This window comes from Bos grunniens, chromosome 3, assembly GCF_055505025.1.
Source record: "Bos grunniens cultivar Pamir isolate PY7600 chromosome 3, Bosgru_T2T1.0, whole genome shotgun sequence".
In the NCBI taxonomy this organism is placed as follows: Eukaryota; Metazoa; Chordata; class Mammalia; order Artiodactyla; family Bovidae; genus Bos; species Bos grunniens.
Window position 1 is genome coordinate 119,777,060 of NC_141167.1, and position 144,179 is coordinate 119,921,238.

The 144,179-nt window shown below is 38.5% G+C and overlaps 1 pseudogene; it reads left to right on the top strand.

The window, feature by feature from the left end:
• Positions 1–18,376: 18,376 nt before the first annotated feature.
• LOC147377093 (flavin-containing monooxygenase 5-like) lies at positions 18,377–86,962 on the top strand (annotated as a pseudogene).
• Positions 86,963–144,179: the final 57,217 nt, after the last annotated feature.

The window sequence follows — 144,179 nt, forward strand, 5'->3', positions numbered from 1 at the left end:
ATGGGACTGCGAGAGCCTTAAAACCTCAAAACTATACCTTTTTATACAATAGTACAGGTTATATCCAATCTTGTGTGCACCTCCCATACATGTTTATTGTAGGTAACTTCGATATAGATCTTTCTGCTAAGATTGTTAACTGTACAGCATGTGCCTTGTATACGTGTTTAAACCATACTATTTCATATCATTATGTCAACATTGCAATAGTCAAGCAAAGATCTGATTTGTGGCTTCCTGTTAACCTAACAAAACCATGGACCAACTCTGTATTTCTCTCAGTTTTGCTCAAATATGGCTTAAGGAGGTCAAAGCACATAATAGGATGGATTATTGCTGGCATTCTTAGTCTAATATCTATTGTTACAGTAGGAACCCTATCTGGTATAGCACTACACAATTCTATACAGATGTCTCTACTCAAGACTCCATGCCTCCTATGACGGAGTCCAACTAGCAGCTGCTGTGCTTAAACTAAAAACAAAAGGAGGATATGTTGGGAGGTGCAGTGCAAAATAGCCTTAAAGGAGAAGGTCCTTGGGGAAATGGCAAAGGGCCAGAAGTGCCCAGGCATTGTGTACTCATAGCTGAAAAACATTTCCTGCCTTTGGCTATGCTCGGCGCCAAAATTTAGCAATTAAACATTAAAGACATTGCTTGAGAAAATGGGTCATAGATAAACACATGGGTCATTAAGAATGCGCTGTTCCTTGAAATATCTTTTACTGATTATATCTTAGCCTTGTATGTGTTCTGCTGGCCGTATGCTCTAAGCTCTTTGTTCCTCACTCCTATAAAAAGGCTTGACTACAGAAATAAAGTTGTCAGTCCTTGCAGAGACTGTCCAAACGTTGTCCTTTCAGGTTCACCGTTTCCAAGTCCCGGGAAGAAAATTCCCACACCTTTGTTGTGCAGAAGCTTTTAATTTTAATTAGTCCCATTTGTTTATTTTTGCTTTTATTTCCAATGTTTTGAGATGTGGGTCATAGAGGATCCTGCTGTGATTTTTGTCAGAGAGTGTTTTGCCTATGTTCTCCTCTAGGAGTTTTATAATTTCTGGTTGTACATTTAAATGTTTAATTCATTTTGAGTTTATTTTTGTGTATGGTGTTAGAAAGTGTTTTAGTTTCATTATTTTACAAGTGGTTGACCAGTTTTCCCAGCACTACTTGTTAAAGAGATTGTCTTTTCTCCATTGTGTATTCTTGCCTCCTTTGTCAAAGATAAGGTGTCCACAGGTGCATGGATTTATCTCTGGGATTTCTATTTTGTTCCATTGATCTATATTTCTGTCTTTGTGCCAGTACCATACTGTCTTGATGACTGTGGCTTTGTAGTAGAGCCTGAAGTCAGGCAGGTTGATTCCTCCAGTTGCACTCTGCTTTCTCAAGATTGCTTTGGCTATTCAAGGCTTTTTGTATTTCCATAGAAATTGTGAAATTATTTGTTCTAGCTCTGTGAAAAATACCACTGGTAGTTTGATAGGGATTGCATTGAATCTATAGATTGCTTTGGGTAGTATACTCATTTTCACTATATTGATTCTTCCAATCCATGAACACGGTATATTTCTCCATCTATTAGTGTCCTCTTTGATTTCTTTCACCAGTGTTTTATAATTTTCTATATATAGGTCTTTTGTTGCTTTAGGTAGATATATTCCCAAGTATTTTATTCTTTTCATTGCAATGGTGAATGGAATTGTTTCCTTAATTTCTCTTTCTATTTTCTCATTATTAGTGTATAGGAATGCAAGGGATTTCTGTGTGTTGATTTTATATCCTGCAACTTTACTATATTCATTGATTAGCTCTGGTAATTTTCTGGTGGATTCTTTAGGGTTCTCTGTGTAGAAGATCATGTCATCCGCAAACAGTGAGAGTTTTACTTCTTTTTTTCCAATCTGGATTCCTTTTATTTCTTTTTCTGCTCTGATTGCTGTGGCCAAAACTTCCAAAACTATGTTGAATAGAAGTGGTGAAAGTGGGCACCCTTGTCTTGTTCCTGACTTTTGGGCAAATGCTTTCAATTTTTCACCATTGAGGATAATGTTTGCTCTGGGTTTGTCATATATAGTTTTTATTATGTTGAGGTATGTTCCTTCTATGCCTGCTTTCTGGAGAGTTTTTATCATACATGGATATTGAATTTTTTCAAAGGCTTTCTCTGCATCTATTGAGATAATCATATGGCTTTTATTTTTCAATTTGTTAATGAGAGAGTCAGTTCCTAGGCAGGTTGATAAGGAGTCTAGGGGTCCCCAAGGAGAGAGGGGTCTGGAATTCTCAAGGAGGAAGAAAGGACAAACTTTTTTCTTTCTCCATATTCCTTAGGATTATATAACAATAATGTATCCTGCCTAAGGACAGTCTTTGGATTCAACCTTCTGTTATCTTAAAATGTAAATTATGGGAGTAGACCTGGTCTTTACAAGGATGTATCTTGCCTGAGGACAGTGTTATCTTAAAATGTAAATTATGGGAGTAGGTCTGATGAGGTCTTTACAACCTCCAGACATTCTTTGGATTATATAACCTCATTGTTAACACTAGCAAGGGGGTACTCTTTCTGCCCCCTTCTGATGCCTATGTCAGAAGCTTTCTCTATCTCCTTTATACTTTAATAAAACTTTATTACACAAAAGCTCTGAGTGATCAAGCCTTGTCTCTGGCCCTGGATTGAATTCTTCTCCTCCGGCGGCCAAGAATCCCGGTGTATTTGCATGATTCAACAACTACCTTTCATTAATGTGGTGTATTACAGTGATTGATTTGTGGATATTGAAAAATCCTTGCATCCCTGGATAAAGCCCACTTGGTCATGGTGTATGACCTTTTTAATGTGTTGTTGGATTCTGTTTGCTAGAATTTTGTTAAGGATTTTTGCATCTATGTTCATCAGTGATATTGGCCTGTAGTTTTCCTTTTTTGTGGCATCTTTGTCCAGTTTTTGTATTAGGGTGATGGTGGCCTCATAGAATGAGTTTGGAAGTTTACCTTCCTCTGCAATTTTCTGGAAGAGTTTGAGTGGGATAGGTGTTAGCTCTTCTCTAAGTTTTTGGCGGAATTCAGCTGTGAAGCCATCTGGACCTGGGCTTTTGTTTGCTGGAAGATTTCTGATTACAGTTTCAATTTCTGTGCTTGTGATGGGTCTGTTAATATTTCCTATTCCTTCCTGGTTCAGTTTTAGAAAATTGTACTTTTCTAAGAATTTGTCCATTTCTTCCACGGTGTCCATTTTATTGGCATATAATTGTTGATAGTAATGTCTTACGATCCTTTGTATTTCTGTGTTGTCTGTTTTGATCTCTCCATTTTCATCTCTAATTTTATTGATTTGATTTTTCTCCCTTTGTTTCTTTATAAGTCTGCCTAATGGTTTGTCAAATTTATTTATCCTCTCAAAGAACCAGCTTTTGGCTTTGTTGATTTTTACTATGGTCTCCTTTGTTTCTTTTGCATTTATTTCTGCCCTAATTTTAAGATTACATTCCTTCTACGAACCCTGGGGTTCTTCATTTCTTCCTTTTCTAGTTGCTTTAGGTGTAGAGTTAGGTTATTTATTTGACTTTTTTCTTGTTTCTTGAGGTATGCCTGTATTGCTATGAACCTTCCCCTTAGCACTGCTTTTACAGTGTCCCACAGTTTTTGGGTTGTTGTGTTTTCATTTTCATTCATTTCTATGCATATTTTGATTTCTTTTTTGATTTCTTCTGTGATTTGTTGGTTATTCAGCAGCGTGTTGTCAGCCTCCCTATATTGGAATTTTCAATATTTTCTCTCCTGTAATTGAGATCTAATCTTACTGCATTGTGGTCAGAAAAGATGCTTGGAATGATTTTAATTTTTTTGAATTTATCAAGGCTAGATTTATGGCCCAGAATGTGATCTATCCTGGAAAAGGTTCCATGTGCGCTTGAGAAAAAGGTGAAATTCATTGTTTTGGGGTGACATATCATATAGATATCAATTAGGTGTAACTGGTCTATTGTATCTTAAATGATAGTTTGTGTTTCCTTGTTAATTTTCTGTTTAGCTGATCTATCCATAGGTGTGAGTGGGGTATTAAAGTCTCCCACTATTACTGTGTTATTGTTAATTTCCCCTTTCATACTTGTTAGCATTTGTCTTACATATTGTGGTGTTCCTATGTTGGGTGTGTATATATATATAATTGTTATATCTTCTTCTTGGATTGATCCTTTGATCATTATGTAGTGTCCTTCTTTGTCTCTTTTCACAGCCTTTGTTTTAAAGTCTATTTAATCTGATATGAGTATTGCTACTCCTGCTTTATTTTGACCTCTATTTGCGTGGAATATCTTTTTCCAGCCCTTCACTTTCAGTCTGTATGTGTCCCCTGTTTTGAGATGGGTCTCTTCTAGACAACATATATAGGGGTCTTGATTTTGTATCCATTCAGCCAGTCTTTGTCTTTTGGTTGGGGCATTCAACCCATTTGCACTTAAGGTAATTATTGATAAGTATGATCCCCTTGCCATTTACTTTATTGTTTTGGGGTCGAGTTTACACATCCTTTTTGTGTTTCCTGTCTAAAGAATATCCTTCTGCATTTGTTGGAGAGCTGGTTTGGTGGTGCTGAATTCTCTCAGCTTTTGCTTGTCTGTGAAGCTTTTGATTTCTCCTTCATATTTGAATGAGATCCTTGCTGGGTACAGTAATCTGAGCTGCAGGTTATTTTCTTTCATCACTTTAAATATGTCCTACCATTCCCTCCTGGCCTGAAGAGTTTCTATTGAAAGATCAGCTGTTATACTTATGAGAATCCCCTTGTGTGATATTTGCTATTTTTCCCTTGTTGCTTTTAATATTTGTTCTTTGTGTTTTATCTTTGTTAATTTGACTAATATGTGTCTTGGGGTGTTTCACCTTGGGTTTATCCTTTTGGGGACTCTCTGGGTTTCTTGGACTTGGGTGGTTATTTCCTTCCCCATTTCAGGGAAGTTTTCAACTATTATCTCCTCAAGTATTTTCTCATGGTCTTTCTTTTTGTCTTCTTCTGGGACTCCTATGATTTGAATGTTGGAGCATTTAACATTTTCCCAGAGGTCTTTGAGATTGTCCTCATTTTCTCTTAATTCGTTTTTATTTTTTCCTCTCTGATTCATTTATTTCTACAATTCTATCTTCTACTTCACTAATCCTATCTTCTGCCTCCATTATTCCACTATTTGTTCCCTCCAGAGTGTTTTTTTAATCTCATTTATTGCATTATTCATTATATATTGACTCTTTTATTTCTCTAGGTCCTTGTTAAACCTTACTTCCAACTTCTCAGTCCTTGTCTCCAGGCTGTTTATCTGTGATTCCATTTTGATTTCAAGATTTTGGATCATTTTCACTATCATTATTTGGAATTCTTTATCAGGTAGATCCCCTATCTTTTCCTCTTTTGTTTGGTTTGCTGGGCATTTATCCTGTTCCTTTACCTGCTGAGTATTCTTTTGTCTCTTCATCTTGTTTATATTGTTGTGTTTGGGGTGGCCTTTCTGTATTCTTGCAGTTTGTGGAGTTCTCTTTATTGTGGAGTTTCCTCTCGGTGGGTGGGGTTGGACGGGTGGCTTGTCAAGGTTTCCTGATTAGGGAAGCTTGTGTCGGTGTTCTGGTGGGTGGAGCTGGATTTCTTCTCTCTGGAGTGCAATGAAGTGTCCAGTAATGAGATGTCAATGGGTTTGGAGTGACTTTGGGGAACCTGTATATTGAAGCTCAGGGCTGGGTTTCTGTGTTGCTGGAGCATTTGCATGGTATGTCTTGCTCTGGAACTTGCTGGGCCTTGGGTGGTGCTTGGTTTCAGTGTAGGTATGGAGGCATTTGATGAGCTCCTGCTGATTAATGTTCCCTGGAATCAGGAGTTCTCTGGTGTTCTCAGGATTTGGACTTAAGCCTCCTGCTTCTGGTTTTCAGTCTTATTTTTACAGTAGCCTCATGACTTATCCATCTATACAGCACCATTGATAAAACATCTAGGTTAAAGATGAAAAGTTTCTCCACAGTGAGGGACACCCAGAGAGGTTCACAGAGTTACATGGAGAATAGAAGAGGGAGGAGGGAGTTACAGGTGACCCAAATGAGGTGCTGCTGCTACTGCTAAGTCACTTCAGTCATGTCCGACTCTGTGTAACCCCATAGACAGCAGCCCACCAGGCTCCCCATCCCTGGGATTCTCCAGGCAAGAACACTGGAGTGGGTTGCCATTTCCTTCTCCAATACATGAAAGTGAAAAGTGAAAGTGAAGTCGCTCAGTCGTTTCCAACTCTTAGCAACCCCATGAACTGCGGCCTACCAGGCTCCTCCGCCCATGGGATTTTCCAGGTAAAAGTACTGGAGTGGGTTGCCATTTTCTTCTCCCAAATGAGATGATGTGGAATCAAAAGAGGAGAGAGCAAACTAGCCAGTAATCACTTCTTTATGTGCACTCCACAGTCTGGACCGCTCAGAGATGTTCGTGGAGTTATATAGAGAAGAGAAGAAGGAGGAAGGAGACAGAGGTGGCCAGGAGGATAAAGGGGGGAATCAAAAGGAGAGAAACAGATCCAGCCAGTAATCAGTTCCCTAAGTGTTCTCCACCGTCTGGAACACACAAAGAGATTCACAGAGTTGGGTAGAGAAGAGAAGGGGGAGGGAGGAGATAAAGGCGACCTGGTGGAGAAAAAGGAGAGTCCAAAGGGATAGAGAGTAGTCAAGCCAGTAATCTTGCTCCCAAGTAAAAATGGATACTGAAGATTGGGTTCTTAAAGGTTTTTAAGAACAAAATTGATAACAAATACCAAAAAGCACAGATTAAAAATCTAGAGTAGAGGTTGGATTTTCAAAAATAGAATATTAAAGAAAAGAAAAAAAAGTCACAAAAATTATAAAATATATATATATGAATTTTTTTAAAAAAATAGCGTCTCTCTCTCTCTCTCTCTCTCTTTTTTTTTTTTTTTTTTTTTGCAAAGTAATAGTAGGTTATAAAAATGAAAACTAAAGGAGTAACAGAGGACTTAAATTTTTTTAAATAAAAAAAATAAATAATGATAGTAAAAATAGTAAAAATATATCTAGAACTTTCTCTGGTGTTGTTGTGGGCAGTGTGGGGTCAGTTCATTTTCACATAGTTCCTTGGTCCGGCTTGTATTTCTCAAGATCTATAGGCCCCTTCCTATGTAGTCGTTACTAACTACAGGGTTTTAATCTATTGCACCTGTCACTCCCAAGGTGGTTCCCTCTGTTTTAGCTTCTTCTGTTTGGTGGTCTCTTCAGTGTCTAATGTCCACCCTGACACAAGGGGGTAGTGGTGGACACGTTTTTAGGCTCACTTGTTCAGTCTCGCTGTGGGGAAGGAGGGACGCTGCAAACAAATAACACTGGCGTGTGCTCGCAGTGTCTCAGCCACATTGGGCCTGCCTCCACTCATGGCGCGTGTGCCCTCCCTGCCCACACTGCTCAGGATCTAGGTTGCTCTGCCAGGAACCGTCCGAGGCTGGCCCTGGGCTGCACGCACCTCCCAGGTCTAAGCTGCTCAGGTTCAGGCACTTGGGTAGCCCTCAGTGGTGCAGACAAGGTTGGGCCTGCGTTTTGTGCCCTTCCCAGGTCCAAGCAGCTCAGGTGATCAGGAGTTTGGCGAGTGTGGTCACTGCGACTTATCGCCTCCCCTGTCCCTGCTGCTCAGTTTTCTGGGGGTACAACCGGCGCACCTTCTCAGGCGGATGTTGACCATACAGAATCTCAAGAAGTCTTAGTTAACAAAGAAGCCTGCTTGCAGTTTGGTAGATAATGCCTCTCTGGGGCCACGATTGCCCCTTTCCGGCTCTGGCTGCCTGTCACTGGAGGAGGATGGTCTGCAGCCAGCTGGCTCTGTTCAGTCTTTTGTTCTGTGAGCCAGCCTGACAGTGTCTTAGGTTAGGGCTTTTTCCGTGGTAGCTATCCCACAGTCTGGTTTGCTAGCCCAAGTTAGTTCCCTCAGATTGCCCTTGGGGCATTCAGGGCCAGTCCTTACTCTAAGCAATACAGCCCGCACCTCCCTGCCCAGCCCCCGCTTGCTAATGGCGTGTGCAGGCTTCTGCACTGCTTCTCTGCTTGGGGGAGTTACCGTTGGGCACATAATCTGTGGGTTTTCATTATTTATTTATTTTTCCTCCCAATTATGTTGCCCTCCATGGTTCCAAGGCTTGCACAGACTCGGCAATGAGAGTGTTTCCTGGTGTTTGGAAACCTCTCTTTTTAAGACTCTCTTCCAAGGACAGAGCTCCATCCCTATCTCTTTTGTCTCTCTTTTTGTTTTTTATATTTTTTCCTACCTCCTTTAGAAGACAATGGGATGCTTTTCTGGGTGCCTGATGTCCTCTGCCAGCATTCAGAACTTGTTTTGTGGAATTTACTCAGTGTTTAAATGTTCTTTTGATGAATTTGTGGCGGAGAAGTTGGTCTCCCCATCCTATCCCTCTGCCATCTTAGGACTGCCTTCTGGATGTTGGCAATTTGATCTCTGGTTCCTCTGCCTTTTCTAAAACCAGCTTGAACATCTGGAAGTTCATGGTTCACATATTGCTGAAGCCTGGCTTGGAGAATTTTGAGCATTACTTTACTAGTGTGTGAGATGAGTGCAACTGTGCAGTAGTTTGAGCATTCTTTGGCATTGCCTTTCTTTGGGATTGGAATGAAAACTGATCTTTTCCAGTCCTATGGCCACTGCTGAGTTTTCCAAATTTGCTGACATATTGAGTGCAGCACTTTAACAGCATCATCTTTCAGGATTTGAAAGAGCTCAGCTGGAATTCCATCACCTCCACTAGCTTTATTTGTAGTGATAGTTTCGAAGGCCCACTTGACTTCACATTCCAGGATGTCTGGCTCTAGGTCAGTGATCACACCATCATGATTATCTTGGACATGAAGATCTTTTTTGTACAATTCTTCTGTGTATTCTTGCCACCTCTTATTAATATCTTCTGCTTCTGTTAGGTCCATAACATTTCTGTCCTTTATCAAGCCCATTTTTGCATGAAATGTTCTCTTGGTATCTCTAATTTTCCTGAAGAGATCTCTAGTCTTTCCCATTCTGTTGTTTTCCTCTATCTCTTTGCATTGATTGCTGAGGAAATCTTTCTTATCTCCTTGCTATTCTTTGGAACTCTGCATTCAGATGCTTATATCTTTCCTTTTCTCCTTTGCTTTTCGCTTCTCTTCTTTTCACAGCTATTTGAAAGGCCTTCCCAGACAGCCAGTTTGCTTTTTTGCATTTCTTTTCCATGGGGATGGTCTTGATCCCTGTCTCCTGTACAATGTCATGAACCTCCATCCATAGTTCATCAGGCACTCTATCTATCAGATCTAGTCCCTTAAATCTATTTCACACTTCCACTGTATAATCATAGGGGATTTGATTTAGGTCATACAAAGTCAAACAATACCAGGAGCCAACTGTGGCTCAGATCATGAACTCCTTATTGCCAAATTCAGACTTAAATTGAAGAAAGTAGGGAAAACCACTAGACCATTCAGGTATGACCTAAATCAAATCCCTAACGATTATACAGTGGAAGGGAGAAATAGATTTAAGGGACTAGATCTGATAAAGTGCTTGATGAACTATGGAAAGAGATTTGTGACATTGTACAGGAGAGAGGGAGGAAGAACATCTGCAATAAAAAGAAATGCAAAAAAAAGGGGGGGGGGAATGGCTGTCTGAAGAGGCCTTACAAATAGATAAGAAAAGAAGAGAAGTGAAAAGGAAAGAAGAAAAGGAAAGATATATCCACCTGACTGCAGGGTTCCAAAGAACAGCAAGGAGAGATAACAAAGTCTTCTCAGTCATCAGTTCAAAGAAATAGAGGAAAGCAACAGAATGAAGAAGACTAGAGATCTCTTCAAAAAAATTAGAGATACCAAGGGAATGTTTTGTGCAAAGATGGGCTTGATAAAGGACAGAAATGGTATGGGCCTGACAGAAGCAGAAGAGATTAAGAAGAGGTGGCAAGAATACACAGAAGAACTGTTCAAAAAAGATCTTCACGAGGTAGATAACCATGATTGTGTGATCACTCACCTAGAGCCAGTCATCCTGGAATGCAAAGTCAAGTGGGCCTTAGAAAGCATCACTACAAACAAAGCTAGTGGAGGTGATGGAATTCCAGTTGAGCTGTTTCAAATCCTGAAAGATGATGCTGTGAAAGTGCTGCACTCAATATGCCAGCAAATTTGGAAAACTCATCAGTGGCCACAGGACTGGAAAAGGTCAGTTTTCATTCCAGTCTCAAAGAAAAGCAATGCCAAAGAATGCTCAAACTACCACACAATTGCACTCGTCTCACACGCTAGTAAAGTAATGCTCAAAATTCTCCAAGCCAGGCTTCAGCAATATGTGAACCATGAACTTCCAGATGTTCAAGCTGGTTTTAGAAAAGGCAGAGGAACCAGAGATCAAATTGCCAACATCCACTGGATCATGGAAAAAGCAAGACAGTTCCAGAAAAACATCTATTTCTGCTTTATTGACTATATGCCAAAGCCTTTGATTGTGTGGATCACAATAAACTGGAAAATCTGAAAGAGATGGAAGTACCAGACCACCTGACCTGCCTCTTGAGAAATCTGTATGCAAGCCAGGAAGCAACAGTTAGAACTGGACATGGAACAACAGACTGGTTCCAAATAGGAAAAGGAGTATGTCAAGGCTGTATATTGTCACCCTGCTTATTTAACTTATATGCAGAGTACATCAAATGAAGTACCAGGCTGGAAGAATCACAAGCTGGAATCAAGATTGCCGGGAGAAATATCAATAACCTCAGATATACAGATGATATCACCGTTATGGCAGAAAGTAAATAACGAAAGAGCCTCTTGATGAAAGTGAAAGAGGAGAGTGAAATAATTGGCTTAAAGCTCAACATTCAGGAAACAAAGATCATGGCATCCAGTCCATTACTTCATGGCAAATAGATGGAGAAACAGTGGAAACAGTGGCTGACTTTATTTTGGGGTCTTCAACATCACTGAAGATGGTGACTGCAGCCATGAAATTAAAAGACGCTTACTCCTTGGAAGGAAAGTTATGACCAACCTAGATAGTATATTAAAAAGCAGAGACATTGCCAACAAAGGTCCGTCTAGTCAAGGCTATGGTTTTTCCAGTAGTCATGCATGGGCTGAGAGTTGTACTATAAAGAAAGCTGAGCGCTGAAGAATTGATGCTTTTGAACTGTGGTGTTGGAGAAGACTCTTGAGAGTCCCTTGGGCTGCAAGGAGACCCAACCAGTCCATCCTAAAGCACATCAGTTCTGAGTGTTCCTTGGAAAGTTGATGTTGAAGCTGAAACTCCAGTACTTTGGCCACCTGATGCAAAGAACTGACTCATTTGTGAAGACCTGATGCTAGGTAGATTGAAGGCAGGAGGAGAAGGGGACAACAGAGGATGAGATGGCTGAATGGCATCACCAACTCTATGAACATGATTTTGAGTAAGCCCTGGGAATTGATGATGGACAGGGAGGCCTGGCGTGCTGCAGTCCATGGGGTCACAAGGAGTCGGACACGATTGAGTGACTGAACTGAACTGGACTGAGGGCATGGTAATTACTTTGGGTTGTACTTTTAGTGAAATAACAACACATTGGGGAATAATTTTACAGTTTTTTACTATTTAAATAAACATTTTTATTAAATACAGAGCAAGAAAATCAACAGTGTTTACTATAAATGGTTTGGTATAAATGTTCTTTAACAATGTTGTTCAGTCACTCAGTTGTGTTGAACTCTTTGCGACACAGTGGAATGCTGCACGCCAGGCTTCCTGGTGCTTCACAGTTTCCCAGCATTTGATCAAACTCATATCCATTGAGTCATGATAGCATCCAAGCATCTCATCCTCTGCTGTTCCCTTCTCCTCCTGTCTTCCATCTTTCCCAGAATCACAGTATTTTCCAATGAGTCCACTCTTCACATCAGGTGGCCAAAGTATTGGAACTTCAGCTCCTTTATTAGTCCTTCCAATGAATATTTAGGATTGACTGGTTTGATCTCTTTGCTGTCCAAGTGATTCTCAAGAGTCTTCTCCAGCACCACAGTTTGAAGGCATCAATACTTGGGTGTTCAGCCTTCTTTATGATACAACTGTCACATCTGCACATAACTATTGGGGAAAAAAAAAAAAAAACATAGCTTTGACTATGCAGATCTTTGTTGGCAAAGAGACGCCTCTGCTTTTTTTGTGCTGTCTAGGTTTATCATAGATTTTATTCCAAGGAGCAAGAAACCTTTAATTTCATGGCTGCAGTCACTGTCCATAGTGATTTTGGAGCCCAAGAAAATAAAGTATGTCACTGTTTCCATTTTTTTCCCCATCTATTTGCCATGAGGTGATGAGACCAGATGCCATAATCTTAGTTTTTTGAAGGTTGAGTTTTAAGCCCACTTTTTCACTCTCCTCTTTCACCTTTGTCAAGAAGCTGTTTAGTTCCTCTTTGCTTTCTTCCATTAGGGTGGTGTCATCTGCATATCTGTTATTGATATTTCTCCTAGCAATCTTGATTCCATCTTGTGCTTTATCCTGCCGAGCATTTCGCATGAAGTACTCTGCAAATAAGCAAGGTGACAATATACAGCATATCCGGTTTTAACAGTTGCTTCTTGACCTGCATACAGATTTCTCAGGAGGCAAGTAAGGGGGTCTGGTATTTCGATCTCGTTAAGAATTTTCCACAGTTTGTTTTGATCCACATATACAAAGGCATTAGCATAATCAATGAAGCAGAAGTATATGTCTTTCTGGAATCCCCTTGCTTTTCCTATGATCCAATGGATGTTGGCAATTTGATCTCTTGTTCCTATACCTTTTCTAAATCCAGCTTGTACACCTGGAAGTTCTCGGTTCATGCACTGCTGAAGCCTAGCTTGAAGGATTTTGAGAATTACCTTGGTGGTGGTGGTGGTTTAGTCACTAAGTTGTGTCTGACTCTTGTGACACCATGGACTGTAGCCTGCCAGGCTCCTCCATCCATGCAATTCTCCAGGCAAGAATACTTGAGTGAGTTTCCATTTCCTTTTCCGGGGGATCTTCCACAACAAGAATACTTAAGTGAGTTTCCATTTCCTTCTCCAGGGGATCTTCCCGGTCTCCTGCATTAAAGGCAGATTCTTTACCAGCTGAGCCAAGAGGGAAGCCCAAGAATTACCTTGCTGCTAAGTCACTTCAGTCGTGTCCGACTCTGTGCGACCCCAAAGACGGCAGCCCACCAGGCTCTGCCGTCCCTTGGATTCTCCAGGCAAGAACACTGGAGTGGGTTGCCATTTCCTTCTCCAATGCATGAAAGTGAAAAGTGAAAGTGAAGTCGCTCAGTCGCATCCGACTCGTAGCGACCCCATGGACTGCAGTCTACCAGGCTCCTCCATCCATGGGATTTTCTAGGCAAGAGTACTGGAATGGCTCGCCAGTGCCTTCTCCGAGAATTACCTTGCTAGCATGTTAAATGAGTGCAGTTTTACAGTAATTTAAATATTCTTTGGCATTGCCCTTCTTCAGGATTGGAATGAAAACTGACCTTTTCCAGTTTTGTGGCCACTGCTTTTTCCAAATTTGCTGACATATTGAGTACACACTTTAACAACATCATCTTTTAGAATCTGAAATAGCTCAGCTGGAATTCCATCACCTCCATTAGCTTTGTTTGTAGAAATCCTCCACTGTCGTGGCATGGATTTAGCTGCTAGAACTTCTACCTCCAGGTTTGGTTTCTTGACCCAAGGTTGGCCAATGTGAGTGACAGTGATTGGTTCAGAGTTAACATGTGACCAAGTGCTGGGCCAATGAAGAGCTGTGTGTGTGTGTGCGTGTGTGTGTGTGCACACCCACGGATGTGTGTGTTAGTCACTCAGTCATGTCCAACTCTTTGTGACCCCATGGACTACAGCCTGCCAGGCTCCTCTGTCCATGCAATTCTCTAGGCAAGAATACTTGAGTGGGTTGCTATTTCCTCTTCCAAATGAAGAGGCATACTTAGGATATTTGTAGAAACAGGGAGTGTCATAAAAAAAAAAAGTAATGCTTCTTTGTTTTTAATTTAAATATATTTATTTTAATTAGAGGCTAATTACTTTACAATATTATATTGGTTTTACCATACATCAACATGAATCCACCACGGGTGTACACGTGTTCCCAATCCTGAACCCCCCACCCACCTCCCTCCCCATACCATCCCTCTGGGTCATCCCAGTGCACCAGCCCCAAGCTTCCTATATCCTGCATCGAACCTGGACTGGTGATTCATTTCTTATATGATATTATACATGTTTCAATGCCATTCTCCCAAATCATCCCCCCTCCCTCTCCCACAGAGTCCAAAAGACTGTTCTATACATCTGTGTCTCTTTTGCTGTCTTGCATACACCAATACAGGATACTAACGCATATATATGGAATTTAGAAAGATGGTAACGATAACCCTGTATGTAGTAATGCTTCTTAAGGCCCACTTGTCTTCACACTACAGAATGTCTGGTTCTAGGTGAGTGATTACACCATCATGGTTATCTGGATCATTAAGACTCAGTTCCTCCATATATCCCTGCCATCTCTTAATATCCTCTATTTCTGTTAGGTCCATACCATTTCTGCCTTTATTGTGCCCATCTTTGCATGAAATGTTTCCTTGGTACCTGTAGTTTTCTTTAACATAGGGGAAAGACTAACTCAATTTAAATTAGCTAATTTTAAATATATATGTTTTTTATTGGAATATAATTACTTTACAATATTATTTTAGTTTCTGTTATATAACAAATTGAAGCAGCTATATGTATACATATATCTCCTCCCTCTTGAGTTTCCCTACCACATGCCCCTCCCACCCATCTAGGTCATCAGATAACACTGAGCTGAGATTTTGGGTTTAATTATGTCTCATTTATTTATTTTTGGTTTTATTTCCATTATTCTAGGAGTTTATAGAAAACAATGTTTCTGTAATTTATGACATAGAGTGTTTTGTCTATGTTTACCTCTAGGATTTTCATAGTATCTAATGTCATATTTAGGTTTTCAATCCACTTTGAGCTTATTTTTGTGTATAGTATTAAAAATGATCAAATTTCACTTGTTTTTCAGGCAGCTATCAAGTTTTCCCAGCACCATTTGTTGAAGAGACTCTCTTTCTGCCATTGTGTAGTCATATCCACTTTGTCCCTTTGCTGGATCCCCAGCTTGGGAAATCTGTTGTGGGCCCTAGAACTTTTGCAACAGTGCAAGAACTTCTTTAGTATAATTGTTCTCCAGTTTGTGGGTCACCTGCTCAGTGGCTCTATGGTGGGCCTAATGGAGACCTCCTACAAAAGGACTGATGTCACACACATTATTTTGCTGACAAAGGTCTGCATAGTCAAAGCTGTGGTTTTTCCAGTAATCATATATGGATGTGAGAGTTGGACTATAAAGAAAGCTGAGCACCCACTAATTGATGCTTTCAAACTGTGGTCCTGGAGAAGACTCTTGAGAGTCCCTTGGACTGCAAGAAGATCAAACCAGTCAATCTTAAATAAGGTCAACCCTAAATATTCATTGGAAGAACTGATGCTGAAGCTGAAGCTCCAATATTTTGGCCCCCTAATGCGAAGAACTGACTCACTGGAGAAGACTCTGATGCTGGGAAAGATTGAAGGCAGGAGGAGAAGGGGACAACAGAGAGTGAGATGGCTGGATGGCAACACCAACTCAATAGACATGAGTTTGAGCAAGCTCTGGGAGATGGTGAAAGACAGGGAAGCCTGGCATGCATCAGTCCATGGGGTTGCAAAGACTCGGACATGACTGACCAACTGAACTGAACTTTGTCATGAATTAATTAACTATAGGTGTGTGGATTTATTTCTGGGCTTCCTATCCTGTTCCACTGACCTATGTTTCTATTTTTGTGCCCACATAATACTGTTTTGATGACTATAGCTTTGAGGTATAGTCTGAAGTCAGGGAGCCTGATTCCTTCAGCTCTATGTTTTTTCTCAAGATTACTTTGGCTATTTTGGGTCTTTTGTGTCTCCACACAAATTTTAAAACGTTTTGGTCTGGTCTGTGAAAAATGACATTGGTAATTTAATAGGTATTGCATTGAATCTGTCGATTGCCTTTGGTAGTATAGTTATTTTCACAATATTGATTTTTGTAATCCATAACATGGTATATCTTCTTATATATTTGCACCTTCTTCAGTTTCTTTCATCACTGAGTACTCTTTCATCATGTACTCAGAGTACAAGTCTTTTGTCTCCTTAGGTAGGTTTATTCCTAGATATTTTACTCTTTTTTATGCAATGGTAAAAGGGATTGTTTCTTGAATTTCTCTTTATGATCTTTAGTTCAGTGTTAGTGTTCAGTAATGGAAAAGATTTCTGTGTATTTATTTTGTAGCCTGAAAATTTACCAAATTTATAGATAAGCTTTGGTAGTTTTCCGGTAGCATCTTTAGGATTTTTTTCTATGTATAGTATCATGTCACTGACAAAGCAAGTTTTACTTCTTTTCCAGTTTGAATACCTTTTTTCCTTCACTGATTGCCATAGCCAGAACTTCCACAAGTATGTCGAAGAGAAGTGGCAAAAGTGGACATTCTTGTCTTGTTCCTGATTTTAGAGGAAATATTTTCAGCTTTTCACCATTGAGCATGTTAGCTATAGGCTTGTTATATATAGCCTTAATTATGTTGATCTATGTTTCCTCCATTCCCACTTCCTGGAGAGTTTTTTTTTTCATACATAGGTGATGAATTTTGTCAAAAAAATTTTCTGCATCTATTAAGAATATCATATGGTTTTATTCTCAATTTGTTGATGTGGTGTATCACACTGATTGATTTGTATATGTCAAAAAACTTTTTTTTATCCCTAGGATAAATCCCACTTGATCATGGTGCATGATCCTTTCAATGTATTATTGGATTGGCATTGCAAGTATTTTGTTAAGAATTTTGCTCCTATGTTTATCAGTGATATTGATCTATAATTTTCTTTAAGTTTTTACAAGGTTGTGAAGTGATGTACATGGTACAATGTTTGTAAATATAATGATATAGCCAAAAATTTAATCCTTGGTAATCCACAGAAAGGACATACTCTGAAACATAAATATTTATGCAGTAAATTCTTCCATACTCCATTAGAGTAAAAAAATGTATTAATTTGCATATGGAATACGATATTAACTATGTACATGTTTCTAGTCTTTAATCTTTGTCAGTTTGATTACTATGTGCTTCAGCATGTTCCTACTTGGGTTTATCCTTACTGGTACCTTCTGTGCTTGCTGGACTTGATTTTTTCCTTTCTTGTGTTATGAAACTTTCAGTTATTATCTCTTCGAATATTTTCTTCAGTCCTTTCTCTCTTCTCTTTCTGGCACCCCTGTAATGCAAATGTTGGTGTGTTTAATATCCAAGATGTTTCATATGCTGTCTTTGTTTCTTCATATATTTACATATATACATGTAAATTAGTTTATTGGCTGCATTGAGTCTTAGTTGCAACATGGTGGACTCTTCATTGCCACCCATGGCATCTCTCTAGTTGTGGCACATAGGCCTAGAGTATGCAGGCTCTCTAGTTGTTGTTCACAGGCTTAGTTGCCCTTTAGCATGTAGAATCTTCGTTTCAAAATCAGGGAATCCCTGCCCCCTGCTTTGGGAGAGGCATTCTTTACCACTGGGCCACCAGAGAAGTCCGTCTTCATTTGTTTTCATTCTTTTTTATTTAGTCTATTCTGCAGTAGTGATTTCCACCATTCTGTCTTCCAGGTCACTTATCTGTTCTTCTGCCTCAGTTATTCTGCTATTGATTCTAGTGCATTTTTCATTTCTATTATTGTGTTGTTCATCTGTTCATTCTTTAGTTCTTCTAGGTCTTCATTAAACATTTTTTTCATCTTCTCAAACTTTGTCTTGATTGTTTTTCTAAGATTGTGAATCATCTTCACTCTCATTATTCTGAATTCTTGTTTAGGGACGTTGCCTATCTACACTCCATTTAGCTGTTTTTCTGGGGTCTTGTTACTTCATCTGGGACGTAATTCTCTGCATTTTCATTTTGTCTAACTTTTTTTTCTGGAGGCTGCAGGGTTGTAATTCTTGCTTCTGCTCTCTGCCCTTTTGTGGATGAAGCTATCTATGAGACTTGTGGAAGTTTCTTGATGAGAGAGACTGATGATGGGTAAAGTGGATCTTGCTCTGGTAGGCAGAGCCTGTCCAATAAAATTTTAATACACTTGTTTACTGATATGTGGGGGCTGTGTTCCCTCCCTGTTTATTTTTTGGCTTGAGGTGACCCATCACTGGAGCCTACAAACTGTTTGATGGGGCTATTAGGGCTCACACCAATGAGTACCTCCCAGAATGGCTGCTTCTAGTGCCCTTGTCTCTGTAGTGAGCCACAGTTACCCTCCACCACTGCAGGAGACACTCCAACATCAGCAGGTAGGTTTGGTTCAGTCTCCTGTGGGGTCAATGTTCCTTTTCCATGGGTCTTGTTGCACACAAGATTTTGTTTGTGCTTTCCAAGCAAGGAGTCTCTGTTTCCCCTAGTCCTATGGAGTCCTATAATCAAATTCCATTTGCCTTTAAAGTCAGATTTTCTGGGAATTTGTATTCCTGTTACAGGACTGCCAGGATGGGAAGCCTAATGTGAGGCTCAGAACCTGCAAAACAATGGGAGTACTTCTGTGGTAAAATTGTTCTGCATTTTGTGGGTCAGCCATCTGGCAGTTATGGGATTTGACTTTATCATAATTGCACCTCTTCTACCATCTCATTGCAGCTTCTCCTTTCTCTTTGGATGTGCAGTATCTTTTTTGGTGAGTTTCAGTGTCTTCCTGTCAATGGTTGATCAACAGTTGTGAATTCAGTGTTCTTGCAAGAAGAGGTGAGCACATGCTCTTCTATTCCACCATCCTGAAACTAATTTTTAAAAGTATTTTCTTGATTGGGATATGCACATCACTATTTATAAAATAGATAGCTAATAAGATATACTGTATAGCAAAGGGAACTCTATTGAACTCAGAAATGACTTATAGGAGAAAAAAATCTAAAGAGAGTAATATATGTATAATTGATTCACTTTGCTGTACATCAGAAACTAATACAACAGTATAAATCAACTATATGCCAATAAAAATAGTATTTTACTCCCTTCCATAAAGACTTACATTCATTTTCCTGGATTAATTTTTATTCTTCAGATTTCTGAGCCACCAAGCTACTTTCAGTGATGATATACCCAGCCACATGATTTCTAGAAGAGTTCTCATGAAACCAAATGTTAGAAAGTTCACAGAGACATTGGCCAACTTTGAGGATGGTACAGGAGAGGAGATTAATATTTTTACCTTGCTACAGCATACACTTATTCTTTCCACTTTTTGGAAAATAATTCAACAGTTCTGGACAACCAGCACTCAGTGTTTAAATTTGTCTTCTCTCCTCAGCTAGAGAAACCAACACCAGCTTTCACTGACATCCTCTGGCCATTGGGAGCCACTATTCCCACATCAGAATTCCAGAGCCAATGGGCTGTATGTGTATTCAAGGGTATGTCTTGACCTTTTGCATATTTAGAAAAGAAAGGCATTCAAGTAACATTCTAAGGCATGCCATTCTGAGGCATGACAGGTGTCTTCTGCTGCAAAACATATTGTTAAACTACAGAATGTAAAATTCTGCCACTTAGGATTTTTTTACTTCATTGTTTGATAGCTATTCAATTTTTAGGACTGCTGTATGAAAATGAAGAAAAAAAATCCACTACCCTAAGATATCATCAACTGACAACTTGTTGACAAATAATTCTTTAGAGTACATAAGAAGATACATAGTATGGGAAATGAGGGCAGTAAAAATAAGATCTCGACCTTCTACTGGAAAATACACCTGGAAAATAACCATTATCCTAATTCTCAATCTGACTAGGATCTTTCTGAAATGAGTCTAAGTTTAAGGGAGCATTGTTTGCCTGTCTTTCAAGTTCAAAATATTAAAAGGACAAACAGATCCATAGAATTATGAACTGTGAATTATGAAAATTATGGCATAGTCATAGAGTAATTGGAATATGACCACAGCACAATTAAAAGAGCAATAGCTTTGAATCCAATGAATTTGGGGTTAAAACCAGTTTTCTCACATGATGACTGCATGATTGTCAAATATTACATGACCACAATTCCTTCACTTATAAAAATGGTGATACTTGCATATACTTTGCAGAGTGGTAAGAATTAACAATTAAATATATGAATTTTGTGGGCATTTAAAAAATTGAATGCATGAAAATTAGCCATTGTTGTAATTCTTTGTTATTATTCTTTATTATATCATTAATTCTAAAACTGAGACTAGAGGAAGACAGATTCAAACTTACCTTAATGAAATTATGTCAATCACATTGTAATAATTCTACTCCTTTAAAAATTTCCCATATGTTCCTGGAACACTCTGTTTCTCAAAATGTAGGATGTCATTCATCAAAGAAGTAAAGAATTATGGGAAAGTGTTTTCCAAGAGTTAAGATGGAAAATAAGAAGAACTCTCTATCCAATAAAAACAATCAGGAGACATTTAGTCACAACTAGTAGCTATAATATGTACTAGAAAACTAATGATAACATAAATGAATAACTGTAACTCACTATTAAGGGAGAGCCAAAGTGAATACTCTGGTAATGGGACTACACACACACAACTTGTGTCTTGTCATTGGATGCAACTCCCTTTAGTCCATCCTTCTTTGAAGACTCTGAGGTCTGCTAGTCAAGATGTGAGCTCATTAAAGACATATTTTTGCATCTGTAAGGCATGTACACCTGATGAAACAGTGAACGGAGGGCATTCCAGAGCAACTCCTGAATCCATCTCCCCCACTCCTATACTATCTCACTCACAATGTTCTCTAACAGAGGGACTCTCATATTACACATTCTTCCTGAAACCACATCTTTTCAATAAGAAAACCATGTTCACGTTTGAAATTTCTTCCCTAGGATTGAACAAATTATCTTCAGTGAGTGGCAAGATGGCTGACATAAGAAAAAAGAGGGAAAAAATTGAAAACGGGTAAGAAACTTGCTTCTTGATAAAATTCAATTGAAAATGTTTACATGAAGCTGTATGTCTTTCAAGTATTCTTTATATTTTTCTCATGACAGAATCTGAGTCTATTTTCCTAGATAAGATTTAAAATTATCAACTTTTTAATGTCCTCTTAACCAAGCATAAATATCATTATGGGATATTTAAGGAATGGAATATAATAAAGAATGGTCCAACTTTTTTAGGAATCTTGTTTAAAATTTATGGAACACTAAATATAGCATACAGTTATAAATTTACGTCATACCATAGCCTTAGAGGGGTTTCCCTCATGGCTTAGCTGGTAAAGAATCTGCGTGCAATGCAGGAGATCCGGATTTGATTCCTGAGTCAAGAAGATCCCCTGGAGAAGGGAATGGCAATCCACTCCAGTATTTTTGCCTGGAGAATTCCATGGACAGAGGAGCCTGGTGGATTACAGACCATGGGGTCACAAGGAGTCCGACATGACTAACACTTTCACTTTCACGGCCTTAGTGATGTAAAGCATTTGAAAATGTATGATTCTTTTAATGTGTTGAAAGATAAAAACAATGTGCAAAATGAGATAGAAAATCATTACAGACTCAAATTAAATTCTAATGTGAAGTCAGAAGTTTGTGGGTTGCACCAAATCTTCTTAATGGAAGACTATTCTCAACCATTAAGGTTGGGGATATACTCTATTTCTATTCAGCAAATATCTATTGAGAATCTACAATGTGAAAGTCATGGCATACGATCTAGGAGTAGAAGTCTTTACCTAAGAACAAGCAGTTATCCAGTAAATTGGTTTAAGAAAATGGACCAAGAATTGCATTTCAGCTGTATTTAAAATCAAATTAATGTCACATATAGCTAAATAACTGGCCTGTACAATTCATATATCATATTCCTCACCACCAATTTACCAAAATGAGACTATAACCTAATTGAGAACTAAATTCAATACCCAAGCACAGAATTGAGGAAAAGAATGCATTACTAAGACAAAAACTTTTCTGAAACCCACCCATTACTATCTGAGAGACTTGGAAGGATTTGATGGGGAAAAACACACTACATGATATTTTGTTAGAACCACTGAGACTATGGTCAATGAAAGCAAGAAAACTCATTTATCTCTCACTTTTTGGAGAAATCATTAACCAATGTTCACAGGAAGTTGTGCTTGATGAGATGGAGGTTCTGATTTTTTTTCCCCTTTCTGGTTTCAGATTTCTGAACAATTCCCATAATACACTCATAATGTAGTATGTGGATTTCATGGATCAAATTACCTCTGAAATAGGTGTGAAACCCAACTTGTTCTCACTTTTTCCATGGTATCCAAAGCTGGCTCTGGAAGTTTTCCTTGGGTCATGCATGCCTTACCAATACTTCCTACAAGGGCCAGGGAAGTGGGCTGGGGCCAGAGGAGACATCCTGACTCAGAGAGAACAGATTAAGCCCCTGAGGACTTGCATGCTTACCTGTGACAAGGCTCCATACTCTGTGTTATTATGGCTTAAAGTATCTGTGTAATCCTTCTTCTCTTTGTTCTCACTTTAGTCATTATTAAAGGATAATCCATCATTACTGTATTAACTAAATTACAGGCTCACTGTGACACACACTAATTGAGACCCTGGGCAAGTACAAGTGTTTAACCCTTAATTCAGACTAGACCACTGCCGTTAATTGTCTAATAATTCCAAAATTACTTGTACATGAGTATTATGGGAAAATTGGATATTTCAAAAGTCCAAAGAGCCAGAGTAACAAGTTGATTGAAATTCAACCTCAAAATTGAAGATTTTAAATGAAATGGTGTATATTAAAGCTTGCTCTGGAAAAGTATATTGAATTTCTATAATATGAGAAATGTTCTAAGTTACCAAGTTCTCCTAGCCTCCTTTTACATGATTGGCAAATTCTTTGTTTTGTATGTAAAACACAGGCTAAGAAAAAGTATCTCTTCAATGTTTAAAAAAGTTAACAATGAACAAATATCTTGTCACTAAGGTCTCATTCTATAGAGTCAAAGTAACAGGTTATTTCAGGGATTATTGAGGGTATTTTCAGGATATCAAGTGTTCCAAGGAGAGAAAAAGAGGGACTAATAGAAGTCAGGAAATATGCCTAGTTTTGTCTTCTACTCATACTATCAAAAATCTATGAATAGGAATTCACTGGTTTTCTAGTGGTTAGGATTTCTCGCTTCCAATGGTCAGGGAAATAAGATCTGCATGGCCAAAAAAAGAAGAAAAATACATGAACAAATTCTCTTGTAAACATACAAACTTCTGGGGAAAAAAAAACACTGAGGAAAATACAAAGGAGAAATAGAGAAATGCAAATATTTACATTTAAACAGCCTTTTACATTTAATCAGAGAGATGAAATATTTTAATGTCTGGATCAATAACTCATCACAGGCTATGTCTGAGCTGAGTCTTGATATTCTGTAAAGCAGATTTTCCCCTTAGCTTTACTGAGCTGTGGTTGAAAAATAAAGAACTGTAAATATAAAGTGTACAATGTGATATTTTAATATATACACACATAGTGAAATGATTACCACAATCAAGCTAAGTAATATACTAATTACCTTATAGTCACCTTTGTGTGTGTGTGTGTGTGTGTGTGTATGGTGAGAACACATAAAATATCACATTTAGGCAAATATCAAGTATACAATATTATATTATTAACTATAGACACCGTACTGTACATTAGGTATCCAGAACTTATTCATCTTATAACTGAATGTCTCTTCCCTTTGCCCATGATCTCCCCAGACCCTGTTTTCCCACCAGACCCTGTTTCTAAGAGTCAAACTTTGCGAAATTTCACATATAGGTAAAACCACGCAGTATTTGCCTTTCCACATTGGGCTTACTTCACTTAGCATAAGGTGCTCCAGTTTCATCTATTATACTGAAAAGGCAGGAAATCCTTCACTTTAAAGACTGAATAAAACTCCATTATGTATATCTATCACATTTTCTTTTTCTCTTTATCCTCTGATGGACACTTATATTGCTTCCATATCTTGAGATTAACACTGCTTTGAATTTGGGACTGCAAATATCTCCTGCTATCATTTCCTTTGAATATATACCCACAAGAGGGATTGCTATACTATACCATAGTTCAAATTTTAATTTATTTTGAGAAACCAACATTCTATTTCCCTAAGTGGCTGTTGTGTTCAGTTGCTCAATCATGTCCAACTTTTTGTGACCCCATGGACTGCAGCATGCCAGGTTTCCCTGTCCTTCACCATCTCCCGAACTTTGCTCAAACTCATGTCCATTGAGTTGGTGATGCCATCCAGCCATCTCATCCTCTGTCATCCCCTTCTCTTCCTGCCTTCAATCTTTCCCAGCATCAGGGTCTTTTTCAGTGAGTCAGCTCTTTGCATCAGGTGGCCAAAGTATTGCAGCTTCAGCTTCAACATCAATCCTTCCAATGAATATTCAGGGCTAATTTCTCTTACGATTGACTGGCTTGATCTCCTTGCAATCCAAGCTACTCTCAAGAGTCTTCTACAGCACCGCAGTTCGAAACTATCAATTGTTGGGCACTCAGCTTTCTTGGGAAGATCTCCTGGAGAAGGAAATGGCAACCCACTCCAGTATTCTTGCCTGGAAAATACCATGGACGGAGGAGCCTGGTAGGCTACAGTCTGTGGGGTCGCAAAGATTCGGATACGACTGAGCAACTTCACTTCCAGCTTTCTTTACGGTCCAATTATCATATCTGTACATGACTCCTGGAAAAATCATAGTTTTGACTATATGGACCTTTGCCAGCAAAGTAATGTCTCTGGTTTTTAATATGCTATCTAGGTTTGTCATAGCTTTTCTTCCAAGGAGAAAGCATCTTTTAATTTCATGGCTGCAGTCAACATCTGTAGTGATTTTAGAGTCCAAGAAAATAAAGTCTCTCACTGTTTCCATTGTTTCCCCATCTATTTGCCATGAAGTGATGGGACCAGATACCATAATCTTAGTTTTTTGAATGTTGGGTTTTAAGCCACTTGTTCACTCTCCTCTCTCACTTTCACCAAGAGGCTTTTTATGTCCTCTTTACTTTCTGCCATATGAGTGCTGTCATTTGCATATCTGAAGTTATTGATATTTCTTCTGGCTATCTTGATTCCAGCTTGTGCTTCATCCAGCTGGTGTTTCACATGATGTACCCTGCATATAATTTAAATAAACAGAGTGACAATATATAGCCTTAATGTACTCCTTTCTGAATTTGTTCCATGTCAGTTGTTCCATGTCCAGTTCTAACTGTTGCTTCTTGACCTGCATACAGGTTTCTCAGGAGGCAGATAAGGCAGTCTGGTGCTCCCATTATTTTAAGAATTTTCCACAGTTCGTTGTGATCCATACAGTCAAATACTTTAGTGTAGTCAATGAAGCAGAAGTAGATTTTTTCTGGAATTCTCTCACTTTTTCTATGATCCAATGGATGTTGGCAATTTCCCTCAACAGTGTACAAGGACTCCATTTTTTCTCCATATCTTCACTAATACCTATCTTTTGACTTGTTTATAATTGGCATCTTAACATGTGTGAAGTGATACCTCATTTTATGCTTGCTTTCTCTAGTGTTTAGTGTTGTTGAGCATCTCTTCATGCACCTGTTGGGCATTTATGAATTCTTTGGGAAAATTTCTAATCAAGCCCTTTGCCCATTTTTAAATAAGTTTTTTCTGTTAAGCTGTGTGATTTCCAGATATATTTTGGACATTAATCACTAAGTGAAAATTTGGTTTGCAAATATTTTCTCACATTCAATTAAGTTGTCTCAATTTTGTTGATTGTGCCATTTTCTGCATATAAAAATTTTAGTTTTATATAGTGCTACCTTTTACTTTCGCTTTTACTGCCTGTGTTTTTTGTGTCATATGCAAAACATAATTGCCAATACTGATGTCAAGGAACTTATTCCCTATGTTTTCCTCTACGACTTTAATGGTTTCAGATCTCACATTTCAGTCTTAAACACACTTGAGTTGATTTTTGCATGTGACATAGGACTACAGTACACTTTCAGCCTTTTGCATGGGCTTATCCAGTTTTCCCAGTACCATTTACTGAAAAGATTATCCTTTCCCCATTGTGTATTCTTGGTCTTTCTGTCAAAAGGATTATTTGACTATATATACTTGAGGTTATTTCTGTACTATATCTTCCAGTTGGTATGTGTGTAAGTTTTTATACTGTACCATACTATTTCCATTATGAGAGTTTTATAATATATTTTTACATCAGGGAGTATGATGTCTCCTGTTTTGTTCTTCTAACTTGAGATTGCTTTAGCTTCTTTGTGGTTCCATACAAATTTCAGGGTGGTATTTCCATTTCTCTAAAAAATGCCATTGGAATTTTTATAAATATTGCATTGAATTTGTAGATTGTTTTAGGTATCATGATTTTGATATTTAGTCCAAGTCATGAACATAGGATATCTTTCTATTTATGTGTGTCTTCTTCAATTTCTGCCCTCAAAGGTTATTGGGTTTTAGTGTACAGATCTTTCATTTCCATGGCTAACTTTATTCCTCAGTTTTATTCTTGTTGATGCTATTGTAAATTAGATTTTTTTCTTAATTTCTTTTCAGATAGTTTGTTGTTAGTGTACAGAAATGAAACCGATTTTGTTGATTTTTTAAATGTATTTTTAATTGGAGAATGATTGCTCAATAATGTTGTGTTAGTTTCTGCTGTATAGTGTGTGTGTGTGTGTGTGTGTGTGTGTGTGTGTGTGTTAGTCACTCGGTCATGTCCAATCTCTGTGACCCAATGGGCTGTAGCCCACCAGGCTCCTTGTCCAAGGGATTCTCCAGGCAAGAATACTGCGGTGGTTTGCAATTTCCCTCTCTAGCTGTGCATTCAGTTCAGTTCAGTTCAGTCACTCAGTCGTGTCCGACTCTTTGCAACCCCATGAATCGCAGCACGCCAGGCCTCCCCTTCCATCACCAACTCCCGGAGTTCACTCAGACTCACGTCCATCGAGTCAGTGATGCCATCCAGCCATCTCATCCTCTGTCGTCCCCTTCTCCTCCTGCCCCCAATCCCTCCCAGCATCAGAGTCTTTCCCAATGAGTTAACTCTTCGCAAGAGGTGGCCAAAGTACTGGAGTTTCAGCTTTAGCATCATTCCTTCCAAAGAAATCCCAGGGGTGATCTCCTTCAGAATGGACTGGTTGGATCTCCTTGCAGTCCAAGGGACTCTCAAGAGTCTTCTCCAACACCACAGTTCAAAAGCATCAATTCTTCGGTGCTCAGCCTTCTTCACAGTCCAACTCTCACATCCATACATGACCACTGGAAAAACCATAGCCTTGACTAGACGGACCTTTGTTGGCAAAGGAATGTCTCTGCTTTTCAATATGCTATCTAGGTTGGTCATAACTTTTCTTCCAAGGAGTAAGCGTCTTTTAATTTCATGGCTGTAATCACCATCTGCAGTGATTTTGGAGTGCCCAAAAATAAAGACTGACACTGTTTCCACTGTTTCCCCATCTATTTCCCATGAAGTGATGGGACCAGATGCCATGATCTTCATTTTCTGAATGTTGAGTTTTAAGCCAACTTTTTCACTTTCCTCTTTCACCTTCATCAAGAGGCTTTTTAGTTCCTCTTCTCTTTCTGCCATAAGGGTGGTGTCATCTGCATATCTGAGGTTATTGATATTTCTCCCAGCAATCTTGATTCCAGCTTGTGCTTCTTCCAGCCCAGCATTTCTCATGATGTACTCTGCATATAAGTTAAATAAGCAGGGTGACAATATACAGCCTTGACGTACTCCTTTTCCTATTTGGAACCAGTCTGTTGTTCCATGTCCAGTTCTAACAGTTGCTTCCTGACCTGCATATAGGTTTCTCATGAATCAAATATAAGTATACATACACTCTCTCTTGCGCCTCTCTCCCACCCTGCCATCCCACCTCTCTAGGACATCACAGAGCACTGAGGTGAACTTCCTGTGCTATACAGGAAGTGCTATCTATTTACATGTGTTAGTATATATATGTGTGTGTGTGTGTGTGTGTGTGTGAATACTGCTCTCAATTCATCCCACTCTCTCCTTCCCCTGCTATGTCCACAAGTTCATTCTCTATGTCTAGTGTCTATCCCTGCCCTGGAAATAGGTTCATCAGTACCATTTCTCTAAATTCCACATATGTGTGTGTGTGTGTGTGTGTGTGTTCATATACGATATTTTTCTCTTTCTGACTTACTTCACTCTGTATGACAGCCTCGAGGTTCATCCACCTCACTACAACTGACTCAGTTTTGTTCCTTTTTATGGCTGAGTAATACCACAACTCCTGAATAGTACCACAACTTCTTAATCTGTTCATTTATTGATAAACATCTAGGTTGTTTCCATTCCTTGGCTATTGTAAATAATGCTGTAATGAACATCGAGGTACATGTGTCTGAATTATGGTTTTCTCAGGATGTATACCCTGTAGTGGGGTTGGTGTGTCATATGTTAGGTTTACTCTTAGCTTTAAAACAAACCTCCATGCTGTTCTCCATAGTGACTGTATCAATTTACATTTCCACCAAAAGTGCAAAAGGATTCCCTTTTCTCCATATTCTCTGCAGCATCTATTGTTTATAGATTTTTCAATGATGGCCATTCTGACCAGTGTGAGGTGATACCTCAATTCAGTTTTGGTATGCATTTCTTTTTAAATGAACAATATTGAACATGTGCTTGTTGGCCATCTGTATGTCTTCTTTGAAGAAGTGTCTGTTTAGGTATTCTGCCCATTTTTTGAGTGGGTTGTCTTACTGATGTAGAGCTGCATGACTGCTTGTATATTTTGGATAGTAATCCTTTGCAGTTGTTTTGTTTTCAATTATTTTCTTCCATTCTAAGAGGTGTCTTTTCATTTTGCTTATAGTTTACTATGAAAAAGCTTTTAAGTTTAATTAGGTTCCATTTTTTAAATTTTTGTTTTTATTTTCATTACTGTATGAGGTGAGTCAAAGAGGTTCGCTCTAATTTATGTCAAAGAGTTTTCTGCCTGTGCTTTTCTTTAAGCATTTTATAGTTTCCGGCCTTACATTTAGATCTTTAATCCATTTTGAGTTTATTTTTGTGTATAGTATTAGGAAGTGTTCTAATTTAATTTTTGGCATGAAGCTGTCTAGTTTTTGTGTGTTGATTTTGAATCTACAACTTTACCAAATTCATTTATTAGCTCTAAGAGTTTCTGGTGGAGTCTTTAGTTTTCTATATATAAGAGTGGACTTCCCTGGTAAAAGAATCCAACTGCCAATGCAGGAGATGCAGGTCTGATTCCTGGGTCAGGAAGACCCCTGGAGAAGGAAATGGCAACCCACTCTGGTATTCTTGTCTGGGAAATCCCATGGACAGAGGAGCCTGGCATCCATGGGATCACACAGAGTCAGAAACAATTTAGTGGCTAAACAACAACAATACTTTAGGTAGAGGTTTATTTAATTTCCCAAATCACAATTCTTCATTTAGAATCAATAAAGGTTAAATAATAGTCTTTCTTTCTTTCTAAAGCCATTTTTCAACCTCTAGCTTCCTTTTTTTTCAGAAAAAGATTTAGCAAACCCAGCAACACAAGACATTAGTTACCATGTTTGACAATGCAGAGATGACTTTTGTTTAAACATATGAAGAATTATAGAAACTTTGTAAAGCATGCATTTATAACATACACAAGAAATTTAACAACTTTATTAAACCAAAATGTTTTGGTATTCCTATCTCTTCAAGAATTTTCTAGTTTGTTGTGATACACACAGCCAACGGCTTTAGTGTAGTCAATGAAGCAGAAATAGATGTTTTTTTCTGGAATTTGCTTGCTTCTCTATGATCCAACGATTATTGCCATCTTTGATTCCTCTGCCTTTTCTAAACCTAGCTTGTCACATCTGGAAGTTCTAAGTTCACATACTGCTGAAGCCTAGCTTGAAGGATTTTTAGCTTAACCTTACTAGCATGGAAAATGAGCACAATTGTATAGTAGTTTGTACATTCTTTGGCACTACACTTCTTTGGAATTGGAATGCATTAAACATTGCAAGTAAACTTATCAGTTTATTTAAAATTTACACTTTTAAATGACTTTTTTTCTTTTCTCCTTTTCTTCCCCTTGACTTTTAGTTTTTTTTTGTTGTTGTTGTTTTTAATTTTAATTGGAGGTCAACTACTTTACAATATTGCATTGGCTTTGCCATACATCAACATGAATCCGCCACAGGTATACATGTGTTCCCCATTCTGAACCCCTCTCCCTCCTCCCTCCCCCTTACCATCCCTTTGGGTCGTCTCAGTGCACCAGCCCCAAGCATCCAGTATCATGCATCAAACCTGGACTGGTGATTCATTTCATATATGGCTTTTACTTATTAACCCAAGCCTGATATCCCAAGTAATATGAGTTATGTTTGTGTGTCAAGGACATAGTAGAGTTAACTTCAAGTTTTCTCCTAAACATATTTTTGGTCTCTCCAGCTCAAAATTTTGGGGGGGAAAGTATTTTATTAAGGAAACTTTCACTGCATGTGCCAAAAGAACCAGTTTTAGAATTTCAAAAAGTTTCATCTTAAACAATTTTTTCTAGAGTCTTAAAAATGCTGTTGCTGTGAATTGGTTAATTTTTATTTCTCCTTAGTTGTAATGTCATAACAAATGTTTTCTTAATGAATAGAACCTGAATTTCACAATTTACAAAATGCAACAAGAATATCAATCACACAGATGGAATACACATTCACACACTGAAACACAAATCTGTCCCAAATCCTTTGAGAGGATGACAGATGCAGAGTCCCCAAAAAAACATTTCTCCCACACATTCATCAATGATAAACACATGGCAGAATCAATTAGCAAAATGCCCAAGAGACACTCAGTGCTCACAAATGACCCTCTAGGGTAGACAGAGATAAGACCTAATTGGTAAATAGCCAAATACCAATCATTGCCTACAAAATGATCCTTAGCATCAGCCACATGTTCCTTCCAGTTGGCAAAATACCCAAATAATACGTAGTGCTCAAAAGGGACATTTGCTTGAGTGCCCACTGGTGGATTTACTCAGTCCTGGGACTCACCAGCTGATACAGGTGTACATTTCCATTCCACCAAGGAAAAACATAGGTTAGCAGCCAGTGCCAAGTAGGGGAGAAACAGGGCTAATCCTAGAGACAAGAGGCTTTGGCAGGTTGCCACTTAAAGGCCAATAAAGAGGCCAGGTTGGAGAAAAAGAAAGTTTGTTTTATTTTGGATATCAGCAACTGTGGATGGGGAAGGCAGGTTTCCATCCAAACACCAACTCCCCCACCCCCACTGATAATTAGTGGGCAAGAGCTTTCATAAATGGATGGAGGGGCTATATGCAGAAACAGTGCAGTCAGCTCTAACAGTCATTTTGAAATAGGTCATCAGTGGTCTAATCAGTTTCATCTTGATTGTTTGAAGTACAGTTAACCTTCAGTCCCAAGGGGTAGTTTGTTCCCATTTCCTTGAGGCAACTTATGTCAAGGCTACAATCTGGTCATCATGTAGTAAACTTCTTCCACCTTCCTCCACTTTGTAGGGGCTTCAGTATTTATAAGACAGCTCATGGGATACGTCTCATGATATTATCTAAAGTCCTTGAGAAGGGACTATAGGTTCTCGACTGTACTTAATGACCAAACTATTATTATGTGGTTTTCTTTGACTGTTCCTTTGCTTCTGCATTTTCTCATTTCTCTGATTAAACATTTGTTGGCTGAAATTTATTCACCAAGGCTAACTGGGGAAATGGGGTGGGGTGAGGGGACCATAAAATTCTATTCTGCTTCAGTGTTTCTCAGAAAAATCTGATCCTGTCAAGATTCTGTAAGTTCAATAGCTTGTAGGTGATACCACCAAGTGGAATCTGTTTTAAGTCCAAGGCACTGTAATCTGAGACTTGATTTCTGTCTTATTTTGATCCTCTTGTGATCCAATATTTCTTCTTCTCCACCTAGTGTTAAGCTCCTGACCTCTCATCTTTATTCCATTTTTAAATTTTATTTAATTATTTATATTAATTATTTAATATATTTATTGGCTGCATTGAGTCTGTAACCTGGTAACTTCCTTCTGATTTCTTAATGGGCTTTCTGCTTCAATTTTCTGTTCCCCACAGACTGTATCTGACTTGATTAAACACAGTTATTCAACATACACACACACACAACTTTTTCTGTAAACAAATATCTTTCAAGGACAAAACACTGAGCCTTGTACAAAATGGGAAGAAACAAAGATACTTTGCGTTGATTTTAAAATAAAATATCTGATTCTATTCCATAAAATATGTTGTTTTTATATAAGTGGCTTAGTGTTTGTCGCTCAGTCATGTCCAATTCTTTGTGACTTCATAAATTGTAGCCCGCCAGGTTACTCTATTCATGGGATTCTCCAAACAAGAGTTTGAACTTGTTTGAACAAACAAATAGAATGGTTTGCCATTCCCTCCTCTGGGAAATCTTCCCCATCCAGGGATAGAACCTGGGTCTTCTGCATTGCAGACAGATTCTTTACCATATGAGCCAGCAGAGAAACCCTTTCTTATATTATGTAAACTCTATTCAGGGCTTTCCAGGTGGCTCAGAGGGTAAGGAATCTAAGGAGATGCAGGCAGACTATTCAAGTTATAAAATTGTTTTATATGATTCCGAAAAATTTTTCCTCTTCATATTACCATCACCTTAAAATATTTAATTAATATAATAATCTGGCACCTCTGTAAATTTGGGCATTGCATATTATATTCAAGTAAATAATCAGAGGGAAAGTTAGCAGGGAGAAAAATTGTCTAGGTGTCACTGAAGAGACTTTCACATGACATTACAGGTGACCATGGTACAGGCATTCAAATAATGCATTATTCAATCTACAGAGGTCCTTTTAAAAGGATAAATGAAACATGACTGAATTAAATATACTGGATCTTGAGGATATTATATTAAGTGAAATAAGTCACAGAAAGAAAAGTAAATACTGTGTGATCTGTTATATGTGGAATCTTTTTTTTTTTTTATTTAAGCATACAGAGAACAAGTTGGTGGTGGCTAGAGGCAGAGGGTAGGAGGTGAGTGAAATGAATGAAGAGGATGAAAAGATAAAAACTTCCAGTTATAAAATAAAGTCCTGTGGATGTAGTGTACAGCATGGTGACTATGGTTAATAATACTGTGTTGTATATTTGAAAGTTAAAAGAGTAGATCTTAAAAGTCTTTATCTTAAGAAAAAAATTTATAATTATATGTGGTAATAGATGTTAACTACACTTGCTGTGGTGATAATTTTGCAATATATACAAATATTGAAACTTTATGTTTTACACCTGAAGCTAATATGTCATGTGTCAATTATAATTCATTTTTAAAAGAGTTAAACCTAAAAAGAAATCTGAAGCTACAATTACTAGTTTTTTCCAAGGACTATGCTAGTGAAAGATTGTTTTAGTGGGTAGACCCACTTTAAAAAGTACATTTTTTCATTGACATGATAAATTGTATTTATTTATACTTCTTAATGAAGAAATAAAAATTTAAAGAAAGATTGCTGAACTCAGAAATTCTGATAAAGTCTAATTTTATGAGTATTTCTTCCACAATGCAAATTCTGCAAACATTGGGATTTTTATCTTCTGTTTTATTTTCTTTCTTGCTTTGAATTCTTCATTTGTTTTTGTGTCTTTGTTGGTACCTAGCAGATTTCCATACATAGAGGGAACTCCATAAGTTGTGAATGAAGGGGTTACAGAAATAATGAGAGAGAGATACTCTGAGGAGAAGACAAAACTGAGTGGAGTGAACCTTTCCAGCTTCAACTTAGCCCTGGATTGGATACAGATGACAGTGGCAATGTCATCTTCACCTGTTTCCATCTTTACAAATAAGATCAGTGCATGCGTGCTAAATTGCTTCAGTCATGTCTGACTGTAGCCTGCCAGTCTCCTCTGTTCAAGGGATTCTCTAGGCTAAAATACTGGAGAATGGATCGGATACTGGAGTGGATTGCCTCGCCCTCCTCCAGGGATCTTCCCTACCAAAGGATCAAACCCACATTTCTTGTGTCTCCTGCATTGGCAGGTGGGGTCTTTACCACTAGCACCACCTGGGAAGCCCAATGAGATCAGAATGACTCTTAAAGAATTGTCTCAAACAAACTGTACATATAATTAAAAAGCAAATGGTGAGAATGAGATGGTAAGATGATGGGTGGACGTGGCAGTTGGCACTCAGGAGCTGAGGTAGACAAGGTGCCCATTGGGCCCTTAAGCAGCCAGGGAACTTGGGGAATCCCCCTGCTGAAGTCTCTAAGGGCAGTCCACTGCCGGAGGCAGGTCATGGGGGGCTGACCGCTACTCTGTTCTTGGAAGGAGTAGCTGCTTCATTTATAGAACACAACAGCTTTGAAGAGTGAAGCAGGAAGTGAGCCATTTCTGAGCTACAAAAACTAGTTTCTAAACAGAGATCAAACCTGAGCCTTTGGAGTGGGAGCACTGACTCCAAGACCATAGACTACCACAAAACTAACCCATGGGAGTATCAAATAGTGAGAACTCCCACAAAAGAAACCACTTGAATACTGGTTGGCATCACCCAACCAGTAGTATCACCCTGTGCAGGATGCCTCATCCAAACAAGAAACAAAACAAAAATAAAAACCTAATCATCAACACACAGGATTACCACTTCACACAGCCTTGCCCATCAGAGGAAAAACAAACAAACAAACAGAAAAACTCAGCATAAATCTCACCTTATACAAAGCTTAAACAATCCACTGCACCAACCTTAGGGAGGTAGAAACCAAAAGGAAGAAAAAATTCAACCTTGAAGCCTGGGAAAGAAAGAAAGAAAGTGAAGTTACTCAGTCGTGTCCAACTCTTTGCGACCCCATGGACTGTAGCCTATCAGGCTTTTCTGTCCATGGGATTTTCAAAGCAAGAATATTGGAGTGGGATGCCATTTCCTTCTCCAGGAGATCTTCCCGACACAGGGATTGTACCTGGGTCTCCCGCATTGTAGGCACATGCTTTACGGTCTGAGCCAGGGAAGTCTGAAGGCTGGGAAAAGGAGACCTCAACCAAAATAAGTTTAAAAAAATAATAATGATGAAAAGGCAGAGAAATACTACACAAATGAAGGAACAAACTAGAAACACAGAAGTTCAAATAAATGAAGAGGAAATAGGCAAACTACCTGAAAAAGAATTCAGAATAGTGATAGTAAATGTGATTTTAAAAAAAAAAAAAACTTGAAAACAGAACGGAGAAAATGCAAGAATAAATTAACAAAGACCTAGAAAAATTAAAGAATAAACATACAGAGACAAACAACACAATTACCGAAATTAAAAATACTCTAGAAGGAACCAATAGCAGAATATCTGAAGCAGAAGAACGAATTGGTGAGCTGGAAGATAAAATGGTGGAAATACCTTCTGAAGAGCAGAATAAAGTAAAAAGAATGAAAAGAACTGAGGACAGTCTCAGAGACCTCTGGGACAATATTAAATGCACCAACATTTGAATAATAGGGGCCCAGAAGAAGAGAAAAAAAACTAATACAATTATATAAACTTTAAAAATAAAATAAAATTAAAAAAAAAAAAAAAGAAAGGGTATGAGAAAATTTTTGAAGAGATTATAGTTGAAATTTTCCCCAACACGGAAAAGGAAAAAGTCAATCAAGTCCAGGAGGCACAAAGAGTCCCATACAGGATAAAACCAAGAAGAAACATGCCAAGACACATACTAATCAAACTAACAAAGATTAAACACAAAGAAAGAATATTAAAAGCAGCAAGGGAAAGACAACAAGTAACATACAAAGGAAATCCTGTATGTTTAACAGCTGATATTTCAGCAGAAACTCTGCAGGTCAGAAGAATGGCAGGATATATTTAAAGTACTAAAAGAGGAAAATCTACAACCAAGATTACTGTACCTGGCAGAGATCTCATTAAAAATTGATGGAGAAATAAAAAGTTTTTCAGACAAGCAAAAGTTAAGAGAATTCAGTATCAAAACCAGCTTTATAACAAATATTAAAGGGACTTATATAGTCAAGAAATACAAGAGAAGAAAAATATCTAAAAATTCAACCCCAAACAATTAAGAAAATGGCAATAGGAACCTATATATCAATAATTACTTTAAATGTAAATGGATTAAACGCTCCAACCAAAAGATGCAGACTGGTTGAATGGATAAAAAAATAAGACCATTACATATGTTGTCTACAAGAAACCCCCTTCAGACCTAAAGACACATATAGACTGAAATTGAGAGGATGGAAAAATATATTCCATGCAAATGGGAAAAAAAGAAAGCTGGAGTAGCAATCCACATATCAAACAAAATAGACCTTAACATAAAGAAGATTACAGGAGATAAGGAAGGACACTATGTAATAATCAAGGGATCAATCCAAAAGGAAGACATAACAATTGTAAATATCTATGCACCCAACATAAGAGCACCTCAATACATAAGACAAACACTGACAGACATAAAAGGAGAAATTGACAGTAATGCAATAATAGTAGGAGACTTTAACACCCCACTCACACCAATGGACAGATTATCAAAACAGAAAATTAATAAGGAAATACAAGTCTTAAATGATGCATTAGATGATATGGATCTCCTTGATAGCTTCAGGACATCCTATCCAAATGCAGAAGAATACACTTTCTTCTCAAGTGGACATGGAACATTCTCCAGGATAGACCACATCTTGGATCACAAGTCAAATCTCAGTAAATTTAAGAAAATTTAAATAGCATCATGCATCTTTTCTGACAACAACACTATGAGACTAGATATCAATCACAAGAAAAAAACTGCAAAAAAACACAAGCACATGGAAATTAAACAATATGTTTCTAAATAACCAACACATTACTGAAGAAATCAAAAGGGAAATCAAAAAATTCCTAGAAACAAATGACAATGAAAACACTACAAATCAAAACCTATGGGATTCAGTGAAAGCATTTCTGAGAGAGAAGTTTATAGCAAAACAATTCTATCTTAAGAAACAAGAAAACCATTGAATAAACAACCTAACTTTACACCTAAAACAACTGAAAAAAGAACCCCCCCAAAAAAAAATAGCAGAAGGAAAGAAATCATAAAGATCCGAGCAGAAATAAATGAAAAAGTAATGAAAGAAACAATAGTGAAGATTAATAAAACTAAAAGCTGGTTCTTTGAGACGATAAACAAAATCGGCAAACCTTTATCCAGACTCATCAAGAAAAAAGAGACAAGAATCAAATCAACAATATTAGAAATGAAAAAAGAGAGGTTACAACAGACAAGGCAGAAATACAAAGGATTATAAGAGACTATTATGATCAACTATATGGCAACAAAACAGATAACCTGGAAGAAATGGGCAGAGTCTTAGAAACGTTCAATCTTCCAAGACTGAACTAGGAAGAAATAGAAATTATGAACAACCCAATTACAGATAATGAAATTGAAGCTGTGATCAAAAATCTCCCAAAAAACAAAAGCACAAGACCAGATGGCTTCACAGGAGAATTCTATCAAACATTTAGAGAAGAGCTAATGACTATCCTTCTAAAATTCTTTCCAAAAATTGCAGAGGAAGGAGCACTTCCAAACTCATTCTACAAGGCCACCATCACCCTGATACCAAAACCAGACAAAGACAACCCCAAAAAAGAAAACTGTAAATCAATATCACTGATGAACATAAATGCAAAAATCCTCAACAAAATTTTAGCAAACAGAATTTAACAACACATTAAGCTCATTCACTATGATCAAGTTGGGTTTATTCCAGGGATGCAAGGATTATTCAATATATGCAAATCAACCAATGTGATACACCATATTAACAAATTGAAAGATAAAAACCATTTGATAATCTCAGATGCAGAAAAAGCCTTTGACAAAATTCAGCACCCACTTATGATTAAAACTCTTCAAAAAATGGGCATAGAAGGAGCCTACCTCAACTTAGTAAAAGCCATGTATGATAAACCTACAGCAAACATTATTCTCAATGGTGAAAAAACTAAAAGCATTGCCCCTAAGATCGGGAACAAGACAAGGGTGTTCATTTTCACCACTATTGTTCAACATAGTTTTGGAAGCTCGAGCTACAACGAGAGAAGAAAAAGAAAGAAAATGAATCCAGATTGGAAAAGAAGTAACTCTCACTGTTTGCAGATGAGATGATACTTTATGTAGAAAACCTGAGAAATGCTATCAGAAAATTAGCAGAGCTAATCAGTGAATTTAGCAAAGTCGCAGGATGCAAAATCAATACACAGCAATCACTTGCATTTCTATATACTAACAATGAAAAATCAGAAAGAGAAATTAAGGAATCAATCCCATGCACCATTGCAACAAAAAGAATTAGATATCTAGGAATAAACTTACTTAAGGAGACAAAATAACTGTACCCAGAAAATTATAAGACACTGATGAAATAAATCAAAGATGACATAAACAGATGGAGAGATATCCCATGTTTCTGGGTAAGAAGAATCAATATTGTGAAAATGACTATACTATGAAATGAAATCTACAGACTCAATATGATCCCTATCAAATTACCAATGGCATTCTTCACAGAACTAGAACAAAAAAGTTCTCAATTCATATGGAAACACAAACACTCAGAATAGCCAAAGCAGCCTTGAGAAAGAAGAATGGAGCTGGAGGAATCAATCTTCCTGTCTTCAGATTATACTACAAAGCTACAGTCATCAAGACAGTATGGTACTGGCACAAAAACAGAAATATAGACCAATGGAACAGATAGAAAGCCCAGAAATAAGCCCATGCACCTATGGGTACCTTATTTTTGACAAAGGAGGCAAGAATATACAATGGGACAAAGATAGCCTCTTCAATAAATGATGCTAGGACAATTACATGTAAAAGAATGAAATTAGAACACTTCCTAACACCATACACAAAGATAAACTCAAAATGGATTAAAGACCTAAATGTAAGATCAGAAGCTATAAAACTCCTAGAGGAAAACAAAGGCAGAACACTCAATGACATAAATCAAAGTGAGATCCTCTACAACCCACCTCCTAGAGTAATGGAAATAAAAACAAAAGTAAACATGTGGGACCTGATTAAACTTAAAAGCTTTTGCACAGCAAAGGAAACTATAAGCATGGTGAAATGGAAACACTTGGAATGGGAGAAAATAATAGCAAATGAAACAACAAACAAAGATTAATTTCCAAAATATACAGGCAGCTTATACAACTCAAAACCAGAAAAACAAACAACCCAACCAAAAAATGGGAAAAACACCTAAACAGACATTTCTCCAAAGAAGACATACATACATACATACATACAGATGGTTAACAAACACATGAAAATATGCTCAACATCACTCATTATTAGAGAAATGTGAATCAAAACTACAAGGAACTGCCGGGAGCCGGCATATTGCATATTGAGTGCATATTGCATATTGCATATTGAGTGCAGCACTTTCCACAGCATCATCTTTCAGGATCTGGAATAGCTCAACTGGAATTCTATCACTGCTGGGAGCCAGTGAGGAACTCCGCCCATGACAAAGGTCATGAGGAAGGAGGCTCGGCATACGCAAAGGCGGGATCGAGCCTCAGGAGTCCCCCATCTACCCCCAAAACCAGAGTCTGCCTACTTTCTGCTTGTGCTTTCACCTACACCTCTGACTTTACGGGGGGCTGTCCCCCACTACCTCTCTCTGAAAAAAGAGTTAGCTTACAGTTCCAGTTAATAATTCCTGGGTGTGACAGTGTTTAACCTACAAACTCCTTTGGAAATCCTCTAGCCTGCCTGAATAGGTTTTTCCAGCCACATGTGATTGTTCAGAGCCTCCCAACTGTGAGAGGCAGGAGATGTTCTAAACTGTCTAAACACAGATTCTTTTGAGTAGTTAAAAGATTGATTAGAAATTGTATTGGTGAAGGGTTTTTCACTTGTTGGGCCATTGTTTGCTGCTAAGTTTCCATATCCCTTACCTGCTGTGTCCCTGGCAGTGTATTGATTAATATAATTGGTGTAAGTAGTAGCTTTAATGTTTGTAACCTGGGACCCTTGAGTTAATTCTTTTTCTTGTTATAGCCCACCACACCTTTGCTCTGTAGGAATGCAACTTTATCTAATGCTTTTGGAGGGTGGCTCCTGACCAATCACCTTTAGAGAAAAATAAGTTTTCTGAAGAAAAGGTCTTAAAATGTTAACAGGCCTCCGGGTCAGAAGATGATGCAAATCACCTAAGCTTTTGCATATGATAAGTTTGCAGGAAGAAAGCCTGGCTTGCTGCCTGACTCTACCCCTTCCCCCATTATCCTCTATGCATAACTTAAGGTATAAAAACTACTTTGGAAAGTAAAGTGCGGGCCTTGTTCACCGAAACTTGGTCTCACCATGTCGTTCTTTCTCTTACCTTCTGGCTGAATTATTCAGCCTCTTTTCTCCACTGAATTTCCTCACTGAGCTATCCTCATTCTATTACTCTTTATATCCTTAATTAACATTTAATTAAGCAGTTGTTTCCTGATCTTTGCCTACGCTGTCTCTCCTTCGAATACCCTGAATCAGCCGGGGCTGGTCCCCGGCAAGGAACTATCACCTCAAACTGGTCAGAATGGCCATCATCAAAAAGTCTACAAACAATAAATGTTGGAAGAGGGTGTGGAGAAAAGAGAACGCTCTTGCACTGTTGGTGGGCATGTAAATTGATACAGCCACTATGGAAGACAGTATGGAGATTTCTTAAAAACCTAGGAATAAAACCACCATATGACCCAGCAGTCCCACTCCTAGGCATATACCCTGAGAAAACCAAAATTGAAAAAGACACATGTATCCCATTGTTCTTTGCAGCACTATTTACAATAGCTAGAACATGGAAACAACTTAGATGTCCATTGACAGAGGAATGGATAAAGAAGTTGTAGTACATATACACAATGCAATATTACTCAGCCATAAAAAGAAACATATTTGAGTCCATTCTAGTGAGGTGGATGAACCTAGAGCCTATTATACAGAGTGAAGTAAGTCAGAAAGAGAAAGATAAATATCATGTTCTAATGCATATATATGGAATCTAGAAAAATGATACTGAAGAATTTATTTATAGGGCAGCAATGGAGAAACAGACATAGACAATAGACTTATGGACATGGGGAGAGGAGAGGGGAGGGTGAGATGTATGGAAAGAGCAACATGGAAACTTACATTACCATATGTAAAACAGATAGTCAATGGGAATTTGCTGTATGGCTCAGGAAACTCAAACAGGGCTCTGTGTCAACTTAGACGGGTGGGATGGGGAGGGAAATGGGAAGGAGGTTCAAAAGAGAGGGGATATATGTACACCTTGACTCATTGGAAAAGACTCTGATGCTGGGAGGGATTGGGGGCAGGAGGAGAAGGGGACGACAGAGGATGAGATGGCTGGATGGCATCACTGACTCGATGGACGTGAGTCTCAGTGAACTCCGGGAGTTGGTGATGGACAGGGAGGCCTGGCGTGCTGCGATTCATGGGGTCGCAAAGAGTCGGACACGACTGAGCGACCGATCTGATCCGATGGCTGATTCATGTTGAGGTTTGACAGAAAATGACAAAATTCTGTAAAGCAATTATCATTCAGTTAAAAAATAAATAAAATGTTTTAAAAATTGTGAGATTCAGAAGAATAGCTAGCTGTTAGATGAGCTACTATTATTGATACAATGCTACAACAGGACATTGTTAAAAAAAAAATTACTTATTTCCATTTAATATGTTGGAAAACTACTGATCTGTACCCAGGGTTCAGCTTAGAAGATTATATACATTATCTGCAAAGGAGTCTCCTCAATCATCTTTACAATTGAGTTTCTGTTTCTGGAAGTGTTCCAAGGTTTACAACATTTTATCTGGATTTCTTCTTTTTCTTTCCCAGTAACACAGAGGACACATAAGTCCTATAGTTAGGAATTTTGTTTTCTATCAAGTGTCTTAAAACAGAAAATACTTAAAGTATATGATTGGTCCTATATTTACAAAAGAAATTTGGAAGAAAAATGATAATAAATTACTAAAGTTAGGGAAACAAATTGAAGAAGAAAGTACTGCTGCTGCTGCTGCCAAGTCGCTTCAGTCGTGTCCGACTCTGTGCGACCCCATGGACTGCAGCCTACCAGGCTTCTCTGTCCATGGGATTCTCCAGGCAAGAACACTGGAGTGGGTTGCCATTTCCTTCTCCAGAACAAAGCACACCTATCCCCTATTCTACCAGGTGTATTCTCCGTCCTCTCTACCTTTTCTTTTTCCATAGAACTTACCATCTTCCAACATGCTCTATAATTTACTTATTTATTATGTTGATTGATTTTTTACAGTTTCCCCTTGCCAGAATGTAAGTTCCATAAGGGCTGGCACCTCATTTTCTTCAGTGATACATTCTAGGCAACTAGAACATGTCTGCCACTTACTCATGAGACCACTTTTGAGTAATAATCCTGCAATGAATGTTTTAAAATTTTATATCAAGATATTTACTTTATATATCATATGAGTTTTACAATATTTATATAACCCAAGAGTTGTCAAACATTTTTTTTCCAAAGACCAGATAATAAATATTTTAGGCATTGTAGATCATTTGGTCTCTGTTGCAACTAATCAGCTCTGCTGCTATACTGCAAAACCAGGCATAGATAATATTTAAAATAATAATAATGAGGATGGTTGAGTTTCAATAGAACTTTATCCATAGATATTGAAACTTGAATCTCATATAATTTTCACATCTCAAGAAGTATTCTTTTTGCCAACTATTTAAGATGTAGAGACTATTCTTGTGGGCTAGATTTAGTCTAAGGGTCATAGTTTAACAATTTCTGTTATGAATCACATTTCACAAATCAATCATATTGTAAATGAAAAAGGAGAGTCACTGATGGATTTTAGGAGAAATCTATTTAAGGTAGGGGATTCTGACATATGGTACTTGAGTGCCTTTCTGCACTGACCAAACAAAAGAAGTTGACAAATCTGACAGTATCATGATCATGTTTTACTTCTAATAGGACAAATTAAAAGCTCATACTTGGACTAGGAGACATGTCAACTCAGACTTTATTGTTAACTGATTAGTATTACATCAACAATATTAATATTATCTCAATCAAGGTTTCTTGGCAATAATCTCTTTTTCTTAAATCATGAGTTCACACAGTGGTCATATGTTCAGGCTTGATTGAGAGAGGTCTACATATGTCATAGGTTGTAATTATTAGTAGCAACCTATGTAGCTTTTAGGTGACCCAGGTTTGGTGATAAATTATTTGCTGCTGTTCAGTCACTAGGTCATATTCAAATCCCTGTGACCGCATGGACTGCAGCATGCCAGGTTTCTCTGTCCATCACTATTTCCTGCAGTTTCTTCAAACTTATGTCCATTGAGTTGGTGATACCATCCAACAATCTCATTCTTTGTCACTCTCTTCTCCATTTACCTTCACTCTTTCCCAGCATCAGGGTCTTTTCCAGTGAGTCAGCTCCTTGCATCAGGTGGCCAAAGGATTGGAACTTCAGCATCAGACCTTCCAACGAATGTTCAAGATTGATTTCTTTTAGGATTGACTGGTTTGATCTCCTTGCTGTCCAATGGACTCTCAGGAGTTTTCTCCAGTGCCACATTTTGAAAGCATCAATTCTTTAGTGCTCAGCCTTCTTTATGGTACAACTCGCATACATACACGACTTCTGGAGAAACCATAGCTTTGACTATATGGATCTTGGTTGACAAAGTGATGTACCTGTTTAGGTTTGTCATAGTTTTTTCTCCAAGTACCAAGAGTCTTAATTTTGTGACTGCAGTCACCACCCACAGTGATTTTGGAGCCCAAGAAAATAAAATCTTTCACTGTTTCCACTTTTTCCCCATGTCTTTGCCATGAAATGATGGGACCAGATGCCATGAACTTAGTTTTTTAAATGTTGAGGTTTAAGCCTGCTTTTTTCTCTCCCCTTTTACCCTCATCAAGCTGCTCTTTAGTTCTTCTTTGCTTTCTGCCACTAGAGTGGTATCATCTGCATATCGGAGGTGGTTGATATTTCTCCCAGCAGTCTTGATTCCAACTTGGGATTCATCTAGCCTGACATTTCACATGATGTACTCTGTATATAAGTTAAATAAGCAGGGTGATAATATACAGCCTTGACATATTCCTTTCCCAATTTTGAACCTGTCATCATCCCATGTCTGGTTCTAACTGTTGATTCTTGACATGCAAACAGGTTTCTCAGGAGACAGGTAAGGTGGTCTGGTATTCCCATCTCTTTATTTTCCACAGTTTGTTATGATTCACACAGTCAAATGCTTTAGCATAGTCAATGAAGTATAAGTAGATGTTTTTCTGAAATTACTTTGCTTTCTCCAAGATCCAACAAATGTTGGCAATTTGAACTTTGGTTCCTCTATCTCTTCAAAATCCAGCTTGTGCATCTGGAAGTTCTCAATTCATGTACTATTGAAGCCTAGCTTGGAGGATGTCGAGCATTACCTTGCTAGCATGTGAAATGAGGGCCATTATGTGATAGTTTGAATATTCTTTGAGATTGAAATGAAACTGACTTTTCCAGTCCTGTGGACACTGCTGATTTTTCCATATTGAATGCAGCACTTTAGCAGCAGCATCTTTCAGGATTTGAAATAGATCAGCTGGAATTCCATCACCTCCACTAGTTTTGTTCATTGTAATGCTTTTTTAAGGCTAATTTGATGGCACACTCCAGGATGTTCAGCTCTAGGTAAGTGACCACACCATGATGGTCATCTGGGTTATAGACATTTATTATAAAGTTCTTCTGTTATTCTTACCACCTCTTCTTAATCTCTTCTGCTTATGATAGGTCCTTGCCATTTCTGTCCTTTGTTGTACCCATCTTTCCATGAAATGTTCCCTTGGTATCTCCAATTTTTTCGAAGTGATCTCTAGTCTTTCCCATTCTATTGGTTTCCTCTATTTCTTTGCATTGTTCACTTAAGAAGGCTTTCGTATCTCTCCTTACCGTTCTCTGGAACTCTGCATTCAAATGGGTATATCTTTCCCTTTCTCCTTTGCCTTTCTCTTCTCTTCTTTTCTCAGCTATTTATAAGGGCTCTTCAGACAATCATTTGGCCTTCTTCCATGTCTTTTTCTCTGGTATAGTTTTGATCACTGCCTTCTGTACAATATTACAATCTCCATCCATAGTTCCTCAGGTACTCTGTTTACCAGATCTAATCCCTTGAATCTATTCATCACCTCCAGTATACAATCATAAGGGATTTGATTTAGGTCGTATCTGAATGGCCTAGTGGTTTTCCCTATTTTCTCAAACTTAAGCCTGAATTTTGCAATAAAGAGCTCATTATCTGAGCTACTGTCAGCTCTAAGTCTTGTTTTACTGACTGTATAAATCTTCTCCATGTTGATGTATGGCAAAACCAATACAATTTTGTAAAGTAATTAGCCTCTAATTAAAATAAATAAATTTTTAAAAAATTTTCTCCATATTTGACTGAAAAAAATATAATCAATCTGATTTTGATATTGACCATCTGGTGATATACATGTCCATCTCTTGTGTTGTTGGAAGAGTGTGTTTGGTATGATCAGAGTGCTGTCTCAGCAAAACTCTATTAGCCTTTGCTTTGCTTCATTTTGTACTCCAAGGCAAAACTTGCCTACTATACTGGGTATCTCCTGAATTCTTAGTTTCACATTCCAATCCCCTCTGATGGAATATCTTTTTTTGGTGTTAGTTCTAGAAAGTCTTATAGGTCTTCATAGAACTATTCAACATCAGCTTCCTCAGCATTAGTGGTTGGGATATAGACTTGGATTACTGCGATGTTGAATGGTTTGCCTTGAAAACAGACTGAGATCATTTTGTTGTTTTTGAGATTGTACCCAAGTACTGCATTTCAGGGTGGGGGTGGCTCAAGAGGGCGGGGATATATGTCTTTTGTTGACTAAGAGGTTTACTCGATTTCTTCTAAAGGATTCTTGCCAACAGTAGTAGATATATATATAATGGTCATCTGAAGTAAATTCGCCCATTCCTTTTCATTTTACTCCACTGATTCCTAAAATGTTGATATTCATTTTTTCCATCTCCTGCATGACCACGTCCATATTACCTTGATTCATGGACATAACATTCCAGGTTCCACAACTGAGCATCATTTCCACTTTGTCCCAGGCTTTTCTTTCTTTCTTTTCTTTTCTTTCTTTTTTTTTTTTTTTTGCAAATAATGAGTTCAGCTTTATTTTCTTGCAGTGTTTCAGTGTAAATTAGATATGATGGTAAATCTTTTTAAAATTAATTAGTTTATTTTAATTGGAGGATAATTATTTTATAATCTGTGATGGTTTTTGCCATACATCAACATGTTCCAGCCTTTTCCTTCTTTCTGGAGCTATTTCTCTGCTCTTCCCCAGGAGCATATTGGACACCTACAGACCTGAGGGGTTTATCTTCTGGTGTCATATCTTTTTGTCTTTTCCTACTGATCATGTAGTTCTTGAGGCAAGAATAGCAAAATTTTTTACCATTACCTTTTCCATAAATTACTTGGTCATTCTGTATTAATAACACATTTTATTGTTTACTCTTTTGCCATTTTTAATTGGAATATAATTGCTTTACAATCTTCTTTTAGTTTCTGCTGTACAACATTGTGAATCAGCCATATATATACATATATCTACTCCCTCTTAAGCCTCCCTCCTATTCCCCCCATTCCACCCTACCACAGAGCAAAGAGCTGAGTTCCCTGTGCTATACAGCAGCTTCCTGCTAGCTATTTTACACATTGTAGTGTATATATGTCAAGGCTACTCTCTCAATTTTCCCCTCTCTCCTTCCCCCACTATGTCCACACATCCATTCTCTACATCTGTGTCTCTATTCCTGCCCTACAAATAGGTTCATCAGTAGCATTTTTTTCTAGATTCTTAATGTATGCATTTTAATATTCATTAGAAGGACTGATGCTGAAGTTTCAATATTTTGACCACCTGATGGGAAGAGCCGACTCATTAGAAGAGATCCCAATGCTGGGAAAGATTGAAGGCAGAAGAAGGGGATGGCAGAGGATGAAATGGTTGGATGGCATCACTAGCTCAATGGACGTGAGTTTGAGCAAGCTCTGGGAAATGGTGAAGGACGGGGAAATCTAGAATGCTGCAGTCCATGGGGTTGCAAAGAGTCAGACATGACTGAGAGACTAAACAGCAACAATATATGCATTAATATACGAAGTTTATTTCTTTCTTTCTGACTTACTTCACTTTGTATGACAGGTTCTAGGTTCAACCACATCATCTCCATGCCCTGGCTATTGCAAATAGTGCTACAATGAAATTGAAGTACATGTGTCTTTATGAGCTATGATTCCCTCAGTATATATGCCCCCGTAGCGGGGTTGCTGGATCATATGCAAATTCTACATTTAGTTTTTTAAGAAACCTCCATACTGTTCTCCATAATGACTGCACCAATCTACATTTCCACTGTCAGTGTAAGAGGGTTCCCTTTTCTCCACACCATCTCCAGCATTTATTGTTTGTAGATGTTTTGATAATGGTCATTCTGGCCAGTATGAAATGATACCTCATTGTAGCTTTGATTTGCATTGCTCTAATAATTAGTGATGCTGAGCATCTTTTCATGTGCCTCTTGGCCATCTGTATGTCTTATTTGGAGAGATGCCTATTTAGGTCTTCTGCCCATTTTTTAGTGGTATTGTTTGCTTTGTTTATATTGAGCTCCATGAGCTATTTGTACATTTTGGAGATTAATCCTTTGTTTCTTGCTTCATTTACAAATATTTTCTCCCCTTCTGAATGTTGTCTTTTCATCTTGTTAATGGTTTCCTTTGCTGTGCAAAAGCTTTTAACTTTCATTAGATCCCAATTGTTGATTTTTGTTTTTATTTTCATTATTTTAGGATGTGAACTAAAAAGGATCGTGCTGTGATTTATGTCAAAGAGTGTTTTTTATGTGCTTTTCTCTAAGAGTTTTATAATGGCTGGTCTTATATCTAGGTGTTTAATACATTTTGAGTTTACTTTTGTTACAGTGTTAAGTACTGTTCTAATTTTGTTCTTTTACATGTAACTGTCCAGATTTTCCAGCACCACTTACTAGAGAGGCTGTCTCTAGTAGGCTGTCACCATTGCCTACTTTGTCATAAAGTAACCATAGGGGAATGGGTTTATATTTGGACTTTCTATCCTGTACCTTTGGTCTATATTTTTTTTTGTGCCAGAAGCATACTGTTTTGAATACTGTATCTTTGTAGTATACTTTGAAGTCAGGGAGCCTGATTCCTCCTGCTCCACTTTTCTTTCTCAAGATTGCCTTGGCTATTCAGGATCCTTTTGTGTTTCCATAGAAATGTAATTCCTATCAAATTCCAATGGCATTCTTCACAGAATTAGAAAAAAAGCTTTACAATTTGTGTGGCAATAATATTTTGTAAGCCATATATTCTCTTGTGGAGGTTAGTTTGGTCCCAATGGAATGATGTAATCTACAAATTAACATAGCTCATGCAAACTGCCACAGGTCACAAGACACTGATTACAAAAGGCCAAATGTGAGAACAATTACCAGCTCCTCTGCACCCATCAGGGTCACGATAGATGGTACGTACTCCACCTTTTGACAAAATTGTATGTCAGTATCAACACATGTGTTAAATACAGTAAAGATTGATGTAGTTGCTACAGTTAGAAAAAAAATACAGTAAATTCTAATACTTTATTCTTACTCACTAGTGGCTGGTTGGTTGCACTCACTGACCTATCTTGGAAGGTCATTAAACCTACATATGATTTGCTGACTGAGCATATGTAAAACAACATTCTACACAAAGCTAGAGACAATTCTCCATTTTGAACTACCCTAATTACTTAAACTACCTTCATGAATAACAGCCTTGTGGAAAAAGGGCTTGTGTAAACCAATGAAGCTATGAACCATACCATACAGGGCCATCCAAGACAAGATAGATGGGTCAAAGTGAAGACTTCTGACAAAATGTGGTCCACTGGAGGAGGGAATGGCCAATCACTCCAGTATTCTTGAACCCATGGACAATGTCAAAAGGCAAAAAGATATGACGCTGGAAGATGAGCATCTCATGTTGGAAGGTGTCCATTATGATACTGGGGAAGAGTGGAGGGCAATTACTAATAGCTAGAGAAATAATGAAGTGGCTGGATCAAAGTGGAAATGATGCTTAGCTGTAGATGTATCCAGCGGTAAAATAATGTCCAATGCTAATGAGAGGGTCGGAGAAGGCAATGGCAACCCACTCCAGCATTCTTGCCTGGAAAATCCCATGGATGGAGGAGCCTGGTAGGCTGCAGTCCATGGGGTCGCAAAGAGTCAGACACGACTGAGAGACTTCACTTTCACTTTTCACTTTCATGCATTGGAGAAGGAAATGGAAACCCACTCCATCATTCTTTCCTGGAGAATCCCAAGGATGGAGGAGCCTGGTAGGCTGCCGTCTATGGGGTCTCACAGAGTCGGACACGACTGAAGTGACTTAACAGCAGCAGAAACAATGAGAGGGTAACAGGCAGAAAGGCCAGGGGTCTCCAAATGGAGGAAATAAACTGCAAGTGTCAGACATTTTTATCTCTCTCTTAAGCGGCAGGAGGAAACAAACTAGTGAGATATATATATCCCCCTTCTCTATACAAATTTAAAAAGAAGTGATGTCGCTCAGTCATGTCCGACTCTCTGTGACCCCATGGACTATAGTCCACCAGGCTCCTCCATCTATGGAATTTTCCAGGCAAGAGTACTGGAGTGGGTTGCCATTTCCTTCTCCAGAGGATCTTCCCCACCCAGGGATCGAACCCAGGTCTCCCACATTGCAAACAGATGCTTTTAACATCTGAGCCATGAGGGAAGCTCCTAATTTAAAAAGGGGTTTCTCTTAAAATACTGTGTTGCCATAATGATACCTGGTTCCACCTGAAGTTAACTATTCTCAAACCTTGAGTTAACCAATGCATTCTTCTTATGGAAATGTTTGCTTTAAGCTATGTTAATGTACTATGCATTTACCCCAGACTCTGTCTTCAAGTCGATTCCACCTAAGGCTCAGAGCCGACTTGACAAACCATTATGTTATACTCAGACATTGCTCACCTAATCTATGTAAACGAAACTATTTGTACCGCAATCTGCCCTTCTACAAGATTCAAGTCAATCATTTTATTGCCCAGGATGACTTGTCTGGTGCCAAAATTATCCCAAAATACGTCTTATGGATCAGAGGCCTGATGCCATTTTCTGAGTCTTAAGACATTTCTGTCATTAACAGAAGAGGAGAAGGGGACGACAGAGGATGAGATGGCTGGATGGCATCACTGACCGAATTGACGTGAGTCTGAGTGAACTCTGGGAGTTGGTGATGGACAGGGAGGCCTGGCGTGCTGCGATTCATGGGATCGCAAAGAGTTGGACAGGACTGAGCGACTGATCTGATCTGATCTGAGTGACTATATAACATCCAGATAAAAACTAGCAGGGGAGTACCGTTTCTGCTCCCTTCTGATGTCTATGTCAGAAGCTTTCTCTATCTCCTTTATACTTTAATAAAACTTTATTACACAAAAGCTCTGAGTGATCAAACCTAGTCTCTGGCCCTGGATTGAATTTTTCTCCTCCGGAGGCCAACAATCCTGGAATCTTTTTGTGGTTCAGCAATAACCTTTCACTGTAAAAGAACTATATAGCAAAAAAACCCCTGGAACATTAGGTTCTTGAATCAAGGAAAATTGGACATGGTCAAGCAGGAGATGGCAAGAGTAAACATCAACACCTTAGGAATCAGTGAACTAAAATGGTTGGAAATGGGAGAATTTTATTCATTTGCCCATTAAATCTATTACTGTGGGCAAGTATTACTTCGAAGAAATGGAGTCACTCTCACAGTTAATAAAAAGAGTCTGAAATGCAATGACTTGGGTGCAATCTCAAAAACAACAGAATAATTTCAATTTGTTTCCAAGGCAAATCATTCAACTTCAGAGTAATCCAACTCTATGCCCAAATCACTGATGATGAAGAAACTGAAGTTGAATGGTTCTAAGAAGAACTACAATACCTTCTAGAACTAACACCAAAAAAGATGTCATTTTTATCATAGGGGACTGGAATGCAAAAGTAGGAAATCAAGAGATACCAAGAATACAGGCAAGTTTGGCCTTGGAGTACAAAATGAAGCAGGTCAAAGTCTAACAGTGCTTTGTCAAGAGAACACACTGGCCATTGCAAAGACCCTTTTCCAACAACTGAAGAGACAACTCTGCTCTTGGACATCACCAGATGGTGAATATTAAAATCACATTGATTATGTTTTTTGCAGTTGAAGATGTTGAAGCAATATGGAGTCAGCAAAAAGAAGACCTAGAGCTGACTGTGACTCAGATCATGAACTCCATATTACAAAATTCAGACTTAGATTGAAGAAAGTAAGGAAAACCACTATATCATTCAGGTATGACCTAAATCAAATCCAATATGATTATGCAATGGAGGTGACAAATAGCTTCAAGGGACTAGATCTGGTACACAGAGTGCCTGAAGGACTATGGGCAGAATTTCATAATATTGTGCAGGAGGTGGTAACCAAACCATCCCAAAGAAAAAGAAATTCAAGAAGGCAAAGTGGCTGTGTGAGTAAGCTTTACAAATAGCTGAGAAAAGGGTAAAAGTGAAAGGCAAGGGAGAAAGGGAAAGACATACCCAACTGAATGCAGAGTACCAGAGAATAGAAGGGAGAGATAAGACAGCCTTTTTAAATGAACAATGCAAGGAGGTAGAGGAAAAAACAATAGAATGGCAAAGACTAGAGATCTCTTTAAAAAAAAACAAAACCTGGAGATACCAAGGGAATGTTTCCTACAAAGTTGTGCACAATAAAGGACAGAGATGATTAAGAACTTAGCAAAAGCAGAAGAGATTAAGAAAAGGTGGCAAGAATACATATAAGAACTATGAAAGAGATCTTAAGGGTGTTATTTGGAAGGAATGATGATAAAGCTGAAACTCCAGTATTTTGGCCACCTCATGTGAAGAGTAGACTCATTGGAAAAGACTCTGATGCTGGAAAGTATTGGGGGCAGGAGGAGAAGAGGACGACAGAGAATGAGATGACTGGATGGCATCACTGACTCGATGAATGTGAGTTTGAGTGAACTCCAGGAGTTGGTGATGGACAGGGAGGCCTGGCATGCTGCGATTCATGGGGTTGCAAGGAGTCGGACATGACTGAGTGACTGGACTGAACTGAACTGAATGATTCAGATAACCATGAAAAAATGTGGTCACTCACCTATAGCTGGACACCTGGCAAATGATGTCAAGCAGGCCTTCAGAATTATTACTACAAACAAAGCAAGTGGGGGTGATGGAATTCCAGCTGAGCTATTTCAAATCCTAAAAGATGCTGCTCCTAAAATCCTGCAGCCAATATGCCAGCAAATTTGGAAAACTCAACAATGGCCACAGGACTAGAAAATGTCAATTTTCATTCCAATCCCAAAGAATGTTCAAACTACCATACAATTGTGTTCCTTTCACATGCTAGCATGATAATGCTCAAAATCCTTTTAGCTAGGCTCAGAAGTACATGAACTAAGAACTTCTAGATGCACAAGCTGGGTTTAAAAGAGGCAGAGGAATCAGAGATCAAATTGCCAACATTCGTTGAAGCACGGAGAACGTAGGAGTTTCAGAGAAGTGTCTAATTCTGCTTCATTGACTATACTAAAGCCTTTGACTGTATGGATCACAACAAACTGTGGAAAATTCTTCAAGAGATGGGAATACCAGGCCACCTTACTTTCCTCCTGAGAAACCTGTATGCAAGTCGAGATGCAACAGTTAATACCAGAAATGGGATAATGGACTAGTTCAAAATTGGGAAAGGAGTATGACAAGGCTGTATATTGTCACCCTGCTTATTTAAGTTATATGCAGAGTATATCATGCAAAATGCTGGGCTGGATAAATCACACACTGGAATCAAGATTGCCAGGAGAAACATCAACAATTTGATATGCAGATGACACCACTCTAATGGCAGAAAATGAAGAGGAATTAAGACCCTCTTGATGAGGTTGAAAGAGGAGAGTAGAAAAGCTGGCTTAAAACTCAACTTTCAAAAAACTTAGACCATGGCATCTGGTCCCATCACTTCAACGAAAATAGGGGAAAAGTGGAAGTAGAGATAGACTTTATTTTCCTGGGCTCCAAAATTATTGCAGACAGTAACTACAGTCATGAAACTAAAAGACACTTGCTCCTTGGAAGGAAAACTATGACCTAGACAGTGTGTTAAAAAGCAGAGGCATCACTTTGCAGACAAAGGTCCACATAGCCATGTATGGATGTGAGAGTTAGAGCATAAAGGTTTGTGCCAAGGAATTGATGTTTCACATTGCAGTGCTGGAGAAGACTCTTGAGACTTCCTTGAACTGTAAAGAGATCAAAATAGCCAATCCTAAAGGAAATCAGCCCTGATTATTCATTAGAAGGACTCTTGCTGAAGCTCTAATACTTTAGCCACCTGATGCAAAGAGCTAACTCATTTCAAATTACCCTGATGCTGGGAAATATTGAAGGCATATCGATAAGGGGGTGGCAGAGAATGAAAAAGATAGCATCGCCAGCTCATTTGGACATGAATTGGAGCAAGCTGTGGGAGATACTGGAAGACAGAAGTGCTTGGCATACTACAGCTCATGGGGTCGCAAAAAGTTAGATACAACTTGGCAACTGAACAACAACACAAAATTACTTAAACCTGCACTTTTCTGCCTCTTGTCTCCATTCCCTGATTAGTGGTAGTCATTAAAGGCTTTCTTCTGAAGGTTCAGTCCTTCCGAGGTCCTCAGTCAACCTTGACAACATGAACGATGTTAAGCCCAACTGCCATCAAAGCATGTATGGAATGTGTTGTTTGTACATCTTTGATTGAGTTAAACTTCTGCCATCTGCATGTTTTCCAGCCCTGTTTATACCCATAGACTGCCAAAATATGGTATCTCATAAATTGTTTTGCACCCCTGCATCCTCCTCTACTGAAACATCTGCTAACTCCAATCATTTCCTAGCACACTTTAAATATGTGTATCCCACTGCTAGCTGGATACACATTCCAAACTCACCATGTCTTAAAACTGAAAGCATCACTTTTACCCCAATTGCCAAAACTACTGCTCTCCATTATCCTTCTGTCACTTAAGGACACCTTAATATATGCTTATCATGGCATATTAATTGCTTGTAAACCTGTATTTTCCACTAATAGCAAGATCCTTGAAGGTAAAGAGTGCTACCTTATTCGTGTTTCTACCCCAAGTTTAACTCAATATCTGCCTAACCCTATCAATGTAAACCTCAAAACTGACCACTGGGACTTCCATGGTGGTCTAGAGTGTAAGACCTCACACTTCCAATGCAGGGGCCACGTATTTGTCCCTGATCATGGAACTAATATCCCACATGCTGGGTGGGGTGGTCAAAAACAAAACAAACACCAACAACAAAACAGCAAAAACTGACTACTTAACTGAATGCAATGATGATTCCTTGACTTTATGCTCAGTTCCCTGTAAGAGATAGAAGCTTGTCTAAATTTCATCCCACTTCAGTTCAGTTCAGTTCAGTCGCTCAGTTGTGTCCGACTCTTTGCGACCCCATGAATTGCAGCACGCCCGGCCTCCCTGTCCATCACCAACTCCCGGAGTTCACTCAGACTCACGTCTTACTGGAGACTCATCCCACATTACTAGAGTCAATATCCTGTCTCAGCACTATGCCGGAGATTGTGTATTTCTCTCTGTACCTCAGTATTGTTCCAAATAGATGTTTTTTCATCTAGAATTGTTTCATCACACCCAATAGAATTTGAATCTTGACAGTCTAGAACCACTACCTTCTACGCCCTACCTATTAAACATAACCTCTAGAATATAAATAACACTTATTATTAAATATATTTTGCCTTTTTTGGACTAAATACCTGCTTGAAGCTAAAGGCAATATTTTGAATCCATAGGAGAGTTCTTTCATAAAGCTGAAAAGTATAAGCTAGCTTTTATGAATTTGGTCATTAGTATGTCAACAGGAAAAACTGACTGTTGTAGAAGTGTTTTTCCTTTTAGACTCAGAAAAGCTCACTGTGAATTAAACTTCTGTTGGGACCTTTTGTTTTTAATGACCCATTTGTACAAATATTTGGGTTAACACAAAATAGAGTGTGAGGCACTAATACTACACACTGGAATGCAAAGTATGGATAATTAAGATAAGAAAGAAATCTGTTCTGCTTTATGTCTTACTACCTCAATTTTCCAAATTGTTTCCCTGAAAGTTATAATTTATTCATGTCTTTAGTTGTGTCATATATGATAATTATGAAGATTAATAAATTAGTCTTAAAAATCTAAAATGAATCCTCACTGACTCATGGTATTGTATATTAATTATTCTCATGACAGCTCCAACCTTCAGTAGAATCTCTTTTAGGAAACGAAATGTAGAAATATATCCATGGTTCTGCACTACACTTTCATCTACTATATGGATTACTATGCATTGAAAACTACGTCTTATGAAGAGCCTTAAAAAACTGAAATAGATCAAGAAGAAAATAACCAAGAGAGTAATGAAGTTTAAAATTATGAGATATGAGGAGCCATTAAAAAAGATAAATTATTTCACTAAGAAAAAAACTGATAATGTTTTTCTCAAACATTTGAGAATCATCATATAAAAAACATGCGCAGGTTTTATGTCACCTCAAAAAAAACAAAATTAGAATTAATAAATAGACACTACAGAGAAACATACTTCAGCTCAAAATAAAGATTGTTCTAATAATCATTTCTGTCTGAAAATGAACAGGCTAGTTTGGGAAGTGACACAATCCCCATTCCTAACAACCTTTAGGGAAAGAATGAGTGTTCTTTACTCAAGGATGTATTGGAGGATGGTAAGATATCCAATGAGAGCTGATTGATGACATGTACAGACACAAAATTCTATGATTCTCTAACAAAAAGAGATTTCAGAGCTTTTATAAAGATGAATTTTCTCATTTTCCCCAGCGTCTGTATTATCTGTAATCTCCAAGAAATCAGTCTGGTTTTATACACAACAGATAAGAAGCAACTCAGAGATGATTAATGAAATAGGTAACACAAATACCACACATATACATTGTTTCATGGGATTGAAAATTTAATAAAATCAGGTATATTCAGGTATTGATGCATATATGTATATGTCTTATTATATGTATATTTAAATTGTTTTTCAGTTGCTCAGTTCTATCCAACTCTTTGTGAACCCATGGGCTGCAAAACAACAGGCTACCATGTCCTACACTATTCCCTGGAGCTTGCTCAAACTCGTCCAATGAGTCAATGGCACAATCCAACCATCTCACCCTCTGTCACCCCTTCTCCTCCTGCCTTCAATCTTTCCCAAAATCGGGGTCTTTCCAAATGAGTCAGCTCTTCGCATCAGGTGGCCAAAGTACTGGTGCTTCAGCTTCAACATCAGTCCTTCCAATGCATGTTCATTGTTGGTTTCCTTTAGGAGTGACTGATTTGAACTCTTTGCTGTCCAATGGACTCTAAAGAGTCCAGCACCACAGTTCAAAAGCATCAGTACTTCAATGGTCAGCATTCTTTATGTCCAACTCTCCGTACATGATGACTGGAAAAACCACAAGTTTCACTATATGGACCTTTGTCATCAAAGTGGTGTCTCTGCTTTTTAATATTCTGTCAGTTCAGTTCAGTTCAGTCATTCAGTCATGTCCAACTCTTTGTGACCCCATGAACCTCAGCACGCTAGGCCTCCCTGTCCATCACCAACTCCCGCAGTTCACTCAAACTCATGTCTATTAAGTCAGTGATGCCATCTAACCATCTCATCCTCTGTCATCCCCTTCTCCTTCTGCCTTCAATCTTTCACAGCATCAGGGTCTTTTCAAATGAGTCAGCTCTTCGCATCAGGTGGCCAAAATATTGGAGTTTCAGCTTCAACATCAGTCCTTCCAATGAACACCCAGGACTGATTTCCTTTAGGATGGACTGGTTGGGTCTCCTTGCAGTCCAAGGGACTCTCAATGTCTTCTCCAACACCACAGTTCAAAAGCATCAATTCTTTGGCACTCAGCTTGTTTATAGTCCAACTCTCACATCCATACATGACTACTGGGAAAACTATAGCCTTGAGTAGACGGACCTTTGTGAACAAAGTAATGTCTCTGCTTTTTAATATGCTATCTAGGTTGATCATAACTTTATTTCCAAGGAGTAAGCGTCTTTTAATTTCATGGCTGCAATCACTATCTGCAGTGATTTTGAAGCCCCCCAAAATAAAGTCAGCCACTGTTTCCACTGTTTCCCCATCTATTTCCCATGAAGTGATGGGACCGGATGCCATGATCTTAGTTTTCTGAATGTTGAGCTTTAAGCCAACTTTTTTCACTCTCCTCTTTGACTTTCACTAAGAGGCTTTTCAGTTCTTCTCCACTTTCTGCCATAAGGGTGGTGTCATCTGCATATCTGAGGTTATTTATATTTCTCCTAGCAATCTCGATTTCAGCTTGTGCTTCACCAAGCCCAGCATTTCTCATGATGCACTCTGCATATAAGTTAAATAAGCAGGGTGACAATATACAGCCTTGATGTACTCCTTTCCCGATTTAGAACCAGTCTGTTGTTTTATGTCCAGTTCTATTTGTTGCCCCCTGGCCTGCATACAGATTTCTCAAGAGGCAGGTCATGTGGGCTGGTATTCCCATCTCTTTTAGAATTTTCCAGTTTGTGGTGATCCACACAGTGAAATCCAGATCCAATCAGTCCATTTTGAAGGAGATCAGCCCTGGGATTTCTTTGGAAGAAATGATGCTAAAGCTGAAACTCCAGTACTTTGGCCACCTCACGTGAAGAGTTGAATCATTGGAAAAGACTCTAATGCTGGGAGGGATTGGGGGCAGGAGGAGAAGGGGATGACGGAGGATGAGATGGCTGGATGGCATCACTGATTTGATGGACGTGAGTTTGAGTGAACTCTGGGAGTTGGTGATGGACAGGGAGGCCTGGCATGTTGCAATTCATGGGGTTGCAAAGAGTCAGACACAACTGAGTGACTGAACTGACACAGTGAAATTCTTTGGCATAATCAATAAAGCAGAAATAGATGTTTTTCTGGAACTCTCTTGCTTTTTCCGTGATCCAGCGGATGTTGGCAATTTGATCTCTGGTTCCTCTGCTTTTTCTAAATCAGCTAGAACATCTGGAAGTTCATGTACTATTGAAGCCTGGCTTGGAGAATTTGGACCATTACTTTACTAGTGTGTGAGATGAGTGCAATTATGCAGTAGTTTGAGCATTCTTTGGCATTGCCTTTCTTTGGGATTGGGATGAAAATGGACATTTTCCAGTCCTGTGGCCACTGCTGAATTTTCCAAATTTGCTGGCAAACTGAGTGCAGTATTTTCACAGCATCATTTTTTAGGATTTGAAATAGCTCAACTGGAATTGCATCACCTCCACTAGCTTTGTTCATAGTGATGCTTGCTAAGGCCCACTTGACTTCACATTCCAGGATGCCTGGCTCTAGGTGAGTGATCATACCATCGTGATTATCTGGGTCATGAAGATCTTTTTTGTATAGTTCTTCAGTGTATTCTTGCCTTCTCTTCTTAATATCTTCTGCTTCTGTCAGGTACATGCCATTTCTGTCCTTTATTGTGCCCATCTTTGCATGAAATATTCCCTTGGTACCTCTAATTTTCTTGAAGAGATTTCTAGCCTTTCCCATTCTATTGCTTTCCTCTGTTTCTTTGCACTGATCACTGAGTAAGGCCTTCTTATCTCTCCTTGCTATTCTTTGTAACTCTGCATTCAAATGGGTATATCTTTCCTTTTCTCCTTTGCTTTTCACTTCTCTTCTTTTCACAGCTATTTGTGAGGCCTCCTCAGACAGCCATTTTGCTTTTTTGCATTTATTTTTCACTTTCATCAAGAGACTCTTTATTTCCTCTTTGCCTTCTGCCATAAGGGTGGTATCATCTCCATGAAAGTGAAAGTGAAAGTTATTCAGTCATGGCCAACTCTTTGCAACCCCATGGACTATACAGTGTCCAGAACACTGGATTGGGCACCCTTTCCCTTCTCCAGGGGATCTTCCTAGCCCAGAAATCAAACCCAGGTCTCCTGCATTGCAGGTTGATTCTTTACCAGCTGAGCCACAAGGGAAGGTCAAAAAGAATACTGAAGTGGGTAGCCTATCATTTCTCCAGAGGATCTTCCCATTCCAGAAATCGAACCAGGGTCTCCTGCATTGCAGGCAGATTCTTTAACAGCTGAACTATCAGGGAAGCCCCATCAGGGAAACCTCCACATATCTGAGGTTGTTGATATTTCTCCAGCAATCTTGATTCTAGCCTGTGATCCATCTAGCTCATCATTTCACATGATGTATTCTGAATATATTTAAATAATCAGGGTGACAGTATACAGCCTTGATTACTCCTTTTCCAATTTTGAACCAGTTAATTGTTCCATGTCCAGTTCTAACTGTTGCTTCTTGATCTGCATACAGGTTTTGCAGGAGGCAGGTAAGGTGGTCTGGTATTGCCATCTCTTAAATTTAAGAATTTTCCATAATTTATGGTAGTCTACACAATCAAAGGCTTTAGCATAGTCAATGAAGGAGAAGCAGATGTCATTCTGGAATTCTCGTGCTTTTTCTATGATCTAACAGATGTTGGCAATTTGATCTCTGATTCTTCTTCCTTTTCTAAATCCAGTTTGAACATCAGGAAATTCTCAGTTCACATTTTATTGAAGCCTAGTTTGAAGGACTTTGAGCATTTCCTTGCTATCATGTGAAATGGGCACAATTGTACAGTAGTTTGAGTATTCTTGGGCATTGACTTTCTTTGGGATTGGAATGAAAACTGACCTTTTCCTGTCCTGTGGCCACTGCTGAGTTTTCCAAATTTGTTGGCATATTGAGTGCAGCACTTTAACAGCATTATCTTTTAGGATTTGAAATAGCTCAGCTGGAATTCCACCACTTCCACTAGCCTTGTTCATAGTAATGCTTCCTACGGCCTACTTGACTTCTCTCCAGAATATCTGGCTCTAGGTGAGTGACCACACCATTGTGGTTATCCGAGTCATTAAGACCTTTTTTGAACAGTTCTCCCATGTGTTCTTGCTGCCTCTTCTTAATCTCTTCTGCTTCTTTTAGGCCCTTACCATTTTGTTCTTTATCATGCCCATCTTTGCATGAAATATGCCTTTGAAATCTCAAAACTTCTTGAACAGATCTCTAGTCTTTCCCATTCTATTGGTTTCCTCTATTTCTTTGCATCATGCACTTGGGAAGGCTTTCTTTACCCCCCTTGCTATTCTTTGGAATTCTGCATTCAGTTGGGTATGTCTTTCCCTTTCTCCTTTGCCTTTTACTTCTCTTCTTTTCTCAGCTATTTGTAAGACCTCCTCAACCATTTTGCCTTCTTGCATTTCTTTTTCTTGGAGATGATTTTGGTCACTGCCTCCTGTACAATGTTATGAACCTCTGTCCATAGTTCTTCAGGCACTCTGTTTATCAGATTTAATTCCTTGAATCTATTTGTTACTTCCACTGTATATGTGATTAGATTTAGGTAATATTTGAAAGGAGTAGTGGCTTTCCCTCCTTTCTTCAATTTCAGTCTGAATTTTGCAATAAGGAGCTCATGATCTGAATCACAGTCTGCTCAAAGTCTTTTTCTTTTTTTGCTGACTGTAGAGAGTTTTTCCATATTTGGCTGCAAAGAATATAATCAATCTGATTTTGGTATTGACTTCTGGTTATGTCCATAATATAATCATCTCTTGCGGTTTTGGAAGAAGGTGTTTGCTATGACCAGTGTGTTCTTTTGGGAAAATTCTGTTAGCCTTTGCCCTGTTTCATTTGTACTTCAAGGCAACTTGCCAGTCACTCCAGGTTTCTCTTGACTTCCTAGTTTTGCATTCCAATCCCCTATGATTGGGATATGAATGTACCTTATATATATATATATATATATATATATGTGTGTGTGTGTGTGTGTGTGTGTGTACACATATCTTGATTAATAATACATAATAAAAGAAGATTCTGTAGAAATTATCAAAAGTCTCTGAATTTTAAGGTTAACAGTATTGAGAGGCCTCTAGTTCTAACAATCTGGTAGACTGAGCTGATACTGACAAATATTCACATTTTCCCGCTATGGGTAAATGTAGCAAAAATGATATAAATTGAATTCAAGATAAGCAATTGGAAATTCTTGGACTCCGAAATGAAAGGGAACTTAAAGACCAAGTAGTAAATACATAAGATGATATCAAATGGCCAGAAGAAAATTTAGGCTAAAGAGATCCTATGGGTTATGGGTTAGAATTTTAATCCCTAACTAAGCATCAGAAACACATGACATGCAAATTTCAAAGTATCACTCCCACATAGAATATGGAGCTTAGAGAAGTACCCTCTGAGTGGAATGTTATCTTCAAGAACTTTTACCTTTAACACAGGAAAACAATCAAGGAGATTTATTTTTGTATGGGTATCTGGGTTGGGAAAAGATTCCCATGAGAAATAGAAATTTCAGGCCTAAGACATATATGACTGTGGTGTCCAAATTTACACTATGTACAAGATGACACCACCCTTATGGCAGAAAGTGAAGAAGAACTAAAGAGCCTCTTGATGAAAGTGAAAGAGGAGAGTGAAAAAAGTTGGCTTAAAGCTCAGCATTCAGAAAACTAAGATCATGGCATCCGATCCCATCACTTCATGGCAAATAGATGGGGAAATAGTGGAAACAGTGGCTGAATTTATTTTTTCAGGCTCCAAAATCACTGCAGATGGTGATTGCAGCCAAGAAATTAAAAGACGCTTACTCCTTGGAAATAAAGTTATGACCAACCTAGAAAGCATATTAAAAAGCAGAGACATTACTTTGTCCACAAAGGTCTGTCTAGTCAAGGCTATGGTTTTTCCAGTAGTCATTTATGGATGTGAAAGTTGGACTATAAAGAAAGCTGAGTGCCAAAGAATTGATGCTTTTGAACTGTGGTGTTGGAGAAGACTCTTGAGAGTCCCTTGGACTGCAAGGAGACCCAACCAGTCCATCCTAAAGGAAATCAGTCCTGGGTGTTCATTGGAAGGACTGATGTTGAAGCTGAAACTCCAATATTTTGGCCACCTGATGCGAAGAGCTGACTCATTTGAAAAGACCCTGATGCTGGGAAAGATTGAAGGCAGGAGGTGAAGGGGATGACAGAGGATGAGATGGTTGGATGGCATCACCGACTCAATGGACATGAGTTTGAGTGAACTCCGGGAGTTGATGATGGACAGGGAGGCCTGGTGTGCTGCGGTTCACGAGGTCGCAAAGAGTTGGACATGACCGAGTGACTGAACTGAACTGAACAAGATGTCTAAGTTTCCAAAACAAGAAATTGAGAGACTGTAATATATCTAGTGTACACAGCAGAAATAATTGCAGAATTGCTCTTACATCCAGTTGCATGGAATTCCCAGAAGAAAAGTAATCTCCACTCAGAGTGAGAGCAAAAATTTCAATTGACATAAACAAAAATTGTCCATTATAATGCAGTATCAACATACACAAAAAAAAATTACTAATAAGTAATTAGTCCTTGAAATATTTGACATGATAGGACATTTGAGATAAGACAATTTCATATGGAAGACAATGGAGCAATCTCAGAACAATATCATAATATCCAAAACACATAAATGAGTTGACATACAAAATATATAAAATTATTAAGACAAAAGAATAAATATATTTTATGAAAAGGCAATGGAAAACATACACAGAATTTCTAAATATATATATAATCCTAGAAATAGACTAGACATAGCTGAAGGAAGAATTAGGGAGATAGAAAGTATATATTCAAGGAATTATTCAGCATGCAATATAAGAAGTAAAATGATAGAATAATTAAAGAAAAATTAGGACACATTGGGCTAGTATGAGAAAGTTGAATATATGACTAAGAGAATGTCTAAAAAGAAGAAATCAGGGGAACGAAAGAGAGATAAAATTCTAAGATGTAATAACTGAGATTTTTCAATTCATTATTAACATTAATTCTCATAATGAATACTTTTAAGCAGACTAAGTGCTAAAATAATTTTCAACTGAAAGCTATTGTAATAAAGCAACATAATGCTAAAGACAAAGAAAAAAACCTTAAGTATATCCATACAGAAGAAGAACATTATCTAAGCATTATCATCATATCATCAAAGGAGCAATAATTATGTTAACTAGTTTTTATCAGTAAAAAGAGAGAAAAATAATTTAAGATTCTGGGGAGGGCAGGGTGGGAGGGGACTTTAAAATTAAAAATTCTATACCCAGCAAGACTATATAATTCAGGAGGACAAAATAAAGCTAAGGTTTTTTTCCCCAAAGATTGAGAATTTACCATTCCCTGAGACTTACTTAAAGAACTCTGAAGCACATTCTTCAAAATAAAGTAAATTTAAGGGAAGAACACAATGAAATGCAAGATGAAACAGTTTTTGAAACATTAATAATGAAATTAGTGTCGTTTCAGTCCAAGATGGTGATGTAGGAGACTTCTTAACTCACTTCCTTACATAGACATATCCAACTTATAGCTAAACATGGAGCAATTTCTTCCAAAAGAAAGCTAGAAACTAGCTGAGCAACTCCTATACATCAGGCAAATGAGAAAATGCTTACACACCCACTCTGAAATAGTTAGGAAAGGCTAAAACATATTCCCCACCTTGTCATAGCATCGTACGGCCAAGAAGGAATTCCCATCATCTCCCTGAGAGGGAAAGGATTTGGACTCCTATCAAGACCCCAGATTTCAAGACTCTCACATAAGAGAATAGATCCCAAAACACCTAGCTCCAAAGGCCAACAGAGCTTGCTTCCATGAGACCCACAAGACTATAGCAATCAAAGAAACAGTTCCTTATGGGTTCACAAGGACTATCCTTCTAGGGCTCAGTTTAGAGGAAAAAGGGAAAAAACACCCATCTGTCAGTGTTTGGACTATTTGTGTACATTAAAAGATGCTGCCTGAGAGTAAGCTCCCTAATTTAGCACAACTCTAGAGGCTGACTACAATCCTTCCCAGAGATTTCCCAGAGACAACCAATGCCACCTCTAACTTCTCCATCAAGCCCACTCCAAATTGCCAGTATCTCCTTTGAAAGAGTTTGTATACACATCTGGTGCCCCAGCTTTTGTGGGGCAGAGAGGGAACAGGCAAAAAGAGACTATCTCCTAGTTTCTCCCTGGAACATGTCTAACTATATACTTTCCCAGCTGTTTCCTGAGAAACTGGCTTCCTATCAACCAGCATCTAGATTTCTATCCACCTTTTGGGGACAATGACAGATCTTAGCACACTCTCAACTACAGAGAGCTACTAAGAATGAAGAAGTCAGCTTGAAGAATCACAGTGATTTGAGACACAACTAAGAGCTTAGTCTATGCTGAATAGGGTCATCTCTTACACAAGACTCTGTAAAAGCTAGGAGAGATGGATGTTTTAAGTAAAGTGAAGAAACTGACACAGAGAGTTTAGAAAATGAATAAACAAAGGAATATGTCCCAAACAAAAGAATAAGATAAAACTCCAGAAACAGATCTTAATGCAATGGAAATAAGAGGTTTAGCTGATAAAGTGTTCAGAATAATGGTCAGAAAGATACTCATCAAGGTCAGGAAATCAATGCATTAGCAAATTGAGAACTTCAAGAAACAGAAAGTATATATAACAAACAGAAATCACAGAGTTGAAGAACACCTGCACTAAAAATTTCAATAGAGGGGTTCAACAACATACTATATCAAGTGGAAGAAAGGATCAGTGAACTTGAAGGCAGGGTAGTGAAATTCATCCAATCAGAGGAGCAAGAAGAAAAAAGAATGAAAATAGCTTAAGGAACTTAAAGGACACAATAAAGCAATCAATATACACATTATAGTGGTCCCAGAAGGAGAAGAGAGAGAAGAAGTTCATTCAAAGAAATAATGGCTGAAAATGTCCCTCACTTAGGGAAAGAAGTTCCAGATCTATGAATTTCAGAAATAAGATCCACACTAAAATACATTATAATTAAACTTTCAAAAGTTAAAGACAAGGAAAGAATTTTACAAGCATCAAGATAAATACAACTGAAGTAGAAAGAAAACACCACTATGACCATCAGCAGATTTTCTAGCTGAAATTTTACAGGTCAGAGTGATGTGGCATGATAGATTCAAAGTGATGAAAGAAAAGAACTGCCAATGAAGGATATTACAACTGGCAAGCTGTCTTTAAGAAGTGAAAGAGAGAGAGTTTTTCCCCAATAAAACCTGAGGTTGTACATCACCACTAGACTTGCCCTTTAAGAAATGCTGAAAGGAGTTATTCTGGTAGAAATGAGAGGAAACTAACAAAATGAAACAAATGAAAGCATAAAACTCACTGGTTATGGTAAATATTTAGACCATTACAGAATACTCTGATATCATAAAAAGTGTGCAAAATCACTTTTAACTCTAATATAAAATACTAAAATATTCAGAGTAACAAAAAGTCAATATGTAAAGAATTATAAGACTAATAACTTCATAACTAAATTGTGAAATAATGCTTATATACAGTGTGAGATTACTTGGGCAAAATTTAGAAGCACATTATAATGTAGGTTACTAAGTGAATATACATGTATAATTCTGGTCTTATACATGCACAGGAAGGTTACACAAGACTTGCAGGATAGTGGTTACTTTTAAAGAGAGTGGGAAAGAATAAATGGGAGAATATAGAGTTTTAGCTGTATTCGTGATGTTTTATTTCCACACACACAAAAATCTAAAATAAACACACCAAAATGAAAATATATGTTAAATCTAACTGATGTATACACAAATGTCTTATATCAATATTTCATGACAATTTTCAGTTTATGGAACATAAACTAATTCAATATATTTGTTTATCAAATATAATGAACTGTTTATAGCACAGTAAATAAATATATGATGCTTTGGGGTTTAATGAGGCTGGCCTGGGAGAGCTAGCAGCCCCAAGACACTCTTGCTATGACTGAGGCCTGAAGTGTTCATATAATCCCAGTACACCCATAGCCCATTTGCTACACCTTAGTGCCCCTTTGCACACAGTGGGAAAAATCTGTTTTTATACTATTTTCTACATTTTTACATTTGTTTGAGTTATTGAAAAGGCCTTATTTGAATAAAAGTTTCACTTCTCAGGGAGTTCAGAGAATCTTCAACAAAATATGCTGGGCAGAAATGGGGTTACAGTAAAACATCTTTCTAACAGAATAAAGCTGGAATTGTATAGGTTGTTAAATCTTTAAACCTTCACAACAGAGTGTTGTAGCTCCAGATGGACTGAGTCTGTGTGGCAGCACATTTGTGTGGTAACAGATCAGGAACCAAAGGCAGTGAAGTTAAAGTGGAACTTGGGGTTCATAATCTGGTAATAGAGACCATGATGAAATGCCCAAGCCCTTGGATGGAAAGACTTGGAACATGTCCTGTTGCTTTCCTGTATTTTTAACTAACTTCTTAAATGCAATTTACTTCCCATAAGTAGACATGAAGGTTATGCTAATGGTGTTGGAAAATTTGAGTAGAAAATCTAGGCACTAAATTCCAGCCCACTTCTTTTGGACATCAGAAGCCATCCATCATATCATTGTTTACAATCCTTTTCTTCTATTATTGTTTGTTCCCTCTATAACATAGATGAATGACATGGACTCTGTATATAAGGGTATCATTCCTTGGGAGAGAAGATGGGCATGTGAAAATGGAACAATATAGAGAAATATAATATCTTTAATGCAGAGAAATAAAATGTGCCCCAGGTAGAGACAACACAGAGAAGCGCTTAGCAGGTGATATTGGAGAAAACTTCCCCAAATCTGGGGAGGCACCAAGTGATGGTGGTGATGGCCATGGTAAACTTGGGGTACAGAGAAGAAATCAGGATAATGCAACAGATGTGGCCACAGGTCTCAACAAAATTTGCACCATTTAATATTTCCTTGAAAAGTTCTAATGAGGTTAGATACTTCATTAATAGATTTTTTTTCCAAGGCCAACATTTAGCTCAATTCTGCCCTGAGAAGTCAACCATGAGTTTGGGTTTAGAAAACAGTGACAGCATGCTAATTTCTGCAACTATATTAACTTATTAAATCTAAGCAGAGAAAAAAGATAAACAGGAGAGTTCTTTGTGTGTGAACCATCACAGAAAGATAGACTTAAGCCAAAAGAAAGAAAAGTGGGGGCATTCACTCTTCATATTTTAGGAATACAGTAGTGCATTTCTCTGCCATATTCAGTGGATTGAGTCAAATCTGAATCTTCTTTTTACTAAGGTTAGTGGTCCTATGGTTTTACCAGTAGTTCATGTATGGATGTGAGAGTTGGACCATAAAGAAGGCTGAGCACCCAAGAATTGATGCTTTAGAACTGTGGGACTGGAGAAGACTCTTGAGAATCCCTTGGACAGCAAGGAGATAAAACCAGTAAATCCTAAAGAAAGTCAACCCTGAATATTCATTGGAAGGATTGATGCTGAAGCTGAAGCTCCAATACTTTGGCTACCTGATGTGAAGAGCCAACTCACTGGAAAAGACTTGATGCTGGGCAAGATTGAGGGCATGAGGAGAAGGGGACCAGAGAGGATAAGATGGTTGAATGGCATCATTGACTCAATGGACATGAGTTTGAGCAGACTCAGAGATAGTGAAGGACAAGGAAGCCTGGTGTGCTACAGTCCATGGGGTCACAAAGGGCTGGACACAACTGAGCAACTGAATGAATAAGTGTTACTAAATTTTATATATTCAAACAACAGTTTTTGAGTGATTTGGGAAAATATTTACTGGTCATAAATGCATAATTATCTCTTTTCTTCCATATCTGTATTCAAAATGTAGAAGGAAATGTCAGCCCACTCCAGTATTCTTGCCTGGAGAATGCTATGGACAAAGGAGTCTGGTGGGCTACAGTCCATGGGGTTGCAAGAGTTGGACACAACTTAGTGACTAAACCACCAGCACCATATTCAAAGAGTAGAGTTAATCATCAGAATGAGAAAAGCAAGTGTAAATGATGTCTTAAATGGGATGTGGAAGAGAGGGAAGCATGTAAGAATAGAAAACTTGTTCTTTTTTATGACTTAAGCTTGGATGTGGTCCATCAGGGCTTCTCTGGTGGCTCAGTGGTAAAGAATCTGCCTGCAATGCAGGAGACCGAGTTTGACCCCTGGGTTGGGAAGATCTCCTGGAGAAAGGCATGGCAACCCACTCCGGTACCCTTGCCTAGAGAATTCCATGGACAGAGGAGCCTGGTGGGACTGTACTCCATAGTGTCAAACAGAGCCAGACACGACTGAAGTGATTAAGCAATAGCACCAAAAGTGGTCCATCAAAGACATAGACAGAGTTTGATCCATGGATCTTTTTGAAGGAGAGAAAACTGAGAAAACAAGATTTCAGAGGGACAAAAAAGGATCCATTAGAAATTTTCAGTAAATTCAGTAAATCTACGATATCTTCTGCCACCTACAACTTTTGAAGCACAGAGAAGAAACATACTAAATGAAAGCACTCAATTAGATTCTTGCAACAGTGGAATGTTGTTTTACATTATTGCTTGATGAAGTTAGACTTTAATATATTTAAAAAACTTTTGTACGTTTGGATCTTTTCCTATTTGTTTTTACATTTATAATTTTATCAGTTACTTATGTGCTAAGATTTTTTTTCCCATTAAAAGCTTTTCATTCTGCTGTTGGATGTCACAGGATATTGACTGATAAAGAGACATCTTATTGTATGATATTGTTTTACGTGCATGCTAAGCTGCTTCTGTCGTGTCTGGCTCTTTGGGATGCTATAAACTGTAGCCTGCCAGTCTCCTCTATCCATGGAATTCTCCAGGCAAGAATATTGGTGTGGGTTGCCATGTCCTCCTGCAGGGGATCTTCCCGACCCAGGGATCAAAACCCTGTCTCCTGTGTCTCCTGAATTGCAGGCAGATCCTTTACCTGCTGAACCACCCATTTTCCACTATAAACCAGAGGAAAGAAAGAAGAGAATCAATGAACTGATGTGGTAAGCTCTGAGAACATATGTTTATAAACAGCCAAAAGGGAAGAGTAATTTGGAGATGAAAAGAAAGGATAAAAGTGATCATCGATTTTCTTTCTAGTCGTTTTAAACATGTAGCACTTCAACTCTTGTTGTATCAGAATTTTCAAAGTATTTGGTTAAATTTTTCTATAGTCCACACAGTGGAGCTGTATCTTGATCTTATTTGCTGGAGCAGAATGACTTTTCAACCAAGAAAATTGGTCATTAAAGATCCTGTCAACTGAAGTAAAATGGAGGAATCAGAAGAACATCATAGTAAATGAAAAAAATCAGACACAGAAAGGCAAATACTGCAAGATCATATATGTGGAATCTAAAATAAACTAACACAGAGAGGCAGAGAGTAGAATGACAGGAGCTCCAAGGAGGAGGAAATGTGGAGATGTTGGTTAAGAGGTGCAAAGTTTCAGTTATACAAGATGAATAAGCTCTGGAGACCTAATGTATATGACTATAGTTAACAGTACTGTATTATTAACATATACATGAAATTTGCTAAGAAAATAGATATTAAGGATCCTGGAATAAAGGAAAGAAAGAAAGAAGGAAGGAAAAGAAAAAAGGAACGGAAAAAAGAAAAGGAAGAAAGGAGAAAGAAAATGGTTACTATGTGAGGTGATAGACTAATTAGCATTATGGTGATTATTTACATATACATATACACGTACATGTGATATACATACACATAAGGTATATGTATATCAAGTATATATATATATATCAAGTTTTTCACCTTAAATATACATAATTTTAATTTATGAACTAAACCTTAGTAACAGTGAAAGAAAAAGAGACCCAAAATGATTTCATATGAGACTATAAACTAAGTTGTAGGACAATTCAGGTAGTGAGTAAAAGTATTATGTTTACATTTATTTTCTTGTTATAAATCTTTGTTTTATTTGGTTAATTGTTCTATTTTACATTTGCCCAAACTCTCCAGCAAAATTGAAAGTCTCCTCTTAATTTTCTTAAGGACACTATATGAGAACATTCCTCTCTTCTTTCACCTTCATGGAGATATGTCTCTTGGAGCCTGCTGACCTCCTGCTAGGGTTGTACTGGTTACCATTCCAGGACTTATCTTCTTCACCATCTGAGAATGTCCTTTGCCCTACTCTTGATTTGAGTCATCTTTTTCCTGGATCTTGTGTAACCTTCCTCTTGGTCTACCATTTTCTTTTGGTTGAACATAACCTCCAGTAGCTTTCTGAGACAGAGTTCATTAATGGTAAGTTTTATCATACCTTGAAAGGTCTTAATTTTACCTCCATGTTTAATCAGTACTTCAGCTGGATATAGAATTCTAGACTCAAATGATTTTCTATTTAAAGTGTTAAGGATTTAATGTATTGTCTCTAGTCTTAAGGGCAGGTTATTTTCTCCTTGGGATATTTTATGATAGTCTCTTTATTTCCAGTGATCTGAAATTTCACAATGATGTGCCTTGGAGGAGATCTTTTTTCATTCTTTGTGGTAGGCATGCAGAGAATTTTTAGTTTAGAAGTTTGAATCCTTCAGTTTTAGGAAATATATTATACTTTATATATAATTCACTTTATTTTATTTCTTATTATTTTCTTTCTAGAGGTACTATTTTTGGGGTATTTAAGTCGTTTTCTAGATTACTAGCTATTTTCCCCCACCTTTTCTCTAGATTTCCATTTCTTCATCTATTTATTCCACTTTATGGAAGATTTTTTTTCTCATTCTTCTCTTCCAGATCTCCTGTTGAGATTTTTCATTTCTGCTACCATATTTTTAATTTCCAAAAGTTCCACTTCTCTAATGTTTTTTCCTTAAGGCCATCCAGATTGTCTCGTGGATCTGTATTTTCTTTTATCCATACATCTTTTAGTTATGTCTTTTATTTTTTAATTTTTTCTCCTTTCACTGTCAATGTTCTGACTTTATTTTTGTTTCTATCTTTCATGATACAATCTTTCCTAAAGTAACTTTGGTTGTTTAAGTGTGAGGAGAAAATTTTATTGGAAGTTGTGCATGCATAGGTAGGATTCATCTAATGATGTTTTTCACTGTATGGTAGTCTGTCAGGGAAAGTGATTTTTCAGTGGAAGACTCCCAAATGTCAGTATCTAGATTTTTTCCCCTCTTGGCTGAGTCTGCTTTCCCAGAGAGGGCCTCTCCAGCCTTCTTTGTATCTAATATTTCAGTATCTGGGGAGTTTAGTCAGGGGAAGGATAAAAATACAGGGTAAATGGATTCATTATCAAGATGTCAGCTTCAATGTATTACACTTGCTATGAGTTTGACACCTTCCCTGTGACTTTAGGTATACTTGAGCCCCTGAATCCACTAGCAGCCTCCTACACTAAATTCTCCAAGTCTAAGAGCCAAATAAAAAATAAACAAGGCAAATAAAACCAGAGCAACTGAAACAATTCCATACACCCCTACCACATGTTTAAACACCATGGTTAAAAAAATCTTACCGCAATGCAGGAGACCCAAGCTCTATCTCCTGGGTTTGGGAAGACCCTCTGGAGAAGGGAATGCAATCCACTCCAGTATTCTTGCCTGGAGAATTCCATGGACCAAGGAGCCCAAAGAACTACAGTCAATGGGATCGAAAAGAGTCAGATATGACTGAGCGACTAACACACACACACACACACACACACACACAAAGAGCCAATGAGGTTTTGATAGGCAATGTCAGTTGTTGAGACACAACTGGAAAATAATGGACTCATTATATCTTGCATTGTCACTATATCCTCCTTCCTCTCCTGCCCTTCACCCCCATGGATGTATCCAATGTAAATACACACTTCTACGTTAGAACTAGGAAAGGACGAGCATATTATTTTTGAAGTCAAATCCCCAGAAGTTTTCATGGCACATTTTAACTCTCTTTATCCAGAAGATGATAGCTAAGTTGATAAAAAGATCTAGTTCCTAGGTTGTATTGGTCAACTCAACAAATGCTTTTATGGAATCCAGAATAGGTAGTGTCTCACATTGTGTTAAGAAAATAGCTGAATGAATTGTGGAAATTTTCTTAAATAAAGATTTAGATAGGATACGATAGCTTTTCTCAGAGAGTCATCATATATAATAGAAAACAGAGTGGAAGTACTGAGTGAAGACTGTCATACATAAATTAGACATATGGATGTTAAGATGACAGAGGAAAGAATTTTCTAAAGATTAGTACTTTATGGAAATGGAATATACTCCTTGTGAATCAATAACACCCTCATCACTATATGTAGTCAAGACTTGATAAATACATGTGAAGTTACTGTAAACAGAATTTCTACATTTGGTACGAGATAGAACTAGTCAACCTCTAAATTCTCTTCCATCTCAAGAAATGAATCTATAATTCCGCTTGGATTATAACTGAGAACACAGTGCCTAAGTGATTAGGAATAATCATTTTTAGTTTAGTAAAAATCATTTTGTTTTCTGTATATATTTTTGAATATATAAAGATTAAAAACATCATCAACCATTGTTCCATCACCAAAATGCAGTAATTAATAAAAATTTTATATGTTTCTTTTTGTAATTTACAGCTTGCTTTGTCTTCTTTTAAAAGTTATATCATAAGCATTAACTGAACATTATTTTCATCAAAAAATTTCTTAACATAAATACATAAAATTCCTTAGCATAAAATTATTATACAGAGTGAAATAAGCCAGAAAGAAAAACACCAATACAGTATATTAACGCATATATATGGAATTTAGAAAAATGGTAATGATAACCCTGTATTGGAGACAGCAAAAGAGACACAGATGTATAGAAAAGTCTTTTGGACTCTGTGGGAGAGGGAGGGGGGGAATGATTAGGGAGAATGGCATTGAAACATGTATAATATCATATAAGAAACAAATTGCCAGTCCAAGTTCGATGCAGGATGCAGGAAGCCCAGAGGGATGGTATAGGGAGGGAGGTGGGAGGGGGGTTCAGGATTGGGAACACGTGTACACCCGTGGTGGATTCATGTTGATGTATGGCAAAACCAATACAATATTGTAAAGTAATTAGCCTCTAATTAAAATAAATAAATTTAATTTTTAAAAAATTGATAAGAATGCTTAAATTTGTGAAGCATAATTAACAACATTACTTATTTTCAAAAATATCCATTATACTTTTCCCAGTCAATGAAAATACTTCAGTTTGGTTGAGCTTTTCAATGTGCCAGTTAGCATTAAAATGTACTGCAGACCAATACCTGTGAATGAATTGTAAATCTCATCAAATTAGACATGGTCCTTCCCTAAAAAAATGCATGGCAATTTTTTTTTAATACAACTGGAGGAGTCATGGGAAAGAATTACACAGAAACTAGTTCAATAAGCTATACAAGTCTGTAAATTGTTGTGAAATGACTTTATTATAAAGAAGACAGAGGAAGCAAAAGATCTACTTTCAACCAGAGGCTGAAACTGAACTTGATTTTTCTTCTTTCCAAAGGTTGGTTGTTTATCCTTACTTATAACATATATTCAAAAGCAGAGACATTACTTTGCCAACAAAGGTCCGTCTAATCAACGCTATGGTTTTTCCAGTGGTCATGTATGGATGTGAGAGTTGGACTGTGAAGAAAGCTGAGCGCCAAAGAATTGATGCTTTTGAACTGTGGTGTTGGAGAAGACTCTTGAGAGTCCCTTGGACTGCAAGGCGATCCAACCAATCCATTCTGAAGGAGATCAGTCTTGGATGTTCTTTGGAAGGACTGATGCTAAAGCTGAAACTCCAGTACTTTAGCCACCTCATGCGAAGAGGTGACTCATTGGAAAAGACTGATGCTGGGAGGGATTGGGGGCAGGAGGAGAAGGGAACGACAGAGGATGAGATGGCTGGATGGCATCACTGACTCGATGGACCTGAGTCTGGGTGAACTCCAGGAGTTGGTGATGGACAGGGAGGCCTGGCGTGCTGCAATTCATGGGGTTGCAAAGAGTCAGACGTGACTGAGCAACTGAACTGAAGCTGAACTGATAACATATATTGCTTTGTGGGGATAGTCACCAATGTTTTATCTGATTATAGCTGTATGATATAATATTCTTACTGTCCAACCATATTAGCAAGTACAAAAAGTAGAAAAGTTCAGAAATTAATTTGTTCATTCAAATTTGATTTTAAGTCATTTATTAGACCAGCTGAGTCTCAAATTTTGCTAAGTGCTTCAGTTCAGTTCAGTTCAGTCGCTCAGTCATGTCCAATTCTTTGCGATCCCATGAATCACAGCACACCAGGCCTCCCTGTCCATCACCAACTCCTGGAGTTCACTCAGACTCACGTCCATCGAGTCAGTGATGCCATCCAGCCATTTCATCCTCTGTCGTCCCCTTCTCCTGCCCCCAATCCCTCCCAGCATCAGAGTCTCTTCTAATGAGTCAACCCTTCGCAAGAGGTGGCCAAAGTACTGGAGTTTCAGCTTTAGCATCATTCCTTCCAAAGAAATCCCAGGGCTGATCTCCTTCAGAATGGACTGGTTGGATCTCCTTGCAGTCCAAGGGACTCTCAAGAGTCTTCTCCAACACCACAAGTGCTTAATACTCAGTAAAATAAGACAGAATAATAAACAAAAGGATATGCTAGATGCAATAAGATTTATCTGCACAAGTCACTATGTGGTTACCTTTTTAAAATGGGCTTAACTATGCCAACAAAGGTCCATTTAGTCAAGGCTATGGTTTTTCCAGTGGTCATGTATGGATGCAAGAGTTGGACTGTGAAGAAAGCTGAGCGCTGAAGAATTGATGCTTTTGAACTGTGGTGTTCAGCCCTGATCAGCCCTGGGATTTCTTTGGAAGGACTGATGCTAAAGCTGAAACTCCAGTTCTTTGGCCACCTCATTCGAAGAGTTGACTCATTAGAAAAGACTTCGATGCTGGGAGGGATTGGGTGCAGGAGGAGAAGGGGACAACAGAGGATGAGACGGCTGGTTGGCATCACTGACTCGATGGACGTGAGCCTGAGTGAACTCTGGGAGTTGGTGATGGACAGGCAGGCCTGGCGTGCTGCGATTCATGCAAAAAAAAAAAAAAAAAGCATGGATCTAAATAGTCACTATGAGCAAGATTGAGGCACAATTTACATGTATCTTAATCTCACCAGTTACAAAGTCATATCTTTAATTTTATTTGCACCTCCTTTAGATTTAGATTGAAACCTTGAGGTCAGGCCTACATCATTTTCTTTGTGGCCTCAGCAGTAAACACAATATCTGGTCCATAGCCAGAGACGAGTAAGTGTTGAGCAGATAAATAAATGGGTAAACAAGTGAATAAATAATCTAAGGCTCATGCATGCATGCATGCTAAGTTGCTTCAGTCATGTCCGACTCTGTGTGACCCCATAGACGGCAGCCCACCAGGCTCCCCTGTCCCTGGGATTCTCCAGGCAAGAACACTGGAGTGGGTTGCCATTTCCTCCTCCAATGCATGAAAGTGAAAAGTGAAAATGAAGTCGTTCAGTCGTGTCCAACTCTTAGCGACCCCATGGACTGTAGCCTACCAGGCTCCTCCATCCATGGGATTTTCCAGGCAAGAGTGCTGGAGTGGGGTGCCATTGCCTTCTCCGACAATAAATATTGATGCTTTCATAGTGATTTCAAAAACACAGTTTTTTTTCACTCAGACCATCTTTATCATGTGTTTTTATTTTAAAATTTTTTATTGTGATATAAAAGATATATAACATTGTGTAAGTTTATGGAAGAAATGCAGAAAACCAAAATGGCTCTCTGAGGAGGGCTTACAAATTGCTGTGAAAAGGAGAGAAGCAAAAAGCAAAGGAGAAAAGGAAAGATATACCCATTTGAACGCAGAGTTCCAAAGAACAGCAAGGAGAGATAAGAAAACTTTCCTCAGTGATCAATGCAAAGAAGTAGAGGAAAACAACAGAATGGGAAAGACTAGAGATCTCTTCAAGAAAATTAGAGATACCAAGGGAATATTTCATGCAAAGATGGGCTCAATAAAGGGCAGAAATGATATGGACCAAACAGAAACAGAAGATATTAAGAAGAGGTGGAAAGAATATACAGAAGAACTGTACAGAAAAGATCTTCACGACCCAGATAATTACGATGGTGTGATCACTCACCTAGAGCCAGACATCCTGGAATGTGAAGTCGAGTGGGCCTTAGCAAACATCACTACGAACAAAGCTACTTGAGGTGATGGAATTCCAGTTGAGCTATTTCAAATTCTAAAAGATGATGTTGTGAAAATGCTGCACTCAATATGCCAGCAAATTTGGAAAACTCAGCAGTGGCCACAGGACTGGAAAAGGTCAGTTTTTATTCCAATCCCAAAGAAAGGCAATCCCAAAGAATGCTCAAACTACTGCACAATTGCAGTCATGTCACATGCTAGTAAAGTAATGCTCAAAATTCTCCAAGCCAGGCTCCAACAATACATGAACCGTGAACTTCAAGATGTTCAAGCTGGTTTTAGAAAAGGCAGAGGAACCAGAAGTCAAATTGCCAACATCCACTGGATCACCAAAAAGCAAGAGAGTTCCAGAAAAACATCTATTTCTGCTTTATTGACTATACCAAAGCCTTTGACTGTGTGGCCCACAATAAACTGGAAAATTCTGAAAGAGATAGGAATACCAGACCACCTGACCTGCCTATTGAGAAACCTGTATGTAGGTCAAGAAGCAACAGTTAGAACTGGACATGGAACAACAGACTGGTTCCAAATAGGAAAAGGAGTACGTCAAGGCTGTATATTGTCACTCTGCTTATTTAACTTATATGCAGAGTACATCATAGAAACGCTGGGTTGAATGAAGCACAAAGTGGAATCAAGATTGCTGGAAGAAATATCAATAACTTCAGATATGCAGATGACACCACCCTATGGCAGAAAGTGAAGACGAACTAAAGAGCCTCTTGATGAAAGTGAAAGGGGAGAGTGAAAAACTTGGCTTAAAGCTCAACATTCAGAAAACTAACATCAGGGCATCCGATCCCATCACTTCATGGCAAATAGATGGGGAAACAGTGGAAACAGTGGCTGACTTTATTTTTCTGGGCTCCAAAATCACTGCAGATGGTGATTGCAGCCATGAAATTAAAAGACACTTACTCCTTGGAAGGAAAGTTATGACCAACCTAGATAGCATATAAAAAAGCAGAGACATTACTTTGTCAACAAAGGTCCATCTAGTCAAGGCTATGGTTTTTCCAGTGGTCATGTATGGATGTGAGAGTTGGACTGTGAAGAAAACTGAGCGCTGAAGAATTGATGCTTTTGAACTGTGGTGTTGGAGAAGACTCTTGAGAGTCCCTTGGACTGCAAGAAGATCCAGCCAGTCCATCCTAAAGGAGATCAGTCCTGGGTGTTCATTGGAAGGACTGATGCTAAAGTTGAAACTCCAATATTTTGGCCACCTGATGCGAAGAGCTGACTCATTTGAAAAGACCCTGATATTGGGAAAGATTGAAGGCAGGAGGAGAAGGGGATGACAGAGGATGAGATAGTTAGTTGGTATCACCGACCCAATGGACACAAGTTTGAGTAAACTCTGGGAGTTGGTGATGGCCAGGGAGGCCTGGCATGCTGCGGTTCATGGGGTTCCAAAGAATTGGACACGACTGAGCGACTGAACTGACTGATGGTGTACAACATGTTGATTTCATACATTTATGCATCACAATGTGAATAACACTGTTTCCTTAGCTACTTTTATCACATCATATAATTGTCATGTCTTTTTTACAACAAGATCATTTAAGATCTAATCTCTTAGCAACTCCACATACTTGCAGTTATAAGATGAATAACTTCTGGAGATTTAACGCACAACATGATGTTAGTCAACAATATTGTATTATGTACTTTGAAAAGAAAATATCTTTTTAAAAACAGCAAAATTATCTAAAGCAATTATCCTCCAATAAAAATTATATTTTAAAAAACCTCAACATTCAGAAAACAAACAAACAAACAAAAAACACCTTCCTATTATTTCCATTAGCTAGTATTAGGTCATTCAAAAAGAATAAACTATCAATATGTTGAATTTATTTTGTTCTTTTTTTTTTTTTAACTTTACATAATTGTATTAGTTTCGCCAAATATCAAAATGAATCCACCACAGGTATACATGTGTTCCCCATCCTGAACCCTCCTCCCTCCTCCCTCCCCATACCATCCCTCTGGGTCGTCTCAGTGCTTATAGGCTTTTCTGGAGCATAATTAACAGTCAGTGTAAAAAATTATTTTGGGATATTTTTGTGTCCCTTATACCCATCATAGCCCCTGAAAGATGATCAACATATTGGTATTCTCATTGCTAATAAGACCATTATCTGGTCTTATTTTCTCCTCAAACTGTTAGAAAATGGCTACCATCCCACTGCTTCATTGAAATTTCTCTGGCAAAGATCACTTATGACCATTACCTTGGCATGGTAATGGACTCATTTCAGTCCATATCTTTCTGAATTCAGTTTTACTATTGCCCATATTTTCTCACTCTGCCTTCAATTAAGTTGTCTTCCCTGTTTGAAATGTGATACACATATACACACATACCACCTTTCCTGGTCTCTCACTTACTCAATATCTACTCATTCATCCTTAAATTTTTGTATGTGTCACTTCCTCCATCAAGTCAAGTATTCCTTCCTATACTTCCTTTTATTATCATTATTATTATTATTATTATTTTACTTTACAATATTGTATTGGTTTTGCCATACATCAACATGCATCCACCATGGGTGTACACATGTTCCCCATCCTGAACCCCCCTCCCACCTCCCTCCCCATACCATCCCTCTGGGTCATCCCAGTGCACCCACCCCAAGCTTCCTGTATCCTGCATCAAACCTGGACTGGCAATTCTTTTATAATATGAAAGTAATTGCATTTATCAGGTAGTCTGATAATTACTACTTATGTATTTATGTTTCCATAAATACATAAATATGGAGAAACTTTTGGAGAACTTTTGGAGAAACTATATGGAGAACTTTTTGAGGGAAAAATTATTTTTGGATATTTTTGTGTCCCTTATACCCATCATAGCTCCTGACAGATGGTCAACATATTGGTATTATTGCTAATAAGAGTAATCAAGATTTAGAAATTGTAGGTCCTGTGGCAAATTAATTTTATTTTAAATGGAATTGATGGTAGTGATAGATGTTTCCATTTCTAGCAACCAGTTGAGTTTTGAGACACCGTGGCCAAGAAGCATATTGCTGTGATTAGAACTGGAATTAGTGGATTGGGCACCATTAAGTGCTGCTTAGATTAAGATTTGGAGCCCATTTGCTTTGAAAGAAATGATATTGGCGCTCTCTGGATTTTTCAGGTAAGTTTGGATCTTACTTGGTTTGAAGCAATTAACTTTTTAAAACATATGTAAAAATTTGGATAGTAGTTTTGATGGACAGAGAGGCCTGGCGTGCTGTGATTCGTGGGGTCGCAAAGAGTCGGACACGACTGAGCAACTGAACTGAACTGAACTGAACTTCCTCAAATGAAACAATACACCATATTTATTATTGAAGAAATTTGTAAATATGGGTCAATTTCAGACATGGTCATGAAATTTATGAGAGTCTATTCTTTGTAGCTAAGATTCCATGTGACCATGAGAAATATTAGAAAAAGATACTAGTTGAGTGTCAGGGGATGTTCAACTTTAGGGAATCCAATATGTTGCACTTTTCTTCCTTTATGTGCCATTTCTCAAGGATTCTCTATTCCCTATCAGTTCCTATTCCAGGAACGAGTAGAGCTGCATGCAGTTCTCAGGACTGAGATCATGGGAAAGGGTACCTGCTTGGATTCCTTTCAGTAACTCTCTTCAGTGACTCTCTGCAGCGTCAGCGACTCTGTATGTATCAGACTATCCATTTTGTTGCAACTGATGGAATTTCATTCTTTGTAATGGCTGAGTAATCATTTTACTAAAGATATATGAGCCTGCATTTCTGCTAATAAAATACCCTTGCTCCACTAGAGACCTGGGTCCCCTGAGTCCTGCTTTATGTCTTCATTCTCTTTGGAGCATGGAAACCTACTGAGCTCTCTTTCTCGCCTGGGCTTTCAAGACCTCCTTGAGAGGATGCCCTGTGCCTTCGTGAGCAGTGCGAGTCCTGTGTATGGGCTTTATTGGTTTTCCATGTAACCCGAGATATGCTGCTCTCTCTTTTTCTCTCTTTCTTTTCATCGACTCCAGTCCACCAAGTCCTGGTCTGTAAAGAAGACCAACAGTTGAGAATTAAGGTTGAGGATGCTAAAGATGTCACAGATTATTTTTTCCTGGCTTAAAATGGGTATAAGAAGAGTAAGATAAAGATTTTCTTCCATGGCTTATAATTTTGTCATGTATTAATATAAGTATTTATAGCTTTTTTATCCCAAGGTCTTAAAAGTATTCTATAATTTTCTCCCAGAAGCTTTATTGTTTTACCTTTAATATTTAGATCTATGGTTCATTTTGAATTACTCTTTGTATATGCTGAGAAATAGGGGGTCAATTTTTTTTTCTCATAGAGATAAATAGTAAAAGCACTACTTATATTTTGTTCAAAGTTGAAATAGTGCCTCATTTTGAAAATTAAATTACTTTATATGTGAATTTATCTGTTAATTCTGTTCCACTGATTCACTTTTCTATCCATGTACCACTATTATTTTTTAAAACTTTATACTCCTATTTTGTATTGATGTATTACTATATTTGCTGTTCTTATTCTTCTTCATAAGGACTGTCTTAATTTTGCAAGGATACTTACATTTCCATGTAAACTTTAAAATTGCCTTATTAATGTCCACAAAAATATCTTCTGGAATATTATTTAGGATTGTATTGAATCTATAGATAAATTTGGGATGCATTACCTGAGTCATCTTATTCATGAAGTAGTTTATTTCTCTAGTTATTTATGACTTTTTAATGTGAAAAACCTTTCATATCTTTTGCAAGATTTTTCTTATGTATTTGATGCTTTTACTTTAGTAAATGGTAGCTGTTAATTGTTGTTCTTCAGTTTCTCAGTTAAATTCGACTCTTTGCAACCCGATGGACAGCAGCATGCCAGGCTTACCTGTGGTTCACTATCTCCCAGAATTTGCTCAAACTTATGTCCACTGAATTGGTGATGCCATTCAGCCATCTTATCCCCTGTCATCCCCTTCTCCACCCACCTTCAATCTTTCCCAGCATAAGGGTCTTTTCCAGTGAGTTGGCTCTTTGCATCTGGTAGCCAAAGCATTGGAGCTTCATTTTCAGTATCAGTCCTTCCAATGAATATTCAAGGTTGATTTCCTTTAGGATTGACAGGTTTGATCTCCTTGCAGTTCAAGAGACTCTCAAGAATCTTCTCCAGCACCATAGTTCAAAAGCACCGATTCTTCCTTCTTTACGGTCCAACTCTCACATCTATTTATACATGGCTACTAGCTTTGACCACATTTGACCTTTTTGACCATATTTGACCTTTGTTGGAAAAGTGATGTCTCTGTTTCTTAATATACTGTCTAGGTTTGTCATAGCTTTTCTTCCAAGGAGCAATTGTCTTTTAATCACATGGCTGCAGTCACCATCCCCTATTTTGGAGGCCAAAAAATATAGGGTCTCTCATGGTTTCCAATTTTTCCCCATCTATTTGCCTTGAAGTGATGGGACCAGATGCCATGATATTAGTTTTTTGAATGCTGAACTTTAAGCCAGCTTTTTCCTCTCCTCTTTCACTTTCATCAAGAGGCTCTTTAGATCCGCTTCACTTTCTACCATTAAAATGGTATCACCTGAATATCTAAGAAATGGTATTTCTCCAGGCAATCTTGATTCCAGCCTGTGCTTCATCCAACCCAGCGTTTCTCCTGATGTACTCTGTATATAAGTTAAATAAGCAGGGTGACAATATACAGCCTTGAAGAACTCCTTTTCCTATTTGGAACCAGTCTGTTGTTCCATGTCCAGTTCTAACTGTTGCTTCCTGACCTGCATACAGGTTTCTCAAGAAGCAGGTCATGTGGTCTGGTATTCCTGTCTCTTTCAGAATCTTCCACACTTTACTTATGTAAGTTTTCCACACTCTGTTTATTTAACTTATATGCAGAGTACATCATGAGAAACACTGGGCTGGAAGAAGCACAAGCAGGAATCAAGATTGCCGTGAGAAATCAATAACCTCAGATATGCAGATGATACCACCCTTATGGCAAAAAGTGAAGAAGAACTAAAGAGCGTCTTGATGAAAGTGAAAGAGGAGAGTGAAAAACTTGGATTAAAGCTCAACATTCAGAAAACTAAGATCAGGGCATCTGGTCCCATCACTTCATGGCAAATAGATGGGGAAACAGTGGAAACAGTGGCTGACTTTATTTTTCTGGGCTCCAAAATCACTGCAGATGGTGATTGCAGCCACGAAATTAAAAGACAGTCCTTGGAAGGAAAGTTATGACCAAACTAGACAGCATATTAAATAGCAGAGACATTACTTCGTCCACAAAGGTCCATCTAGTCAAGGTTATGGTTTTTCCAGTGGTCATGTATGGATGTGAGAGTTGGACTGTGAAGAAAGCTGAGTGCCGAAGAATTGATGCTTTTGAACTGTAGTGTTGGAGAAGACTGTTAAGAGTCCCTTGGACTGCAAGGAGATCCAATCAGTCCATCCTAAAGCAGATCAGTTCTGGGTGTTCATTGGAAGGACTAATGCTAAAGCTGAAACTCCAATATTTTGGCCACCTGATGCAAAGAGCTGACTCATTTGAAAAGACCCTGATGCTGGGAAAGATTGAAGGCAGGAGGAGAAGGGGATGACAGAGGATGAGATGGTTGGATGGCATCACCTATTCAATGGACATAGGTTTGGGTGGACTCTGGGAGTTGGTGATGGACAGGGAGGCCTGGTGTGCTGCAGTTTATGGGGTCACAAAGAGTCAGACACGACTGAGCCACTGAACTGAACTGATAGCGGTTTGGTAGGAATTGAGGTGGAAGGAAGGCTAATGATGATTAATGACTGTGTTTTTCAAACTAGGATACATAATAATACATCATTTTCTTCCTCAATTCTATGTAATTCAAAATATATTTTATCAGTAAGAGATCATTATGGCACAGAATGCAAGATTACATACATTTTCAAAATTATACATATCTACAAAAAGGTAGCACTGAAGTGACTTCTAAAGCACTTAGTACAAAATTACCTCTGTCTTCTGTTAGAGGCAAAAATTGGATAAGCACAGATTTGGGGGGAAATGCAAACTGACTTCAATCCCTTCTCATATGTATTTCTTTCTTTTTATATATTTTATTACTTGGGATTTTTTTGGTTTTTATATAGATTTTTAAGTCAGCATCCAAATATCAGTGATGACCTGACAAACCACATAATTTCTGGAAGAGTCCAAGTGAAACTCAATGTGAAGGAGTGCACAGAAACAGATGCCATTTTTGATGATGGCGGCATAGAGAGTATTGATGTTGTTATCTTTGCCACAGGATACAGTTTTTCCTTTCTTTTCCTTAGTAATTTGATCAATGTCACCAATAATAAAGTGTCCCTGTATAAATTCATGTTCCCTCATGACCTGGAGTGGAGAAAGCAATGGCACCCCACTCCAGTACTCTTGCCTGGAAAATCCCATGGATGTAGGAGCCTGGAAGCCTGCAGTCCATGGGGTCACTAAGAGTCGGACACGACTGAGCAACTTCACTTTCACTTTTCACTTTCGTGCATTGGAGAAGGAAATGGCAACCCACTCCAGTGTTCTTGCCTGGAGAATCCCAGGGATGGGGGAGCCTGGTGGGCTGCCATCTATGGGGTTGCACAGAGTCAGACACAACTGAAGCGATTTAGCAGCAGCAGCAGCAGCAGCAACATGACCTGGAAAAGTCAACACTGGCTGTCAACGGCCTTATCCAGCCACTTGGCATCATCCTATCTATTGCAGAACTCCAGTCTCACTGGGCTACACGAGTGTCAAAGATATGTCAATAAAGATTGGATAAATTCCTCATATTTCAGGGAAAATTAGTCTTCAGTTTCTTCTTGCCAGTAGTCATCTCCTTTCAACATTTGGAATCCTAAAACACTCTGATTGTCTCTTCTAGGATGAAATCAACTACTCTCGGTGGAGAACATGTTGGCAGATATTGCCCAGAGGGAAAAGGCAATGGAAAAACCATAAGTAAATAGTAACAACTAGTTTGGAACCAGTGTAGTGATCATGGAATCCCTAATCCAGGCTCAAAATCCATGCTTCATCTCAATTATGTGGGTTTTTCTCCATATCCTAAGTAATTTTGCAGCATAAAACCAGGTATGAATCTTAGTCCTCTGAGTTATGCAACAATTAATCATATTTATTCTCTTTAAATCATATTAAATCTGAATTTCAGTCTTTACTCGTTGTTTCTTCTATGGTTTCACCAGAATCCAGGAAATTTATGTAATCCCCCAAAGATGGGAATATTCTCTCATTTTCATATCACATTCCTTACCGGAATCCTCATTGTCTAGATCTAAAGTGCACTCTTAAAATCTGGAAAATTTGACTTTTCTGCCATGATGAGGATGAAGAGGTCTTTGCTGAGGATGGGGTCTCCAGTTGAGATGGGCTCAGAGTCTAATCTCCCCAGGAATTCAACACAGTTATTCCCTCTGAAATCTTGCCATGGGCTCCCAAACTCTTTCACACCACTCTTCTATATCACACACTGCATGAAATCTCTCCCTCTCCCATCTTGTTGCCTTCAAAGATATGTCATCTTCTTCCTGAGCCCAGAATTTAAGCAAACAAGTTAGAAGTAGAAATTACAAGGAAGCTATTTCTTTGACCATATAACAAAAAATGTCTGATGCAAGGAACTATAAAAGGCTCAGCTACTTTGATAGAATCGTGGAGATGAGTAATACAGACAGAAAATATACAAATTAACATCTTAATTACCTCACCACATCATTTTAGGATTTTAAAAATTGTAATATGTTTATATGTGTGTCCAAATTCATTCTCAGTAACCCACTCCAATTTATACTCAGTTTTACAAAAGTTGTAACACAATGAAAACTATTGGTTGAAGTATTCAAGTACCATTCTCATCAATACTTGTAATAAGTGAAATGTCTCTAGTTAACTCATTAAAAATCTATTTCATGCATATTATGGCAGGCACATTGCTAAGCATTTCCAATATGACAATGGAGAGTGATGTAAAATGGCAACATTGTAGTTTCTTCATATGTAACAGTACCTAAAATAATCCTTCTGTTCTCAGATGTAAAGGCTATAAACTTCATGTTGTTGTGAAGGTCCCACATCATGGAACAAAGGTTCAGATCATGCAAAAGAGGTGCCAGCTCTCACACATCTCTAAGACGACATTTTGTGTGTTCTTGCATCAGGAAATACACCATACCCTGCCCCCTGTTGTACAGGTGTGCACAGGACCACAGATATTCTATGAAACACATTTATGCATGTTATGAAAGGTCATTCCTTCTTCAAGACTCTTTATTGCTATATGTGAGAAATAAAACTATCATAATGAAAAATCAAACCCACAGTATAAGTAGGGCCTTTAGTGTTTTGCTGTCCTTGGATGGTCATCATGTTGAAGCATATGGATCAAGGCAGAGCCATACAGACAGCTGCCATTTCCCCACAGTACTGATCCCTGAAGCAACTACAACCACTGCATCCCTACCCCATCACAGCCACCAAGCACCTTGGCCGAGTTCTTAGTGACTGATTGACTATCCATCCCCCAATTGATGGCATGCACACAGGGTCTAGAAGTTAATAGTTTTCTATCCCACCCACACAACACACAGGGAAGTACTGAACTGGATTACAATCCTTCATTTACAAAATGAATTTCTTAGAAGGTAGGGATCACCGTTAAAACCAATCTGCAGTTCAGTCTCCTTAGAACAGTCAAAAATGAATGGACAAGAGCGTGGAAACTTGGGTTCTGTGAATACTTTGCCATTTAGTGGCTGAAGGGAGCAGGGTTTGTCACTTAGCTTTCTAGTTCTGTTTTTTTCCCCATTTAAGGTGAATAGAAGTAAACTGGTAGCTTTCAAATGATGCAAAGCTCTGTCCTCCCACTTGTTTCAGGTATGTGAAGACACCCCGCCACACCATCCAAGTGGATCACATTGAGTATATGGATGAGATTGCCACCCTAATGGGTGTGAAGCCCAACCTGCTATTCCTGTTTCTCTCAGATCCAAAGCTGGCCGTGGAGGTTTTGTTTGGCCCATGCACAGCATACCAGTACTGCTTTCAGGGGCCAAGGAAATGGGCTGGAGCCCGGAGAGACATCCTGACCCAGACAGAGCATATCATCAAGCCCCTGAGGACTCAGATTAGTAGTCCGGACAGTCATTCATCCTCACCACTCTCTTGGATAAATATGGCACCTGCTGGCCTTGCATTACTAACTGCTGGCTTAGCATACTTCAGATATATTCATCATCGTATGTGGAAATAAATGAGTAAACATTGAGGAGAAAAAGCATGTAATATTTTCTACTCATCTCGGATCATTATGTTTAAGCCAGTCACACATGTATAAAATGTTATTTAGTATTACCATAACTGTTATATAAAATATTATCTAGATATACTTTACAAATAGATTTATTTCTTAAAAATAGGTATACATTTTGCTTCTAGAAGTAATATGAATGTCTAGGGAGAGCTTATCATTAAAAGGAATTCTATGTAAGCCCTAAGAATGCTTTGCAACATAAAGTATACCCAAATTGGTTTCCCAAAGCTCAATTATCCTTTTAGGAATTTATAAATAAAATATTACTTTATCACTGTATTTTCAATGTTATTCTTTTCTTCCTTCCAATTAAATTATATAACATTTTCATTCATAATAAAAGCTGAAATTTTTATTTTTGTGTTTACAACATAGGAAATAAAAATCAAAGGGGAAAGTACTTTAGGCTTTAGTTTCTCAGAAACTAAAAATGTTTTTTGAGTACATTTGCAAACAATCATTTTATTTTGAAGAAACAACTAAAGAAAAAAAGTGCAGTGTATTACATATATTTTAATAAATTACTCTAAACTTTCAGTTAATAAGCAATTATATAAGGATTATATAATTATATATATATATTATATTAAGAAAAAGGCTATACTGATATCTAAGTACCAAATACAGCTACTAGTTGGTTGACCTGGTCCTTTGGCTCAGCCTTCAGAGCAGCCCTCTCCATGTGTTATGTAGGAGACTTCCTTACTGATGTCATTTTGGGGGTGCCATAAGAGTTCTCTGCTCCAAAACACTTTCTCCTCCTCCTGACTATGTGAAATCCTCCCAAGACTCAGCCTCTGTTTTTTGGCTAAAGGGTACTTTTCCTGTCTGCTTGTTAAAATCCAAACTACCATGGAATAGGAGTATGAAAATTAAGTGGGGTGAGGCATGGGTATTGAGCAGCTGTGTGGTTGTAGTCATAAGAAGGAACATTAGTAGCATATGCTAAAAGCATTACAAAGTAGTATAAATATTTACTAAAGTGGTGGCTCAGACGGTAAAGCGTCTGTCTACAATGCGGGAGACCTGGATTCCATCCCTGGGTCAGGAAGATCTGCTGGAGAAGGAAATGGCAATCCATTCCAGTACTATTGCCTGGAAAATCCCATGGACAGAGGAGCCTGGTAGGCTACACAGTCCATGGGGTCGCAAAGAGTCGGACACAACTGAGCTACTTCACTTTCCTTTCCTTTTCCTTTCTTAAAGACAAACCGATTTTTTTTTTTTTTTAATTTTGGTTGCACTGCATCTTCATTGTGCACAGGCTTCTCTAGTTGCCCATGGCATGTGGGATCTTAGTTTCCCAATCAGGGATCAAACCCATGTCCTCTACATTGGAAGGGGGAGTATTAACCACTGACCATCAGGGAAGTTCCAAAACTAAATTACAATGACAGCAAAATTTAATATCTTCCCATATTTCTCACAGTAGCTTAAATAGCATGCAGCTGTTTTGCCCCACTGTACACACACAACCACCTCAGAACACCACTACTAGGACTAACCTCATAATTACTGATCTCTCTTTAAAACACTGATCCTTAGAACCTGTGAATGTATTACCTCCCATGAAAAAAAAAAGGGACTGTGTGTATGTGATTAAGATAAGGCTCTCCTGAGATGAATAGAGGTCCTGGATCACCCTGATGGTCCCAGTATAATCAAAAGTCCTGATAAGGGAACGAGGGAGGTGATGGGACAGTAGAGGCCCTTGACACATTGGCTGGTTCTGAAGAGATAAGTAAGCCACTGGTCAAGGAATTTAGGTGACCTCTAGAAGCTGGAAAAAGCAAGGAAAGGATTCTCCCAGAAACTCCAGAAGGAATACAGACCTATCCACACATTGGTTTTAGCCCAGTGAGATTTCTAACAAAGTAAAAATCTGTGTTAGTTAAGTAATCAAATCTGTAGTGATTTGTTACAGAGAAGATAGGAAACTAACACTTTCTAAATATAGAAAGACAGTGAAAAAGATCTGGAACATGGTGGAATATGAGGATATGAAGTTAACATCTCCTCACAAGTATATCAAGAATACATCAGAACAGCTCTCACAGAGCACCTACTAAACACTAGTGGAGGACCTCAGACACCTAAGAGGACAAGAAAACTCCCCACAGGTAGGACGTAAGAAAGAAGGAAAGTGGGGAGGAAAGTGGAAGTGGAAAGGGACAGGCACCACTGAGGGAGAGCTGAAGGAGAAGAGAGGCTCCCACACTCAGAAAGGCCCACTCACAGCAAGGGGATAAATGGGGACAGAGAGGGACCTTTGGGGCATCAGGGGATTGGAAGGCAATGAAGCTGATCTGTGGAAGGCAGGACTGAGTAAGACCTATAGGAATGGTCTGTGCTGCAGCCCCACACACCTCAGCCTGAGCTATGTGTATCCTGGTGAGGTGGACTCTAGGGACCAGAGAGTGGGGTTTGGAGAGTTGACCAGGAAGGGAACAGCTGAGAGCAGTGAGGACACAGCCAGAGGCAGCAGAAGGAAGGGCTCCACAGCTGGGAAGTTTAGTGGAGGGAGCCCGGGCCACCATGTAAGCCAGGTGCAAATGCAAGCTCACTCAGCTCACCACACAATAGGCCAACAAGTCTACAGACAAGATGTTGAGGCAAGGACTTTATTCAGAAAGCTAGCAGACCAAGAAGATGGTGACTAATATCTCAGAACAACCGTCTTATTAGTGTCTTAATGCCAGTTTCTTTTATAGAACAGAGAGAGGGAGAGAAAGGCAGTAAAGAAGTAAAGTAAAAAAGGCACAATCGAGAGGGAGAGGTAGTGAGGAAGTAAACGAAACAAACAGGCTATCAGTCTTGCAAAACATCTCCTGGAATGCCCAGGCTCATGGAGAAGATGTGTTAATCTCGTCTTTCTTACAGCCATTCACAGGTGAGCATGGTCAGATTGTCTTCCTATGAGCTAAACAAAGGCACTTTTAGTATAACATTCAGTAAGAGGGGCAGGGTTCCAAGACTGGCCATTATGTACGATTGTAATAGTAAAAGCAATGAAAAGCAAAGGTTAGAAAAAAATCCAACATGAAATCTGATTTTAGCTCTTCTGTTACAGTGCCATTGTTGAGTAGCATGCAAAGGGTGGGGCTTTCATTGCAATGCCCTTCCCCACCTGCCAACCTGGCTTCCTTGGGCAATGGCAGGAGAGCAGGCCTGAGCAGGCTAGCCCACCACTCAAGCCAGGGTCTCCTTTACCCTCTCAGGCTCTGTCAACCCTTCAAGAGTCCCAGGCCTGAGCCCCAACCCTGGCAAAGCCTCTATAGGCTGAGTGGTCCCGAGGCTGAGCACCTCCCCATCAGATTTCCCTCCGACTGTGCAAGTCCTGGTAGACCCAAGTACTGCTCCCCAAAAAGCCTCCATGGGCCACACAGGTCCCAGCAGCCAACCTGCTGCCCTGACAAAGCTCTTCCATCCAAGCAGGACGTAGGCCTCAGTCCTACCTCCACCAAATCTTCCACGGGTAGCACAGGTACTGGCAGCCTGTGTGCCACCCCTAACAAAGCTTCCTCTGGCCACACTGCTTCAGGCGGGCCAAGCACCTCCCATTGACCCAAAGCCTCCTCCAGTAGTGCCAGCTCCTGAGGACATGCCTGGGGAAAGCCTATGCCCCAGCTGCCCTATGCAGCTCTGGGTGCTCTGGGTGCTCTGGGGAAGCTTCAGGAGCAGCCCTGGTGAAAAGAATACATGCAAGCTGGGGCTGACACATCAGGTCCAGAGACCTACCTAGAGGTCTTGGAGGGCCTCCTAGGAAGTAAAAGACTGGATATAGCTCACCATGAGGGCAAGAACACTGATAGTTGAGGCAAGAGGGGAATATTCTTTTTTTAATTTATTTTCTAACCTTTATTTTTTTATTTCTTTTTTGATGGTGCTTTGTGTTGTTTTTTTTGGTGTTTTTCCATATTTATTTTTTTGAATACATTTTTATTTTTCTAATTTTATTTTATTTCTTATTCTTTGATATTATTTTTCTCTTTTTTATTTATCTTTTCTGTTTTCTTTGTTTTTTGATATATTTTTAGGTTATTGTTTCATTTTGCTTTGTATTTTGTTTTGTTGTGCTTTATCATCTTTTTAATTTTGTTTTTGCATTGCTTTTGTCATTTTTGTGTGTTTATCTTTTGTTATTGTAGATTTTCTTTTAGTTTTTTTTTATTATTATTATTGGTCTATTTTTTGTTTTCTGTTTAGGTTAGATTAGTTTGGTTTTTAACAAGTAATTTTTGGTTTGGCCACTCTCTTTTTTGAATGCCTTCTTGGTTTTTTTTGGTTTCCTGGTTGTTTTTGTTTTGTTTTGTTGTTTCCTTATTGGTTTTGTTGTTGTTGTTGTTAGTTTGTTTCATTGCATTTATTTTTAATTGAGTTGTGTTTAATTTGTTTGTTTCTCTTCTGTTTGTGTGTTTGTTTTTGTTTCTTCAGATTTGTTTTTATTATTCACCTTGGGCTTTGTTTGTCTGTTGTTTTGTTTGTTTGTTTGTTTGTTTGTTTTAACCACTCCATGCAGCTTGCTGGGTCTTAGCTCCCTAACTGGGGTCAGACCTGAACCCCTGTGGTGAGAACATTGAGTCCAAGCCACTGGACTACCAATAATTTCAGGCCCCAGTGAATATTAATTGATGTGAACTTTCCTGGAGGTCCTCACCTCAACACCAAGACCTGGCTCCACCCAAATGCCTGCAAGTTCCGAAGCTGGACACTTCAGGTCAAACAACCACCAAGACAGGAACACAGCCCTATCCGTGAATAAAAATGAGACAACAGAGAAATGCATTACAGATGAAGGAGCAAGATTAAAAACCTAAAAGGCCAAATAAATAAAAAGGAAATAGGCAGTCTATCTGAAAAAAGAATTCAGAGTAATGATAGTAAAAATGACCCAAAATCTCAGAAATAGAATAGAGGCACTGATAGAGAAAATACAAGAAATGTATAACAAGGACCTAGAAGAACAAAACAACAAACAGTGATGAACAACACAATACTGAAGTTAAAAATACACTGAAAAAAGAATTCATGGGTTGGGAAGATTCCCCTGGAGAAGGGAAAGGTTACCCACTCCAGTATTCTGGCCTGGAGAATTCCATGGACTGTATAAATAAATATAAATAAACAAATAATAAAAATAAATAAATACAAACCCTTAACTCTAGTTTTGTGGTCTTTCCTTTATCCTTTCTTAGCTACTTTACTCTCTACTGGACTTTATAATCATCCCACTGGTCAGTAAAGGTCATGTTAAAGTAATATGTGTAATACATTTCCTCCAGAATTAACAGTAGAGAAGTGACTTAGCAGCAGCAGCAGGTCAGTTTAATAGAGCAAATTAAAATGAGTTTTAAACTTATTATCTGGCTTGTTCATATAGTAGGAGGATCAAGAGTGGGGCCTTTTTTAGTATTAATCTACCTTTTGAATAAACAAATGAACAATAGCTTTTCAGGGAAAAGACAGAGGCTTGGCTAAAGGTGGAATCTTGGACTTTTCCATCTGAACCCTGTCTGTATGTACGTTTCATCACACAGTACCCCCACCACTCTGCACTGGTATGATTTGGTACTCTTTGCAGGATTTTAATTCATCTGTTTTCCCACAGTCTTCTAAGCAGTTCTGAAAATTTCACACAAATTACTGAGTACTTTTTTTTTTTATTATTTAGAACTGTTTCATTGTAGCTTAGTTACTTTTTGTTTCTTCCTTTACTGTACAAAATATGAGTTTATTCAGTCCTCATTCAACAACACACATGTTTAAAGATAAGTTATAAAAAAGCAACTTATGAATGTTGATTACTTTTATAAATAGTATGTTTCAAGGACATGGTGTAGTCAGATGAATCTTGATTCATGAGTGCTAATTTGTTTTATAATAGTACATGTGCTTCAGGAACAAGCTGTTCAGATGGATCCTAATTAATGAATTAATTTTTTTCAACTTGAACATGTTTATTAACTTCATTGATTTTTAATTCAAGATTTTTTATTGCATTAAACAAGCAATGAGTCTAAACCAGAAGAACTGAGGATTTTTTTTTAACCAGCCTTGAATTTTATATTTCTTTTTTCTCTTTAGTTCACATATCCATTTTATTTCTTTTTTAAGTTTTATTTTCTTTTTAAATTGAGGCATAATTGACATATGACATTATATTAATTTCAGGTGTACAACCTAATGATTTAATATTTATATACATTGTGATATGTTCACCACAATAAGTCTAGTTATCATCTATCACCACACAGTTACAGAAATTTTCTTTTCTTTTTTTCTTGAGAAAATTAAAGGCCTTTAAAATCTACTCTCTTAGCAATTTTCCAATATGTCATACAATATTATTAAGTACAATCACACCATTCTGGCTGTGCTAAGTCTTTGTTGCTGCACAGGCTTTTCTTTAGCTGTAGAGAGCAGGGGCTACCCTCTAGATATGGTGCGCAGGCTTCTCAGTGCAGTGGCTTCTCTTGTTGCAGAGCAAGGGCTCTAGGGCATGCGGGCTTCGGTACTTGCAGTTTCGGGTCTCTAGAGCACAGGCTCAATATCTGTGGCACACGGGCTTAGTTGCTGCGAGGCATGTGGGATCTTTCTGGATCAGGGATCTAACACGTGTCTCCTGCATTGGCAGGCATGTTCCTATTCACTGAGCCACCAGAGAAGCCCAAGAGTAAATTTTATATTATGTGTTTTATCACAAATAATTTTTAAAGGATGGTACTGGGAGGGAGGAGGGAGGGGGGTTCAGGATGGGGAACACGTGTATACCTGTGGCGGATTCATGTTGATATATGGCAAAACCAATACAATATTGTAAAGTTAAAAAAGAAAAGAAAAAAAAGGAAAAACTGGTTAGCTGTATGTTATTCAAATTTAAGTTTAAAAAATACTACAGCAAAAAAAAAAAAAAATGGAGGCGTAGTGGTAGATAAAACTAGATTAGCAAAAAGCCGATAATTGCTGAAGTGGGTTAAGGGTATCTGAAGATTCATTATACTGGTCTTTCTTCTTTTTCTTTTTTTTTTAATATAAATTTATTTATTTTAATTGGAGGCTAATTACTTTACAATATTGCATTGGTTTTGCCATACATCAACATGAATCCGCCACAGGTGTACACGTGTTCCCCATCCTGAACCCCCCTCCCATCTCCCTCACCATCCCATCCCTCTGGGTCATCCCAGTGCAACAGCCCCGAACATCCTGTATCATGCATCAAACCTGGACTGGCTTTTCATTTCACATATGATATTATACATGTTTCAGTGCCATTCTCCCAAATCATCCTACCCTCGCCCTCTCCCACAGAGTCCAAAAGACTGTTCTATACATCTGGGTCTCTTTTGCTATCTCGCATGCAGGATTATCATTACCATCTTTCTAAATTACATATATATGTGTTAGTATACTGTATTGGTGTTTTTCTTTCTGGCTTACTTCACTCTGTATAATAGGTTCCAGTTTCATCCACCTCATTAGAACTGATTCAAATGTATTCTTTTTAATGGCTGAGTAATACTCCATTGTGTATATGTACCATAGCTTTCTTATCCATTCGTCTGCTGATGGACATCTAGGTTGTTTCCATGTCCTGGCTATTATAAACAGTGCTGTGATGAACATTGGGGTACACGTGTCTCTTTCAATTCTGGTTTCCTCGGTGTGTATGCCCAGCAGTGGGATTGCTGGGTTATAAGGCAGTTCTATTTCCAGTTTTTTAAGGAATCTCCACACTGTTCTCCATAGTGGCTGTACTAGTTTGCATTCCCACCAACAGTGTAAGAGAGTTCCCTTTTCTCCACACCCTCTCCAGCATTTATTGCTTGTAGACTTTTGGATAGCAGCCATTCTGACTGGCATGAAATGGTACCTCATTGTGGTTTTGATTTGCATTTCTCTGATGATGAGTGAGGTTGATCATCTTTTCATGTGTTTGTTATAGGCTGTATGTCTTCTTTGGAGAAATGTCTGTTTAGTTCTTGGGCCCATTTTTTGATTGGGTCATTTATTTTTCTGGAGTTAAGCTGCAGGATTTGCTTGTATATTTTTGAGATTAATTATTTGTCAGTTACTTCATTTGCTATTATTTTCTCCCATTCTGAATCTGTCTTTTCACCTTGCTTATAGTTTCCTTTGCTGTGCAGAAACTTTTAATTTTAAGTAGGTCCCATTTGCTTATTTTTGCTTTTATTTCCAATATTCTGGGTGGTGGGTCATAGAGGATCCTGCTGTGACTTATGTAAGAGAGTGTTTTGCCTATGTTCTCCTCTAGGAGTTTTATAGTTCCTGGTCTTACGTTGAGATCTTTAATCCATTTTGAGTTTATTTTTGTGTATGGTGTTAGAAAGTGTTATAGTTCCATTCTTTTACAAGAGGTTGACCAGTTTTCCCAGCACCACTTGTTAAAGAGATTGTCTTTTCTGCATTGTATATTTTAAATTTTATTTATTTTTTATTGAAGGATATGCCAGGAGAAATATCAGTAACCTCAGATATGCAGATGACACCACCCTATGGCAGAAAGTGAAGAGGAACTAAAAAGCCTCTTGATGAAGGTGAAAGAGGAGAGTGAAAAAGTTGGCTTAAAACTCAACATTCAGAAAACGAAGATCATGGCATCCGTGGGAAATAGATGGGGAAACAGTGGAAACAGTGTCAGACTTTTTTTGGGGTGGGGGGGCTCCAAAAGCACTGCAGATGGTGACTGCAGCCATGAAATTAAGACGCTTACTCCTTGGAAGAAAAGTTATGACCAACCTAGATAGCATATTGAAAAGCAGAGACATTACTTTGCCAACAAAGGTCAGTCTAGTCAAGGCTATGGTTTTCCTGTGGTCATGTATGGATGTGAGAGTTGGACTGTGAAGAAGGCTGAGCACCAAAGAATTGATGCTTTTGAACTGTGGTGTTGGAGAAGACTCTTGAGAGTCCCTTGGACTGCAAGGAGATCCAACCAGTCCATTCTGAAGGAGATCAGCCCTGGGATTTCTTTGGAGGGAACGACACTGAAGCTGAAACTCCAATTCTTTGGCCACCTCATGCGAAGAGTTGACTCATTGGAAAAGACTCTGATGCTAGGAGGGATTGGGGGCAGGAGGAGACGGGAATGACAGAGGATGAGATGGCTGGATGGCATCACTGACTCGATGGACGTGAGTCTGAGTAAATTCCGGGAGTTGGTGATGGACAGGGAGGCCTGGTGTACTGCGATTCATGCGGTCACAAAGAGTCAGACACGACTGAGCGACTGAACTGAACTGAACTGAACTGAATTGCTTTACAGAATTTTCTGTTTTCTGTCAAACCTCAACATGAACCAGCCATAGGTATACATATATACCCTCCCTTTTGAACCTCCTTCCCATCTCCCTCCCCATCCCACCCATCTAGGTTGATACAGAGCCCCTGTTTGAGTTCCCTGAGCCGTACAGCAAATTCCCATTGGCGATCTATTTTACATATGGTAATGTAAGTTTCCATGCTCCTCTCTCCATGAGTTTTAATAGGATAAGTCCTACAAGAACTGTGTGTACTCAGATGCGTCCTCCTCAATGAGTGAGCCTTTTCTCACATGCATTCATCTCCTAAAGATTGATATTCCACAGTTCTCTTGTTGACTCCTTTCTCTTGTTGTGGTACACTCCCTCCACAGAGGATATCACTCAGTTTTAATCTTCACCTGTAACCTGGTGACTTCCAAATCTTTATCTTCCAGTGTAGCCTTCTCTCTTGAGCTACAATTTCATGTTTATATCTGCCTTCTGGACAGCTCCACAGGCACATCATACTCTAATTTCTAAGACTGATTGCAATTTATTTCCATTAAAACAATTCCCTGAATACATCATGTTCATCTTGACTTCACATCTTTGTAGAGGCTGTTTGGAAAACTCTTTTCCTTTTAACTGCCTCATAAGCTCTATTCATCCCCCAGAACTTGGCTAAAGTACGATCTCCTTTAAGAACTATTTTCCTGATCCTTACTTCTCTAACCCAAGCAGAATTAGGGAGTTAGTGTGAAATTATGAAAAAGCAAAAATAGAAAAGATAAAAAACCATGCTATGTATTGTTGTGTTTTGTGTTTAATGAGAATGGGCTAAAAACAATGACTCATTGTCCTACTAGTGGAAATAATAGAAAATGAATTACTTGAACAGCAGCAATAGTCCCTCCAAATCTCTCATTCTGTTAATGGATCTGTTTCATTACCACTGTAATAAATTACCACAATCTTAGTAGCTTAAAACGATATGAATTCATTATCTTACAGTTTTGAAATTCAGAAGTTCAAAATTAGTTTCACTGGGATAAAATCAAGGTATCAGAGGGCTGTTTTCCTTCTGGAGATTCTAAGGGAGAATCTGTTCCTTGTCATTGTCAGTTCCTGGAGACCTCTTACATGCCTTGATTCATAACCCCTTCTATCCCAGCCAGCAGCAAAACATTTCTTTCCTCTAAGATCTTTTCTTCCATTCTCACATCTCTCTCTGACTGTAATCCTTCTTATAAGGACCCATGTGATCAAACTGAGCCCACCTGGATGATCCAGGCTACTCTTCCCATATCCACATCCTTAACTCAATCTCACCTACAAAGTCCTTTTTGCCTTTTAAGTAAATATATTCACAGGTTCTTATAATTGAGACATGGAAATTTTCCTTTTAGTTGAAAATTCTCTGCTGATCTCAAAGTTTCGATAATATTCCTGGTCATGCCTACATAGAGTAGACCATATACATCTGTCAGTGTTTTCTGTGATCTTGTCATATTTTGTAACTTTAGCCGACATAAAATTGAAAACTGATGAAGACTTATCTGCTTAAACTCATTTCTGCTATGCTATAGACTCCACTGTGGTTAATGAGAATTTGGCAGAAGTGTTTCCATACACCAGAACAATTCATTAATGAGACCACTGTTTTAGAAGAGAACACACAAATGCATGGAGAAAATAAAAGGAGTTTGTTCCATCTGCAGGAGCAGCAGCACAAAAGAAAAATCTTCACATATTCCTGGTAAAATATCCCCACTGGCAAATTTTAATACTGGCTTTGGATGTCTACTTAACTTTTTTCCAGGAACTAATACTAAAATAACCAGCTTACCATGAGCTACCCTGTACCATGAGGTGCTTAGGCTTATGTATATAATATTCCCAATTTTCAAGTTGAGTCAGATTAGATTAGGAAAGAAGTGCAAAGGAGATGCACAGTACTGTGTTGGCTCTTAGGTGATGGTATCTATCTTTCCCCAGGTGAGTCCCATCTACTGTCTCTCCACAGTGTCTAGGAACAATTCTGATTGAAATCAGGATGTATCTAATAATGTCCCGAGGACCTAAGGTTGGTCTAGTTTCTCTAGTTAAACTCAAGCTATTAAATTTACATAGGAAAGAAACAAAAAAGTACATTTTTAATTATTTATTTGTCAGGTTTCTTTTTAATAAGATGTACAGTTCTTATAAGAATATCCTGTAATGTCTTTGAAATGGTAATTTTCTATTAAAGTGGAGTTTCTCAACTGGAGGTTTACCAGAATCTCCCATGGTATTTTTTCAAACTATATTAGTTTCCCTATCAGCTTTACTCCATATATATACACCTATGTCTTGATATATCTAGACATCACTTTGCCAATAAAGGTCTGTATAGCCAAAGCTATCGTTTTTCCAGTAGTCAGGTAAGGATGTGAGAGTTGCACCATAAAGAAGGCTGAACACCAAAGAATTGATGCTTTCAACTGTGGTGCTGAAGACTCTTGAGAGTCCCTTGGACTGCAAAGAGATCCAACCAATCAGTCCTAAAGGAAATCAACCCTGAATATTCATTGGAAGGATGGATGCAGGAAGCTGAAGCTTCAATACTTTGACCACCTGATGTGAAGAGCCGACTCATTGGAAAAGACCCTGATACTGGAAAAGATTGAAAGAGGGCAGAAGGAAAAGGAAATGGCAGAGACTGAGATGGTTGAATGGCATCACCTGTGGACATGAGTTTGAGCAAACTTTGGGAGATGGTGAAGGACAGGGAACCCTGGTGTGCTGCAATCCATGGGTTCACAAAGAGTTGAACACAACTCAGTGACTGAACAACAAAGATGAATCTTCAGTAGAGTGTCCATATTATTGATGAATCAGTTTTAAGAGTGAGTTTTGTTAGTCATACATAATACCAAAAAAAAAAAAGGCAAAGCCAAGATTGTCTTGGGTAAGCAAGGACATGTGTTGCATATCTTTAAGTCCTTCTCCAGTTCTGGGGAAGTGGTTCTCAACCTAGACTATATATTCATTTGTAAAAATGCTCCTTGAAAATATCAATCCCTGCTCCTTATCTAGGATGTTGAGAAGACAACTTGGAGGAGAACACAGAGAACCTTCCAGCAAAGAAGGAAGACAGTGGCTCCTATAACACAGTCACTTGGTTTACAAGCAACCCAAGCTGAGGGATTCAGGACAGGAATGTCAACAGCACAGCTGCATCATGCGTGAGTCCAGGAAGAGGAAGACACCCATCTTCAAAGATTGTAAAGGAGTTGCAGAATCCTCCCTTTGAAACATCGGAAAATTGTATTTAGAAAATTGAGCCTACTGATTTTTTTTTTTTTTTTTTTTTTTGCCTTCTCCTACCTCCCACTTCCTAATCTCCCATTGCATTGGTTTGAACCACTTTGTCAATGGATAATCTATCCAGGAATTTCTAGTATTTCTTTATTTTAAATAGTCGGTCTTAGATTGACATATGGTTTGAATAAATGTCAATTTTGAGTTCAGGAAATACATCAATTATTAGCACTTATATTTTCCATGTAATTGTACTTGTCTTAGCTTCTCTAGTCCACACTTAATTCCTTGATATTAGAATTGAACCTTATTCCTCATGATATACTACCTCCATGTCTGACACCTGCTTCACTTTGTGAGTTTTTAATATACTTTTGTTGAATTAAAATTTAATACACGCACATGAAATTAAGGACAGAGAACTTAATAGATACCACATTCTCATGTCTTCCTTCCAGATTGTTGGTTTTCATTGTACTTTATGTGCAAAGTGAAATTTTCCAACTACTTCAGTTCAGTTCAGTCACTCAGTCATGTCTGACTAATTGCAACCCCATGGACTGCAGCACACCGGGTTTCCCTATCCATCACCAACTCCTGGAGCCTACTCAAACTCATGTCCATTATGTCGGTGATCTCATCCGACCATCTCATCCTCTGTCGTCCCCTTCTCCTCCTGCCTTCAATCTTTCCCAGCATCAGGGTCTTTTCCAATGAGTTGGTTCTTCTCATCTGGTGGCCAAAGTATTGGAGTTTCAGCTTCAGCATGAAGTTTCCAATGAATATTCAGGACTGATTTCCTTTAGGACTGACTGGTTGCAGGATCTCCTTGCAGTCCAAGGGAGTCTCAAGAGTCTTCTCCAACACCACAGTTCAAAAGCATCAATTCTTTGGTGCTCAGCTTTCTTTATAGTCCAGCTACTTACTGGATACTATTTACTGAGAAGGTGTCATGTATCAGGCACTGCACCTGCAGAGATGATTGTATGTTCATCACCCAAGAATAATAGGAATAATTGATGAAGATCCAGCTGATTGAAAAAGAAATGAAGTAGTAGAATTTCTGTGGCTAGGGACAGCTTATGAAAAGTAAGAAAATTTTTCTTTCTTTATAATCATAGAAATCTGGAAAAATCTAAAATGCACAATAATAAATTATGTAATAGAAAAGGCTATAGTTGTTAAAATACATTAATTCATTTAATAAATATTTCCTGAAAGTCTCTATATATACATATTCAAAACATTATTAGATAATAAAGCAGATTACATTCTATAAATGGTATACTTAAATTATATAATACATATATAAATGCATATGTGTGTATTTATATATAATTTAGGAAGATGAAGTCCAAAACTTTGTACAATGTGTAATGACATCTGGGTTGAAAGTGTCAGTGTTAGTTGTTTAATCCTGTCTGACTCTTTGTGACCCCACGGACTGCAGCCCACCATGCTCCTCTGTCCATGAAATACTCCAGGCAAGAATACTGGGGTTGGTAGCCATTCCCTCCTCCAGGGGATTTTCCCAAGCCAGAGATAGAATGCAAGTCTCCTACACTGCAGGTAGATTCTTTACCATCTGAGCCACCAGGGAAGCCCTTTTTTGCTTTGGTTTGGATATTTTATGATTTAATAATGACAAGTAGCATTGGGCCTGTTGTTAATAGTTCATAAACTATAATAGCTGCATTTGAGAAAGTACATTCTAGATATTAAGTGAATATGAAATTTAAGATGACACAAATTTTATTTTATTCTAAAATTAATGACTTACGAATTCCATTTTGAAATAAGCATAGAATCTTTATATTAAAGAAGAAAACTGCCTTGAAGGAAGCTCATATATAACTGCTATGAATTGGAAGGTGCTAACAATGTACATAGATATTTCTTCTTTATTGATTCTAAGCAAGTCAGAAAAAGATATATAAGAAAAAATGTAGATTAAAATATAGCATTGCCAGGGTTTCCATGGTGGCTCAGTGGTAAAGAATCTGCCTGTCAATGCAGGAGAACCGGCTTCTCTCCCTGATCCATGAAGATCCTAATTACTAAGCCTGTGCTCTAGAGCACAGGAGAGCAACTACCGAGCTTGTGTGCTGCAAGTACTAAAGCCCACATGCCCTAGAGCCTGTGCTGCACAACAAGAGAAGCTTCCACAGTGATAAACCTGCCCACCACAGTGAAAAACCCATGCACCACAACAGAGTAACTCCCACTCACCACAACTAGAGAAAAGCCCACACAAAAGGAGACTTCACCATAAATAAATAAGTGAAATCATATATAAATATATATATATATATATATATAGAGAGAGAGAGAGAGAGAGAGCATTGCCTTCACTGTCCAAAGTACAAGGTCTCCCTGTTCAAGCTGGATTAGAAAAGTTCAATTAACTCACAATCAGAATCATAATCCTATTTCTTCTCCCTCAAGTCTAGATTTTGGAAAGTGCCTAGGACAGTGAGTTCTTCAGAGAGCTCATCTCTAGCCAGACACATGGAGGATCACAACTGGCTTCCCACCCTTGAAGAACAAAAGAGCCTAAGTAAGACAGGCAGGGCTCCACGTCTGGTTCAGGTCATCCAATAGACTGCTATTTCACGCATCAGAAAAACCATTTTTCCTCCCATCCTCCCATGAGGATGCAAAGGCAGGAAAAATCTTAACACTAGAAAAATGCTCCCCTCTTGGGAGATAAATTGGGAATCCCCACATCAAGACAAGGTTGAGATGCAAATGGCTTGCCCCTAAGAGTATTGAGCCCATTTCTTCCTTCATGTATCCCTGTGATATCCTTCAGTTCTATGATGGGGACTCAAAGAGATGGTCATGTACTTTCTCACAAACTCACTACCCAGTTGGAGGAGGACTGTGAAGCCGGTAAAATAATGTTTAGTAACAGAAAACTAGCAAATTACAAAGTTATGTCTTAAATTGTGTATTACCAACTATAGGTATGGAAAAGAAGGTCAAAGAGAATTGAAGTAGTCGAGAAAGATGAAAGGGGAAATAATATCTGAGTTTCATTACATTTTTCTCAATTAATCGAACTGAGTCTTAATGAATACATACAATTGAGTATACATGAAAAAGAGGAGACTTTCTGGACACAAGGGATAACAGTAACATTAAAATCAGAAGGTCACAGCATGCTGTGTAATGTTACGGTGACATGTAAGAATAAGAGATGGTGTCAAAGCTGTAGCTTTTTGTGGTCTCTGTTAAGTGACTCAGAGTTGTAAAATATTTTTCAGAATGTATCCTCTATTTTTCATGGACTTCTTACTTAAATTTTCCATTTGTAAGTGTATGAGATTTCCTCATGCAAATTTCTGTATTGCATCTCTGTTGTTATCCCAGACTTTGTATCCACTATACAAAATGATAGTTCTCTAACAGTCTGAATTGTAGAATGACAGACTTAGGATGGAACTAACTTGTAGCTCCCAACATAATAACTCATTTTTATTAACTTTTTATTCATATTCTGAGACCTAAGTAATTCTAAAAACATAGTACCTCTACAGTAAACACTAAAATAGAAATAGGTCACAAGGAACAACAGGTAATTTTAACACTTCAAGTAATACGGCCTGAGAAATGTGTAACAGAAAGGAGGAAGAGGATCAGAAATTTCAGGTAAGGTGAGAAGTTAATTTCAAACTCTTAAAATTAATTTAAAAAATATATCTAAGATTCTGAGACAAGTATGATAAGAAGTAAAATTATTTGGCACAACTCCTTTCTTATAGGTTTTGCAAAACAAAAGACATGGAACTGGGTTTGGGATAATGAGAATCCCCTCGATATCATACTGTTTATTTGTTATAATAGAACAATCTAAAAATTCTCTCTCACATTCATGATCAACAGATGAGCACAGAATAAATTAAATGCAAAGTTTAACCTGACAATGATAGAAAAATTCCCCCCTTTGAAATATTTTATAAAGGGTTTAGTTATGAGTTCTATAAAGATGTGGATGTTTTTAATTTTTTAATTTCAGAAGGGTTTTACATGTTTTTTCCTTGTGATGAGAACTTTTAAGATCTACTTGCTTAGTAACTTTCAATATACAATACAGTATTATTAACTAAAGTCACTTGTGTACATTACATCCCTAGGATATATTTTATAATTGAGATTTCTACCTTTTGATCATTTCCACCTATTTCCTGCACCCCTCACCTCTTTTTAAATTCCTCATATGAGTGAGATCATATAACATTTGTTTTTCTCTCTATGACTTTCACTTTGACTAATGTCCTTGAGATCCATTCATACTGTTGTAAATGGCAATATTTTCTTCTTTTTATAGTTGAATAATATCCCATTATGTGTATGCCTTTTTGATTTTTTTAATCTAAAAAAGTGATATATTAATATTTAAACATATAGCAAAAAACCATACAGATTAGGATATATTATAAATAGCATTCAACTGCAGCATCTCTCACACCTCCACTGAATAAAGTTTTAATGGCATAATTCTTAACTCTTCTTGTACATTTAATTCCCAAAAATATAACCAGCTAGAGGTGTCTAGACACACATATAGTGACTGAAAGCCTCAGGTTCCAAAGCCAAACTGACTCAAGTTAAAACCCCAGTCCTATTGGACTGCAAGGAGATCCAACCAGTCCATTCTGAAGGAGATCAGCCCTGGGCTTTCTTTGGAAGGAATGATGCTAAAGCTGAAACTCCAGTACTTTGGCCACCTCATGCTAAGAGTTGACTCATTGAAAAAGACTCTGATGCTGGGAGGGATTGGGGGCAGGAGGATAAGGGAACAACAGAGGATGAGATGGCTGGATGGCATCACTGACTCGATGGACGTGAGTCTGAGTGAACTCCGGGAGTTGGTGATGGACAGGGAGGCCTGGCGTGCTGTGATTCATGGGGTCCTGAATCCAAGAGCTTCCCAATAGTTATAATTCTTTTCTTGTTGTTTTTGTTCAGTCACTAAGTCATGTCTGTCTCTTTACTACCCCCAGGACTGCACCATGCTTCCCTGTCCTTCACTATCTCTTGAAGTTTGCTCTAATTCAGCTCCATTGAGTCAGTGATGCTATCTAACAATCTCTTCCTTTGTTTGTCCCCTTCTCCTTTTGCCATCAGTTTTTCCCAGCATCAGGGGCTTTTCCAATGAGTTGGCTCTTCACATCAAGTGGCCAGAGTACTACAGCTTCAGCTTTAGAAACAGTCTTTTCAATGTTCATTTCCTTTAGGATTTCTTTTAGGATGTCAATGTTCATTTCTTCCTGGTTCATTTCCTTTAGGATTGACTGGTTTGATGTCCTTGCAATCAAAGAAACTTTCAAAATCTTCTACAGCACAACAAATCAGTTCTTCAGTGCTCAGCCTTCTTTAAGGACCAGCTCTCACATCCATACATAACTATGGGAAAAACCATATCTTTGACTATATGCACTTTTGCCAGTAAAATGATGTCTCTTCTCTTGAATACACTGTCTAGGTCTGTCAAAGCTTTCCTCCCAAGGAGCAAGCACCTTTCTATTTCAGGGCTTCAGTAACCACCTGCAATGATTTGGTAGCCCAAGAAAATAAAATCTGTCACTGTTTCCACTTTTTCCCTTTCTATTTGCCATGAAGTGATGGGACTAGATGCCATGAATTTAGTTTTTTTGAATGTTGAGATTCAAGTCAGCTTTTTCACTCTCCTCCTTCACCATCATCAAGAGGTTCTTCAGCTCCTCTTCACTTTCTGTATCATCTGCATATCTCAGTTTGTTGATACTTCTCCTGGTGATCCTGATTCCAGTTTGTGATTCATCCAGCCCTGCCTTCATTTTACATGATGTACTCCACACAGAAGTTAAATAAGCAGGGTGACAATATACAGCCTTGTCATTCTCATTTCCCAATATTGAACCAGACAGATGTCCAGTTCTAACTGTTGCTTCTTGACCTGCATACAGATTTCTCAGGAGACAGGTAAGGTGGTCTAGTATTCCCATCTCTTTAAGAATTTTCCACCATTTATGATCCACACAGTCAAATGCTTTAGAGTAAATGAAGCAGAAGTAGATGTTTTTTCTGGAATTCCCTTGCTTTTTCCATGATCCAACAAATATTGGCAATTTGATCTCCAGTTCCTCTGCTACATCAAAACTCAACTTGAACACCTGGAAGTACTCAGTTCACCTACCACTGAAGTCCAACTTGAAGGATTTGAGCATAACCTTGGTAGCATGTGAAATGAACGCATGTATAGTAGTTTGAATGTTTTTTGACCGTGCTCTTCTTTGCAATTGGAATGATAATTTACTTTCTCCAGTCCTGTGGCCACTGCTGAATTTTCCAAATTTGCTGAAATATTGAGTGCAGCACTTTAACAGGATCAACTTTTAGGGTTGTAAATAGCTCAACTGGAATTCCATCTCCTCCTCTAGCTTTGTTTGTAGTAATGTTCCCTAAGACCCACTCAACTTCACACTCCAGGACGTCTGGCTCTAGATGAGCAACCACATCGTCATGGTTATCTGGGGCATTAAGACATTTTTTTAATAGTTTTCCTGTGTATTCTTGCCAACTCTTCCTAATATCTTCTGCTTCTGTTAAGTCCTTACCTTTTCTGTCCTTTATTGTGCCCATCCTTAAATGAAATATGTCCCTGATATCTGCAGTTTTCTTAAAGAAATTTCTAGCTTTTCCCATTCTAATTGTTTTCCTCTATTTCTTTGCATGCTTCATTTAAGAAAGTCTTATTTCCCCTTGCTATTCTCCAGAACTCTGCATTCAGTTGAGTATATTTTTCCCTTTCTCCCTTGTCTTTTGCTTCTTTTTTTTCCTTAGCGATTTGTAAAGCCTCCTCAGACAACCATTTTGCCTTCTTGTATTTCTTTTTGGGGGGATTGTTTTGGTCATTGCCTAATTTACAATGTTATAAACTTTCCTCCACAGTCCTTCAGACACTCTGTCTACCAGATATAATCCCTTGAATCTATCTGTCACCTCCACTGCATAATCACAAGGGATTTGATTTAGGTCATACCTGAATGGCCTAGTAGTTTTCCCTATTTTCTTCAATTTAAGCCTGAATTTGGCAATAAGGAACTCAGGCTCTGAGCCACAGTCAACTCCAGGTCTTGTTTTCACTGACCGTAGAGAACTTCTCCATCTTTGACTGCAAAGAATATAATCAATCTGATTTTGATATTGACCATCTGGTGATGTCCATGTGCAGACTTGTCTCTTGTGTTTTTGGAAAGGGGTGTTTGCTATGACCAGGATATTCTCTTGATGAAATTCTTTTGCCCTGCTTTTTAGCCTTCCCTCTACTTAATTTTTTACTCCAAGGACAAACCTGCCTGTTCTTCCGAGTATCCCTTAACCTCCTACTTTTGTATCCAGTCCCCTCTGATAAAAAGGACATCTTTTTTTGTTTGTTTGTTTGTTTAGTTCTGGAAGGTGTTGTAACTCTTCATAGAACCGGTCCACTACAACTTCTTTGGCATTAGAAGTTGGGGCATAGTCGTGGATTACTGTGATGTTGAAGGTTTGCCATGAAATCAAATCAAGATTATTCTGTCATTTTTGAGACTGCACCAAATACTGCATTTCAGGCTCTTTTGTTGACTATGAGAGCTACTCCATTTCTTCTAAGGGATTCCTGCCCACAATAGTAGATATAATGGTCTTCTGAATTAAATTCTCCCATTCCTGTCTATTTTAGTTCACTGATTCCTAAGATGTTAATGTTCAATCTTGCGGTCTCCTGCTTGACCATATCCAATTACCTTGATTCATGGATCTAACATTCCTATGCAATATTGTTCCTATGCAATACTGTTCTTTACAACACTGAACTTTGCTTTCACCACCAGACACATTCACAACTGAGTGTTGTTTCCACTTTGGCCCAGCCACTTCATTCTTCCTGGAGCTATTGGTAATTGCCCTCTGTTCTTCCCCAGTAGCATATTGGACACCTTCGGACATGGGGAGCTCATCTTTTGCTGTCATATATATTTGTCTTTTCATAATGTCCATGGGGTTCTCCAGGCAAGAATACTGGAGTGGGTTGCCATTTCCTTCTCCAGTGGACCATGGTTTGTTAGAACTCTTCACTATGACCCGTCCATCTTGAGTGGCCCTGCATAACATGACTCATAGCCTCATTGAGTTATGCAAAGCCCTTTGCCACAAAAGGTTGTGATCTATGAAGGGGATCTAACTATTGTTAATAGTAACATGAAGCTAAAACTAGGGATTACTTATAATTCTTTACCACACTGAAAATGCCTATTAACATTGTTAGTTTTGTTAAGTTGTTTTATAGAAGTTAAAAAACAAATTAAAAAATTTTTGAACTGATCCTAGCCACAAAAGTTTTATTGGAAATGAGGATGTGAATTAAATCTTCAACCACCTTTACTATTGTAAAGGCATTTGGCCATGATGGCAATAACATGTGAATGCAAGGACCAGCTAAAGAATATTCTTCTGTCTTTGGTTCTCTAGAGATCTCAGACACTATAAGCTGAGGGGGTCACCCAACGTATTTGAAGAGTCAGTATTATATATGAACTCCAGAATCTTTCCTTTCAGGATTAGTGATCTATTAGATCCATTAGTAAGCCATGGACAAATACATTATCAGAAATATGCATTGTTAAGAATGTTTCTGTCTACTCCAGAGACCCTTTCAAACAAATAGATCCTCCTGTAGGGCATGAAAAAGCCTCTACCTTCTTTCTCTTCTCAGATAATACCCAACAGAGAACTGTATCCAGTGAAAGCTCAACAAACACTTCTGAATAAGTAAGTCCCACAGGGCAGGGGACTTCCCACTTTCTGAGGGGAGTAAATGAGTAAGAAGACAAGTTGTAAGCTTTGTATTTTTGACATATAGTTTTCTCTGACTCTTTGAAGGAGTCTATTTCAAAATAATGATACTGATAAATGTGAAACAATTTGAAACATGAACTAATTACTGCATATAATGTTCTTTAGATTCCAGGAAGCATTAATATCCCTTCATGTTAAAAAAATATATATATATCCCTTCATGTTTAAACAATGAAACAGATACATACAGTTGGCTGGCCTTAATGAGTAAGGATTAAGAAACAGGAACACCCAAAGTAAACCCTGTTGTTTGAACCACTCAGCTGCGCTGTCACTGTTTCCAAAGCCTTGAAGGAAATCCTAGCCAATTAATAAGAGACTCCAGTGCTGGAGGAGGTGGGGGCCACCAGGTGCCTTGTACTGTACACCGTAAGACAGCTTCACACTTCTGCAGTGACACCTCGAGGACAGGGAATCACAAGCCTCACTTTTCCCAAATGATTGGAGTTCAAGTAAATGTCACAATGGGTGGCTCATAGCTTGGTGCCGTAGCTGGACACAATTCAAAGCATGATTGCTGCTGCTGCTAAGTCGCTTCAGTCGTGTCCGACTCTGTGCGACCCCATAGACGGCAGCCCACCAGGCTCCCCCGTCCCTGGGATTCTCCAGGCAAGAACACTGGAATGGGTTGCTATTTCCTTCTCCAGTGCATGAAAGTGAAAAGTGAAAGTGAAGTCGCTCAGTCGTGTCCGACTCTTAGTGACCCCATGGACTGCAACCCACCAGGCTCCTCAGTCCATGGGATTTTCCAGGCAGGAGTACTGGAGTGGGTTGCCATTGCCTTCTCCGTCAAAGCATGACTAGGTCCTTATATCCTCAGAAAATCCTTCCCTTGGCTGGCTTAAGCATCCTATTAGTAAACAAAGCCAGCCGAAGCATGGTCCTACTCTGAACCTAAAGGAAGCACCATTGTTCTAACACTAGGCTAGAAGCATTTTCCATTTATGCAAGCTCATTCATTCATCTTCCATCATAAATACAACAAATATTTCAGAGTTCCAGGCACTATCCTAAGCACTAGGACAGAAAACAGGAGGAAGAAAACAAGAAAAACAAAATCCCTTTCTAGTGTGGAGCTACAGAGTCTAGGGCAAGAGAGGTACTAAACAGACAAGTAAGCATAATGCCAAGGAGGCAAAAGAACCAGGAAGCAAATTAAAGCTTTGTTATATAGAGTCTGGGAAGGACTCTCTGAGGAAGAACATTGTAGTAGAGACTTGAATGAAGTGAGAGAGGCAACTGTTGTGAGCAATTTAATATCTAGTCTTTCTCATTCTTTTTGATGTATATAAATACAAATTTTTCTGCAGAAATTGGAACAAGCCTACTTTGTTGTCAACTTATATAATTTATTTCAGTAACCCTTCAATGGCTGGAATTTAGTTTCTTTCAACATATTGGGATTTATAAAAATAATTGACTAAAAACTATTAATTAATTATAAAATAGTTAAAATGAATTATAAAATGAAGACTTTAAGCACCTAAAATGACTAAAGGCTGGAAAACACGTTGATGGTGTATCCAAAGATCATTTTTATGTTGACCAGTTTGCTCTTAGCCAATTACTGAGCTTCAACTAGGACACTCCTTTACTCTAATTTTGCCATCACCTTCATAATCCGTCATTGCTCAGAGAGCCTTTAAGCCACTTCAGTACACAAGTGATTCAAGGTCTCCTATCTGTAGCATCTGGAATCAAGAAAGAACATCTGAGCAGGAAACGTTATCTGGCTCCCCTCCTTAGACAAGTCCCTCATTGTTGCAAAATACACCTGGAACCTTCCCAGTGCTACAGAAATTTTAAGTTCTGCTTCCACACGGATTTACTCCATTGCCCATCCACTCTGCTACATCCTGCACTGCCTTTCTGTATGCCAGCTTTGAAAACTTGGGAAGGTGATCTAGACACACGACACAAGAAGCACTGAATTTCCACAGAGTGCAATCCATTCTGTCATTTAGGACAATGGGAGGGTATGAACTGCAAGAAGAGTCATGGGAGCTTAGCCACTGCCCCCTCCCTTAACAACTTAGGGCTTTTCAAGGAGTACCTGTGATACCAAGCCCTAAGGAAGAGGGGACTTCCTATACATCTCTTTAAGTGGGCCAGCTCACTAGGCTGTCACTCCAATAGCTCCACCCCCATTTCCCCATTTATTTCCTGCTTACCAGTCCTTACTACTTTATTTATTCCTTGGCCATTATTTATAGCCTCCAGGCCACCTCTATAGCTGCCTTTTGTGCCATCTCATCTGGGCAGCCTTCAGAATTCCCTTAGTTATTTTTGACCTTAGCTTTCTAGCAGTCTGATTCTGTTTGCCCTTTCCCCATTCATAAAAGAAAAGTAAAACTTCTTAAAATATAGTTATCTAGAGTCTTTTTGACAAAGATGGACAGCCCCAAATTCAACTAAACATCCAAACCTTTTTGAAGTTGAAAACAAAAGTATAAATAATAAATAAGCCAGAGTATAAATATTTGATTCAAATTGTCTGAAAAACTATCTCTGTAGGCATGCTGAATATGAATTGTCACATTCAACTAATTTGGGTAAAAGCTTTTTTCCTTCTTATCACAGAATGGGGATGTGCATGAATTGTGAAACTTCTGAATTTGTTCCAAATTGGAAAGAGAGTTGGAAAGAGAAAAATAAGGAGGCAGCAAGTAGGTGGTAGAACCATTGTTATAGCCGTCTTTCTGGAAACTTGTTTCCATTGCTAAAATGAGCACACCACTTCAACTGGTTGGCAGGATTTCACAGAGGCAGTTTTACAAGATTACAAGGTGTCATTTGTAGCTGTATTTGAAAATTAAGATTAAGAAAAGGCACCCTGTTACTATCATCTAATTTGATATTTCAAGGCAAATCTAGCACAGATGTGTAACAACAAAACATACTGGCAAAAACTGGAACAAGAGAGAGCAGATTTAGAACTTTCTGAGATGATGAAATATTACAAACTCATTCTCCAGATTATGAACTTCTGCCTTTTTCATTTTGTTCAGTTCAATGCAAAAGCAGACCTTTAAGAGAGTCCCAGTGGATTACCCAACACAATAGCATGACTAAAGCAATACTCTAGTAAAGCAAATATCCCTGTAGGTATGTCCAATAAAATCCTTACTAGTGACAGCTGATTTCATGGACTTTATTTAAGTAAATAAGCTACATAAATTCCAAAGAATGCCTATTTATGCCTAATAAGTATTATTAGCCTCACTTTTTGTATGAATGAACTAAAGTCGGGAGCTGGAAACCAATCCAGTGGTACTTGGGCTAAGCCTTCCTGCCTGGACTTGACTAGCTCATCATGGGTAACTTCTGGGGATCTACCAGGTGATAATGGTGCTGTACTATCCAACACCAGGCTTTCGCACCTCAAGTTGGGGGGTGACGTATAGGAGGACTGCTGAGAACAATGGGCCTTTGTGCAAAGAGGACCTCTATTAAGAACAAAGTCAGAGGCACAGAAGTCAAGTTAGGAGCCAGGGTCTAGAGGTCAAGAGCATTGATACCTCTGGCCTTGCTTGTGGTAATGACCTGGTTTTATTGTGATCAAAAAGCAATGCTGAGGACAGTCCTTGCCTGAGGACATATCAAAAGAAGTTCTTGCCACACAGTCCATTAGTCAGTGCTTCTCTCAAAGAATGTATGCTGTTTCTCCAAAAGAATTTACAAGTTACTCTTTTAAAAATTAATATAAGCATATTTGGGGTGATCTGGATGACCAGTGACCAAATTTGTTTGTGTTCATGACTGCATTGGTGCCAAAGGAAACAGGTTTTTAATTGTCTCAGAACAACTGAAGAGAATGTAATATGTAAGTGATAGGAAATCAGTCCTGAATATTCACTGGAAGGACTGATTCTGAAGCTGAAGCTCCAATACTTTGGCCTCCTGATGCTAAGAACTGAATCATTGGAGAAGACCCTGCTGGGAAAGATTGAAGACAGGAGGAGAAGGGGATGCCAGAGGATGATATGGTTGGATGGCATCACCGACTTGATGGACGTGAGTTTGAGCAAGCTCCAGGAGATGGTGATGGACAGGGAGGCCTGGCGTGCTGTAGTCCACAACTGCACAACTGAACAACAACAAAAGTGACCAATGTCAGAATGAAGGCTAAGCAAAGTTTCTGAGGAAAAGAGAGAAAAGTAAAATTTTTTAAAAAGAGAAAGAAAGAAAGAAAACTTGTCACACAGCACATAGTGATGTAGCCATACCAACATCAAAAGAACCGTAATAGTTTACACCTGGTTAATACTGAAACCTTAGGAATAAGAACTAATTTAAGGTTTATTGTACAGTTAAGCCACTCGTGAATGCCACATTTTTCAGGTCCTCTATAGTACATGGTTAAATTAAGCAAAAAAGAGGACATTTTGATAAATGTGAAGAACTACCTAACACAGAACAGACACACAGCCTGACTTCAAGAAGAACTAGCTCCAGAAACTAGAAAATTGCTCATAACTCTGACAGGAGCCTCTCTCTCCCAGGTCTCTGCTCTGACCACTGACTCTTTCTCTGCTCTCTCTACTCCTTCACCATTCTCTTCTCTGCTCACAGCCTGCAATGCACAATATGACTGCCCATAGCTACCCAGCTTGAGTTAACAGGTCCATGAGAGGAATGTGTTCCTCAACCCTTGATCTAAGTCTCCAGTGAATGAACTAGGTCAACCTGAGTCAAATTCTCACACCAAAATCAAGCAAGCAAAGGCTAAGGGCAGAGTTACTATTTTATACACAAACAACTGCTGGGAGCCACACACCTACCATAAATTAAGAGGGAGCAGTTAAGAAAGTTGCTGAAACCTGGACAGATCTCTCCAAAAATGTTTGTAATAAATGAAACATAGGGGTTTTGATTTTTTTGTGCAGTTCACAAAGACCAAAAAAAAAAAAAAAAAAAAAAGGCTTTGTATCTACAAAATCTTGAAAACACTTCTTTCTTATAACAGGATTGCAATAAATTCTTAACCAGTTTTCATTTTTTCAAAGGTTAAGTATGAGTACTCATCAACTATATTCCTCTCTTCCTCTAAAGTATCCATGCCTTGTAAGGTCACCAAGACGGACAGGTCATGGTGGAGAATTTTGACAAAATGTGGTCCGCTGGAAGAGGGAATATCAAACCATTTCAGTATTCTTGCTTTGAGAACCCCATGGATAATATGAAAGGGCAAAAAGATATGACACTGAAAGATGAACTCCCCAGGCCAGTAGGTGTCCAAAATGCTACTGGAGAAGAGCAGAGAAATATCTCCAGAAAGAAGGAAGAAGCTGAGGCAAAGTGAAAACGATACCCATTTGTGGATGTATCTGGTGGTGGAAGTAAGGTCCAATGTTGCAAAGAACAATATAACATAGGAAACTGGAAGGTTAGGTCCATGGATCAAGGTAAATTGAAAGTGGTCAAACAGGAGATGGCAAGAGTGAACATCAATATTTTAAGAATCAGTGAACTAAAATGGACTGGAATGGACAAATTTAATTCAGAAGACCATCATATCTACTACTGTGGGCAGAAATCCCTTAGAAGAAATGGAGTAGCCCTCATACTCAACAAAAGAGTTTAAAATGCAGTGCCTGGGGGCAATCTCAACAATGACAGAATGATCTCTGTTCATTTCCAAACTAACCATTCAGTATCAGAGTAATCCAAGTCTATGTCCCAACCACTAATGCCAAAGAAGCTGAAGTTGAATGGTTCTATGAAGACTTACAAGACCTTCTAGAACTAACACCAAAAAAGAAGTCTTTTTCATCATATAGCTTGGAATGCAAAAGTAGGAAGTCAAGAGATATCGAGAGTAACAAGCAAATTTTGCTTTGGAGTATAAAATGAGTAGGGCAAAGACTAACGGAGTTTTGCCAAGAGAATGCACTGGTCATAAAAAAAAAAAAAACACCCTCTTCTAACAGCACAAGAGAAGACTCTATACATGGACATCACCAGATGGTCGACACTGAAATCAGATTGATTATATTCTTTGCAGCCAAAGATGGAGAAGCTCTACACAGTCAGCAAAAACAGGTCTGGGAGCTGACTGTGGCTCAGATCATGAACTCCTTATTGCCAAATTCAGACTTAAATTGAAGAAAGTAGGGAAAAGCTCTACACCGTTCAGTTATGACCTAAATCAAATCTCTTACTATAATACAGTGCAAGTGCCAAATAGATTCAAGGGACTAGATCTGATAGACAGAGTGTCTGAAGAAATATGGACTGAGGTTTGTGACATTGAACAGGAGGCAATGATCAAGACCATCCCCAAGAAGAAGAAATGCAAAAAGGCAAAAGAGTTGTCTGAAGAGGACTTACAAATAGCTGATAAAAGAAGAGAAGTGAAAGGCAAAGGAGAAAAGGAAAGATATACCTATTTGAATGCAGAGCTCCAAAGAATAGCAAGGGATAAGAAAGCCTTCCTAAGTGATTAATCCAAAGAAATAAAGGAAAACAACAGAACAGGAAGACTAGAGATCTCTTCAAGAAAATTAGAGATACCAAGGGAATATTTCATGCAAAAGTGGGCATAACAAAGGGTAGAAATGGTATGGACTTAACAGAAGCAGAAGATATGCAAGAACACAGAAAAAGTATACAAAAACATCTTCAGAATCCAGATAACCACGATGGTGTGATCACTCACCTAGAGCCAGACATCCTGGAATGGGAAGTCAAGTGGGCCTTAGGAAGCATGACTACAAACAAAGTTAGTGGAGGTGATGGAATTCCAGTTGAGCTATTTCAAATCCTAAAAGATGATGCTCTGAAAGTGATGCACTCAATATGATAGCAAATTTGGAAAACTCAGCAGTGACCACAGGACTGGAAAAGGTCAGTTTTCATTCCAATCCCAAAGAAAGGCAATGCCAAAGAATGTTCAAACTACCACACAGTTACACTCATGTCACATGCTATCAAAGTAATATTCAAATTTCTCCAAGCTAGACTTCAACAGTATGTGAACCGAGAACTTACAGATGTTTAAGCTGGACTTAGAAAAGGTGGAGGAATCAGAGATCAAATTGCCAACATTCATTGGATCATAGAGAAAGCAAGGAAATTCCAGAAAAACTTCTACTACTGCTTCATTGACTACACTAAAGGCTCTTACTGTGGGAATCACAACAAACTGTGGAAAATTCTCAAAGAGATGGGAAAACCATACCACCTGAGAATCCTGTATGCAGGTCAAGAGGCAACAGTTAGAACTGGACATGGAACAACAGACTGTTTCAAAATTAGGAAAGGAGTACATTAATTCTGTATATTGTCTGCTTATTTAACTTCTATGCAGAGTACACCATGTAAAATGCTGGACTGAATAAAGCACAAGCTGGAATCAAGATTTCCAGGATAAATATGAATAACTTCAGATATGCAGATGACAGCACTCATATGCAGAAAGTGAAGAGGAACTAAAGAGCCTTTTGTGAAGTGAAAGAGGAGAGTGAAAAAGCTGGCCTAAAATTCAACATTCAAAAAACTAAGATCATAGCATCTGGTCCCATTATTTCATGGCAAATAGATGGGAAAACATTGGAAACAGTGAGATACTTTATTTGGGGGGCTCCAAAATCACTGAAGATGGTGACTGCAGCCATGAAATTAAAAGACACTTGCTCCGGGGAAGAAATGAGATGACCAACCTAGACAGTATACTGAAAAGCAGAGATATTACTTTGCTGACAAAGGTCCATATAGTCAAAGCTAAAGTTTTTCCAGTAATCATGTATGGATGTGAGAGTTGGACCATAAAGAAGGCTGAGCATTGAAAAACTGATGCTTTTAAACTGTGAGGTTGGAGAAGACTCTTGAGAGCCCCTTAGACCCCAAGATCAAACCAGTCAATCCTAAAGAATATCAATCCTGAATATTCGTTGGAAGGACCAATACTGAAGCTGAAGCTCCAATACTTTGTCCATCTGATGCGAAAAGTTGACTCATTGGAAAAGATCCTGATGCTGGAAAAGATTGAAGGCTGAAGGAGAAGAGGGAGCAGGGGATGACATGGTTAGATAGCATCACCGACTCAATGAACATGTATTTGAGCAAACTCTGGGAGATACTGAAGAACAAGGAAGCTGCAGTCCATGGTGTCACAAAGAGTCAGACATGACTGAGCAACTGAACCACAAAAATTTTGTAAATAAGTTCATTTGTATCATTTTTTTTAAGATTTTACATATAAGTGATACCATATGATATTTGTCTTTGTCTGATTTATTTCACTCAATATGACAATCTCTAGGTCCTTCTGCTGCTGCTACTGCTGCTGCTAAGTCACTTCAGTCATGTCCAACTCTGTGCAACCCCGTAGATGGCAGCCCACCAGGTTCCCCCATCCCCGGGATTCTTAAGGTAAGAACACTGGAGTGGGTTGCCATTTCCTTCTCCAACCTAAGTCCTTCTATATTTCAGCAAATGGAGTTAGTTCATCCTTTTAATGGCTGAGTAATATTCCATTGTGTAATATGGACCACATTTTCTTTATCCATTCATCTGTCAGTGAACATTTAGGTAGCTTCCATGTCTTGGCTATTGTAAACAATGTTGCAGTGAACATTGGGGGTGCATGTGTCTTTTTGAATTATGGATTTCTTCAAATGTATGCCCAGGAGTGGGATTGCTGGGCCATATGGTAGTTCTATTTTTAGTTTTTTAAGGAACTCCATGCTATTTTCCATAGTGGCTACACTAATTTACATTTCTACTAATATTTATTATTTGTAGACTTTTTGAGGATGCCTCTTCTGACTGGTCTGAGGTGATACTTGGTTGTAGTTTCCATTTGTAATTCTTTAATAATTATTGCTGTGGATGTGACTGGTGATAGAAGCAAGGTCCGATGCTGTAAAGAGCAATATTGCATAGGAACCTGGAATGTCAGGTCCATGAATCAAGGCAAATTGGAAGTGGTCAAACAAGAGATGGCAAGAGTGAATGTCGACATTCTAGGAATCAGCGAACTAAAATGGACTGGAATGGGTGAATTTAACTCAGATGACCATTATATCTACTACTGCGGGCAAGAATCCCTCAGAAGAAATGGAGTAGCCATCATGGTCAACAAAAGAGCCCGAAATGCAGTACTTGGATGCAATCTCAAAAATGACAGAATGATCTCTGTTCGTTTCCAAGGCAAACCATTCAATATCACAGTAATGTAACGCTGAAGACGCTGAAGTTGAACGGGTCTATGAAGACCTACAAGACCTCTTAGAACTAACACCCAAAAAGGATGTCCTTTTCATTATAGGGGACTGGAATGCAAAAGTAGGAAGTCAAGAAACACCTGGAGTAACAGGCAAATTTGGCCTTGGAATACAGAATGAAGCAGGGCAAAGACTAATAGAGTTTTGCCAAGAAAATGCACTAGTCATAACAAACACCCTCTTCCAACAACACAAGAGAAGACTCTATACATGGACATCACCAGATGGTCAACACAGAAATCAGCTTGATTATATTCTTTGCAGCCAAAGATGGAGAAGCTCTATACAGTCAGCAAAAACAAGACCGGGAGCTGACTGTGGCTCAGACCATGAACTCCTTATTGCCAAATTCAGACTGAAATTAAAGAAAGTAGGGAAAACCACTAGACCATTCAGGTATGACCTAAATCAAATCCCTTATGATTATACAGTGGAAGTGAGAAATAGATTTAAGGGCCTAGATCTGATAGATAGAGTGCCTGATGAACTATGGAATGAGGTTCGTGACACTGTACAGGAGACAGGGATCAAGACCATTCCCATGGAAAAGAAATGCAAAAAAGCAAAATAGCTGTCTGGGGAGGCCTTACAAATAGTTGTGAAAAGAAGAGAAGCGACAAGCAAAGGAGAAAAGGAAATATATAAACATCTGAATGCAGAGTTCCAAAGAATAGCAAGAAGAGATAAGAAAGCCTTCTTCAGTGATCAATGCAAAGAAATAGAGGAAAACAACAGAATGGTAAAGACTAGAGATCTCTTCAAGAAAATTAGAGATACCAAGGGAAACTTTCATGCAAAGATGGGCTCGATGAAGGACAGAAATGGTATGGACCTAACAGAAGCAGAAGATACGAAGAAGACGTGGCAAGAATACACAGAAGAACTGTACAAAAATGATCTTCACGACTCAGATAATGATGATGGTGTGATCACTGACCTAGAGCCAGACATCCTGGAATGTGAAGTCAAGTGGGCCTTAGCAAACACCACTACAAACAAAGCTACTCGAGGTGATGGAATTCCACTTGAGCTATTTCAAATACTGAAAGATGATGCTGTGAAAGTGCTGCACTCAATATGCCAGCAAATTTGGAAAACTCAGCAGTGGCCACAGGACTGGAAAAGGTCAGTTTTCACTCCAATCCCAAAGAAAGGCAAGGCCAAAGAATGCTCAAACTACCGCACAATTGCAGTCATGTCACACGCTAGTAAAGTAATGCTCAAAATTCTCCAAGCCAGGCTTCAGCAATATGTGAACCGTGAACTTCCTGATGTTCAAGCTGGTTTTAGAAAAGGCAGAGGAACCAGAGATCAAATTGCCAACATCCACTGGATCGTGGAAAAAGCAAGAGAGTTCCAGAAAAACATCTATTTCTGCCTTATTGACTATGTCAAAGCCTTTGACTGTGTGGATCACAATAAACTGTGGAAAATTCTTCAAGAGATGGGAATACCAGACCACCTGACCTGCCTATTGAGAAATCTGTATGCAGGTCAGGAAGCAACAGTTAGAACTGGACATGGAACAACAGACTGGTTCCAAATAGGAAAAGGAGTTTGTCAAGGCTGTATATTGTCACCCTGCTTATTTAACTTATATGCAGAGTACATCATGAGAAATGCTGGGCTGGAAGAAGCACAAGCTGGAATCAAGATTGCCGGGAGAAATATCAATAACCTCAGATATGCAGATGATACCACCCTTATGGCAGAAAGTGAAGAGGAACTAAAAAGCCTCTTGATGAAAGTGAAAGCGGAGTGTGAAACAGTTGCCTTAAAGCTCAACATTCAGAAAACAAAGATCATGGCATCCAGTCCCATCACTTCATGGGAAATAGATGGGGAAACAGTGGAAACAGTGCAGACTTTATTTTTCTGGGCTCCAAAATCACTGCAGATGGTGACTGCAGCCATGAAATTAAAAGACGCTTACTCCTTGGAAGGAAAGTTATGACCAACCTAGATAGCATATTCAAAAGCAGAGACATTACTTTGCCAACAAAGATCCGTCTAGTCAAAGCTATGGTTTTTCCTGTGGTCATGTATGGATGTGAGCGTTGGACTGTGAAGAAGGCTGAGCGCCGAAGAATTGATGCTTTTGCACTGTGGTGTTGGAGAAGACTCTTGTGAGTCCCTTGGACTGCAAGGAGATCCAACCAGTCCATTCTGAAGGAGATCAGTCCTGGGTGTTCTTTGGAAGGAATGATGCTAAAGCTGAAACTCCAGTACTTTGGCCACCTGATGCGAAGAGTTGACTCATTGGAAAAGACTCTGATGCTGGGAGGGATTGGGGGCAGGAGGAGAAGGGGACGACAGAGGATGAGATGGCTGGATGGCATCACTGACTCGATGGACGTGAGTCTGGGTGAACTCCAGGAGTTGGTGATGGACAGGGAGGCCTGGCGTGCTGCGATTCATGGGGTCGCAAAGAGTCGGACACGACTGAGTGACTGAACTAACTAATAATTATTGATGTTGAGCATCTTTTCATGTGCCTATTGACCATCTGTATGTCTTCTTTGGAGAAATGTCTCTTTAGATCTTCTGCCCATTTTTGATTAGGTTGTTTGCTTTTTTATTATTGAGTTTATGAGCTGTTTTTATATTTTGGAAATTAATCCCTTGTCAGTAGCATTGTTTGCAAATATTTTTTCCCATTCTTTGGGTTGTCTTTTTATATTATTTATGGTTTCCTTTGCTTTGCAAAAGCTTATAAGTTTGATTAGGTCTCATTTGTTTATTTTTTCTTTTATTTCTATTGTCTTAGGAGACTGACTTATGGAATCATTAGTGCAATTTATGTCAGAGAATGTTTTGCTTGTGTTCTCTTCTAGGAATATGGTATCATGTCATATTGAAGTCTTTAACCCATTTTGAGTTTTTGTGTATGGCATGAGGAAGGGTCTAACTTCATTGATTTCCATGCAGGTGTTCAATTTTCCCAACACTACTTGCTAAAGAGACTGTCTTCTCTTATTTTATATTCTTGCCTTCTTTACTGAAGATTAATTGACTAAAGTTGTGTGGGTTTATTTCTTGGCTCTCTATTCCGTTCCTTTGATCTATGTGTCTGTTTCTGTTCCAAAACCAGTGTTTGGATTACTGCAGCTTTGTAGTATTGACTGAAGTCTGGGAGGATTATGCCTCCAAAGCTTATTCTTTTCCCTCATGTTTGCTTTGGCAATTATGGATCTTTTGTTGTTCCGTGTAAATTTTAGGATTATTTCTTTGAGTTCTGTGAAAACGTCATGGGTAATTTGATAAAGATCGAATTAAATCTATAGATTGCTTTGGGTAGTATACCCACTTTAATGATATTAATTGCTCAATTCAAGAGCATGGGATATCTTTCCATTTCTTTGAATCATATTCAATTTCCTTTATCAGTGTTTCATAGTTCTCAAGTCTTTCAACTCCTTGGTTAGGTTTATTCCTAAGTAGTTTTTTTCTTTTGGATGTAATTTTCAAATGGATTTTTTTTTTTTTTACTTTCCCTTTCTGATATTTCATGGTTAGTGTAAAAAAATGTAACATATTTCTATATCTTAACCCTGTATCCTACTACCTTGCTGAATGTCATCCACTTATAATGAAGAATGTCTTGTCTTCTAAAGTATAGATGTTAAATGTTGTATCATAAACGTGTTAATATTTTATGGTTTCACAGTACTGAAGAAGGAACAAAAGCTTCCTGACGTCTACACTTACTACTCAATGACCAGGAAGGACAATGACAAAGGCATCTGGACCTCTGGAAAAGGGGCCCTTCAAGCTCCAGTTATAGCTGCTACTCACTTTAATAAATCTATAACTTGAAATCCAGAGTTTTACACTTCAGTTGCGAACAATTTGACAAATTCAAACTGATTCAATACCCTACAGGATGAATATTTACAGTGACAAACTATTTAATTCAGTCTCAAATTCTGCAACAGTTATGATCAGTGAAAGTATTTTTATTAATCTGAGATTTCTTTTAGGTAAGAATAGTGGCTTGTTTATATACTAAAGACATTCCATCCTAGGATTTCCTTCTTTATAATCATTTCAGTCCAAGTTTCTGCCCTTGGGAATCTGATAATGAGTATTCTATGTCTATTTGATTTTTATAAATTTAGGAGATTACTTTTTTTCCTATCCTGGAGTTGTCTTGTTGTGTAGTTATTTGCTTTTAATATTTAAACATATTCTTAACAGGCTATCCCTAATGAGTAATACTTTTACCAAACACATTATTCTTTAGCCATTTTATGCATAAGGAAAATGTAAGTTGTGTATATAATCTAGAACGATGTGAAAATCTGAACCATTAGCCATCTAGTAAAAGACAATATTTTTACTCTTTTTCTAAATAATGTTAGTGATTCTCAGCACACTTTATGTCTTAAAACTATTGAAGACTCCAAAAGAATTCTTTATGTGTTACACCTATTGATATTTACCTCATTCGAAATTGAAACTGAGATATTTAAGAAATATTTACCTGTTTATTTGAGAATGATAATAGTAAACCCAATGCCTGTTAACATAGACATATTTAATGAAAAATAACTATCTTTTTCAGAAGAAAGAAATTTTAGTGTAAAGAATGGCATTAATTTTTCACTTTGCAAAGTTTTTCAATGTCTGACTTGACAGAAGACAGCTAGATTCTAATATCTGTTTCTGTATTCAATCTGTTCTGTTATTTCATTGTAGTTTATAAAGGAAATACAGCTTAATTCAGATATAGTTGGGAAAAGAAAGCGTATTTTACTAGGCTTTCCAAATAATTGAGGCTATTCCTCCTGGATATCAAAGCAAAACTCTACAAGTGGTAGCTTCTTATAGATTTTCTGCAGTGTAAAATCTGAAACTACCTCAGTGAACTGTATGTAGTCTTATTACATTAAAATCTTTTGGTCTATCTTGCACTCTGGACACATCTTTTAATCATTCATGATCCTGTAGTGTCATACATTGGTTATTTCAAAAATATTGTTTTCCAGAATTGTGCAGCTTCTCCAAATGTTGACATTATATTATTATACAATATCAAAGAATCACATTTCTCATCAGAAAAGACTTTAAGTATTAGGAAGCTAAGGAAATGGCAACCCACTCCACTGTTCTTGCCTGGAGAATCCCAGGGATGGGGGAGCCTGGTGGTCTGCCATCTCTGGGGTCACACAGAGTCGGACACGACTGAAGCGACTTAGCAGCAGCAGCAGCAAGCTTATAGTTGCAAATACAAATTTTCCAATTTTAATATCTTTGCTTGAATGCTCTAATTTTATTAACAGCAAATGCTGTCAGTTGCTTTCCTTTAAGAGATGGACTTGCTTCATCCATTTTTTGTTTTTGTTTTTTAGAAAATGTCTGCCAAATACCCAAGTCAAAACAACCTAAGTTTAAATCTCAATTATTCTTTCAAATAAAAATGATGTTTCACGGGAAAAGTCAGTTGTTCAGCTCACAACTTAAACAATTGGATGCTTTTACTTCCCCAGAGACAATCATCATATGTTAATGCATCAGAAATGCTTTAAGTATTTCCCACTCTATTACATGAAATGTTACAAACACTCAAGGGTTGAGATTTAATAAAATTCATAATTCATCAGGGATGTTGTTAGGTGAAACTGGCCTCTTTTTTAACTGTAAATGTGTGGCAAGGAAGAGTGCAATGGCTGCAAGTATGGTTTGGTGCCACTGCTTTGATTTTTTTCCTGAGATACCCCCTTTTACTCATCATTGCTTTTGTCCCAACAGTGCAAATGTCAGTACAGTGAAAAAGACAAATAAATTTGATATAATTATGAAGTGTCTCCCCATAGACTTTCATAGAATCTCAGGGACCTGCAAGGGTCAAGGGGACTAGACTTTGAGAACTACTACTTCACAGAATGTTCGGTTTAGTCTTCACTTCTAAGGATCTGGTTTGAAAAGTGCTAAAACTTCAGCTATATTGTCTAGTGAAGATAAAGAAGAGAAGCCAAAACTGACCAGGACAAAGGGTACAAAATAAAAAAAAATTGCCCCAATTGGAGGACTATCTTTTCAAACAAGTGAATTCTAGTGTCAAATGAAATTCAAAGTCAGACTGGTGAGAGCACTGTCATAAGAATGTCATAAGTATCAACCTGTTTATTTTTAAAAGAGTCCAATTTATTTGCAAGTTAAATAAAACCAAAAAAAAGGCCCTATATAATAGTGTTTGCTATTTTTGTATTTTGAAGTTAATTTGCTAGTAAATATAAAACACAAATTAAAAAAAAAAAAAAAAAAGAATCACAGCCACTAGTTGGCTTATAGAGCTAACAAGTAATTTTCCCCAGAGATGCCATCTCACAAAATGTAGGCAGGATATTAAGTCTCTGACTAGGTAGGTTGAAGTCAAACACAGTGTTCATTCCTAACAGTAGATGAATTGTGGGGAGCGAGCTCCGCCCCTGGCAAAGGTCATGAGGAAGGAGGCTTGGCATACGCAAAGGCGGGATCAAGCCTCAGGAGTCTCCCTGGAAATTCTCGAGCAATCTACCCCCAAAACCAGAGTCTGCCTACTTTCTGCTTTGTGCTTTCACCTACATCTCTGACTTTGCGGGGGGCTGTCCCCCACTACCTCTCTGAAAAAAGAGTTAGCTTACAGCTCCAGTTAATAATTCCTGGGTGTGACAGTGTTTAACCTACAAACTCCTTTGGAAATCCTCTAGCCTGCCTGAATAGGTTTTTCCAGCCACATGTGATTGTTCAGAGCCTCCCAACTGTGAGAGGCAGGAGATGTTCTAAACTGTCTAAACACAGATTCTTTTGAGTAGTTAAAAGATTGATTAGAAATTGTATTGGTGAAGGGATTTTCACTTGTTGGGCCAATGTTTGCTGCTAAGTTTCCATATCCCTTACCTGCTGTGTCCCTGGCAGTGTATTGATTAATATAATTGGTGTAAGTAGTAGCTTTAATGTTTGTAACCTGGGACCCTTGAGTTAATTCTTTTTCTTGTTGTAGCCCACCACACCTTTGCTCTGTAGGAATGCAACTTTATCTAATGCTTTTGGAGGGTGGCTCCTGACCAATCACCTTTAGAGAAAAATAAGTTTTCTGAAGAAAAGGTCTTAAAATGTTAACAGGCCTCCGGGCCAGAAGATGATGCAAATCACCTAAGCTTTTGCATATGATAAGTTTGCAGGAAGAAAGCCTGGCTTGCTGCCTGACTCTACCCCTTCCCCCATTATCCTCTATGCATAACTTAAGGTATAAAAACTACTTTGGAAAATAAAGTGCAGGCCTTGTTCAACGAAACTTGGTCTCACCATGTCATTCTTTCTCTTACCTTCTGGCTGAATTATTCAGCCTCTTTTCTCCACTGAATTTCCTCACTGAGCTATCCTTATTTCAGCCTCTTTTCTTCACTGAATTTTACTGAGCTATCCTCATTCTATTACTCTTTATATCCTTAATTAACGTTTAATTAAGCAGTTGTTTCCTGATCTTCGCCTACGCTGTCTCTCCTTCGAATACCCTGGATCAGCTGGGGCTGGTCCCCGGCAATGAATAATGTGCTAGTCAGTAAACTGAGGCAGATACCTAGTCTTTATGGCTAGAACCACCTGAGGAGAGGGTTAATTTGAAGGAAGAGAGATGAGAGTAACCAAATGCAAATTCTATAGTTTATAGATTCCAAAGGCACACAACAAAGTACATCAGGTCTTAGGTCTATACAAGCAAGATTAAGACTAGAACACATCAGCTGGCATCTGAATGAGGCTAATAAGAAACCTCACTCCTTGGTGAGTTTTGGTCCTGAAACCAGGAATGATGGAGTTTACAGATTTAAAACTTGAACGATTACATCTACAAGGTTCTCAAGAAGGCAAAGGTAGACTCAATTTTCCAAACCAATTGAAATAATTTTAATGATCTTAACAACTTGACAAATTATTATTATTATTAGAATGGAGATATGTGAAACAATGATTTTCAAACCATAACCTTCATCGTCCTTGGACAGATGACTATCTTATGGTATTTACAACATGGGTAGAAATAAGATACATGACAACAGCAACACAAAATGAGAGGGAAATAAATGGCTTAAACACTTGCATTGTTTGGAAAGTGAAATAGACCAATTTAAGCACCCCACTCCAGTACTTTTGCCTAGAAAATCCCATGGACGGAGGAGCCTGGTAGGCTGCAGTCCAGGGGGTCACTAGAGTCGGACACAACTGAGCGACTTCACTTTCACTTTTCACTTTCATGCATTGGAGTAGGAAAGGGCAACCCACTCCAGTGCTCTTGCCTGGAGAATCCCAGGGACAGGGGAGCCTAGTGAGCTGCCGTCTATGGGGTCGCACAGAGTCAGACACAACTGAAGCGACTTAGCAGCACAGCAACAGCAAGGTAGACTGTAGCAAGCCAAGAATGTATATTGTAGCCTCGACTGTAATCATTAAAACAATAATGCAAATCTATTTACCCAAAATGTAATAGAAGACATAAAATGTTATATTTTTAAATTTTTGCTTATGTGGCAAAAAAAGGGTCAGAAAAGTGAGGAAAAAAGAAAAAGTCAGGAAAAAAGAACAAATGAGAAAAATGGAAAATAAATTACAAAATAATAGAACAAGTTACCTAAAAGAAAAGAAACAGATATGTTAAAATAATAATGTTAATAATGACTGAGATGTCAGGCCCTGTGCTAGACACTTCACATGAATATTTCATTGTCTTCTCAACAATTCAATAGACAAGTATTCATTTCAGTTCAGTTCAGTTCAGTCACTCAGTCGTGTCCGACTCTTTGCGACCCCATGAATTGCAGCACACCAGGCCTTCCTGCCCATCTACTGGAGTTCACTCAAACTCACATCCATCGAGTCAGTGATGCCATCCATCCATCTCATCCTCTGTCGTCCCCTTCTCCTCCTGCCCCCAATCCCTCCCAGCATCAGAGTCTTTTCCAATGAGTCAACTCTTCGCATGAGGTGGCCAAAGTACTGGAGTTTCAGCTTTAGCATCATTCCTTCCAAAGAACACCCAGGACTGATCTCCTTCAGAATGGACTGGTTGGATCTCCTTGCAGTCCAAGGGACTCACAAGAGTCTTCTCCAACACCACAGTTCAAAAGCATCAATTCTTTGGTGCTCAGCTTTCTTCACAGTCCAACTCTCACATCCATACATGACCACTGGAAAAACCATAGCCTTGACTAGACGGACCTTTGTTGGCAAAGTAATGTCTCTGCTTTTGAATATGCTATCTAGGTTGGTCATAACTTTCCTTCCAAGGAGTAAGCGTCTTTTAATTTCATGGCTGCAGTCACCATCTGCAGTGATTTTGGAGCCCAAAAATATAAAGTCTGCACTGTTTCCACTGTTTCCCCATCTATTTCCCATGAAGTGATGGGACCAGATGCCATGATCTTCATTTTTTACTATCTCCATTTTATTACTGATAGGAAAACTGAGGCTTTTAGTAAGGAGCAGAGTCAGCTTTAGAATCAGAGTTGCCTGACCACAAAACTTAAGTTTTTAACCATTCTGCTAGTATGTTTCTCTTTGGGTTATAAAGAAAAACCAAGACTCTGGACAGACAAACCTACAAAGTGATGAATTTCTCTGCACAATGGGAACATGTTAATCTTATGTTCAGCTTACTGTGATACAAAGAAAGCTAGTGTATGTACATATATGTATATATATAGTATATACATATACACCTAAATATGTAAAACACAATAAATATAAATGAGATACAAATAAAAACTTCCCTGGTGCCTCAGACAGCAAAGAATCCACCTGCAGTGCAGGAGACCAGGGTTCAATCCCTAGGCTGGGAAGATCCCCTGGAGAAGGGCATGGCAACCCATTCCAGTATTCTTGCCTGGAGAATCCCCCTGGACAGAGGAGCCTGGTGGGCTACAATCCATGGGGTTGTGTCAATCAGACACAACTGAGTGACTAAGCACATAATACAGGTTTGTATATAATGTCCCCTTCATAGATCACAACTTTGTCATGGTGAAGAGATTTACAAAACTCAGTGAAGCTATGACCTTGTCGTGCAGGGCCAGCCAAAACATGAAGAGTTCTGACAAAACATGGTCCACTGGAGAAGAAAATGGCAGTATTCTTATCTGGAGATCTCCATGGACGGTATGAAAAAGCAAAAAGATATGACATCAGAAGATGAACTGTCCAGGTTGGAAGATATCCAATATGCTACTGGGAAAGAGCAGAGAGCAATTACCAATAGCTCCAGTAAGAATGACAAGACCAGACCAAAGCACGAATGACGCTCAGTTGTTGATGTGTCTGGTGGTGAAAGTAAAGTCCAGTGCTGTAAAGAACAATATGACATAGGAACCTGAAATGTTAGGTCCTGAATCAAGATAAACTGGACATGGTCAAACAGGAAATGGCAAGATTGAACATTGACATCTTAGGAATCAGTGAATTAAAATGGACAAGAATGGGCAAATTTAATTCAGATGACCATTATATCTATCCCTTAGAAGAAATGGAATAGCCCTCATAGTCAACAAAAGAGTTCAAAATGCAGTTGTTTCTTAGTTCTTAAGTTGTGTCCAACTCTTTTGCAATCCCATGAACCATAGCCCACCAGGTTCCACTATCCATGGGATTTTCAAGGCAAGAACATTGGAGTGGGTTGCCATTTCCATCTCCACCAAAATGTAGTACTTGGCTGCAATCTCAAAAACAACAGGATAATCTCTGGTATCTTTCCAAGGCAAAACATTCAATATCACAGTAATCCAAGTCTATGTGCCAACAACAGAGTCAAAGTAACGGAAGTTGACTGGTTTTATGAAGAACTACAACACGGCCAAGAACTAACACCAAAAGACATCCTTTTCATCATATGAGATTGGAATGCAAAAGTAGGAAGTCAAGAGATACCCAGATTAACAGACAAGTTTGGCCTTGGAGTACAAAATGAAGCGGGGAAAGGTTGATAGAGTTTTGTCAAGAAAACACACTGGTCATAGCAAACACCTTTTTCCAACAACTCAAGACAGGACTCTACACATGGACATCACTAGATGGTCAATACTGAAATCAGAATGGTTATGTTCTTTGCAGCCAAAGTTAAGGAAGCTCTATATAGTCAGGTGCTGTTATCTTCATTGCCTCCACCAAAGTTTGGTCTCAGATCAAACAATGGGAAGGGAACACAGTCCTGCCGATCAACAGAAAATTGGATTAAAGATAACTAAGCATGGCCCTGCCCATCAAAACAAGACCCAGTTTTCCCCACAGTCAGTCTCTCCCATCAGGAAGCTTCCACAAGCCTCTTATCCTTATCCTTCAGAGAGCAGACAGAATGAAAACCACAATCACAGAAAACTAACCAATCTGATCATGGGGTCACAAAGAGTCGGACTTGACTGAGTGACTGAACTGATGCAGTCAGTAGAAACGAGACCTGAATTGATGGTGGCTTAGATCATGAGCTCCTTATTGAAAGTGTTAGTCATTCAGTCATGACCGACTCTCTGTGACCCCTTGGACTGTAGCCCACCAGGAATTCTCCAGGCAAAAATACTGGAGTGGGTAACCATTCCTTACTCCAGGGAATCTTCCTGACCCAGGTATCAAACCTAGGTCTCCTGCATTTCAGGGGGATTCTTTGCACTCTGAGTCACCAGAGAAGCCCCCTTAGTTTAATTTTAAAAAAAAAAGTAAAGCTTAAATTGAAGAAAGTAGGCAAAACCACTAGGTCATTCAGGTAGAACCTAAATCAGATCCCTTATGATTATACAGTGGAGGTGAAGAATAGATTACGGGATTGTATCTGGTAGACAGAGTTCCTGGAGAATTATGGACAGAAGTTTGTAACATTATACAGGAGATAGTAACCAAAACCATCCCAAGAGAAAGAAATGGAAGAAGACAAAGTGTTTATCTGAGGAGACTTAATAAATGGCTGAGGAAAGAAGAGAAGCCAAATGCAAAGGTGAAAGGGAAAGACATACCCAACTGAAAGCAGAGTTCCAGAGAATAGCAAGGAGGGATAAGAAGGCTTTCTTAAATGAACAATGCAAAGAAATAGAGAAAAACGATTGAGTGGGAAAGACTAGAGATATCTTCATAAATTGGAGATATCAGTGGAATATTTCATGCAAGAATGGGCACAGTAAAGGACAGAAATGGTAAAGACCTAACAGAAGCAGAAGAGATTAAGAAGAGGTGGCAAGAATACACAGAAGAACTGTACAAGAAAGGTCTTAATGATCTGAATAACCATGCTAGTCTGATCACTCACCTAGAGGGTGGAGTCACTCATCCTGGAGTGTGGAGTCAAGTGGGCCTCAGGGAGCATTACAGTGAACAAAGCTAGTAGAGGTGATGGGATTCCAGCTGAACTATTTAAAATCCCAAAAGAGGATGCTATTAAAGTGCTTCACTCAATATGCCAGGAAATTTGGAAAACTTAGCAGTGGCCACAGGACTGGAAAATATCAGTTTTCATTCCAATACCAAAGAAGGACAATGCCAAAAATGTTCAAACTACCATACAATTTGCATTCATTCCACATGCTAGCAAGGTTGTGCTCAAAATCCTTCAGGCTAGGCTTCAGCAGTATGTGAACAAAGAACTTCCAGATGTACAAGATGGGTTTTGAAGAGGCAGAGTAATCAGAGATCAAATTACCAACATTTGTTGGATCATGGAGAAAGCAAGGGAGTTCCCGAAAAAAAAAAATTTACTTCTGTTTTAATGACTATGCGAAGCCTTTAATTATGTAGGTCACAACAAACTGTGGAAAACTCTTAAAGAGACAGGAGTACCATACCACCTTATCTGTCTCCTGAGAAAACTTACATGTAACACCTGACTGGTTCAAAATCGGGAAAAGAATACAATAGGCTATGTACTGTTATCCTGCTTATTTAACTTCCGGGCATAGTACATCATGTAAAATGCCAGGCTAGGACAAATCACAAGCTGAAATCAAGACTGCTGGGAAAAAATATCAACAACCTCAGATATGCAGATGATACCACTTTAATGGCAGAAAGTGAACAGAAACTAAAGAGCCTCTGAAAGAGGAGAGTGAAAAAGCTGGCTTAAAATTAAGCATTCAAAAAGCTAAGATCATGGATCCCATCCCTTCATGGCAAATAGAAGGGAAAAAAGTGGAAGCAGTGACAGGTTTTCCTTTGTTGGGCTCCAAAATCACTGAGTTAGTGACTGCAGCTGAAAAGCTATGACAAACCTAGGCAGCATATTAACAAGCAGAGACATCACTTTGCCAATAAATGTCCATATAGTCAAAGCTATGGTTTCTCCAGTAATCATGTACAGATGTAAGAGTTGGACCATAAAGAAGGCTGAGTGCCAAAGCATTGATGCTTTCAAATTGTGGTGCTGGAAAGACCCTTGAGACTCCCATGGACCGCAAGAAGATCAAACCAGTCAATCAAAAAGGAAATCAACCCTGAATATTCATTGGAAGGACTGATGCTGAAGCCAAAGCTCCAATATTTTGGCCACCTAATGCTAAGAGCTGACTCATTGGAAAAGACCTCGATGCTGGGAAAGATTGAAGGCAGGAGGAGAAGAGGGTGACAGAGTACAGATGGTTGGATGGCCTCACCGACTCAATGAACATGAATTTGAGCAAACTCTGGGAGATAGGGAAGGATAGGGAAGCCTGGCGTGCTGCAGTCCATGGAGTCACAAAGAGTAGGACACAACTGAGTGACTGAACAGCAACAATAATGTACCTGTGGATATATATCTATTGATCCATATCTATCTCTACCTATTAGACCAGAGCCTGACATTGAAAGAACCCTTCTTTTGAAACAATTACATATATATAAATAGGATTGATTTTACTTGAATCATAATTGTTTTTTAAATTAGTTTCAAGAGGTTTTAAAATCTAGTGACAGAAAACAATAAAATTAGTTCAATGTAAAACCAGTTAGTATTTATCCAGACATTAGATTTCTTGGAGTTTGGACACTTTGAGGAAAAAAAAATTTGAGAAAGAGAAATAATGAAGTTAAAGAACAGCACGTGTGCTGTGCTAAGTTGCTTCAGTCATGTCTGACTCTTTGCGACTCTATGGACTACAGCCCAGGAAGCGCCTCTGTCCTCGAGATTCTTCGGGCAAAAATACTGGAGTGGGTTTCCCTGCCCTTCTGCAGGGGATCTTCCTAACCCAGGGATCAAACCCTCATCTCTTATGTCTCTTGCACTGTCAGGCAGGTTCTTTAACACTAGTGCCCCCTGTGAAGCCCCAAAGAACAGCATAGATATATGTTATAATTACTGTGTTGCTGTTCTTTAGGTTTAGAGGTTTGTAATGATTTCTGTATAGCTTAATTTCCTCATTACTTTATCATTTCACTTGTTTGGGTGTATATCCAGAGAACACCATGTGCTCAATTGTCTGCCTCTTTTCTCTGAAAGCCAGAAATAAGACCATTCTTATTTACCCTCACCATTTGAAAAGCACAGATACCTGTAGTCAGTTAATTATAAAATTGAGTGAATATATGAATATCCAGAAGCAGTTTAAATACTCCTGACTCTAAGTTCCTGAAGAAATACATCATCTTATTTCATCATCATGACCAAAGTTTCATTGGTGGAAAACTGATGAGATGAGGGAGAAAGGATGTGAGAATCAATGACACAAATAAAAATATCAAGTGACCCAAAACCTAATTACACTTCTTTTTTTTTTTTAATGCCATTCTTCCAAATCTTCCCACCCTCTCCCTCTCCCACAGAGTCCATAAGACTGTTCTATACATCAGTGTCTCTTTTGCTGTCTCGTACAGCGGGTTACTGTTACCATCTTTCTAAATTCCATATATATGCGTTAGTATACTGTATTTATGTTTTTCCTTCTGGCTTACTTCACTCTGTATAATAGGCTCCAGTTTCATCCACCTCATTAGAACTGATTCAAATGTATTCTTTTTAATGGCTGAGTAATACTCCATTGTGTATATGTACCACAGCTTTCTTATCCATTCATCTGCTGATGGACATCTAGGTTGCTTCCATGTCCTGGCTATTATAAACAGTGCTGTGATGAACACTGGGGTACACGTGTCTCTTTCCCTTCTGGTTTCCTCCCTTCCCTGTAATCCCTTAATTACACTTCTTTATGTTTAGTTTTGGCAAGTAAGAGAAATTGTTTGTACCACTTCTTAAGCACCTATATCCATAGGCATAATGGAGATTCTGGCTGAAAGAATAGACAATTTAGGATTAAAATTTAGTCAAAGTGGAATATCCTAGAAAGGCACAGTCAAAGGCTGGCTGGGTGTCTTCTGACAACAAATATTCAAGCTAAAATCTTTAAACAAAATATTTTATATAAGAGACAAAAACTTTTCTGGCTGATCTAAGTTATTCTATGCAATTCTGAGAGATATTTTATTCTCTACAAAGTATTTATCAATATCACTTGTTTCAATGAATATATGCTTCAAGGTCCTTGAAAAAATTCACCAAAGTCCAGGGTAAAGAATAATTCAAATTCAGAATAACTAAACTGAACTCTTGGCACAATCTTCTAAATTTCAAATCGCTGGTGAATGCTCCTTCCATGTGTTACCCTTCAAGAACCATTAGCCCTTCTGTCAGTTCAAATCCCTAACGTAAGTGTTTTGAGGCTTCCACCTTGCCCAACACAATGCTAGATCACTAGGGGATACACCTGAAGTACACTATTTGCAAAGCCTCCTCAGATAACCACATTGCCTTCTTGCTTTTCTTTTTCTTTGGGACAGTTTTGTTCAGCGTCTCCTGTACAATATTATGAACCTCTGTCCATAGCTCTTCAGGCACAGTGTTAACTAGTTATCTAGTCCCCTGAATCTATTTGTTACCTCTACTGCGAATTCATACAGAATTTTATTTAAGTCCTACCTGGCTGGTCCAGTGTTTTTCCCGGTTTTCTTTAGTTTAAGCCTGAATTTTGCTATGAGAAGCTGGTGATTTGAGCCGCACTCAGCTCCAGGTCTTGTTTTTGCTGACTGTATATTTCTGGGCAACTGGACAACAACACCACCTGAAACCCAGACATAGCTCTGGTCCTAAGGAACTGATCCTTTCCTTGTTGTTGTTCAGTTGCTAAGTCATGTCCAACTGCTTGCAACCCCATGAATTGCAGCACACCTGACTTCCCTGTCCTTCACTATCTCCCAGAGTTTGTTCAAATTCATGGCCATTGAGTCAGTGATGCTATCTAACCATATCATCCTCTGCTGCCCCCTTCTCCTTTGGCCTACAATCTTTCCCACCATCAAGGTCTTTTCCAATGAGTTGGCTCTTGGCATCAGGTGGCTGAAGTGTTGGAGCTTCAGCTTCAGCATCAGTCCTTCCAATGAATATTCAAGACTGATTTCCTTTGAATTGACTGGTTGGATCTCCTTGCAATCCAAGGGACTCTCAAAAGTCTTCTCCAACACCACAGTTCAAAAGCATCAATTCTCTGGCGCTCAGCTTTCTTTATGGTGCAACTCTCACATCCATACATGACCACTGGAAAAACCATAGCCTTGACTAGACGGACCTTTGTTGACAAAGTAATGTCTCTGCTTTTTAATATGCTATCTAGGTTGGTCATAACTTTCCTTCCAAGGAGCAAGATCTTAATCTCATGGCTGCAGTCACCATCTGCAGTGATTCTGGAGTCCAAGAAAAGAAAACCTGTCAGTGGTTAAATATAAACTAACTTTCCATATTAATGTTATGAGGGAATAAGATAATATGCCCCTGATGTCCAAGTCACCAAATAACTTTTTGAAAATTGAGTTCAAAAAAATTGAGTTCAAATCAATCTTTTTTATGTGATGATGAACCACCTTTTAAAAAGTAGCTTTTCATACATGTAAAATGATAATAGGAAAATGTCTTCTGAGTGCATCTTCAAGGACACTCAAGCACCAGACAAAAACTGATGTGGCTAATGATTTTATCATATAGGGGCAAAAGTGTCTTAGTTATATTGAGGAACTAAGATGCTCTCAGCATGCACTGAAAGATTTAAAAGAAATGTGACTCCTAGGTATTATTTTCAAGCTTACCAGGAAGGAAAATAAGCCTAAACCAAAGAAGAATAAAAACTCTACACAACTAAGGAGAAAACTGTGAATGGCATAGACTATAGATATCACAGAAAGACGAAATAAGGGATTGTGATGGGCAGGAGCAGTCAAAGAAGTTTTCAAGAATGTGGCAGATGATCTTTAAACTCCCAGTTATCCGCTCCTTTTCCTGTAAGCAGTATACAGGCCCTCCCTTGCCCTACCTCTTCATGAGGAAACTATGTTTCCACATGCCACTGCAATGCTTGGCTCGGTGACAATAGTATATAAGTCTATGCATGTAACACAGCATGACCAACCAGGAATTCTAAATGCACATGTAAGGCTGTTCGACCTCTTGAGTTACTACCTTCTGCCAAGAGAACAATATGTCCCAGATAAGCTACAAAAGCTGCCCTTAATCAGCCAGGAATTACCAAATCCACTGAGTCATAAAATTAACAGAGAACAGAAGCAAGCTATTGATGGAGATAATCTGGCCTGAGCAGGTGAGGCGAGCACAAATAAATTGCATGAATAAGTGGTCATGATCCCAGTGTCATCTATTTCTGTTTGCTTTGGAAGTTAGGGGAGCCTACAATTAGTTGATGGAGGAAGAAAAATCTCAGGGGTGGTACAGAGATGGATGGCCTCCTTGTCAGTGAAAGCTGAAAGTGAATGATGTGGAAGGCAGCAGTGAAGTGAAATGTTGCCAGTGGACACAACTGTGAGCAGGGCATTTGCTTATTTACCTTGAATGGAAGGAGAGATGAGTTACACTTGGACTCCTGTGTAGTGACAATGATCAAATGCATCAAATCCATCCCGTGAAGCAAAATTGAAAGGCTGGAGACACAGGGAAGCATGTGGATGGGTCTATTGGCATGAGCACAAGTGTGTAAATCTGTGCTTCTCACATTGATGCCCAAAAGAGAAGAGTCCCTTACTAACCTGGCAAAGGTCTACGTTCCTTGATCAGATGCTTTTCTCAGCCATCCTGTACTTGTGCAATGAGTTCCTGGTGGCCATGGTGTCAGGAGTAAGTGCTATGAAGAGGCCCCCAAACATAGGATCCTTCTCCCTAAGGGTCCTGCCACTGGTGAAAGTTCAGTGTGCCTAACATTGAGCTTTAACACTTGAAGAGACCATTCAACCACTTGGTGGTGAGCTGATTACATCAGACCTCTTTCACCATAGAAGGAATATCAATTTGTCCTTACTGAACTAAAACCTGTTGTGAATGGGATTTGCTTTCCCTGTCCACAGCGCCTCTCATGGGCCTACAGGGTATCTGATATACCAGCATGGGACCCTGCACAGTGTCAATGCAAGCCAAGGCAACAACTAACCAGCTGTAGGACCTCAGACAAGTTACTCACTCTCTCTTAGCCTCAGTTGCCTCATCTAAAAATGAAGAATTTAATAATAATTGTCTTGGTTTTAATGTATATGAAGGCATTAATATAATAAGTCCATAGTGAATTATAGATCTGTGTCCTATACTCCTGCTTTATTTAGCCTCCTTATCATGAGTTGTCTTGGAGGGATAGTAGTACAGAGTGGGGCCTGAAACCCAGTAAATATTCAGTTCAGTTCAGTTCAGTCACTCAGTCGTGTCCGACTCTTTGCAACCCCATGAATCGCAGCACACCAGGCCTCCCTGTCCATCACCAACACCCGGAGTTCACTCAGACTCACGTCCATCGAGTCAGTGATGCCATCCAGCCATCTCATCCTCTGTCATCCCCTTCTCCTCCTGCCCCCAATCCCTCCCAGCATCAGAGTCTTTTCCAATGAGTCAACTCTTCACATGAGGTGGCCAAAGTACTGGAGTTTCAGCTTTAGCATCATTCCTTCCAAAGAAAGCCCAGGGCTGATCTCCTTCAGAATGGACTGGTTGGATCTCCTTACAGTCCAAGGGACTCTCAAGAGTCTTCTCCAACACCACAGTCCAAAAGCATCAATTCTTCGGCGTTCAGCCTTCTTCACAGTCCAACTCTCACATCCATACATGACCACAGGAAAAACCATAGCCTTGACTAGATGGACCTTTGTCGGCAAAGTAATGTCTCTGCTTTTGAATATGCTATCTAGGTTGGTCATAACTTTCCTTCCAAGGAGTAAGTGTCTTTTAATTTCATGGCTGCAGTCACCATCTGCAGTGATTTTGGAGCCCAAAAAAATAAAGCCTGACACTGTTTCCACTGTTTCCCCATCTATTTGCCATGAAGTGATGGGACCAGATGCCATGATCTTTGTTTTCTGAATGTTGAGCTTTAAGCCAACTTTTTCACTCTCCACTTTCACTTTCATCAAGAGGCTTTTTAGTTCCTCTTCACTTTCTGCCATAAAGGTAGTGTCATCTGCATATCTGAGGTTATTGATATTTCTCCCAGCAATCTTGATTCCAGCTTGTGTTTCTTCCAGTCCAGCGTTTCTCATGATGTACTCTGCATATAAGCAGGGTGACAATATACAGCCTTGACGTACTCCTTTTCCTATTTGGAACCAGTCTGTTGTTCCATGTCCAGTTCTAACTGTTGCTTCCTGACCTGCATACAGATTTCTCAAGAGGCAGGTCAGGTGGTCTGGTATTCCCATCTCTTTCAGAATTTCCCACAGTAAATATTAGCTGTTATATTAGGAGTGTGACTTCCGTGAAGACTAAGACCAACACAGCTTCACTGCTGACTGATGTCTGGCATTACACCATCAAAGGCTCTTTTCCTTTAGCTTGAGGCCAATGTAGGAGGAATCCACTTTGCTGAAAATATTTGTTTAATTGTTTGCTCCCCAAAGAAAGTTACTGTTATATATAAGATTATGTAGTAAGATAACTTCAAAGCTGTAGCCTTTGATCAGAGGGGAAATAAATAAAACAGAGACAAAAAAATAGGAAAGATAAACAAAACCAAGAGCTGATTTTTTGAAAAGATAAAATCAATAAGCCTTCTGCTAGGCTCATCAAGGAAAAAAGAGAGTGGACTTAACTAACCAACATAAAAAATAAAAGAGAAGAAATTACAACTGATACCGCAGAGAATTTAAAAATCACACACACAAAAATACTAGTTATACATCAACAAATTGGACAACAAAACAGACAAATTTCTAGAAGCATACAACCTGCCAAGACTGAATCAGAAAGAAATAAACAGTTTGAATAGACTGATCATTAACAATGAGATTGATTTAATTGAAATCAATTTTAATTGATTTAATTGAAAATTCCCCCAGTAAACAAAAGTGCAGCACCAGATTGCTTTACAGGGAATTCTACTAAACATATAAAGAAGGGCTAATACCTACTTTTCTCAAACTGCTCTACAAAACTGAAGAGGAGAGAACACACCTAAATTCATTCTACAAGGTCACCATTACCCGATACCAAAACAAGACAAAGACATTATGAAAAAATGAAAATTATAGGCCAATATTTCTGAAGAATATGGATGCAAAATTCTCAACAAAATTTAACAAACTAAATTCAACGACATGTAAAAAGGATCACACACCACTATCAGGCGGGATTTATTCTAGGGATGCAAGTAAGTTTCAGTATCTCGAAATGAATCAACACTGATTGATATCACATGATATTAACAAAAGGAAGGATGGAAATCACATGACTATCTTAACAGAAAAAGCATTTGACAAAATTTCAAAGTTGTAACATTTAAGACAGGAAATACACGAGGCATTCTGCTTAGCTTTCTCACTGAGGAGAGAAAAAGATGAGGGAAGCTTCTGAGGACAGTCAGTCAAAGGAGCTATGAAAATCCATTTCCTTGTATACTTAAAATGGGTGAATTTTAGGATGTATTAAGTATATCTCAATAAAGCTGTTTTCCAAAAAACCTGTCCAGAAAGCCTTATCAGAGTGGAGGTCAGGAAGAAAGGAGCTATGAAGACAATGATAGATTTTAAGAAATATCTTTAAATTATCACTAACCTAACAATTTTAATGGAATTAAATTGCATAATTTACTTTTTTAAACTTTTGAACCACTAAATAACTGTTATATTTTTTCCTTTCCTAGCAAACCAATTCACATCGGACAACTCCAAAATCCATTTTTCATAAGTATCCAGCACCTGATTGAGTTGTCCCCTAATGATGTGCTGGAGCTGATTCATAGCAGCTCACAAGAGGCAGTTGTTAAATGTTTAGGAATTTTGGTAAGCAGTTATTAAACACAGGAATTAAAAGTTAAACTATATAAACTTGAAATTAAATTAAGTATATTAAAAAGCAAAATTAATAAATACTCTATACTCACCCTGTCCTGATTATTTTACTACTTTTATTTTCTATGCTCTTAAGATTATTTATTTATTTTTTTTTTGGCCCTACATGGAATCTTAGTTCCCCAACCAGGGATGGAACCCACGACCCCTTCAGTGAAAGTGCAGAGTCTTAAATATTGGACCACCAGAGAAGTCCTGTGTTTCTATTATACAGAAGAAGCAGTCCCATGAAAGAGTCAAAAGAGTCTCAAGAAAAAAATGAAGAAGGGAGAAACAGTCCACCTTTGTTATCTCCTAAGTCATACTTCCGAGATATTGAGATAAAGTTCCGGACCACCACAATAAGGCAATTCACATGATTTTTTTGGTTTCTCAGTGAATATTAAAGTTACATTTTTACTATACTCTAGTCTATTAAGTGTGCAATAGCATTATGTCTAAAACAACAAAGTTCATACCTCAGTTAACATTTACTATAATATGAATGCATTTAATATAATATTTAATTTAATATATTAACACTATACAATATTTAATATAGTTAATAAATAAAATAATATTTTATTGCTAAAAATTGCTAACCAACATCTAACAATGCAAGGTTGCCACAAAACTTGAATTTGTTAAAAAAAAAAAGACTCAGTATCCCCCTACAAGCTGCAATAAACAAGGTGTGCTGTGATCCTGCCTCACTGCTGCTCTTATAGCTCATGGTGAACACACAGTCCCAGAATGTATATGCCATAGGTTAAACACTGCTGCTGCTGCTGCTGCTGAGTCGCCTCAGTCGTGTCCGACTCTGTGCGACCCCATAGACGGCAGCCCACCAGGCTCCCCTGTCCCTGGGATTCTCCAGGCAAGAACACTGGAGTGAGTTGCCATTTCCTTCTCCAATGCATGAAAGTGAAAAGTGAAAGTGAAGTCACTCAGTCGTCTCCGACTCTTCGCGACCCCATGGACTGCAGCCCACCAGGCTCCTCCATCCATGGGATTTTCCAGGCAAGAGTACTAGAGTGGGGTGCTATTGCCTTCTCCATAAACACTGGGTGTTAGCAATTAGCATCCCTCTAAGAGTTCACCCCAAAAAGTCTTGCACACCATGACCCAAGAAAGCCCTGTCACAAAATGCCCAGAACCCTCAGAGACAAGTTTCTTCTGTAGTTTCGGCCTTTTTTAAACTCTCCCTCTCTGAAGAAAGAAATGGCGTTGTGCAGCCTGTAGGAGTCTGCTTAACTCATCCATTGTAGGTAGCAATTGTTCATCCATCAGCTATTCTCTTCTCTATGCTGAAAGACATTGAGCTCCAGTACAACCTACCCAGCTTCCACCTGTTTCTTTTACTAGTCATTCTAATGGATATAATAATGGGTCACAGATTTGTGACATCATTGCTTAGCTATTTTTGTTACTTCACAATAAGTACCTTTAAGTTTTCAACAGATTGTAAATGTCCTGAAGTCTCCATGAATTATAAACATAATTATCATACCAAACAGCCTCTTTGTCTAGGCATCTCTTGAAACACCCTTTTGGTCTCTTTTGCACAATTTTCCCCTTTGGGGCCACTGGCTTTTGATCTTTTAAAATCCCCAGGGTTTGAAAGATAGGTTGGGGTATATTCATTAATTTCTTCCCTTGTTTCTACTTATTTAACTCAACACTCAAGTCAGTGTCAAACTCCACCTGTACCAGGAAGCCTCCCTTAATCACCCAGTGCTGCCTTAAGCTTTATGTGGGAAGCAAGTGAAAAACAGGTAAAGAAAGACTTTTTGAACTTTAGTTGGTTTGGTTTGAGTCTGTACACCAGGAATGGAGAATTTTCCTCTTTTGTAGCAGAGTTGCCTTTAGTCTTGGTGGCTATGGAGTTGAGTTGGCAACTATGTTTAAGGGCAAGCTCATTAATTTCCATAATTGATATGTATCTAAAAAGATAAGAGAAGCAAACTTCCAGAATAGATATATAAAATAATGAAAGTTAAATGTTATAAATTGAATACAGTTTTCCATTAAGGTACTCTATCATTAAGAAATTTTAATGCCCACAAGTCTTTGTCTCTTCCCTATTTCCTTTTTTTATTTTTCCATTGGATGGTCATTATGGGAGAAGATGGCAACACTGGCTCATTTACTTTTCAAAGAAGGAGCAAGTGAGGCAAGAAGAAGTGTGGGTTAATTTCCCCAAGGTCAAAAAAACTGATCAGTAGTAGAGTTAGGATTTGACTCTAAATGTACCTGATTCCAAAGCCCAGGATCTTTAAAATTGTACAAAATGCACTTTTTATTGTACAAAAAAAGATTCATATTTCTTCTAATAATCAGACCTGGATTTCCAAGATCTTCACATATTTTCCTAGTGATTCTACAAATAAGTGGGGCATATGAAGTCTTTCAGGCCTTGTTTCCTAGCTTATTATTGGAATTTTACCGCAGTATCTCTTTCTGGGGGTAATTTGGGGCCTTGTGACCCTTCACTGGGACATCCAGAATTTGTGAGGAGTCTGCCCTACCCAGAATGAACAGCAGAGGGAGCCATCAGCTCTTTCTCTCACTCGCTCGCTCGCTCGCTCTCACTGCAAGGCAGGTGGCCGCAAGTTACTGCTGCCCTTCCTTCCAGTTTCAAAAACATCTTCCTCCAAAAGAATATTTAAGGAGTCGGAGAGAGAGAAGGAGGTGGAAGAGACTACTTGGACACTCCAGAGAGAAAAGCGCCTGACCACTGGGGCTTGGAGCAGGGAAGCAGCATGTGGGAAAACAACAGTGCCTGCAAAAATAGGAGTTTGTAGTCACGGTGTCTGTATGCAGTGCGGACTGGCTTCAGACAGGATGCCTGTGTTAGCCACATCTGCCTCTCACTACTGAAGTTATTCTGGGGAAAGGGCTTAATTTACCTGAACCTCCGTTTTCCTCATCTGTAAGACAGCAATAATACCTGCCCTGCCAATTTCACAGGATTTGCTGCAGGATTAAATAAGATACAAAGTGCATGCAAAGGGCATGCAGAAGAGGTAATGAAGGTAAGACGCAGCATACACTGAGTGTTTATCTTGTGCCAGATTAGAGTTTTACATGTACAAACACACCTAACGTGGTAACACAAGGGCCAGAGATCGGAAGAATTCGTGGACCATCTGCTCTGCCACGTGACCCAGATGAAAGCAGTGATACACCATTTTTAATAAAAGAAAGTAAAAATAACCGACTTTGGAAATTGTCCTGTCATTAACTGCATGCATCTGTTACTTCATAGTTCTAAGTCATGTTTTCCTTCCAGGAAAATGAGAATAACAACACCTACTGTGATTCACAGATTGTGAGAGATCATCTAATTCTTGCCTCATCTTTCCCCGTCTTCTTTTGGCTGCAGGAGTTTCTTACACACTTGTTGACAGAACTGAGAACACAGTTCCAATCTGTGGAGTGCAACCTCAGGCCCTACAGTTTCATCCTAGGGAGGACCATGGCCAGCCACAGATCCACAACCCCTTGTGGGGTCTAACAGAACTAATTTCTCAGCATATTCATTTCACTGCTTATATGAATCCCCAAACATTGCACACATCCCAAACCAAAAACTTCTTTTTAAAATATTGATCTATTATTATTTTTTCGGCTGAGTCGGGTCTTAGTTATGGCACTTGAGATCTTTGATCTTCGTTGTGGCATGCAGGATTTTTAGTTGCAACACGTGGGATCTAGTTTCCTGACCAAGAATTAAACCCAGGCCCCCTATATTGGGAGTCTTAGCCACTGGACCACCAGGGAAGTCTCTCCAAAACTTATTAACCAAGAAATTGTTTTGAAAGAACTAATGATTAGATTCAAAAAGTCAATATTCTTACACTGAGCATCATTCACAATTGTATGAAAGTCTTGATTTCAAATAAGCTGCCTCCCTGTTGATCCACCCTCATTTCCCAACTTGTCATATTGGATGTTCTGATTGGCAAATTGAAAAATAAAGTCGTAGTATCTTTTATAATTGGAAACCCTTCTTTTGAAAAATTCTAAATTAATAAGTAGAAATCACTTTAAGGTTAATTGAGTCCATTTGTTAAGAAAAATTAGCCAAAGTTTGGAAAGGCAGATGGGGCACAATGTGGCCATCAGTGTCATGCTGGAAACTCGTGTCCCAGGCCTGCCCAGAAGTATCTCATTCTCTAGCAGACGGACCTGTGTTTCACCTGCTGCTTACTATTAATTGGGACCAAGACTCTTTGAAGTTAGATAACTTGTAGATTTTCATCAGGTAGAATTGTAAACAATTTCTCTACTATGGAAAAGTTAACCACAAAGTTATGATTTTATCGCTCAGAATGATGGTAACCAGATTTTCATCTAAAAGTCATGACATGCCTAAAATCTCTCAATGCCAAACTTTACCACTGATTTGCTTGTTAATGAATTTAATAACTCTTTGATGTTTATTCGTTCCATATTTGTATATAAAAATATTTTTTAAATTTTTACATCCCTCTCATTTTACATACCTCTCCTTTCCCTACTCTCTACCATTGTGTCACAAATGGTAAAACAAAATTCCTGATCATGTATCACAAGCCAGAAGTGGCTGCAAAATACAAATGGTCTTACTCCTAACAACTGCCAGGAAAACAAAAATTACTCTATACTGAAATGAAATTTACTACCTTTAGGACAAACAATCTAATAGATGTACAACAAGTAACTACTTTCCAAAGATCAGCTTGTCCTGTTAGCTGAGGGTTTACTCTTCAGATCTACATTCCAGTGTATATATTACGAGGCAAAGTTGCTTATGGTGTCTTAATCCATTCAACAGTAACTGATTGAGTGCATACTACTTGCCAGGGACTATTCTGGCTGTCAGCAATGCAGCAGTTAACAAAATAGACATATGCATCTATTCCAGTGGGAAGGCAGACAATACATAAGTTAATATAAAGGGAGGGAGGAGGGTTCAGGATGGGGAACACATGTATACCTGTGGCGGATTCATTTTGATATATGGCAAAACCAATACAATATTGTAAAGTTAAAAAATAAAATAAAATAAAAAATAAAAAAATAAAGGTGGTCAGATAAGTATGATGAAGAAAATAAAGCAGACTACAAGAGATAGAAGATGTGGGAAGTAGAGGGAGAAGTAGCGGTTTTCTAAATGGTTGTCATGGAAGGTCTCATTTAGATGGTGACATTCAA